This window comes from Anomalospiza imberbis, chromosome 2, assembly GCF_031753505.1.
Source record: "Anomalospiza imberbis isolate Cuckoo-Finch-1a 21T00152 chromosome 2, ASM3175350v1, whole genome shotgun sequence".
Lineage (NCBI taxonomy): Eukaryota > Metazoa > Chordata > Aves > Passeriformes > Viduidae > Anomalospiza > Anomalospiza imberbis.
The window spans coordinates 41914421-42058599 of NC_089682.1; the positions used below are offsets into that span (position 1 = coordinate 41914421).

The 144179-nt window shown below is 43.8% G+C and overlaps 3 protein-coding genes across 8 annotated transcripts in view; 1 reads left to right on the plus strand and 2 right to left on the minus strand.

Annotated features, from left to right (window-relative positions):
* The first annotated feature begins 33332 nt into the window (after positions 1-33332).
* On the plus strand, positions 33333-66189 carry CXADR (CXADR Ig-like cell adhesion molecule). Of its 4 annotated transcripts, XM_068180660.1 has the most exons (8): positions 33333-33490; positions 49481-49650; positions 50332-50536; positions 50908-51063; positions 52067-52189; positions 52446-52584; positions 52947-53133; positions 65603-66189. In XM_068180660.1, exons 1-8 carry the CDS (start codon positions 33436-33438, stop codon positions 65642-65644), a joined length of 1077 nt encoding a protein of 358 aa, XP_068036761.1. In that variant the 5' UTR covers positions 33333-33435; the 3' UTR covers positions 65645-66189. The 4 variants fall into 4 exon arrangements, with proteins under 4 accessions (XP_068036761.1, XP_068036759.1, XP_068036762.1 ...); XM_068180658.1 differs by lacking the exon at positions 65603-66189 and having other exon boundaries at positions 52947-53817; XM_068180661.1 differs by lacking the exons at positions 33333-33490; positions 65603-66189 and adding an exon at positions 39968-39990 and having other exon boundaries at positions 52947-53817.
* Positions 66190-135532: 69343 nt separating this feature from the next.
* LOC137468523 (ragulator complex protein LAMTOR1-like) lies at positions 135533-138442 on the minus strand. Its single transcript, XM_068180321.1, has 5 exons — positions 138407-138442; positions 137851-138044; positions 136799-136876; positions 136218-136344; positions 135533-135928 (listed from the first exon to the last, which is right to left on the minus strand). Exons 1-5 carry the CDS (start codon positions 138440-138442, stop codon positions 135836-135838), a joined length of 528 nt encoding a protein of 175 aa, XP_068036422.1. The 3' UTR covers positions 135533-135835.
* A 2010-nt stretch (positions 138443-140452) lies between these two features.
* Positions 140453-144179, minus strand: part of C2H21orf91 (chromosome 2 C21orf91 homolog) — an 18534-nt gene continuing 14807 nt past the window's right edge. Inside the window, exons 3-4 of one of the 3 annotated variants that reach the window (XM_068180643.1) lie at positions 142501-142563; positions 140453-141450 (exon numbers count right to left, since the gene is read on the minus strand). In XM_068180643.1, coding sequence (XP_068036744.1) covers positions 141290-141450; positions 142501-142563 — 224 coding nt within the window. In that variant the 3' untranslated portion in view covers positions 140453-141289. Of the gene's footprint in view, positions 141451-142500; positions 142564-143993 lie in introns of those variants that run through there. The other 2 variants (XM_068180644.1, XM_068180645.1) reach the window with 2 other exon arrangements.

Sequence of the window (144179 nt, forward strand, 5' to 3'; positions counted from 1 at the left end):
TTGGCTGGTGGGATGCTGCTGAGATGTAGAGTTTAGCAGGATCCTGGAAGGTTTTTAGCACTGATGTAGTTAAAATCCATTACAAGGTCTTAAAGTATGGCTGGATAGTTTGGTTCTAAAAAGTGTCAAATCTAAGGATTTCAAAAGTTTTTGAAAAAGACAGCTTTGCTTCTAAAACAAAATTACAAGTTAAATAAAAATTTAGTTTGTTTTTTTTTCTGTTGCACAAAGGTTTCAATTTAATGACACCAAAAACCACCTTTATTGATCTCTTATTTTCTTTCTATTTACTTCTATAGTACTGATTTTAGATGTGAGCTAAAACTTTTTTTAACTGTAATAAGTAGTGTGTTTGTAGTTGGTCATTTACTGATATAGAATTATAAATCACACTCAGTTTTATTATTGTTTTAATAACTGATAAGACTTGTTTTGCCATTGTTCACTGATAGGTTTAATCAGTTACCTGCAATTTAGTCAGCACTTTGGTGCAAAGCTCTTTAAAACAAAGGTTTTCAGAAAAAAACACTGGAATTATGTAAAATGTAATGTGGTGGAGGACTACCACCAACAGTAGACATTTATGTCTATATGTATTAGAGAGTAAGAAAAGAAGAGTAGTAACTTCTGTGTGTGTGAAGAAAAAATACACTGAAACACTGCACACATGAAAAGTGTATTTACACATGACATGGGAGACTTAATTTGAAGAATTATCTGCAAGATTTTGATACCAGGAAAGCTGTGTGATGTTCATTTGTGCAATCACTGGGGATTGTTTGTTTTAGTTCTTGGCCTTCTTTGTTCAGTTCACAGGCTACCTGGAACAGGCCAAATTCACTACTCTTTGAGGTTTTGTGTTTTCTTACTAAGTTTACAAGTTTACATTATGCACTCTTTTCAAACTCTCTCCTAAAACACAAAGCAATGTTCATTTTTATTAATTTAATTAATTTATTAATTAACCTAGGGTCTTGTTTCAATGCACTAGCTCTTCCAACTATTAGTGTTCATATTAATTTTAATTCCATTTTTACAATACCTCTCTGAGCTGACAGGCAGAGGGAGCTTATGCCCACTTTACAGATGGTCAGCTGAGACACTGAGAGTTGAAAGTTTCCACCCAATTTTGATGCCTATAAGGCTTTATTTTGTGTAGTATTTAACATTATGTTAAGCATTATACCTAGATTTAGAGTTAACACTAAATTCAGCTTTCTCCAACTTTATTTTAATGCTGTGTGCTCTTTGTTTCTGCAGGTTAGATTTCAAGATGTCAGACAGGAAACAAGAAAAACTCAACTAGTGTGAAAAACTGAAAAAAATAAAAATCTTGTTTAAAATAATTTTCTACTTTCACTCTGAACTTCCCCAAATTAACACCTTTCTTGACTCAAAGGCCTGGGTGCAAACTCATATAACAGATATGCTGGACAACTTGAACAATACAGAGTTCCCTGCCCTTTCCATAACACACATTCATTAATATCAGCATTCATGACAGGTTTTTGCAGTCAGAGGATGTTGCTGCAGTGTCAGGGATTTTGTTAGGGGGAAGGTACTGAATACAAAAGGTTAATTCTAGTAATTAGTTGATGATAGATTAGGACCATGGAAAGCTGCAGCGAACATCAATATGAACATTGAAGAATGTCCCCAGGGCCATTTAATCTAATTCAGGAGTCAGAGTAATAGCTGAAGTGAAGGAAAGCCTGGCACCAAAAGTCAACAAAGTAGAGACAGCCGAGCCAAGGTCTGATGGGCTGTTTTGGTCCAGAGATTTAGAGTGACTGAACCAAAGACAGCAACAGGTAATGGACTAGTGGATTTTAAAATATGAAACCAAAATATACTACAGGGCAAATGTATGAGGAAATGCCACTAGATTTTGATGAAAAGCTCTTGCATAATTAGGTTATGTAGCACACTCTATAGATTGCCACTGGAGCACCATCCTGCCTGCCTTCCATCTGTGTTCTGTTCAATACTTATGGAGTCGAGTTGGATTTTGGTTTCATCAATCTAATCTGTACTGTGCCTTAGTTTTGGCTTTCCTGCCATTGATCTTATTGCCTTTGCATCACACAGAACATCTTTTTCGAGGTTGAAGCCCAATGGCATAACAGTGAATGTGCCTCTGCAGATACTTGTATGACTGGTAGAACCTCAAATATGTCACTTCAGGACAAAAATATCTTAAATTCAGCTATTATTGGGGGAGATTTCTCTACTTGAATGAATTCACATTAATTTAAATATTTTAAAGTACCAATTCAAATAATCTAGTGAAAGAAGAGGGAAATTAAATATTTTTGTTTACCAAATTATTCCACTGGTTTTTGTGTAACTGACATTTTTGTTCAGAAATGGTTCTTTTTCTGCCTATTTCAATAAATTGATTTTTTAAAAATATTGGCTATGTTTTATAGGTTTTGGATGTAAGTCTATGATTTTTAATAAGCATTTTTTCTGTCCTTTTATGCTTTTGTTTTACTTTAATGACCTTTCCTCAGCCCTATTAATTCCCCTCTTTTTGTATTTTCTCTGCACTTGGGGCTATTTGGTCACAGAAATTATGCATGAACATAGATAAATTTCAGGGCAATACTTTTTGTTCTTTAAATGTGCTGAGTTAGAATTTCATCGCTTAGAGACTGATAAAAAAATGTCCAACATTGGTGGGAGCAATGTGTGAACTGGGGGCAATAACCAAGAGTTGTCTATGAGTCAGTCAGTAATTCCTCATCTTCCTTTGTGGTTGTAGCTAGGTGGGAATCAGCCGAAGCTCCCAGGCAAGTAGTGACAGGACAAGAGGACATGGCCTCAGGCTGCACCAGGGAAGGTTGAGGTTGGATAGCATGAGGAATTTCTTCACGGAAAGTTGTTAAACATGGGAACGGACTGCCCAGGGAGGCGGTGCAGTTACCACCCCTGGAGGCGTTCAAGAAAGGACTGAGCGTGACACTCGGTGCCATGGTCTGTTTGACAAGGGGTCGTCTGTCAAAGCTTGGATTCGGTGGTCCCAGAGGTGTTTTCCAACCTAAATGATTCTGTGAAATATCCTTTTAAGGATGCCGGAGTGGCGAGGAGTGCGATGTCGCTGTGTTTTTCCCCGAGGGATTCGCGGGCACTTAACACACGGAGGCGAGAGGCCGCACTGGCAGTGAATGCCAACCCTCTCGCCCCGGCCCCGTCGGACCCGAGCCGCCTGACCGGGCCTAGCTGCATTCCCGGGTGGTTCTTCGGGTGCTGCATCCAGCGCCGAGCAGCGCGCAGAGCCCGCCAGCCCTGCAGATCATTCCCGGCGCTCCGCGGCGGCTCCTCCGCTTGGCCCCTGCGTGTCGCGCCCCGGCACCGCCTCCGTCCATGCCGCCCCCCGGCGCATTATCCCCCGCACCCTGTGCCCGCCGCGCCTCCGCACACCGGCACCACGCCGCCCCACAGCGCGCCGCCTCCCGGCACACCGACCGCCGGCACACCCACGCCGTCCTCCGGCACTCACTCCATCCCCACCCACGCCATCCTCCGGCACTCACTCCATCCCCACCCACGCCATCCTCCGGCACTCACTCCATCCCCACCCACGCCGTCCTCCGGCACTCACGCCATCCCCATCCGCGCAATCCTCTGCGCACCATCCCCATCCCGGCCATCCCCCTCATGCCTCCCCGCCGCTCCGCACCGAGACTCCCATTGCGTCCCTCCGCCGCCGGGGAGCGCTGCGAGCTCGCCCGGGAGGCTGCGGGAGCGCTGGGGCGCGGTCGGCGGCAGCGCCAAGGCTCCGCTCCTCCCTGCTACTCGCTGCCGCTGCTGCTGCGGCCGCTGATGGCAGGAGCCGCTCGGCTGCCGGGCCAGGCTGCGCGGACACGCTCGCACACGTTCCGCGGGTGCTGCCCTTCCTGCTGGCTGCACCGCTGCACTCTAATTAAGCTCGATCTAACTTGAATTTAGCTCTGAGGCTTCGGTGCTTTTGGTTCAAAGCTGGAAAAGCATTTGCCTACAAAAGTTTTGGCTTTTCTTGAGGCCGCTAACTGCTCTGAACACACCTCTGACTACAGACTTGTTTCTGCTTTTCCCAGAGAGACAGACCTTAGCCCAGCTGGTTCCATTTGTAAAGAGCATGTACTGTAAGGACAGATGTTGGTGATGAGATTGTAGCTGCCCTGCCTTCAAGGGAGAGCAGATTGCCTGCCCACCTTGGGAACAGCAGCGTTGCATCCTTGGGCAGTGTCTCAGAGTTCATACCTCCATAAAGCTGCCTCAAATTAAAAGCAATTCTATCTTCAGTGGATAATTTCAGCTTGGGATCTGCAGCATTTGAACTAGATCATTGAGCCAGGCAAGTGCAAACTCCTCATGTAGGAGAGAGCATAAAAAATTATGTGTATGCAACTGACTTTGATAATCACAGCCAAATGGTTTGTGCCTTTGGTGTAACTCAGCCCTTGCAGCTTTTGGCTTGATTGTCTAAGCAAATTAGGATTAAGTGATAGGGCTGTGTGCTTATGTGTGTGTATATATATGTCTGTCCAATTCTGACCAATTCAGGTAATAGGTCAGAGAAGTAAATGTTAATAATTTTAGGCATGTTTTGTGGAGATAGTCTAATATAGAAATAGGCTGCAGTAGTCTACAGCTCAGGAAAAGCCTGCCGCTGGCATCCCTGTTACTGCCTTATTACACAGCAGAGACCCCACACCTTGCAACATTAATCCATAGAAAACCAGGCTGCATTGGTCCTGCTGCTCTCATCATTATTATTTGGGTTTGTTTTGGTTTTTTTTTTCCTAATTCCCATCTATGAGAGAGCTTAGAAACTCAGAACTCAAATACTTGAGAGAAGAAGCACATCAGAAGCAAGAGCACTGTGACTCTTCTGGTTACCTGCAGATCAGGAGGTGTTACCTGACTCTAGACATAACCTGAACTCATCAAGGAAGGAGAGAGATTAGCTCAGAAACACAGCAGGAAATAACAAAAGGAAAATATATCATATCTTGCCAGCTGCCAAAGACAGCTATGTCTGAGTTTGGAAAAATTATAGAACTCCGAGAGTTGGTCATTGAAAAAGTCTCTCACTGAGATGGGTCCTATGGTAAAAAAGCTTAGTCCTCTCTGTGGCTGTAAAATAAAGCTAGATTGACTCTGGTTACACATTTCTATGTGGAGGCATTATGCATAACTGCAGTAATCTTCCTTCTTGAGTCCTAAATGATAACAATTTGGAAGATTTAGAAAAGAAACATGTAAGATTAAATATATTAAAGATTAAATAATTTACTATTAAATAAAATTTATTGTAAAGAATATATTAAAATACAGGAGAAAAAAAATAGAAGCTCTCAACACAACCAAATTGTTTTTCAAGACCAGCTGCATTTAGGCAGGACAGAGCTAGGCATAAAGATAACTTTGTCAAGAGTTCTTAAATGATCTGGAATTTCTTTTTTGAACACAACTTTGGTCTTTCTGAGCCCATGGTTAAGTGTATGTCAGCAATGCTCATCCTTTGAGAATTCAGGCTCTCGTAACACGTGGATTCTCAGGAGAAAGGAATCAGCTCTACCCTGCTGCAAGGCAGATGGAAAATCCGTTTCATCAGGTCTCAGGGAGAAGGCAGATTCCATTCTCAAGGCTGAGGAATGATCTGTCATGAGTGGGTTATTCATGTTGGGAAGGGGCACATCAAGTTTCCTGAGGCTTTTCGAGCATGGTGGACTAATTCCTAGCAACTTTTTTTAATTAACATTCCCACTGTGTTATTAGTAGGGTTCACAAGGTAGAACTTCCCAGTAGCCTCAATTTCAGGCTTTGCTGTGGTGAAATACCCATACCTAGGGAGCAGCAGCTGCCAGCAGCAACGACAGCTACAGAGCCTGCCTTACACCCACCAGCTGTGATTTGATGCACCCATTATCACTGCTGTCTGCTGCTGCAGAACAGCCTTTGCAGAGACAAGGCTTGTGCAGCCTCACTGTCATCACCACCCTTACAAACCCTTTAAGCCCTAACAGAGAAATGTCAGAGATAGAGTTACATCTTAAAAATCTTATGTCCCGCAGGTTTCCTGGAAACTGGTGAGCAGATATTGCTTTATTGCTCAGCGACACAAAGCTGTTCCTCTTTCTGGTAGACGTGCCAGGCTGCTGAGTGAGTAGCATGCCTAGAGTTTGAATCAGACATGGTATATAAGGTATCTTGCCTAGCTTTCATGTAAAACACTCGGAATAGCAACATTACAAGAGAGATACAGGAGGTATGAAAGCTGAGATTAGTGTAGCAGGCCGCCTCAGGCAATACAGGAGGGAGCGCGGTGTCTTAGTTGTCTTAGGAGAGCACAGGAGAAAATGGAGTATAGAGATGGTTAGCAGGAGGGAAAAAAGAGAACCTGGGAACACTGTAGCATTAGCTTTGTGGGATAAGAAGAGGAAACCAATACAGAAAATATACAAGATCCATAAAACATGGGTGGGGGAAAAATGGGAGAGGAGAGGCTTTCTATGTCTTGCTACTCACAGAACTGTCTTGTGCAGATCCCTCATAACAGAGGATCTGTGGCACACTTATAAAAAATAATATCTGGGAATATCTGATCAAGCACCAAAGAACAGACAGTTAACTCCTGTAAAGAAAATCTAATACATCTCAGGAGAATGAGAGTGTACGTGGATGATAGGAATAGACAATGCTCACTTGTGTAAATAGATGTTTGGTTGCTATGGATTTTATGCAGGTGATCTACTTCCTTTTCCTTTTTTGCTCAAATTGCCATCTGTACTGTGACAGTCAGTGCAGAAAAAAAATGCTGTTCTTCCCAAGGAACATCAGAATGCAAGGACAGAGTACAATGATTCCAGTGTCCCACAGAAGCCTTCTGGTAGAAATTATTTTTTGGCTTCCATAATATCAGATGGCTTAGTTCCCCTTTGCTCTGACCATCAAATGCTGGCAAAGGGCAGCACAGGAGGAGGAGCAGTATCGCTTGGCTTGTTCTGTTGGTGATGTGCCAGTAAGTCCCACATAGTTCAGGAGTTCATGTCAGGGTAATAGGGCAAGCTGGTACCTGAGGGCTTCCTATTTCACAATAGTCAAAGTCTTGGCAACCTGTGGCTTCTCCCGTGTAAGTGGTAGCAGTGAAAGCACAAGCACCTTTATTTGCCCATCTTGTACACAGGTGCTGATAAAGGAGTTCACCTGCGCAAGATTGTGGGGAAGGTAGAACTAGAGGGCTTTGCATAATGGTTTTATATGTTCATACAGTGCTCTGAAATCCTCAGGGATAAAGCATCTCACTCCTCAACCTGAATCACCATAGTGCAGAAAGATGTATTTCTTATATGCAACTATTAAGAAACACAAGTTTCTTATGAAATACAAATATGTTTTCTGCCTAATAAGTAAGGCATAAGATCATATAATTATGGAATATGCTGAGCTGGAAGGAGCCCACAAGGATCATCAGTGCAGCTCCTTGCCCTGCACAGGACAGCCCTAAGAATCACACCACATACCCACATACGTGAGAGCATTGTCCAAACACTTGTTTGATGTGGCCATGATTTTTTTTTTTTTTTTTTTTTTTTTTTTTTTTTTTACTATTAATGTAATGATTAAAGGCAAAGGAGCTGTTTATTAAAGGCAAAGGTGTTTTGGGGTTTGGGCTTGTAATAGTTTGTGATTAGTATTTTTTCCCCAAGGCTGCTTAGGTGAAAGCAATCCAAAGGCACTGTGGCAAACCTAAGACTGTCTAAGGATACGTCAATCACTGCTCTGTTGAATCCCAGGTTCTCCCGGCATTTCAAGTCAAACTTCGGGAGAGAATTAGAAATCGCAGCCGTGATGAAATGGTTGATGCAACTCTAGGCAGGAGTGTGGCAATGCAGGATGCAATTGGGAAAGGCACCGGTGGAGGTCAGTGTCTCCCAGGGACAGGCTCTCCCGGTCCCCGTGGCACAGAGTGCCCGTCGGGGCCCTTCCCTGCCCCGCTTACCGGAGCGGAGTGTCTGCGGCTCCACCCGCCCGGTTCTAGCCCCCGCTAAACTTCATTCCGTTTCTTCCCATCGTTTCAGGAACGGGAGCATGAGCTGTTCAGCCTTGATATTCAGCTTTGTCACAAGAGAAGTGCTGCTGGAGCTGACCAAAACTTTCCAGAACCTTTGGGATTGAATGCAGGTTTCAGGTGTCTCCAGAGTCAGGCAGCTCATGAATGTGGCTGTTTCAGGTTAACTATATGCTTCTCATCCTGTGTGAATGCAATGAAGATCAGCCTCTTTTCGTGGTATTCTTTAGGTAAAGACTGTGTGTTTTAAGATTCCACCAAAATCCAGACAAATTTTACAAAGGACATAAGCAAGGCCATGTGGTAACACTGAAACCAAGCCAGAAACCCAGACCTTTAAATAGGAGGGGAAATCACGTGGTTAAACCTAGTTGCTGTTTTATCCAGTTTGCCAAATGCCTGTCAGTATTTGCATGTGCTTGTGCCTGCAGTATCAGAAGTGCCAGGAGAGCCGGACTTTCAGTTTCACATGGACTTTGAGTGAAAGGGAGAAAAGTTCCCTGTACATGCTACAAGTACACACTACAAGTGCAAGCTGTCCCTTCAAAGGTACACAGCAGGGTACTAAAATATGTAAAGGTAATTGCCAGCAGATTCTGGCTGCCTGGCTGGGGACAGCTGCATTGGAGACACACAAACTCTCACAAGCACATGGAGAGCCCAGAGGAGAAGGAAATGGATGACAGCAGCTGGATGAAGCGTAGCCAAGAAGAGAAAAGCTGGAAGATTCAGGCAGTTTAGCCCACAGAGGAGGTGTGTGAGGAGAAACACTGCGGCTAAGGAGGAAATTAGTCTTTTCTTCTGCATGAACTCAGTAACAGGCTTGAACTGCAAGTAAAAAGTTGAGAACCAGAAAAAGTTTTCCATGGAAAGCAAGGAGATGTGTTGGGATGTGCTCAACCTGGAAAAAACAGGTTAGACAAATGGTTGTGACATAGGTGATCCTGCTTTGGCTAGCAAGAGGGCAACAGACCCTCTCACAATCCTTCCTGGCCTGCTTTTATCATCCATTGATCAGCCATAAATCCTGAGTTTCATACCTCAGGATCTATTGACAGCAAAAATAGTTTTAAACAATTGTCCTGGGTGACTTTATATTGCTTATATCCCCAATGGTCTGTTCTGTTTCTGCTGGATATTAAGTTCTGCACCTTTAAGACTTGTTCTAAAAGCAAAAGAGGGGGAAGAAGAAACACACTGTCTTCAGAAACTGCACTTGCTCCCTCGCATGCTGCTCCTAGACTGTGTTATCTGCAGAACAGACAGACGGGGCACAGAGCTCTCATTTGCTTTTAGTTAGTTTTTAGCTAGCTGAGGCAGAGAAGTTCCCTGGACTGTGGTTTTTCTTTTTCTTGGCCCTGTTTTAAACCTGCTCTGGACTGAAAGCCCAGAAGAGCACCGGCAGCTTGCACCTGTGGCCCACTGGGCCGGGGGGCACTGATGAGAGACTGAGTGAGCTGAGCTGCAGCCCGGGGAGGGGTCTGAGTTTGTCATCTCTTCTGAGGGTCAAGAAGTTTTATTGTTTAATATTGATTTTTTTTTTGTGTGTGTGTGTGTGCTGGTGAATGCCTTGGCTGTTAAATAAACAAGGTTTTTCCACTTTTCTCCAAGAAAATCTTTTCCCAAACCGGCTGGGAGAAGAGACACTTAAGTTTGCTTTCTAGAGAAACTCCTTTTGAAGTTTTCTCCCAAATTTGCCCTAAACTGAGACAGCAATGAAGCTTTGCGTTTTGTTTTCTTTTCTTTCTTGCTTAGATAAGTGTCTGCTAAGGTTTAAACTTTCTTAAGTATTCAGGCAATTTATCTCCTGGACAAGTTAGTGGAATACTTAATCCATCTGGGTGTTAGTGGGAATTCCTCATTATGTGCAGCTGAGGTGTGTGTTTGCACATTCATCTTGAAAGATCTCAATCTGGAAGGTAAGAACAAATCCCACAACTTACACAATACATATATTCCAAAGAACACAAAGAGATTGGCACATAACATTACAAAATAAAACTTGTGACATTCCTTTTTCTTCTATAAGGGATGCCCACTGCCATAAATCATTTTCCTTGGCTACCTTTTGAACAGGATTGGATGATAGGAAAGCTGTAGAGCACAGATCTATTGCATGCAACTGAGTTGAAATCCAGCACAACTGCAGCATGACAGGTTTGGGGTCACAGTTGCTCATTTTTTGACCATTTTTCTTGTCTTCTTCTGTATGGAAGTTGGTTAGGCAGGGATTAGGAAGAATAATCCTTATCTGTATGCTTAAAAATTTTGTCTGTCACTGACACAAGATCCTGGCACTGCTGTAATGAAAAGAGAGGCTCTTCTCTTTCCAATTCCTGCACTTATTTGCAGGTAAGAAATAAGGCAGTTTCCTGCGTTGACCATGATTTAATTTTGCAATTTTCCATTGTAAAATCCTTACACTTACTTTACTGCTCTAGAAATTCACACTACTATGAGATTCACAAAGAGTGTTCTTCATATCCTCTTTGCAGACAAGTCAGAGCCCTTAAACGGGGAAAAAAAAAAAAACCCACATTAATTTTGGAAAAAAACAGTGAGACTGAGTGTTTAGTTGACCAGACCAACTGACACTCATCCCAGCACAGATACAGTAAACTGCCATGCACAGGTATGGGAAACAGATTAGGAGAACCCTAGATGGGAATGGGAGGCAGAATCATTTCCCTTGTGGGTAAAAGTCAGAGTTGTCTTTGACTCTCTTGAAACTGGTGATATGAGAATTCCTTCATCCCTCCCTCTCTAATCAAGGAATGAGTAATAAGTGAATTTTAATGAATTAGATTAATTGTTCTGGCCTCCTTGCAAAGTGCTGTGAGTGCCATTGCTACAAAATCCTTACAAGACAAAGTCTGTTCACTTAGTATCAAGTAAGGCAAAAAGACAAACGGGCAGAGGGGTTTCTGATTTGTGTCTGGGCTCTTGATTAGAGGTTACTAAGCAACACTAGGCCTGATCTTAGCCCTGCATTTCTCCTTGGAATGCAGTGTCTGTTAACACTCAGGTCAGATCTGGGCCTATGTATACATTCTTCTGATATCAAAGGCATGCATTTATGCAAATGAAACTGATTCCCTGGTTTTCAAGGAGAGGTTAGCCCAGCACACACTTTGCTGAGCATGGTTTGGTGGGTCAGCTATCACCCTGCCCAATACTGGCATGCATTTGTTTCAACAGCTGTATTTCCCTCCTTTTGTTCTTCTTCCTTGCCTTCTTCCCTCCATCCCATGCCCCACAGCCTCTGTGCTCCTGTTGGGGATGTTCATTCCTTTTCATTCCTCAGTGACAAGGCCTACCAGGATATGTTCTCGTAGAAACACAAATGCAATAATTACTTGGATGAATTACACTGAAATGACATGAGGCTTTCTCAGGTGTTTTCCCTGAACACTTTTCCCAGGCAGTATTCCATCACCTGAATGATGCTGCTCTCAGCCACAGCTCACTAACCTGCCCCAAGGCCTAGGCAAAAAAAAAAAAAAAAAAAAAAAACACCCAATCAGCAGAACAACGTACCCCTTTGGGATTTGGAAGAGCACAAAACAACTCTAGTGCAGACAGTCTTCTAGAGTTGTTCAGAAGGAAACCTCTTCCCACAGTTCATTGGGATCCCAATGTAATTAACCTTAATGGAGTGAAATAACCATGGGATATATCCCCAGAAATCCCAGCAAGTGCTGACACGGTAACTCCTGTGGCACTTTTGGAGTGGCTGCCCTCACCAATTACATAAATTAACCCAGCAAAGGCTGCTCATACATAGAGAAAATCTTTCCTGACAGGATTCTTATGTCCATTAAGAACATTCCTCAGGACCTACCTTTCCTAATATACCTCTGTAAAATGAACTACTGAGAAAAGAAGGTACACTTTATCTGTTTGTGATAACTTACCAAAAAAATATCAGTGTGTTCAATATGACAGAGGTGGCTGTTGGTGACTTCTGTTTCCTATGCCAAGTGTGTGCTGGTAATGACCTATATAAAAAACTCTGAATTCAAAACCATGTATAACCATTCCACAAAGCTATATTGCCATTGTTACAACAGCTCTTTGCAATTTAACGAAGAGAAAGCCCATGGGCTAAAAAAGTGCCCCCTCACTGCTAATAAACTTGAATTAAATGCATATGATTTAATTAACTCAATTTCATAAAGCTGCATTCTGGTTTTGCTTCTGCAGCTTGCATGCCAGAGAAACACACTGGCAGGCTTCCAAATAATAAGCAAATACAGAATATTCCAAGGTTGGGCTTGTGCCACCATTGGAGCAGGGACAGCCAAATCTGCAATGGAAATGTCTGCAAACTGCTGGAAGAGAAAAGCAGTGCCAAGGCAAAATCCTTTAAATAAAATCCCAGGCCCACAGGTCCCACTGCAGAGCTGTGGGTTGGGAGCGGGGAGAGATGAAGAGAGTATTCAGCTATCTGGGCAAAGAAAAAAACAGGACTTTTCAACAAATCTGTTATGTTCTTACATAAAGAAAATAAAGTTTATTTTCTTCTAATATTGTTCGCAGGACAGCTATATTTGTCCATATGTTTGTCAATGTATTTATCAATTTGTTTGAAAGGAAAGGTTTCAGAGTACTCTAACAATGGTGCTGCAGCTGTGAGAATACAAGGATAGGTTTTACATTAACACAAACCGAAACAAAATGCACCATCATCTAAACTAGGCCTACAAGAAAATTAAACAATGAGTTCTAAATACTGCTCAAATAAATGAGGACTGTAAAGAGAATCAGTGCTGATTAGGATACAGCTGATGACCAGCCTGGAACACAGCACTGTTCCTTAGTGCTCACATGAATGTTCCACTTTAACCCCGACAAAGATGAGTTGTGGTTGAGGAAAGTGCCCTCACTCAGAAATGTGCTTCAGCATGTACTTGAATTTCACTAAAAGCACTAGGATTCATTCACTAAAAGCACTAAAACTAAACATAGTCCTACCTGTTTTCCTTCATGGGGGACACTGATTTAAAAGCTGCAAACCATGCAAGTTAACCTCTTTTGAAAGACAGCAAGGAAGTGCTGAAGAATGAAATAAAATTAAAACTTCAAAACCAAGGAAGTCCTTGGGTCATTATGTTTCAAGTTGAAAATTGTGGACCTCAAAGTGGAGAATTACAGCGAGATAACACAGGAATGACAGAAACTCGCTAATGTCAACAAAGATGAATCACCTCTGGCTCAGGAAGTGGGGGAGAAAGGAGCAGAATTGCCCGAAGGTAACCTAGTACTGGCAGAAATCACATGCCTGGGAAGGGACCTTATGATGTCAGACTGCTTTTGTATGATGGACTAGTCACTAATCAGAGCACATACAGAAATGCATTGGTTATATAACTGAAGGTTCAGTAATGGACAAATTATTGTGCAGCTACAAGCTCTCCAAAGAGGGTTGCTAGATTTGGGAACTATGGCCTAGCCCCCCCTCTCTGTGCAAAGCAGCATTAAAGGCTGGAAGGTGGATCTCAGCTCCAATGTGCTTGTTGGCCCCTGCACTCTGAGAATCCCAATGAAATTATATGAGTTGTATGAATTAATCCCAAGGTATTTTTTGATTATACAATTTGTTTGCTTGTTGTGTTTTTTAACCCAAAACCTGTGTATATCTGATAAATTGTTTAATTTGGGATTGGAAGTGCTGATGGAAGTGGGGTCTTCCCAGTGCTGAGATACTTACTTTCCCCATTGAATCTCACATGTAAACTATCCTGGCTACTCTAGATGTGTAAATAAATACACATGGGAAGAGCACATCAGCTCCAGGGATGTGTTATCTGCAGCTCAGTCTTCCTGTTAAAGCTGTAACATACTGGGATGTGATCACATGTAGGGTGAATACTTACAGTCAATTACACGCAGTTTATTAGATTAGGTATGCAGAGGAATGGAATAATAGCAGAGTCATATGGCAGAGGAGGTTTACCATCTGCTATCTGCCTTTAGCAATGGACCAGTTCTTACTGTGGACAACAAAAAACAGGAGTAGTGAAAAAAATAAATGGAGTATATGCTTTTAAATTCCCAGATGGGAATTTAAAATTCCCAATTTACAATCACGCCTCTTGTAAGCAAACTGGATTATTTTCCAGCATTTTGCAGCTGAATAGATTTGCTAGCAGGCTCTTATTAATTACATTTAATAGTCCTCTTTTAGAAGCCTGTGCAGAGTGTGCCAAAGGGTACAAGCTAAGGGAAAAGATCCAGATAATGCAATTGACAGCAGCAGAATTGTGCCGAGGTCACTTTGGCAACCATTCATGTGTATACACTGAGATTTTTGTATTTTAAAAAATGTATCTGTGCATAAATACTAACTGCCAAAACAGCTGAGGAGAGATATATGTGACAGTCTCAGGTATCTAAACCTGAAATCTGAGGACTAAAACTTCTATTCAGGAATTTTATTCAGCTATTAGTCAACAGTGCCACCCTGGGTGAGGTGAGGACCCTCAGGAACCAAAATGCCATTTCTATGCAACCAAAGCACCTCATTCTTCAAAAAAGATACAGCTTAGCCTGATGTCAAACCTACCACAAAGCCTCATCTGCTTTTAGAAACTAGAAGTATCACCACATACTTCCCTAATGGCCATCTGCAGTTATGCTTTATATCCACTTTGTGGGTTTGGTTTTTTTTAACTTGTATAAATGAAATTTGCCTTCTCAAATCTCAGGCCTTTCTGCCTCTGTGCTGCAACTAGCAAAGTTTGATTTATTTATGCAAACAATCAGTTCTGAGTAATTTTGTGAGATCTGTGACATAATAAAATAAATATAGCATTGGTACTGCTGCAGCTGGTTTGGGAGACTGACTTTTGAGGATCGGCTGATATCCCTTATTCCTGCTTCTCCTCCCTCACTTCGCTGGGGATTGGCATGGGGTGGGGAGAAGTTGTTTGCAAAACAGACCTTGATCTTGTCAGCAACAAACAATTGCTGCTTAACAAGCAATCAAAGGCCATTTCTGGGATTTTTTTCAAGAATTTTGGATTGGGACTGCATTTGCCATCTCATTTACTACTGTGACTATTCCAAGAGTTTATAAACTAGATTCTCAAACTCAATCTACCTACTGATAGTTCAAGTTTGCCAGTTCCTGTTTCTGACCTCTATTAAAACCCTCACATATTTAAATAGACAAATTTTAATATTAACAGCTGAACAAACACCATCCTTATCCTTTAAAATTCTATTACTGTTAAAAAAACTGAAAAGTGAGACACACTATCTTAATCAAGAGATGGCATCATCTATAAGAATGTTTTTGAAGTGAAATATTTTGTAAATCTATTTGTTAAACTGAATTACTAAAAGATTTTGTATTTCCCTTGCTTTTAACTCGATAATCTCGATCCCATCTGTAAGCAAAGATAAATTAACTCCTCCAAACTAATCACAACAGAATGAAACTCCTAGTAATACATCCATCTGCAGGTGTGTGCATAAAATGTGTAGTTATATTATTTCACATGCATTTGTGTGGGTTTTTTTCAAATTTGTGTGTCTGTTTTTGACCATGTTATTCTAGTGTCATTTCAGAATGAAAATTTTTTTGCTGTTGCATCAATGTAATGGGAAATTCTCAAATTGCCAGAAACATCCTTCCCTCCATTTGACTTCACCGATATGTACACTGGGACAGCTTGGTGATTTTGGCATTATTTTACCATAAAAAGAGACTTGAATTCAGGGAGTTATTGACCTAACTTGCCCATTTTTGATGTTTTTCTACAGAAACAAGCCTTTTATTATTATACTTAAAATTTCTGTATACCTCTACTTGTGAGTCCTCCCTGTTCCTCAGTAGCTCAGGATATGCCAGCCAGTTTAATTTCACAGATACATGTAGAGGTCTCCAAGACAGAGCATGTACTTTAAGTGTCATTACAACATATAGAAACTCTAATAATTAACTTCTGAGACTGCTATGTGAGCTCAGACCTCACTTGAGTTTACTACTTGGGAAAGAGGAGAGACAAAGGGCAGCACTCTTCAGCAGCAGGAAAAGCACCCACATCAGTCATGCACGTGACAAATATGCAGGAATACAAGTTGCCCTAGCTCTGGGTCTCCTTGGGTGGCCTGTAGGTGAACATGATGCTCTTTCTGGTCCCAGTACACTGCCTAGAAACCAGTGCCTATCAAGCAGGATTAAAGACTGGTCTGACTTTGCTTATCTGTTGTTTGGTGGCTCTGGGCAGTGGTCAGGTACCCAGGCCATAGCTCTGCCGTAGCACTTTGTATGTGACTCTGCCCTGGACTTCTCCAAGTGACTCTTTGGTCTCACACAAAGTTGAGTAGAGCAAAGTTTACTAGTGGCTAAAGTATAAATTCACTGGGGCAATCTAGCTGATAATACCTGAGATTTATGTCCTTGAACTTCCTCTGATGGTGGGCTGAGAACAACAGAGTGTATTATGTTGTGTGTGTTTATAGGCTGTTAAATCAATAAGCTGCTGGAGGGGAATCTTCCACATCATTTATAAATAATGGCGAGAGATGCGCTGTCAGCAGCACTGCTGTACATACAAAGTGCCTCCTTTGACTTCTGCACTGTTACACATTTTGCTGCATGATTAATTTAACCTGTTCCCTCTCATGAACTGCCCACACCAACATTTACTGCTCTAACCAGAGACATAGCCGTTGCAAAGTACTGCCTTCCCAAATCAGTCTTTCTAATAACTGGGAAACAAAAGGAACTATGAAAATCAGAAGATATTAATGTCAGAACTTCTGGTCCACAGACACCTACACCAGACCTACACCTACTCCAGGAATGGATGCTCTCTGCTGAGAGAAAAAGTTCATTTGCACTCCTGCTCTTTCACAATATGTCAGGTGTCATGTCCATCACAGGTCTCCTCCCCTAGCTTTGTACTTTGGTGTTGAGCACTCAAAACACTGAGTCCTGTACTCCACACTCATCTAACTCTCTGACCCTGAAATATATTATGATTATTATTATTACAGCAAATTGTGGCCTGCAGCTGAACTCTGTTGGGAAGTCATCATGGAGCTGATGCAAGAAATGAAACGAGTCAAAAGCATGGGTGTGGGCACATATACTGCAATATCACTTCAGTACACCATGAGAGGAGGAAGTATGGGTGACCACAGCCACAAAATCTTAGTCAGAATAATGAGCAAAATAATGACAAAATAATATCAGACTGGTCAAATCCAAACAGAATTCTGAAACAATGACAATATAATCATTAATTACTCAGATGTTTTGATGACTGAAGTAAAACTATGTTTTAATAGATGAATCATAAAAGCATTTAACTGAAGTTATCAAAGTAAAGTTTCATGGAGCAGTTTTTCCAAGTAAGAGGTTTTCTATTCAGAGCCCACCACCCTCACAGTAAAGAATTTCTTTCTACTCTCTAATCTAAACCTCTTCTCTGTCAGTTTGAAGCCATTGCCCTTGTCCTGTCACTCCAGGCCCTTGTAAATAGTCTATCTCCCTCACTCCTGTGAGCTCCCTTCAGGGACTGGAAGGCCACAATTAGGCCACCCCAAGGCCTTCTCTTTTCCAGGCTAAACAGTCCCAATTCTCTCAGCCTTTCCTCACAGGAGAGGTGCTCCATCCCTTTCCTACCCACTGATGAGTATATTGAAAAAACAAAACAAGTTGTACTGTCAACTCAGTGAGACAAGTTCCTTTTCTTTGTACCTAAAGTACCTTATCCCCACTTTTCTGACAGCATACAGAAGCTATACTGTCATGTCAGTCAGTAACTTTGTACATTTTCCTAATATAAGTAAAAAACAGGCGGTTTTGAGCAAAGATGAGTTTAGTTGGTCCTTTCAACAATCTCTGCCCAAACATTAGCGCTCATTTCCTCATAGCAAGTCCTTTTGTAATTGAAGTTACTTTGACAATAGACAGAGAGGTTCCTTGTTGATCCAGTGACCCGATAAACCACAACAAACAAGGAGCTGCGAAACACCACCAGCAGCTATCTCTCCTCCAACATTTTTTTCCAACATGAAAAGACTGTTTCGTGAGAACCAAACAAGCCTGTAAAATTCTGCACTTAATAAGGTGTATTTATACAAAACTGCTGGAGCACTCTCTTAATAGATAACCCCACCACCCAATAAAAGTCCACATTCCTCTTGATCTGCTTTCTGTTTTCTTTGTCCCGATCAGAACCTTTGGCTGGCAGGGCGAGCACCAGTAGCTCAGCAGAACTGCGCTTGGCTGTGTTTCATACCCGGTTCTGACTCATACAGGTTGTCTGGGAAAGTTTGTAAACATGAGAAATAGCCATTAGACATAAAGATCACATTACCAGTCAGACAAATCAAGGAAGTTTTTGCCAGGTTAGGATGAATAACAAAGGGCACAGAGGTATATTTAGAAAGTAAATGTGTATGTATGATGAGTTACATACATTTCACAAGCAGCAAAACTGAAAAGTTTGTGAAAGAACCAGTTCTCACAGGACTCCACCCAGACCAAGACAGCAAATAAGCAGCACCGTATGATGAAGTAGGCAAATGAAATCAAGGCATACACCCAGCCCGGGTTACTTTCAGCATTTACATGATCATACATAACCTACATGGATTAAATCGGTGTATTGCACTGGGAAATATGAATCTAACTAATAAGACTACTTCATAATTATTTTTTGAGACGGGACTATGTTTCAGTACAGCAGTTTGCCACTGGGAGACAGAGGTGCATGTAGTCAATATACTAAATCTTTCTAGAGAAACACTCCATCCTGTAGGAATGAAGTGCAAAATTTTTTACTATTTTAATTCTTTATGGCACCTCGTCCTCTGTCGCTTTCTTATTTTGTTTTCTTCCTTTACATTTTGATCGCCTACCTCTCTTTACTTTTTCACGTTTTGATTCTCTCTTCTCCTGATGTTCTGGGCAGTACCGCCACAAAGAATGGGGAGAGAGGGGAAAAAAAAAAAAAAAAAAAAAAAAAAAAAAAAGGCGGGGCAGGAAAAGACAAGAAAACAGCCCAACCCTGGCTCTGCTCCTCTTATCTGGTGCTAATGATGCTGTAAAGAGCAAATGCCTGGAGTTCCTGTTGTTGAAGACAGCCCAGCTGCGTGGAAGAGGCTGATAGGAGCAGCCCCTCTTCTGGTGATGCTTATTTTAGCTGGATCGCGGGAACGGGTACCTGAGTGGGAAAGCCAGTGTAGCTGCTGCCAATGACGGCGAGGGGCTCAAGGGTGTGTTCCTAGAGACTAATCTTGAGTGGCAGTCTGAAGGCACGGTGATCCCCGTTAATAGATGGAAATGAATGCGCGGCAGGCGCTCGCGTTTTTCCCTTGGCCGCAGACCAAGGCTGCATCTTTGACCCCCCAGTCACGCCGCTGACCTCCTTTTCCTCGGTGTCGGGAGGAGGGACAAGAGCTGACGGGTGGTAACGAGGTGCTGGGTTACCCCCAACGTCCTTATTCCGGTCCGATTCACTGTGACACGCGGTGCGGGAACCACTCCCTGCGTTTTTAGCAGATTATTTTTAGCCCGTGTAGATTTCTAAAACCACAGCGGAGACGGTCACTTTCTTTTAGATCAGCTAGCTCCGTACTGAATCGCTGAGGTGGGAACACCATTGTTTACCCCGATCGGAAATCAGAATTCCCAGAAAGGCTCACATCTCATTATCAGCACCAGAGGCAAATCGCGGCATTGTTATTCCATGGATTGCACCTTTTCAATGGCTGAATTGCCAGCCCCAGGCTGTGTCTGGGTGTGCAGGGGCGGGGGAAACGGGTGGGGGGAAAGGATTTGCCTCCAGTCCTTTGGTTTCAGGCTGTTCCATTTGTTTTCCTAGAGGATGAGAGTGCTTTGGCAGGCTGTGGAAGATTTTTTGTCTGGCCAGCTCTCTCCCTGTATATTGAGCCCCGTGCAGTACACTGAGCTCGCAACGAGGTTTTGTGTATGCGGAAAAACACCCCAACCAAACAAAACATAGTGGAAAAATGTGGAAACTTGCTTAATTCATTCCCATAGATATTTTATCTTCATTCTGTTCTTCTTCTCCACCAAGCTGTTAGTTACCAGCCCTTGTGGTGGTTTTTCTTTTTTTTTTTTTTTTTTCCCCTGAACCCTGCACAATGAAATGTGATTCAGAGTTCATTTTGCTAATCAGCCCTCCTTTGACCAAAAAGTGCTTTACGGAGTCTTCATCCAGCTTGGTGGTATCAGATTTCAGTGTGAAAGTGTTACATTCCTGACTGCCCTGCACTCCCTTTGTGTTTGATTTTGCCTGGTAAAATAAATGGAATACTTAGAAAGGCTAATCCCATTCAGAAAAGAAGAGAAACAAATGGGGAAAGAAATTAAATCACTTCAGCTTTTTTTTTTTTTTTAATGCTTGATTCCACCTTTCCATCCATTATATTAATTTTCTTTTACTGTTCGTGTAATAGTTTTTTTTTTTTTTTTTTTTTTTTTTTTTACTTTTGATTTATTTCAGGTTTGATTCTACTTTCTGACTTTTGGTTTTAGCTGAAAAAAGCCCCCTCTACGTCTCTGAAAAATCACAAACCCCCCCTTTTTTTTTCCTGTATATATAAAAAAGTTACTCTGAAAGACAGCTGTGACTTTCACCTTTCACTTTTTGATGTAGTTCATGACAGAAGTAGTTCATGCTGGAAACGCTGTTTAAGTTATTTGAGAAGCATAAAAACACTCTGGAGTTTTATATGTATTTTTTTTATTAATCTTTTATAGCATATAGCTAAAGCCTGCATTTTTACATATATCTTTTATAAATATATATATATATAAATGCTTATATAAATGCTGCTTTTTCCCTGCCTTTAGTCTTGCCTATAATTGTCTTTTTTGAATGCACTCGAGGGAGAGGAGGAGCATTTGCATCACTGTAGCTTTTTGTCTGAATGCAGTTACATGGGCACAAGATAGTATAATTAGGGTGTCACTATAAAGTGACAAAAGTGTTGACTAATTCTTAGAAGAAAAAGGACTTTAAAACAGTATTTGCTGTGAACTCCTGACATACATTTGAAAATCTGAAGGAGTCTTTTTTGTAGACAGCCAATTCTTAATGTAAAAAAAACAGAAACATTTCTAATAAAAAAAAAAATCCCTCTGCCCATGTCAGAAGTGATAATAACAACAAAAAAACCCCAAAACATTAGGGCATCCTTCTGTTTTGAAAGTTACATTTATAAAATAACTAGAACCACATTTTGATTCATATATCAGAGAATTTCTTTGTTTTGCATGCAATATAACATTTGGGTTAGCTGTTTGTTGGTTTGTTTTTTTTTTTCTTGGAGGGATAAGTTTCTTTTACATTTTTAAAAGTTGCATTTTTATTGTCTTCTTTTTCTCTGCTTCTGCCTCTTAATTTTTCCTTAAACAGCCTCACTTGCTTTAGAGACAAATAAGAACCTGAAGACCTTCAGAAAAGAAGCTTTTAAAATTAATTATTCTGAATATTGTAATGTATATTAAAAAAAAAAGTTTGCATTTCTAAGCATCCCTCCTGGTCTTTCAAAACTGAAGCTGACATCTGTGTTGGCTTGAATTTAAATGGTCCCTGCAGGCTCTTTAACTCAAAGGGTTACTTTATTCATTAGGTTGTTTCTTATTTCTTCCCGGAGGGTAACTACAAACCTAGCTCTTGTATTTGTTTACTTGCCTCACTTTGTTAAAAGATTATGTCTTCACCAGTGCTTACGAATTTATTAGTGCTTAAAACGCACTCAAATTGTCGAACAGTTTGCCTTTATCACTGTATTTTACCTGGAGCATTTTGTGCTGTGATTGTTCCCCGTGTATCCCTAACAATAAGCTCTCTGAATGAGGAAATGCACCGAGTGAGCTGAGCAGAGGATGCAGGGAAGTGTCAAACCTTATTTGTCTGGCTTTATTTGCTCCTATTAATATAGCCCTCATTTGTGCTGCCTGCCGTCAGCATTTCCAAATCCCAGGGATTCTAACTGGGTACCTGATCTCCACATCTACTACAACATGTCACTGACACTATTTAAGGGGACAAACCCATCTCCCAGGCTGTGTTGCCTCCCCTGCTCTCCCTAGTTCCCCCCATGCCCAGCCCAGTGTATTCCTCCCCAGTGCAATGGAAGGGGACATGGGACATTCCCCAGCCGAGCCCGAGGAACCTCCTCGTCCCACCTGCCCCCTTCCCTCTGGCTGATTGCTGCTCCCAGTGTCCATCACTGTCCCCATGGTGGTGCCAGCAGGTTCTTGAGAGGTTGGGTGGGAACAGAATTCCCCGAGAAGACCTGAGCTAAAGAAGAGGGAGATGTGGTAGGTATTGAGTCCCTGAGTGTTTGCTCAGCATCACAGGGGAAGGTGTGACCCCTGTCACACCCAAAGAGAACCACCTCCAGGCAGCAAAGTCTGCCTCTTCTAAAATATCCTCCTGAATTCTACGCCTGCAATTACAGTGGCCAGAGAAGGAGAATGGGTGAGAAAGCCATCCCTGAGGATGTTGGAAATCCCAGGACGAGCTTTGCTCTGGTTCTTCAGGCTGGCCTCTCCCAGGGCTGCTCTCAGCTGGTGGCACAGCAGCCACAGGGGCTGAAGTTTCACAGGGTCATAGTGCACTTCTAAAGCACATAAAACAATTGTCATAATCTCTTAATCTGTTTCCAGCAAGACCAGCCATTGATGTTTATAAGCTGTGTTCTGCTCAGCGTTGAAGTATTTGATAGTTTTATGCTGAGCATTAATGATTTGATAGGTTAATGACCATTAACAAATATAAGAGATTGCAAATATAAGAGACAAGCAGTGGAAATATAAGAGTCAGAATCTGGGCCAACCTTTTCCCTTTCTGGCAAGAAAGAATAGCATGTGAGAATTTTTCTTTGAAATCTTTCTTTTTCCTACAGGTAACAACACTCTCTGTGGCAGTGAAGCAGTGACAGACTGCAGTGTCAGAGGAGGAACTGAAGGTTGGTGAGAGGAACTGCTGTGCTTGGGATGTACATAAATACTGTAATATTTAAAACAGGCCCCCCAGTTCCCATCTGTATGAGAGCAAAGAGACAGTAGAACATGACAGGGGCAGAGATATCAGAATACGAATTGGTGAGGGGAAGATTTTGTGGTCTTCACTTTAAATTCACAATGCAAAACATTAGTCCATCAAAACACCAGGGTTGTTTTGACTGACTGAAGAGACACTAACCATTTCTAAACTGCTCTGAGAAATTTACACCTAGAGAGAAAGGCAACTGATTTTATTAGATTCATTTTATTATTTTATTTATTTTATTTTCAACAATTGTTATGGAGCTTCATGGTAAGGTTTTAAATTGTGAAGTGTTTACTTCCTATGTTACAGGAGAATCTTGTGGATAAGCTGCTGCCATCGTTTTTTTCCCAGTTCAGCAGATACAGTCTTGTTCTCTAATTCCATGTATTAACACATCTTACTTCCAGCTTCATCAATATGACCACAGCACATTTCCTTTTGTGTCTTTCCATTACTTCTTTTTCCCAACATGTCATAAATACTACTTGTTTTGGTTCTGCATAGGTCAAGACTATATTTTCTTACATCCTTTCAGTTTATTCACCTTCTTGGTCTCTGCCTTTTCAGATGTCATTTGATTTCATCTTTTATTGCACATAACACCTTTTTGCTTTCTCCTTTGATTATCAAAGGACATTATTTAATTATCAAAGTAGCATCAAAGGACACCTATAACTACCCCCTCCCCAAAAAAAAAAAAAAAGTAAGGCCACTAAATTAATTTATTCTACATCCTTGCTTAAAGGCTGTCTCTCCCAAAAAACATGTCAGTTTGCTAGTAAGTAGGCAGTTATGTGTTATTACTTGTATTATAATAATCTCCTTCCATCTGCTTCATACCCACCTTAGAGGCACTTAGTATTTTCCCTTACTTTGTTTAATTCTTTGTATGCATTATCTAAATGACAAATCTGTGCCATACCTTTGTTTGGTTTTGTTGGCTGTTTTTTTCCTAAAAAATGGTATTCTCTATTTGCAGGGAGAAGTGGGGTCTCTATATATCTGGAAGACTTAAAATGCTTAGTTTAGTACTGATTTGTCTGTGCTGCTAAAGGATAATATAAATAAAATACTTCAGGCCAGCTAAAGCAAATTATAAAACTTTGCTCACAAAAAAAGGGATAGTTTATAGAGCATCCGTGCCCTGCTCACCCCACTAAGATATCCCTACCCCAGCCTTCAACCACCAAAAGTTACAACACACAGAAAAAGCAGGAATAAAAAGAAGGGCTGTTCACCTTCCTTCCCTTTTTTGGTAATTTCTGTTCACCCTGAAGCTGATAAGATAAGAGCACTTTGATATTGCAGTTTTCAAGGTGTAAACTAGAGAAGCTGAGCTGTGGGTACACTTCCTGTTTTGCTTTTTTTCTGCTATTGGGGTAGTAACCTCCAACAGAGAGAAAAGAAAGACATTCAGAATAGTACCATCTTAAATGACAGACAAAAAACACACCAGATGGCTACACCCTTAAGAAGGGCCTGTTACATAATAAAGTCACACTAAAAATGAATTGTGTTTGACCTGCTATGAGGTTGCAATGCCAGGTCAATTATCACTGGAGTAATGTTACTTTGTGGTAAAATGAAAATGCCGTATCTCCACTAAGACACTTTATCTTGAATAGTTTGCTTTTATCTAGTTTAGTTCATGATGACCGATTAATTGCACACCTTTTAGAGCACTAAAAGGAAACATTTGCTTCGGAGAACAGGGTAGATGTTACTTAGGGCATAGATCAATATTTTGTTATGCATATGTACTGGATGAAACAGAGCCATGACTCATAACTGGAACCTTTTAGACTGCAGTGTAGCACAAATAGACAATAGTATTCATCATTCTGACAGTCTTTTAATAAACAGTTTAGCTAAAATAATAGAGCTCTTAAGGCTGGAAAAGACCTCTAAGATCAAGTCCAGCTGCCAGCCTAGTACCACCAGCACTAAACAGTCAAGTGTCCTCAAGGGTCATAACCACATCTTTTGAATACTTTCAGGGGTGGTGACTCTACCACTTCCCTGGGCAGCCTGTTCTGGTGCTCTGTGAAGAAGTTTTTCCTAATGTCCAATCTAAACCTCCCCTGGTGCAACTTGAGGCCTGTCTTGTTTTACCTGGGAGAAGAAGCTGATCCCCACCTGGTGCACCCTCCTGTGAGAGAGTTGTAGAGAGCGATAGGGTCTCTCCTGGGCCTCCTTTTCTCCAGGCTACACCCCCAGCTGTCTCAGCTGCTCCTCATCACAGTTGTACTCCAGAGCCACCCCCAGCTGCCTTCCCTGGACACGTTCCAGCACCTCAATGTCCTTCCTGTGACAAGAGACCCAAAACTGAACACAGGATTTGAGGTGTGGCCTCACCAGTGCCCAGCACAGGGGAATGATGACATTCACTTTACCTGATATAATAATCACAACTACACTGCCTGCCTGACCTTTTTCTGGGGTTGTGTCACTCCTTCCTGAGCCACTACAGGTTGCTGCCTGGGGGATGACAGGAAGCCAAACCTTGCAAGGGGACCCTCTGATCTATCTGAGCCCTGTGGGATCTTGGCCCTTCATTCCAGAGGTGCCAGGACTTCTCCTGCAGCCTGTGCTTAGGTGAAGTATAGCTAAGGTGAAATATCAAGAGCCATGGTCGAAACTGATGATATATATGTGTGCTCATGTGCCTGAGAGGGGAAGGTCCTAACCCTCATCTGTCCTGATGATTCTTTTTCTCTTGTTAAATTGTGAGATTTGCCCAATCCCATCTCCCCAGTGGCTGCAAGGCACTGAAAACTGCCCAAGAACAAAAGAGTAGCACGGAGCAGTGAAAGCACAGGGCCAGGACTGCAGCTTTTCATGTCCCTGCAGACACAGCATCAGCCTACGCTAGTCTGTGCTGTAAACAGATCTTTGAACTTCCAGGGAGAGGTCATAAAATGCATTAAATTGTTCTACAAAATGGACCTTGCAAGCTCCTATAACTTTTCTTGCACTTCAGTGTTTCTTGTATGATGAGGGTTAAAGAAAGTGTTTCGACAATTATAAGCTATTAATTTTATTTTTTCATACTATCCTTTTCAAACCGGCAAATATTTAATCATACAATTATTCAGATGAAGCAAACTGAGAACAGAGAGATAAAGCAAATTGTCCAGAGATTTCAACTAACAGCAAATCTAAGACTCTGACTGTCCTGGCTCTCTATCTCCTCCTCTCCATGTCAGGCCATTTAGCTTTGAACTCCTGAATACATTTTGCTCATCCTTCTGGAGCATTTCACTAATTGATGAAACATTAAAATATAATTCAGGATGACATTCATCACTGAAATCTGACTTAACAAGAGGCAATAAGCTGAAAGCATGGAAAAAAGGGGGAAAATGCTTTCAGAAAAAAACCCTAAAGTACATAATTTGCAAAGCAGTTTTCTTTTTTGGTAGAGGAATACTCACAGAATGTCCCCAGATACACCAGAATTCTGCAATACTTGCCACATACAATAAGCAGTGATATTGTTCTAGATTGCCATTTGGTTAACAGTGCTAGACTTCCAGCTAGGTGCTACTTCCCCTGGGCAAACATTTTCCACAGGCTCCCTGGAGAGCCATTCTAAACAGGTTTCATGGTAAACAGTTACGCAAGACTTCACAAAGGTCATTAACCGTAAAAATATGTATTCCGTACACTGTCAGCATTTTTTTCCTGGGCTAATGTAATTACAAAGCACTACTGAAACCAACCCAACCTGTTCCTATACTGTAGGAAAGGAAATTACATAACCCTACCTAAAAAACCGAAACAAACCACAAAAACCAACAAGCCAACCAAAAAAAAAAAAAAACGCCAAAACCAAGTGAGATTTTCACAATGATGTGATACTAAAAGATCCAGCAATAAAAAATGCATCCAAGTGGACCTGAAACACAAACTAGAACTTAGAAAAGAACTTTCTAAACAACAGCTTAAATGCACTGGACAGTGAAAGAAAACCTTCACAGAGGACAACTGCATGTATGAGAGGGGAGGGCTTCTCTTTGAGTCCGCGAGCAGCACCCACTGCGGTCTCAAGCGGCCACATCATACACACTCCCTTCCAGAAACTGGTGAAGTTCAGCAGTGAAAATTGTTCCACCTTTACCTCCATGGGGGAAGGCTCCTTCAGAACATCCAACTTGGATAACCAGAAACATCACCCTGAAAGAAACATGTGGGTTCCCTGTGCCAAGGTCTCTGCCATGCCCAGCAGGGTGTGGTTGCTCTGAAGGAAGCAATGAAGGGCAAAGGGTGGTTTCTGTCACACTTGTCAGTGCAGCAATAAAGGGCACCTGCTCCGAGGGTACACGACCAGTACCCAGGGAACAGGAAATGGAGGAGGAAGTGGCATCCACCTCAGAATGGGCTAGGAAAATTATGTAGTACAGCCAACCAAAAACTTATGAGTAAAATCCTTCTCCACATATCCCCAAATACTTAGGCTGAATTAAAACAATCAAAAAACATCTTATAGAAACAAATGAAATTAAGAGTATTTTTATTTGGGTAATTTTTGTGATTTCTGCAAGTCTTGCTCCCAATCTATCAGCTGCAAACAGGTTCTGATTTTTTTTTTTCATTTTTAAGAAAATATCTGTTTCTCGTGACAGTAGAAGCTGATACTTTAGAAGGCTGAGGAGCACAGAGCTTCAATAAAATTGGAGAAAATTATCATTCTGCAACAACCTCATGTGTAGCGACAACAGGTATTCAGTAGAAGTACTGTCAGAATTTCTGTAATTGTGGGCCCCAACACACAGATCCTCTGTGTTATTTAACTATTTTGTGAGAAAAAACAGCAGTTAACTCTGAGCTACCTTTAAGGAGCTTGGCTGAAAGAACTGCTGTAGTTACCCTAAAACACCTAAGCTCCTGGGACAAGCAGATTTTACAGCCCTGAGCTATCCATCTAGGCTTTCCCAGGAAATGGGAGTGCCAGACACCCATGCAAGAAACATGTCAGAAAGCAGCCAGCTGAGCACAGTGTCTCACACTGGTCAAGAGTGAGAGGTGAAGTGTGAGACAAGGAGTGAAGGCATCTCAGCTACTGACTCCATAGAAGAGCTGACAGACCTGAAATGGCACCCTCCTGCCTGTTCTTGAGCTCTCTTCACACACATGCTTCAGGCTTCATGCTTTTTAAGAAGGGGTAGTTTCCACAGATTACAGAGAACCTTGCCGCGGGGGCTCTGCCCAGGACAGGGCTTTGAGTAGCTTGCTTGTGACCGGGCAATGTCAGCAGTGCCAACCAGGCAAAACTTGGCTGCCTAACAGGATAGTGGCAGCTGAGTAGCAGCTCAGGAAATGTCACAGGAATCTTAAGTGGTAGGTACAGACACCAAAGAGACTGGTGAGTCCTAAAGTACCCTTTAGGAATGCCTTGCAAAAATAAAATAACCTGGAAGTTCATAATGCAGTCCAAGCCACCATCAGCTACTAGTTCTGTTATTAAAACTGACCTGAGTAGGATTAAGTATGAAAGCCCATTGCCTCTGGCATACCTGTGATTAACTTCCCGTTCAGTTGTACTCTCCAAAGAGTTCCTTCCAGTATCTGAAGGGGACTACAAGGAAGATGGAGAGGGACTTTTCCTCAGGAAATATAATGACAGGACAAAGAGTAATTGGTTCAAGCTGAAAATCTTCAGCTCAGCTGCTAATGGTGCATTTCCTCACCACTTCTGCAAATCCATTTTTTTGTCCTTTTAAGGAAAGAGTTCTTCAATCATCACTCTGGTGAATATAAGCTTAGAAAAAATAGTTTGCAAGAGTACAGGTCTGTATTGTCTATTGCATTAATGTTCCAGCCAACAGACATTGCACTTTTACTGCCATCTGCATGGACAATGAAAATTTGAACACAAATAGATAACTAAGAAAAGGTAACACCCATATTTCTATAAAGATGAATCACACGATGTATTCCTCTTCTGGACTTCAAACAAAGCAAATCTATTTTATATTACATTGATTTTGCTTCCTTTGCACAGTAAAAATATAAAGCTTTAAGCTTGGGTTAACTCTAACCAGCATTGGTAGTGGACTGCTCTTCCTTCTTTCTCCTTTCTCTGTTTCAAAATGATGCAAATGTCCAAGTAATTGCTGAGAGAAAATTATTTGAGGCAAATTATTTTTCTAAGCTTTAATATTACATAGAGACAAAGGTATAAATTGCTGCCCTCTTGAAATGTCTTTGCTAAAAATTGTCTCTCCAAAATGAGGAGAACGGCAAGGTGTGAATTTTACCCTGAGTACAACTGTCACTTGACTGAGGTGCTAAATGGGAAAGCTGTTATTTGAACTAGAAACAAGACTGGCTCTCAAAAACATTAAGTAGAATTAAAGACAATTAAACCTCAGCTATTGTTGAATAATTTTTCCTTTACTCCTTATTTTCCCCAGTAATAGATTGTGTTTAATTATCATTATAAAAAGGCTGTAAGTGCATGAAAGCTTAGTTGGAAGCAGCCCAAGGTTGTTAAAGAAAAGGCAAACCCTGGTCACAGGGTGCAGCACTCCCTGGGGAAGCTGAGGACAGGGGCAGTGATCCCTCACTGGATCTGTCCCAGTAGAGAGGTTGGAAAGCTGCTCTCAGGAGACTGCTCCGGGCTCTGCTGGCTGGGACTGAACATGAGAGCTGCACTCTGAGCTTTATGATCAAATACTCAGAGCTCTGTAACTTTGCCTTCTCAAATCCTTTGCTGTAACCATCCTGGGTTGATGAGAACTTAATGTAGTCTATCTTTTGACTCTGGCAGCTATTTTCAGCATATCAGCCTGACTTGTCCAGGCTGGTTTAACTAATGCTGATAAGGACAGTTAGTGCCAAAAAGCTTAGTAGGACAAGTGCCCATTCCTCACATCGGGCGCAGTTGCCAATATAAGCAATGACAAAATTTATTTCGGAAAAAATGTATGCACAAGTTAGACCTTGCCGTTCACACAGCTCTAGATATGGTGCCAATTGAAACTGAACCCAGCTGACTTCAGTCCTTCCCTTTCCTCACCTGCCACTACCTTTTTTTATGCTAGCTGATAGGCAGGCAAATAACCAGGAAAACACATCAGGGAGCTCAGCTGGCTGAAAACAAAAGGCCTTCATCTTTGGACAGCCGGGCTTCCCAAACTATCTTATCCACTATTGTCCTGAACTCCAGTACCAGCACAAGTGCACACACACATGGGAGTTTGGGGCTTGGGGGACAGCGGGACTGTGGCACCTCCAATTTAAATGACCAACCTCCAGGTGGGCTCACACTGAACACCAACAGCCTGCAACAGAAATGGTCCTGTCCTCCTACCTCAATTCCCCAATCCTGGCCAAACACTCCCTCATGCCTACTCTGGCCTGGATTACAGAGTAAAGTGATGGAGTTTCTGATCCATCCCTTTTCCAGAAGAATATGTGTCCCATATGTGACTCCCTCCTACAACTAGAAATCCAGACCCAAAATCCCAAGGGTACTATTTTCTCCTCTTTATTTTTCTTCCCTATTTTTTTTTCCCTCTTGCACTTCTTGAGAGATGCTGGTATCCACTTTAGGAACTATGTGGTCCTTTGGGGAATTTTGTCTCAGGTATTGCAATGGCTGATGACAGCAGCTCCTCCTGTACAGGACAGAAACTGAAACAGAAAACAAGCCTGTTTTCCTTGTATGGCATGGATATGTCCTGTGTGACCTGTGTAACACAAGCATGGATGATTTCCATTCCACTGCTTCTGTATGTCACGTCTGTAAGTAACTTAATTTGGTGCTCTTTTACCCATCCCCTCAAGAAACTAAACCCAGAGTAATCTCACTTCATGGAAGGTCAGGCAGATAAGTAATTATATAAAATTTAGAGAAGATTATATTGATTTTACATTTAATTTCAAGTTATCTGGAAGTTCAGGCTGAGACTGATGTAGGGGTAGTACTGAAGGGTTTTTTTACCATTAAACACATGAGATGGATGTTTTATATTTACCATAAAACATGAGCATGGGACAGCATTCTCCATAAGAGAGATGAGAAATAATTTTCCGTTTGCAAAATGTGTGTGGGTCTGGACTGCAGACCTCTGCTCTAGCAAATACATTTTCCTTTTTGACTGGATTTTGCTTTCATCCTGAAGCCTTTTTTTGGGCTTGATCCAAAATGCTGGCACTAGTAGAAATATGTTTAAAAAGTTTTGAACCTGACCTTTTCTTTTGTGAGTGGTCATTTTCACAGTTATCTCTTTCTCCCATTGTGTTCACTGTTCCAGGAAGTATAGGTCACTAAAAATCTACAGAATGTCACATCCTCTAATAAACCTGCTAGTTTTATGTCTTTTCAGCTGGACGAATGTTTGTGGTGTTTTTTTCCTTTAAAAAATAATTATTAAACCCTGTACTATTCATTTGCTGGAGTGTGAAAAATTTTCAGGAGTGTGAACTTGACTGTATCAGTGTTGCTTTTGATTTAAAGAGGACCAGGAATAGGTCTGTCTAGGCAAGTCACAATGTGGAACTCATGTTTTCTTGATGCAGTAGAGTATTAATTTTAATTACTAGCTAGGATTTATTTCACAGGAGAGCGAGCATCTCCATTCTAATGACGAATCATTTTCTCTTTCTGTAATGACTGTGATTGCCTCATTATACTTTCCATGGTATATAATTTCTGTGTTGACACAAGTGGATGTACAGCAAAAAACCTCACTCATCCAGTCAGCCTGGGATACTCAGCTCAGCTTACCCTTTAAAGTCTGCAGCACATATAAAACACCAGAAGAGTACAAAATCTTATTACCCCTACTTTGAGGCTCTGGTTCCTTTAGCTTCAGATTACATGAATATTTTCTTTCTCTCACAGCATGAAAAGACAGTTCTGTTCTATCATTAAATAAAATGCTCGAAACCTCCAAAATTGAAATGCTATTCTTTACGTATAGTATCCAGCATCTTATTGGGTAGATTTGTTTTTAAAAGGAGATCTAACAGGTACTGTGAGTTGTCATGTCCTTACAAGATGTAAGCACTACTAATCTGAACCTTCATGGAAAATGACAATGCATTTGCCCTACTTATCAAAAAAGTAATTCTGAGCTGGCAGGTAAAAGCTGCTGCTTTACTCAGAGCAACCAACCATTTTGAAAGACATAAGTGCCTGTTCACATAATCAAAATTCCAGCAGAAATGGAGACACTACCGATTTCAGTGCGAGGAACCCTTTATTGAATGAAAGGTGTAGCACCTCCTTTTTGGCTAAGTGCATCTGAAACAAACCCTATATGATACCCACTCAATCCAATGCTTTTGAGAAGGGCTGAAAAATTTGGTTTTTAAACTCTCAGCTCATATGTACAGAATGTAATCATAGAAATGTATTCCAAATTTATTTGTTATGGGCATCACAGAAAAATAACAAATGGTAACACTTTCAAAATTTGTTGGGAATGAAAATCTGGATTGCACAACCTTTATGTAAATATTTGGTTATGGCAGCATTTTCCCAATAGAGACAGAGCTGTGGACATAACAAAGAGTCCCGAAACTACTTAACCCTTTACAAGTGTCAGAAGCACATTTATATCAAACAGCTTTGCTATTGCATTATGTTGTAACACACACATAGGAATAAATTAACGGAAAATAAAGTTCGTCAAGTGCACTTTCTCTACTGATAAACGTATCTCATGGTTTTGCTGTACGTGAAGCACGATCCGGGTCTTTCTGGAACCGGCGAGGGCTGCTATTTTGGACACCATGCTACAGAAGCAAAGTCTGCTTTGTGCCCTTTCGCACACGCTCTCGTCCCCCTTTTGTCTCCTGAGCTAGTTTTCCACAGTTCCAGATCTTTCACTGGCAAGACGTGTGCGCTGCACAAGGAGCGCACAAGGCACTACAGCCGCGTTGCTATGGGGACCAAGACACGTCTGCTCGGCGCTCGCAGTAATCGCAAGGGACAAGCGCTCCCGACGGGAGCGGAGCGCTGCCCGCCGCACCGCGGGCATCCCTCCGGCTACCGCAGGCAGCCTCCCGCCGCTCGCACCGCGTGTTCCCCGTCCACGCTGCCGGCCGGGCGGGCAGTCGGGGCAGCGCCGGGCGGTGCGCGGGGAGCCCCGGCGGGCCCTGGCGGCGCAGCGGGCACGCGTCGCGGGCGACCCCGGGCCGGCGGCGGCGGGCGCAGGTGCCGCGGGCGGGGCGGGCGCTGCGGAGCCGCGGCCGGGGGCGCGGCGGGGCGGGGAGCGGCCGGAAGTGACGGGGCCGGGCCGGGCTGATTCACCTGCTGGGCGGTGCGCGGGGCGCAGCCCGGGCACGGAGCAGCCGCCGCCGGGTGCCCGCCGCGCCATGGAGCCGCCGCTGCCGCTGCTCGGGGTATCCCTCGTGCTGCTCTGCTCCGCAGGTGGGCGCAGGTGGAAAGGAAGGGACGGGACGGGACCGGCGGGAAGGGAAAGGGGAGGAATGGAAGGAGGGGGAGAGCCGGAGGCGGCGGCGGCTCTGTGGGGCTGTGAGGAAGCGCGGCGGGGCTGAGGGGGCTGCTGCCCGCCCGGAGTCCGCCCTGGGGGCTGGGGTGCGCCGCACCTCCGCCCCTGCGTGTGTGGGGTCCCCGCCGCGTGTGTGGGCGTGGGGTGATCTCCGCCCTGTGTGTGTGTGTGTGTGTGTGTGTGTGTGTGTGTGTGTGTGAGTGTGAGTGAGTGTGAGAGACTGTGCGTGTCTCGGCCGTGTGCGGGTCTCTATGGCTCGTGTATTTCCCCGTCCCCACCAGCCCCTCAGCCCGGGGCGCGGTGCCCGGGCGGGCGCTGGCGGTGGGGCCGCGCCGCGGAGCCAACCTGGGCTTTGTTCGCCCTCAGCGCGGCTGCCGAGCTTTATCTGTCGCCTCTCCCTCCCCTTCCCCCGCCGCCCTCCCGGGCAGCCTCCGGTGCGGCCGGGTCCTCTGTGCCGCGGTGCTCGCCCAGTGTCTCCCGGCCGGAGCGGCTCCCGCGGCGAGCGGACGGTGGAGTCAGGGAAAACCGACGTGGAAGGAGCAAAAAGAAAGAAAAATTCAAACCCCAGCCCTGCGTGTGTAGCACCTCCAGCATCCAGGCTGGCTCTGCTTTTGAGGGGGTGTGGAACGGGACGGGTGGCCCCCGGAGAGCCCTCGGAACCCGGTTGTCCAGACCCGAAGGACACAATTGAGCCCTGCAGAGGAAACGTGGGAGGATTTGAGGGTGGGAGGAAAGGATTGGATTGAATTGAATTGGGAGGATTGAATTGGATGGACCTAAACGCATTTGTTTTTCATGGTGAAAGAAAACAAAGGAGTAGATATTCTCAAACAAAAAAAGCAATCAACCATACTCAGAACCCACACATACCAAATCAAACGTGCTTCGGCTGCTAAAAAGTAGGCAGATGTTTTTCATCTCAAATCCTAGCTGTTATTAGGTTCCTGTAATGAAGTTGGATGCCATATCAGTGTTTCCTAAACATATCTCTAAAATAAAAGTAAGTTTTCAATAAAGTTGACCCAAACTTATGTGAAACTATAAAAGGTGACAAAACATCTTTGGAGGTTCAGGTTCACAGTAAAATGTGTATCACTTGTGCCAGGAGGTCAGGTTTTATTTCCTATTGAAATGTTAATGCCTGTGTTGATGTCACTGCTGTTTTGGGAAATTACTCGTGGGATCAAAACTGTGTGTAATGGAATGGTGAACTCTGATTTCCTGAATGAAAGGGAATAGGTAGTTCTGCATTAAATGTGTTTCCTGAAGCAGAGTTAGAAACAAGGGAGATGCTGTGTAAGAGCTGTGAGTTACTAGTATTTAGTTGACAGAGCTAGTCATCAAGATTTATATTGAAATGCTTCATGTAAGGAAAACTGTGAAAAAAGTATGTGCTGCACTTGCACTGATAGGTTATCAAAGGCTATGATTATAAAAACTATGAATAATTAATATATGAGGAAATGTCAATCCAGAAGAGAATTTTACACTTTAGTTGTGCTGAAGGATACAGGTGTCTTCAGACCTCAGTGTGAAATTAGATGACTTTGTAAATAAAGAAATACTCCTAATAAAACCACACATACCTCTTTCATGTAGTTATTTGAGTGACTGTACTCTGAAGCACGTATATTTCATGGTCCTCTGAAGGAAACAATTGAATAATCTGTGTATCGTAGGAGTTGATATGTCCTCTGAGCTAGCTTGTGTTTTTTCCCATCAGACTGAGTTACTGTTTCTGGGTCTGTGCTGCAGATAGACATTTCTTCCTTCACTGAAGGAACACTTGTCAGTAAGTTGCTGTTCTCCATATGGGCTAAACTTAGAGGAAGCTATTTTTTGTGCAGTTGAGTGAGAGCTGTTGTCAGTGAAGCGTTTCCTAGGTGTTGAAGTTACTTGAATTTGTGGTGATTGTGGTTTAACCCTAGTAAGAAACTAAGGACCACCTACGTGGTCACTAGTTCCCCTTGTGTTGAGAGACTTGGAAGGGTAAAAATGAGAAAACTTGTGGGTGGAGATGAAGAGAGTTTATTGGGGGAAGGAAAATCCATGCATGCAAGCAAAGCAAAATAAGGAATTAATTCACCACTTCCCATGGGCAGGGAGATGCTCAGCTGTGCCCAGGAAAGCTGGGCTCTGTCACACCTAAGGGTGACTTGGCAAGAGAAACAGTGTCACTCTGAAGATCTCCACTTCCTTCTTCACCCAGCTGTGTTCGATGGTCATGACATCATGTGGTGTGGCACCATCTCCCTGGGTATACAGTGTTGGGGAAGTAATCTCATTCCATTTGGTGCAAATTCAAATTTGTGTAGGGTTTTCAATGACTAAGAATAAATATAGGTTCTGAACTTGTGGTCCCTATTTAACAAATACAATAATTTACAACTTTTAAGCTTCTGAAAATGTGTAAAGTCAGAACACAAATTTTCAATAATGGAAAATGTTAACATAGCGAGATTATACCTATACAAAGATAGATGCTAAAAAAGATACTACATGCATAGTGGCCCATTTAACCTTTGGAGGAAGATTTTACAAAGCAGTAATGCTGTGCATATAAATGCCCCAACTAAGGATGAGTTTGAGTACAGTGTTAAGGTAAATAATTGGGCAGGAATTTCTTTAGTCTGTAGTGATATATTTTCTTGCTTCTCTTGTAGTGGGGTTTATGTGCATTTTGGGTTTTTTTGTTTGCAGTGGTAATAGTTGGTAATTTTGTACTCTGTTGAAATTCTACAATGTGTGATGCTTTATTAATATAATTGTAAGCCTTTACATAAAATAAAAGTTCTGGTAAACCTTAGGAAAATCTGTAGTTACAGTCCTGTTGTTAAACTTGCAAAAGTAATTCCAATATCGTGCATGCAGGAGTAGAACCTAATGCAGGCATGGTAAATCAGCATTTGGTGGTTAATACACTTTGCCAAATAAGTATAATAAGGAACTTAAGCCTGTTCATGTTTTTATGCATGCAATAGGATCTTGCAGAACCTTAAATTAGAAGTGTGACTACCACAGGAGTTTAATGATGATTCCCAGTCTTTTAATTGCTAAACTTGGGGCACTTCATCTGTTAGGCAGTAATTGTAACAAGGTGCAGGGCTCAGGTTCTTCTAAAGTGTCTATTGACATGAGAAGTTACTTGAAATTCGGGACCTGTTTCCTGCATCTTAGAGTTTTAAGAAGTATGAAAGTCTTTAACCAGAGATTACTTAATCAACTGGTAGTCAACTGCTGTGACATCAACCATGACATCTGAATTAGTGATTTTGCCTTGGCTAATCTGTGTTTCCCAGAAGGTATTTTATGTGTAGAGAATGCTGCTGCAGAAATTATAATAACTCATCACTTTGGTCTCCTCTGACTGGCCCCCTGTGTTGCATCAAACTTCAGCTGCCTCTGTGTCTTCACTTCCAGTTCTTGTCTCTTCCACAGCCAAGCCCACTTAACAGATGGAACTACCCCTCCTGAATGTCTGGTTAACTTCTATTGCTGCTTTATGAAAAATATATATCCTCGTGTTTTTATATAAGCACATGTATGCTTTGCTGTAATTCCATTAACACTTCAAGAAAGTAATCTTGAATATCTTTAAATCTGCCTCAGTATTGGTGCATATTAAAACTCCTTTGCCGCAGTACCTGCAGAAATTTGTACAGGCTAGGAAGCTTGTTTTTGGGGCCAGTATTGTTTTGACATACTTCCACAATAATTTTAATCAATTGTTTGTTTGCATGCTTTCATAAGCTTGTAATGACAGGGATCTTTTCTGGTCTTGTTGCAATTTCTGATTGATTTCTTGAAACTTTCAGATACTATGTGAAACATTATAAATATGGAGAAATTTAACAACTGTGTGGCTCACCGGCATAGAAGGATGTATGTGTCCCTGCCCCCTCTACTAAAGCAATTTAGTTACACTTTCTTTTTTTTCTGTTTCTTTCTTTCCTCTCCTTCCTTTTTAGGGAATTCCTCTTTTACTCTGCACCTTTCAGGAGATGGCTCAGAGAAAAGCTTCTTCAGCCAGTTGCCACGGGAGTAAGGGGCAGGAAGTCACAGTTCTGTGTAAACCTGTTTCAGAAGCAGCTGCAATATAAGCAGCGCCTGCATCCTAGCTGGTGCTTTCCTTTACTGCAGTTGTAAATGAGTCTCAGTTGCTGAAAACTTTAAATTTTAACTGATCAGATCATATGATTTGAAACAAGAAAGTGTTTTGCCACCAATTTGTCCTGGTACAGGGCAGGAATGAGTGACAGGAAGGATGGCAGAAGAGCATTAAGAGGAAAACTTGTTCCGTTTGATCAGTATTTTCCCAAAGTAGGAAAATATCTGTAAAACAGTGGCCTGGAGAGAGCTTAGTTGAGGGGTAAGACTACATGGCTAAATCAGGAAATCAGTCAAATGTCTAGATGTCACCTCAAAGATTATTTTTGCACTCCATTTGAAGTTGTACCTGGCATTCATCTGCTCCATAGTGAGCTAGTTCGGGAGTTTAAAAGTTATAAAAAGAATAATTTTTTTGTGAGGTCAGTTTTCTGCCTTTTCCTGATCCGACTCAGTGAGATCAAGTCTGAATTATAGCAAGGGCGTGTCAGCTGGAACCTCAAATGCACATGGCTGGAATATATTATTGCTATTGATTATTTATTAATTTCCTTAAATGTCACCTACTTAGAGGGTCATGTGTTCAAAATGTGATAAAGAGGCAAGATTTGGAGCTTTATTGGTTTTACACTGGAGCCATTCACTGGTGCTCTGATGTCCTTTAGCTGCTGTCAAGAAGCATCTGGGGTACTTGATGGTTGCAAGTTTTGCAGTTGCATTTGCTGCTACATTTTTTTAACAGTTTTGTTTTTCATGCCCTACAACTAAAGCCTATATGCTTAGTATGCTGAAAAATGATTAGTCAACAAGAACTATTTGGTGTGTTGGAGGGAAAGATGAGGATTTGATACATTCTCAACTGTTTGAACTTTTACAGAATTAGTTTGTATAAGGAAGTTTGCTGTATTCACTTATCCTGCATCTTCAGTTCTTCATTTTAGATGTATTAACAGTATAAGCTACAAGGAATATTGAATCTCAGTTGTTTTAAGACATGTAAAAATTAACCTGTATGTGTGTGTATATGTAAAAGATATATTTTAGTCTCACTAAATTTTTAAATTATTAGTTAATTTCGTGGCTAATTCTTTGAGCTTATTCCTTTCAGTCTGTTACATGGTGGGAGTGGGGCAGGGAGGGAAACAAGCGTGGGCAGACAAGATGTTTTTCTCTGACATTATGATGCTTCACCTTTACATTAAAAAAAAAAAAATGAAACATTAATAAGAAAAGAGCCCCAAATCAACTCTGTGCTACTGAATCAAATAGTTGTCAATCTTAATGCACAACTTGCATATACTGGGAAAAAAGCATTGCATGTTCAGTAGCTCGGAAGAGCCAAAGCCTCTTTACTCAAGTGAAAATAATATAGCTGCTCAGTTAAGTGTTGGATTGCAGTGAACTCCCTGATGCATCGACTGACAGATGTGCCCAATGCATTCACACTGCCAGTGAGCTGCTTCATTCAGCTTCCTTTTAAATGCCATCAAATTGGCAGGAAAAAGATCGAATCATGTGGCTTGATTGCTTAGTGACTGTGTAAGCCTCCAATATCCCTCTGTAATGGGAAAGTGACTTGCAGAGCTAAAGGCAAAACAACCTGTGCAGCTGGCGTAGACTTGGTAGAGGAGGAGCAGAATTTTGTGTGAGTAAGTCATGCCAGGATTTCAGCTCTGATCTTTTTATTTTTTGTGTTCACTAGAAAAAGTCTTTGTAAGGTTGGCCTTCATTTCATTTTACACTTCTCAGTACTGTTTCCAGATGGTTCCTTAAAGACTCTGACGGTACAGTGTCGCATAACACCTGCTCCCATTAATTGCAGATGTGATGCAGTTACATCTTGTGGTGTAGCTTTATGTCTGCTGTGTTTGTTGCCCCTTCCAGCCATGGCATTGGATTCCTTCTCCCCTTCCTTGTGTCAGAGCAGCCTTGTGCAGCTGCTGCCAAAGTCCATCCAGCTGATAATGCAGAAAACTTGGAACTCATTGTGATCTTCTGTAGATTCTGGGCTAACCACTACTCCTCTGCTTAAAACTAATCTTAATCCCAGTTTGTGTTACACTGTCTCCTCCCCCTTTCGGTTGCCTCCCGAAATCTTATCCTTCCCTTCAGTAAGGAGATCTGAATGCCCCCTCTCTACCCTTGATAAGCACATCCCTCTCAGGAAGGTCATCAGCCAGCAGTTGCTAGGATACAGGCTAGTGGCTTTGGGTTTAACAACCCAAAAGCTTCAAGAATGTGCTGAACAAGTAAGGAGCACAAGGACAGTTGTAAAAGGAAAGGGATATTGGGGAGAATCTGAAGGCAAAGTGTATGTTGAGGAAAAAACAAAGTTGTGGGTAAAAAAAAAAAGATAAGTTTTAGCCTGTGATTTTTAGGTTTTAATTGTTGGGTAACTGTTTCAGCTGATGTCAGTAAACTGTGGTGGGGAGTGAAATCAAGCTCATGCTATGTATTTGCAGAGTTGGGGTTATTGATAATTTTGTTTATATGAACCTGTAAGTGAAGAATTTTTTATTAGATTGGGAGGGTGTGTAGTTTGTAGCTTAACTGTGCAGTACCTTTTAAACTGGGACAGGGGTATGCTACACTACAGGAATTGGAGCTATTTATTAATTTAATGCTGTCTGAAGGCATCCAGACTGATAAAGATTTTTTTATGTCTTTGAAGAAGTGTGCATAATCAGTTTCCTGTCTAGTTTTTTTATTTTTCCTGACTCCTGTGATTTGATAGAGGATTTGTGGATTCAAGTAAAGGTGCCTCAGAAAAGTGGTGCTTCTCCACCTCTCTGCTCAGAGGAAGTAAAATTTGGAAATACAAGCCCACTGTTTTGAGACCCAGCAGCACAGTTGGCTATCTGGGTGGTAGAAGTTTTCCAGGCTTATTCTTATATGCTGGAAGACTTTTTTGGGGTGTGTTTCGTTTTGTGGTGTTGTTGTTTCTTGTTTGGGTTTTTTGTTGTTGTGTTTTATTTTTTCTTTGTTTTTTTGTTGTTTGCTTGATTTCTTTTAATAAGTGCCCTGCTGTTTCATCAGCCTTCTTGTTGTAGCTTATGGCAAAAACTTACTTCATGCAAATAAGTCTTTTATCTGCACCATCAGAGGAAAAAGTGTTCTGAAAACTGGGAGTGTGGTCATTCGGCCTCTTTGAGCTATTGATGAGGTAGCTGAGATGAAATATGCAAGGGAGTGTTTTAAAATCTTGCCCCTACTAACATTAAGTGTGTACAACCTTAGCTCTTTTCTACAAAAATTGCTGTGTGGATGTAGTTTCCTGAACTGTTTTTCTATTTAGTTTGGGACTAAAGTAGGAAGGAGGAGACTGTGTGCAGCCAAGTCTCTCCTCGGTGAGTGCTTTTATTCCTGAGTTGTCTTTACTTTCTCTGGCTCCATAAACTGTATCTTTTCTGCACAGTGGGAGAGTTTCACTAAGATCTGTGACTCCAGTTTAGGGAGCACTGACCTAGGAAGTCTGAAATGCAGGTGTGAACATATTTTGTCCTTATTTTAATGTCTTTGAGGATTAACCAGTGTTCTGCCTGATGGACTTAGGCTAGTGTAGAAAGGCAAGTTTTTGTCTTCACTCTAACCTTTTTGTATTGGGCCTTTTTGAGGTTTAAGTAGAAGAATTATTGGTACAGTAATGTCACTAGCCCTGGAAATGTTAGGTTTAAGTAGGCTTGTTCCTTTTGTTAAAATGTGTTTTTGGGTGTTTTTACCACTACAGTGAACTGTGCTTATCCTTGAAATTTGTATCACTGCATTGTATGATAACAACACGTAGAGTGTGAAGCATGGAAAAAATGTGGTCTGTGGAGCATGTTAAACAGTAACTGTTTAACACTTGATATTAGCAGGACAGTACTTTCTTTGTCAGGAAAAGCTTTGTGATTTGCCTTTATCAGCATGGGATTATCCTAAAAACTGAGTTCTTTGTGTAGTTCTAAAATTAGAATGTACTAAAACCAAACCTCTTTACGTACATGGATTCAGATACAGTAATACTGTGTGACTTTTTCTTCTCTTGTTTTATTTACTGCTGCATTATTACCTAGCTTTTGTTAGTTCCTGACCAATTGCTTGCTTGTTCCTGTCCTTCACCTCTTGCTTGTTTTACCTGCCTTGAGGTTATGGTGAAGCCTGAGTATTTGATACCTAGATACCTGGCTCAATTAATAGGATGTGTATTGAACTAATATGTGTTTTGGAATCTGTCATGAAACATTTTTGAGTTTCAGTCTCATATCAAAAATCCCCAAGTCTATTGAAATTGCTTTCTAAAGGGAAGACTTAATTTTTTTCATCCTTCTATTAGACTTCCTTTATATTGACATTGTTCCTTTAATGGTTACTAAGCTAAAGGATACTGTTTAGGGACTGTTCTTCGTGTTGCAGAGTTTATGACATGTGAAGAGTTAGATTCAGCAAAGTTTCATAGTGTTTTGGGCCCAAGCTTCTGAAAGCTGTAACTGTGATGGGTTCTTTTGCTCTTGGAGATAAGATGTAGAAACTGAGAATCCAAATCTGAAGCTGGGCCTTTCTTTTTCAGCTTTTTTTTTTTTTTTTTTTTTTTTTAAGGTTTTGGGTAGGGGTCTCACTGATAAATTTAGGATGTGGTTTTGTTTTTCACTTGTGGCAAAACAGCATAACTGCAGCTTTGCTTCTGTCTCAGCTGTGCTGATGTGACTTAGCTCCTGGGTGCTGCAAAAACCACTAAAATAAGCAATGCCAATTATTTGTTTCCTTTATTCCTTTGTAAAGGCAGCTTTTAATCCAGTTACTTGATCAGCAGGAGACTGCCATGCAGGCATTCCCTTTGGCTGCAGAGGATGCTGATGTTTGGTATTTTGAGGAAGCAGGAGATGATTGTGGGACAGTGGCTGCTTTTGGGGATTTCAGCCTCGGAGACTTGTGTTTGTGTTAGATAGCACCATTAAACACTGGGGAGTCTCCTCGGCCAGGCACTCCTCCCTGTGTACCTTCCTCCCTGCACACTCCCTGCTTGCTAAGGGTGTAAACTTGACTCCCTCACTCCTACAGGGCCTGAGTTCAGAAGTGCAGGCTTGAAGTAAGATGTTGTAGAACTGACCGAGTGAAGGTGGGAAAGGGGAGAGTTGGGCAACTTTGTTCTGTAAAGTCATTGCAGCTAGCTGAGAAAAGTAGGAGATGAACTGTTGAGAAGAGGCATATTCAGAAGTAAAGTGGGGTTGTTGGGGAGGTAGTTCTTGAGACTGAAATCTGCCCGGTGAAGAAATTTGATCACAGGTACATCTCTAATCGGCATTTGAAATAAAAGTCTAAGCTGAAGTCTCTTAAGTGAATTTTATAGCATATGGTTCTCAAAGCACTAATGTGCATTTCTGGTTGTGATCATTACTTGCTACTTAAGGCCACATTCTGTGGGAAAAAGCTTTTATATATTTAAAGCCTCTGCTTGTTTGCAGTCAGGTATTGGCAAACAAGGGTGGCTTTGGAAAGCCTGGTAGTAAAGTACTCTGAAGATGCAGTTGCAGGTGGATCACACTACATAGAGCAGCATCTCTGAATTCAACTCTTTCTCTGTGTAGAAACTGCCCTGTTGTCCATGTAGGGACTGTGTCTGCTGGGTTACATAACCCTTCTGTGGCACAGCCCTATCTGATGCCAGAAACATTCATGCCAAATTTAGGTGCACACTTAGATTTGTGTAAGCCAGCAATGCAGAATTTCAATGTGCCCCAATTAAATTAGAAAACACTAAATGCATAAGTAGTTCATTGAGTAATTTGCTTTCCGTGATTTATTAGTATATATCACAGCTCTGCTTGTGTCTGTTGGAATGAAGAAAGCTTTGCTCCATTTTAATTTTTTGTCTGCTTTCTGTTTTGACAATACTTTATACTAGAAAGCAACTTCTATCAGATTCCATAAAATATTTAATTTTCCCTAGATTATTCCTAATAATAATGTAGTTTGCTAAATTGTGTTCTACTTGAGTGATACTTAAAAGTAAGTTCAGATACTCAGAAGGAAAGAGTTTTTCTAAGGATTTGCTATGGGTTTGCACCCCTTCAGAAATCATATGAAAAACTCATTCAGTCATACAGTTTGCAATGCTTTTTAGGGTCAGTTCCCTAGCAAAAGAGTATTTTATTCTACCTTAAGAAACTTAAATCTGGATGTTCAGAATCCAAATAATGTATTGACCTCTTAGTTCTTCTAATACAAACTTCTATAAGGGCTAATAGTTATTATTCTTTATCAAGGGAAGGATGCTTTTCTCTTCTCAACCACTCAAAAATATTCATTCATTTGCCACAGCTGAATATGGCACGTTCTCCTTGCAAAATACTTTGAAAACAGTATACAGTCATTTGGATCAGGTGCATCTCAAAGTTGACTTTCAGGGGTTTTCTTAAGAGCTTGTTGTGTGCTTCTGAGTCTATACTTTGCAGTGATTTATTTACTGCAGTTAGAAATTAGATATTTTAATGCTAAGCATAATTGAATAAGTGGGATGGATTATTTGAGTCGCTTATCTGTGTCTAAACCAAAAAAAGGTGTCTGAAAAGGATCTGAAATTTTATCCATTAAACCATGCTAACCAAAACAAATACAAACCTTCCTTCAGCTTGTGATAGAACATCTGACTGTCTTGTCCTAGCAATTGGATACCACAGTGGATCCTCTTCTGTTTTGAGGGGCATACTGGGGGAATTAAATAAATAGAATCTCCCTGATTTGAGAGGAAACTGAAGGGGTAAATCTTGGGGGAAAAATGGAGAAAATGTCATCTTGTCACAGTGCTTGCTTCATGTAGATCTTTAATGCAGTTGCAGAATTGTTTGTGTTGGACATGACCTTGGTCACATCCAACCTTCTGCTCCAAACAGCAGCAACACTGAGTACTTTGGTCTTTTCTGTATCAGCTATCACCTGCCCAATTTTTCTCTCTGATTCTTTACTGCACATGTAATAGTAGAAGGTTTTCATGTGGCACTGGAGTCCCATGCTGCTTTCAGCTTTAGTTGTGTTTTGACTTCCCTGGCAGGGGTGCTGCATGCCTGGGCAATATTTGTGTATTCTTCCCTTGATAGGCTGTTCTTGCTTCTTTCTCCTTAGGATAAGCTGCTGATTAATCTGTTTATTTTGCTGGGTTTGGGATGTACTCCTTGTGTGTAGTTAGTAATTGTCCTTAAATACTCCCCAGTTTTCTTGAGATCTCTTGCTTTATAGAACTGGATTCCACAGAACTCCAGCTACTGGGTAACTCAGCCTGCTCGTATGAAGTGCAGGGTCTGTGCTGGATTTGCCTTCCTCCTCTTATGATTTTAAGTGTCAGTATTTCATGGCCTAGTGGTCATGATCAGGGCTGCAGTTGATCTCATCCCTGGCAAGTTCTTAGGTTTTTTTCCTTGAAAGTAATCTCCAGAAAGTATCAAATGGGGGTTGACTCATTTAGTGCTATTTTCCCCTGAAATCTTTCAGAAACCTCTTAGATTTTGTCTCCTGCTGTGTTGCCCTTCTAGTAAATGTCACAGAGATGAAATAGTAACCAGTCTGTCATTTTTAGAAACTTTCTGAAACTGCTGAAATAGTTTTCATCAGGTTCTTATCCCGACCAGGTGATTTGGAACAAACTTTGACTGTGATGTTTCCTTTAATCCTGACCCACAAGCTCTTAGCCAGCCTGTTGTCTGTCCTGTAGAACAGCTTTTTGTGTTCCAGCTGCTCCTACAGGTAGAGGGCAGGTCACCTGCTGTTCTTCCCTTCCTGGCTTTGTTTAAAAGCTTGTGTCCACTCATGACAAAGCATCAGTCATGCAAGCTGTCCCACACGCCTCACTCTGGGGTCAGTTCTGTACAGGTGCTGTAGGTGGCTTCCCTTTTAACAGGATTTATCCTCACCAGGGTTTCTCTTCCTTCTACCAACCTGGCCCAAGTGCTTCCCATGGCTCAGTCTCTATTCCCTCCCTGACTGCCAAGTTCAATTACCATTCCCTGGCAGATCTCTCATTTACAGGGCTCATCACCAGCTCTGGTGAGGTTGTTCATATCCCGCTTCCTTGAGTGGATCCCATCTCTTAACTTAGCAGCCCTTGTTTCTCAGGGATACTTGTGGCCATAAAAGTTAAAGTGCTTCTTGCAGTGCCATTCCTGTAGTGAGTTCTCAAACTTGAAGGATGTGTCTCTACAAACCTTTTCTCCCCCAGGGAAAGAGCAAGGAGAGTAAGCATCACCTGGGATCCCATGTCTTCCTTTGCTCCTGGAGTTTTCTAGCCACACTTGATTTGCTCCATCCAGGTCTCTGTTAATAGCAAGTAATAATTAAGTGAGAAAGGAACAAGAAAGAAAAGAAAAAGGCACTAGTGGTGGTGATAATAAAGGTTGGAGGACCCTTGACAATCTCGGACATGTTGAATTGGCCAAGCCTCCTTTCCCAGCATATCTGGCAGCAGATGTGTGTCTTCCCTGAAGAAGGGAATCTCCAGCTAGTATTACCTGCCCCTCCCTTGTGTTGCTAATGTTCAGTCCAAGCCCAGCTAGCTCTGACATGTACCTTAATTGAGGTGCTTGCTACTTCTGCATGCTTATGTTGACCCAAAAAAAAGTGGAAAAAAGCTTTGTGTTTGCAGCCTTATTGTAAGAAAAAGACTGCGGAACACTGTTACAATGAAAAAGAGGTGTTGAGAGATGTGCAGTAAGAAAGGAATTGAGATTTATGGACAACTCTGATAATTAAAAGGCTCAGACTAATGTTTGAGTAACTCTGGTAGCAGCTAGTGTGTGCTGGAAGCTTCGCGTGCAGGAATGATTGTTGGGTGTTATCCTGAGGATTGTGTGCTTTAGCTTTCATTGATGTGTTTGCATGCAGTCAATGTGCATGAAAATTCTACTTGGTCTTCAAAAGTATCAAAAATCATAACTTTAAAACTATTTTTATGACAATCTTCTATTTTGGGCAAGGCTATTCAGGCTGTTGGGTTCTGCTTTTATTTGGCACATGGTTACTATGTTGATTTGTTTGTTTGGATCAGAGAAATGAGTGCTGTAGTAGAAACTGAAACATTTGCTATTTCTGGCTTTTAAAGCACTTGGACCAAGCTGCCAGGCAGTGATAGGTGGGACTACTGGAGTCTTAGATTCCGAGGAGTGTGTCTCTGAAATGTTAGTACTTCCATCTTTTAACATAATTTTTCTTCCCAGTTGTCACTTTCTCAGTGTTTTGCTATGAAACTGTATAATGTCCACTTTGAAATTATACTGACATGAGTTGTCTGGCAACAAAGAGGCAAGAGACAGTTGAAGAATCTAACACTTACTAGCTATGTCAGTACAAATGATTACTTGGAGGACTTCTGGTTGTATTGGACTGTTACTTCTGCTTTTATATTTGTTTGAAATTGTCAAAGAGATGAACAAGTAACAGCTGAAGAGGGAGAGAAATAAAACATTGATCATACAAGTCCCATTTGTTTAGAAAAGTAGTCAAAAAAACAGCATATGGATACTCATCTGTCCAGTTTTTTTGGCCATGTTGTGTTTCAGCAGGTATCAATTGAAAATCAGAGGTGTTGATACTTTTTAGTAGTAGTGATGTGTCATACTGTCTTCAGAGTATGAGTTCTATTACCCACTCTCTGCTGTGAAAAGGCAGAGTGTTGCTCTTATATGAATTATTGTCCCATTTGTGAAATTCTCAGCAGCCTCTCTTGTGGGAATGGGGAAGCAAATGTGTGTGCTGTGGTCCTTTGTTGTGGAACTTCAGATGGCAAAGTGGCTGTGACTGGAGATGCTGCCACAGAGCAGCAGCTCTGCTTCAGTGATTTACTTCAGAATGAAAGCTGCTCATTTCCCAGGTTACAGATTTGAGGCTTTTAAGGAAGTAAGTAACATCATAATGTATTTCATTATCAGTTACTTAAATTGTGCTTGAGTTCACATCCCTTTTCTTTAATATAGTAATGTTGAAGATGCAGAAATGCAATTTGGAAATGAACTTGAGAATATTGTAGTACAGTTCCCTAATCAGGCCATGGGAGACAGGGAAACAGAAGAGTATGAAAGTTGCTGAAAAAACAGTTCAGGAATTTACATTAGTAATGTAAATGCTACTGTGTGTTATGGAAACATGAATGTACTTTAAATCTACCCATAAACAGAGGTAGTACTAGTGTTATCTTTGCTTATTCAGAGGTTTAGAATGGCTAGTTTGAAAATCTGAAAAGATTCTTTAGGAGGGGATAGGATTGTGACGAGTCAAACGCTATTCATGGAGATCACTATTATTTAGGGGACAGTATTAATTCAACCTAATAGCAGAGAATTAATTGTTCAGATCTGTTTACTGTGATCAAAAAAGAGGTGGTACAAATCTATTGGAGTTGTCTTTGCAAAGGTGTATATTGTTGGTAAGAGACATTGCACGTAAATGAGGATAATGCCATGAAAAGTAATACCATGAATGGTAGGAAACATAATAATCCTACCTAGTTTGTTAGTGATCAACTACTGTGAAAGGCTTTTCTTGCAGGCTGTAGTCTGGAATTTGAAATTTAGTATGTTGAGTGATTTCTCTTTCTGAAGGATTTTTTAAAATAGCTGTTAAAGATCCCGTTGTTTTGTCACCAGGAAAAGAATGCAAAGACTTGCTAGAGAGCAAAATTTAAAAAAAAACAGAAGGATATCTGTTGGGTCCCTTCCAACTCACCATATTCAATGATCTACTGAAGGAAGCTCCTCTACTTCACTGAAGCTCCTCTATTATATGGAGAAGTGCAAGTTAGAACATAAAAGCACTGTGTGAAATGCTTTTACACTTTTTCACCTGAGGCTGTTACTTTACCTCTGTAAAAGGCACCAAAGCCATCTACCTCACGCTGTCCACTCTCCTGGTGGCCTTGCAGCTCTTGTGGCTGTGGTCACATCTGTGTGTGTGTCTAGCAACCTGCGCACATAAACTGACCAAAAATCTGAGCTTGGTCCAGCAAGGTGGACAAAACAGTGGATGTAACAGTGCCAAACCTGTTTCCATCACGAGCAAAGCGTATACTTTCCATGTCCTAGCTGTGATGTGCAAGCGTGTACACTTGATATAAGGGAAGCCTGTGTTTGTGGTAAAATGGGGAATCTTGCTTTAGGCCTTTTGAGTAGCTTGTTTTTTGTCACTATGTGAATTCTTTTTCAGGGTTGAATTGAGGAAAATTTGTTGTTTGGAAGCATGTTTGCCTAGAGGCATGCAGATAAGGATTGCACAGCCTTTTTAGAGAAGTAAGAGAAGCAGAACAGACAAACAAATGCAAAAAACTAATTGAGATTTTTGGAAGAGATTAATTTGTCTTCTATCTCCCTGTAGATGGAGGAGCCCTTATAACTGAAGGCAAAGTAACTTACTTCCAACCCAGGACTTCTCAAGAATTCTGTCTATCCTGGCAGACTTCACTGCTGTTCCATACTTTCATTTTGCAGTGAGGGGGCAATGATAAGGTGATTATATAGTGACTTGAAAACCTGCTGCTGAAAATGTTTAGCTTGGGATTGTGTGGGATGTGAATTGTGAAAAAAAAAAAAAAAAAAAAAAAAAAAAAACAAAAAACGCAAAAACTATGGCTTGAAAGATGTAGCTGCCTGTTGGATGTAATTCCAAATGAGCAGCACAGGACTTTGCACTGTGTTGGGTGACAGGGTCTGCACAGGCTCTCTTCAGAGGTGACAAGTCTGACTGATGGCGTGATTTCTCTACAGGAAAAGTATGTCATAGAGCACTTACAGTGAACAACTGCGTGTGACTTGTTTTCAAATCCTAAAAATATATTTTTATAGGTCTGACAAGAAGCCTAACTATAACTTCAGTTGACCAATCAATGTTTGAAAAAGCACAAGGAGAGAAAGTTACGTTGCCATGTACTTTTGAACTCTCGGAAGAAGATGAAGGCCCACTAGATATTGAGTGGGTATTGATACCAGCAGATAATCAAAAGAGGGAACAAATAGTAAGTAGAGACTTCTCTTTGGACAGTGTTAATTCAGATGTTTTAGTAGGTCAGTGTATGAGGTTTTTACTGACTTTTTAAAGTTCCACCTTTTCAGGTTGGGATGCTTGTGATCTTAAATTGCTTTGAGTACCAGTCACATGAAATCTAGTGGAAATTTTGAAATACCAGATTAAGGATGAAATGTTAAGACATTTTTCACTATAAACTTGCTTTCTAATGAAGAACTTCCAAATTAAATACACTTCAGTTCCAAAAAGCAAACTTCACTTTTGTACCTGCATTATCTTCCTTATTGAAAATAGATTCATGAGGACTTAATTTTAAATATATGAACTTTTAGTTATTAATGCTTTCCTGTCTTTGAAAGCCTTATAAGTAAGATGATTCATATTAGTAGGCAGGTTTTGCAGAGCTAAATTGGAGCAATTCTAAACAGTTTTCTTTTAGTCAGAAGTCAATGCTGACATATTGGTACTTGGTCAGGTGTTTAGTTGGAGTATTCACTATAATGCTGTGTGTGGTGATATTTTGAAGGTGGAGATATTTGACTCACTCTGTTTTATTTCTGGGTAAAACTATAGAAAGAAACTTGAGAATTCAAAGAGATGAAATTATTTTAAATGTTTGCACACTAAGTGGATTTCTGAATCATATTTCTTTTTTTTTTTTTTTTAATAGATAATTATGTATGCTGTAGACAGGGTTTATAATCATTATTATGCTGGTTTGACTGGGCGAATGCAGTTTACTAATCTTGATCCCAGATCTGGTGATGGTTCATTGGATATCCTGAATTTAAAGGCATCAGACACTGGCACATATCAGTGCAAAGTGAAGAAGGCTCCTGGAGTTCAAAGCAAAAAAATACAGTTGACTGTACTTGGTAAGATAATTTATTTTCTTAAATTTTCAGTGATGTTTTCAATGTGCTTATTCCACCCTATTTTCAATGTCTGAAATGAAAGCTTCAGTTGGGCAGTGTTATACTGAATCTGTGGTGATTATGGTCATTACTGAGGCCTTGGGAGGGATGGGCATAATTCTGTTCTGGGAAATGAAGGGAACTGTGTTTAGAATTACAAGCATTTCTAGAAGTTCTGCACCTGACTTGTACTTAGTAGAAAAATCTTTCTGTGCATAGAAATGGTTTGTGGCACAAACTTTATCTCTCACAGAATGGATTGGCTCCTAGAACACAACTAGGAAGCATCTTGATTGTGACTGTTATTAATTCAATGATGTTTTGTTTATTAGTAAAGCCAGCACGGACTAAATGTTCCGTTGAAGGATCACAGGAGATCGGAAAAGACGTTACCTTGAAATGCGTGTCACAAGAAGGATCCCCACTTTTGTCTTATGACTGGAGAAGAGTATCTGGCACACAGAATCTTCCTGCCACTTCCATACTGAGTACTGTCAAACTTCATTTATTATTCTGAAATACTTAAAAAGATTGCAATATTATTTTTGCCTTATCCTGACTTGTAAGCATCTCTGGGTTAGTATTACTATAGACTAGTCAAGATTAAATGTCACTTCTGCCCTCTAACAAAACTGACTTTGAAACAAGCTGGAGTTGATTCTGGTTTTTAATTCATGCTTGGAAATGTTTCAAGCTTCAAGTTGAGATTCTTACAATTAGGCTGCAGTATCATGCTCACCTGTGCCCAGTAGTTGTTAGTTCTCTTGCTTGCTGATGTGCTTTTGTGCTTAAGTGGACAGTAGGGAATTCAGATGTGGCTTTAATATGATTTAAAACAAGCAAAAAATCTCCAATTTTTTGTAAGCTTCTGCATTCTATTAGAGTATGTAATATCTTAAAACACAGATTCCTAAAAATCATCTACAAAGGAAGAACCCAGTACTATTCTTCATTTTGGACTTGACTCCTGGTCTCCTATTTGATGTCTCTTATTTATTGTTTTGACAGTGAATCTGTTGATCATTAATGTCCTCTGTACCACTCAAGACTTTAGGCTACTGTTGTTATGCCCCTTCTTTCTCCACATCCCAAATTTTTCTTGTGATAACAAAAAGAAAAGTTGACAATATCAGTGCTGGACAAGAATGAGTTGGACATTATGCAAGAGTGACTTGTAATTCACAAAAACCATGTTAGTTTTGGGCTTGTGAATGTAGTTTTGGGGACACTGAGTGTGTTCTGTAGAATCTAGACCATATATAACTTGTTCAGCAGATAGAGCAAGTCAGATGCTGTGGAATACATTTCTAATGGGGTAAGGCTTTTACAAACCATAGCATTTTAAAAATGCTATATAAAAAACAGATTAAAACAGTTCTATCATGCTGTAAAGTTAAGATTTCATGTGTATTCTGGTTTAATAATTCTGTGATATTAAATATGGAATTATATTTAGGAAAATGGTAAACCTCTACCTTCTGTTGTTTGTAGATAAAAACACAGGGGAGCTTCTTCTGAAAAACGCCTCTCGAGAGTATTCTGGTACATACAACTGTGTGGCCACAAACAGAGTCGGCACGGATGAATGTTCTGTTGAGCTGAATGTCACCCCTCGTAAGTGTTCTTGTATTAAAGCTGATCAGTCTTTTTCTCTAAACTCCTAAATAGTTAAAAACCCCAATGCTCTTATGTAACTTGTGGGTGCCACTTCAAGTCTTACTGTTTTAAATGCATGTGATTGAGCACTCCCCCTCTGATTCAGTGATGTATTATTGACCTGCCTCATGCAAAACATACTTAGCTTAATGCTTAAATAAAGGACTTATAACTTTGACATTTGACAAACAGTATTATTATTTGTCTATTCTAGCCGTAAATACAGCTGGTATAATTACTGGAGCTATTATAGGAACTCTGCTGGGTCTCTCTGTACTGTGTTCTATCGTCTTCTGTTTTTGTAAGAAGCACAGAGAGAAGAAATACGAGAAAGAAGTACATCATGATATCAGGTAACAACAATGTGTCTCTCTAGTTTCTGAGCAATATTATTGGAAGATTAACTTTTAAATGTGTATTTCTGCAAATAAGTTACTTACCAGTTGAGATTTCTGTCTTAATCTGGAAAGCTTATTATAACACTAATGGCTTGTCAGAGAACTTTTTGTGGTTTGTCTAATTTCAGTAAACAGTTTAGAGGCAATGAATATTGAGGGTCTGGGAAGGCTTTCGTTAGTTTAAAGAAAGATACAAGGATATTTTTGACTACATTGGAATAGAAAAAACCAAACTGAACATTTGTTTTAAAGTAATGGTGACTAAACTCTTGTTCTGCAGCTGATTTTTTTTTTTTTGGGTGTTTTCTTCATTTCAGAGAAGATGTTCCACCTCCAAAGAGTCGCAGTTCTACAGCTCGCAGCTACATCGGCAGCAATCGTTCTTCCCTGGGCTCAATGTCTCCCTCCAACATGGAAGGATATACCAAAACTCCATATAGCCAAGTCCCAAGTGAAGACTTTGAACGTGCTCCTGCTCAAAACCCAGCATTTGCACCTTCAAAGGTAGCTGCACCTAATTTAAGTAGAATGGGAGCTGTTCCTGTGATGATTCCAGCACAAAGCAAAGATGGGTCGATAGTATAAAATATTATTAATTTAAAACCTGTTTTTTAAAGTGTTCATTGTAAGTATTAGAGAAAAATACTGTGTTCCATCCCTCATTTAAACACTGGCATGAAATTTTCCTTGAAGAAAATATCCAAGTTAGTTTGAAAAGCCACCAATACTCATGATTAGTTTTAAACTTATTCACATATGATAGTTGAACTATTTGCTAAAAGCATTGAAGTTCATAAATAAATATCGGACACTGAAGGTATTTGGGCCTCTGGTAGGTTGCTGAGGAGGTTCTGACACTGTCAGCTAATGTACAGTTCTGAATGTGCAACAGTGAGACACAGGTGAGAAGTAACAAAAGCATTTCATGTGTAGACCATGAAGTTTCTCAGAGTTTCTGAGACTTTATTCACAGTTGTAGAATAACAGTAATATTTTAACTTGGCCACTGTCTGGTATAGTTGCAGGGGGCTGAAATACCAAGGATGACTTTGAATTCTATTCAAATTGAGTGTTTATGTGGTTCTTTAACCTGGTGATGTTTGTTTGGAGTAGTTGAACTCTTATTTTAGGGGCAGACAGTCATTTGTTTGGTTCAATTAATTTAATTAATCTGTTCTGAATTTAAAAGGGCAATGAGTTTTCACTCATTGAACATTCCACTCATTGTGACAGGAAACCTTGCAAGTTCATTGAAACACAAATTTTTTTACAATAACTACTTCTGGTCCTGTCAGATAACTTAATACTTATGTAACCTGATGCAAGAGGTCCTATCAGATTGTTGGTATAGATATCTAAGCTCTAAAACCTACAGACCAACTGTTACTGTCACAGTAAGAATGAGTTAATGTATCTTTACACAGGTCTTTAAGTTAATTGTACCTTGCATGGTACAATTGCCTGGTTAGATACTAAGGCAGTGCTCTTAGTTTTTTTTCTGAAGTAATTTCCTAGAAGTTCTATGGGGATTTGATGAAACCTGTTAAGTAACTGGTATTTGATGTCTGTCCTCTTGCTCTAACCACTGTGGAAACACCTTCTCTCATATGCCCCTAAGCAGTAGTCAGTCCTTGTTCAAGAGGCTAATGTCTCTCTGTATGAATTTGCAAGGAATTCAAAGCTCATTTTTTTGCCTCTTTAACACCTCTAAATATTCTGAACTAATGTTCAGACTGGGAAGAGCAAGTGTTTCATGTAACTGAGAGAAAACAATTACCCAGAATTGTTGCTACAAATCTCATGTTGCAAGATTAAAAACGCTTCTTCCCACTTTTGCAAATTTAAAGCAATACAGGAGAAACACAATAATTCCTTGTCTTACTTTCACATGTATTTAAGGATTTCTGGTAGCTTCTGATGACTGTTGTTATACACCTGCAAAAGCTCCATTTAAAACTCAGTACAATTGGAATCTGTGAATTCTTTGTCCTTCCTGTTTTCTACCTTCTTTGTCTTGTGCTGGGGAGCAGGTGGGGGAGAGTTCTTTCAGCTTATTCTAGCTAGAGATGTTGAACTGCAAGGTATTTTGGAAAACTGTAAATTCATTATAGTATGTGCACTGATGTTGATGAATCTGATGAATCTGAATAGCCTGTTGAAAGATGTTAGGATTATTTGTGTGTAGCAACAGTGAGAGAAAACAGCATTACCCCAGAATTCTAGGTTTAGTATCTGCTTATCTGTAGCTGCCTATACATCTGTGATGAATTATTTGGCTTACTACTAAATGTTTGTCCTGTCTGTAAATAGGTGCACAATTTTTTGGCTGGCACTATTAATGTAAAGAAATTCCCCTGCCCATGGCAGTGGCTGGTACAAGGTCATCTTTAAGCTCCTTACAACCCAAACCATTTCATTATTTTAACATACCCTTCATACTGAATTTAGAAACTTGAGTGGCTATTAAGTAATACAGGGTTAGTTTTACACATTTGGGACTTTTTTAGATTGTAAACTGATGCTGTTAGAGATCAGATTTTTTATCTTTCATGTGTGCCTTGTCAATAAACTTTGCCTGATTGTAACTTCAGTTTTTATTAAATTTCTGGTGCCTAAACATACTGTATGAACAGGTGCTTAGATGATGGTACAGTTCTTAAAACAAGACACTGTGATCTGATTTCTTGATTCTTATGTACTATTTATACCTCTTCATGCCTATTTTTGGATGTGAACTTCAGTGTCTCTCTCTGTATTGTTCTGTATTTCAAAATGTCACTTTGCTCCTTCAATTGCTAATTATGATTAGAGTGTTTGTGTTCCTGAAAGCTCTTCAATTGTACCAATGAGAGAGATAATTGACTTTCATTTATGTGGTAAATAATAGGCTTAGTAACTGTGCCAAACATAGCTTCTGATGAAAAATAGATGAGGAGACATGTTTTTGCATCCAATTATTGTGATAGAAGAGACTTCCAAGATGTTAATCATACACTGATTGTTTACCTTGAAACTAAGGCCTTTCTTAATGAAAAGGGTATAGTTCCTAAAAATACAAGTTGAGTGTAAGACTAAAGTGAATCACAGACAGAGAGAGAGAGCTATAAACCTAAGGAACCAGGCAGCAAACCTACTAAATTTGGTTCTAAGCTGTCTGTGGACCTATGTGCTTTTTGGTGGTTTGAGGTTTTTTTTTTTTTTAAATTAATCTTTTGTTTATTTTGGTTTGTTTTTGGTTTGGCCTGAGACCCTGTAACTTACAGTCAGTTAAGCCCTAGGACACTCAAACTCAGAAACCTGTCTCAGTAAAGCACACGGAGCAGAGTTTACACATGCTTGATGCTCTGTCAGCTTGCGCAAAATAATAAATGGGCAGAAGGACAGCCTGATGTGCCCTCAGAGCCTGGCTGTTGGGCTTAGCAGCCTTGACAGTGTCTGTCTATTTATGTAATTGCATGGAAAAATGAAAGAAATGGAATCTGACACAGTCCTTATATGAAATATAGAACCTCTGACTTGGGGTAAACTCTGCCTCAAGTTGCTATCATCATGCCTTTTTGGGTGGATGCAACACTACTAAGGAAACATAATACTACTACTTTAAATTGTTTCTTTTGTCGCTAGATTGTTCACTTACACTGGATTATGATTCTCAAAAGCAGCTATTATATTTTAACAATAATTTCTAGCTGTGTGGGAGATGCACTGGTTACATGTGAGGTGTCCGATGTGACAGAGAGCTCTGCTGACAGAACACTTTTAGGAAGTAATGGCAGCTGATATACCAGTTAGGAGGTGGCATTTTTAAAGTCTCATTTGGATTAAAAAAAAAGGGTGGGGGGGGAAGGGGAGGGAGGGCGGTACCATTGTGTAAATACTCTAAGTCAGCTCAAGAAACCTCTAGTTAATGTCATGACTGTAAACTTGCCTGTTGAGGACTACTATATATAGAAAGAAACCCCTCAATTTTGTGAATGGTGTGAATAAAGTGTTAGACTTGTAATACTGTAGAGGTTACGTAACACTTGTCCATACATTACAAGAGTTTTCATCAACTTTCTGCAGTGGGTATTTAAAGATACTTGTGTGAAACTTCCTTCCCTAAAAACAAATACTTCTTCCAAAACTGTGTGGTGCACAGAAATGCCTTGTTGGAGGGGTAAAACATGACTTCTGAAAGAAATGTACAATGCATACATCTTTCTCAGCTCTTGATAGTCTCATTCATATTAGATGTATGCTTCCTGTTTAATAGTGCAAGTAAGACTTCTGAATTGCAAGTTTTTATGTAATGCTGAATATTGTATATTCCTGGTTTCCATGACAGGCTTTTAGTTTTGTACTGAGCAGTGTATATATTCTGGATCACTCTAGGTCTTTGTTCAGTCTAAAGATATTATGCTATTTGTGTCACTTAAACCTTGTTTTATACACTTGATAGGTGCTTTTTGGGGCCCTTTGTTGAATAATCCCCCTAGCACTGAGGCATAGCTCAGCTGAAATCAGAGCAATAACAACTTCCTGAGATCCAAAATTTTACGATGTTACATTACATTTCTCATGCACAAAGCATGGACTTTGAACATTGATATGAATTTCAGTATGAGGTTTTATATTCACACTTTTGGGGGAATGGTATTTTAAAATACAAGTATTGTGAGTGAATTTGTAAAAAAACAAAATCCAAAATTTTAAAATGCTATAGTTCCATGACAGACTTGTGTACTTTTTGAAATAAAACTGTTGGAGAAAACAGTAGTCTGTCTTTATTTTGAAGCAGCACTTGTATATGTCTTCAGCTTTTTCTTTATGTAATTGGAAGTCAACTAATAAATATGGCTGTGTATACCATGCTGGCATGAATAATTTTATTTATTGCTTTTCCTCCCCACCCCCTTCCAAGGCAACTAAAACTTCAGATATTTTAATATATGCACTTTTAGGTCGGGTTTTTAATTGTAGGTGTAATTATTCTGAAATATAAGCCTGGAAAGGAACTTCAGATTAGATTTCATCCCTCTTTATTTTAGGTAGAACCAAAAATTCCTGAAACTGATTAATCTTTGTCTTTTAAAGTTCAAACAAGCAGGTTGACAGCACTCAAAAGCATGTTGATAAAATGCTTGGGGGTTTTATTTTTTTTGTGTTACTTTGCATCTCTTTCAATTTCGATGAAGCTGACTCAGGATACTCTGCACCACTTGGCCTTGCAAACAAACTGATTGTTGTCCTTGTAATTTTACCTGAGATTAATGTGATTTCTCCAGTGTCATCTTGGGTGGAGAGCCAAAGTCTGGCATGGGCTCTATTTGCATTAATGGCATGTATTAAGTTCATATAATTGGAGGCCTAATTAGCTTACGTTTGCTCATAATATATGCTGTTCATATGTTATAATGAATGCCTATCTTCATATATTAATGTGTTCTGGGCCAGGCCAGATGTTCCAGTGACTTCTTTGTGTATATAAAAACCCCAATATACATGTGCACAAGCATGTGAAGTTAAAAGGAGTCCTGATGGATAAACCTCTAGGAGTTTTTTTATTTCAAATTAAGAGTCATGCTTAAATACCAAAATAAACATAATAAAAATGGAAGTTTGGATTTTTCTCTATTTATAGAGTTCTGAGAAACCTTTCTTACACTCTTTTTAACATTCATGTCAAGACTTAGGAAGGGATGGAAGTGTTGAACTTAGGGTGGCAGTTTTGTCACAGATGGCTCTTGCATGCCTCAGCTGCTCCTCGGGTCTTTTATTTGGAGAATAGGTGACCGTGAACCAGAAGCTGAGAACTACCTCTAGCTTGTCTGTGGAATTCCAGCAAAACAGCTAGAACTTTCCTGAGTGTCCTGACAGAAAAGAGGGCACTCAGCACCTGGTAGCTCTGCAGAACCTCTGTGGTCCTTTATATGTGTATTAGACAATGCCTTGGATGAAGTGTCGTAAAGGTCTGGCTCTTTGTTTCTCTGAACATCTTGTCTGTGTCTTTTGAGCTTACTGTCTCTAATTTGTTTCCCTGATGTTGAGTTGTTTCAAAGCTCTGTGATAATACTGATAGGCAATTAATTGCTAGGCTCTTTTAAAGAGCAGATAATGACAGCAACTTAGCCTTGTTTCCTATCTCTAAAATTCATAGAATGGAATAGTTTGTCAAGAAAATAGCTAATTAAGTAGCAGAAGTAACAATAGGATGAAACAAAGCTATGAATGTTGCCTACCTTTCCAAATGTCAGCTTACTCTAAAATTACTTTTAGCTTGTGTATGACCGTAGGTGATTTCTCAAAACATGAAGACTTGCATCTTAATATAAAAATAATGTGTGTACTTGAGTTACAATGATTCTGTTGCTCTTCTTAATTTGCTTTAGGCTTTTTATGGAATGGTGCAGGCACAGCTACCAGGAGAAGAGTATGAACCTTTAATTTTATAAAATAACCACTCTGGCAGAAAACTGGCCTGGAGGATTCTGTTGTTGCTGGTTCTGACTTCTATTCAAAGTCAAGATTCTGGAAATAGGGAGCCTTTAAGTATCTTTTGATTTTTATATCATTGGAAATCAAAGTCAGTGTCACCCTCGTAAGTTGGTATTTTGAAGACTTCAACTTTCAGCTGTCGAAGCACTGGTCAGGTTGCTTTGGATATGCAAAATCAGTAGTATTTAGTGGCAGCAGCTGCTATTTGGGTCCTCATTTTTAGTGAAGTTTCTTTTGGTCAATGCTGTCTAGAGAAACAGATGAAGGACAATTGTAGCATATTATTTGGGAAACAAAGCAGTGCAATTCATACAGGAACTCTGCATGATGCCGGGGTTGAAGGATGGATAGAGGGAGGGAGGGAGGGGAACAGCTTTGTAAGGAAGTTGAGCTTGTTGATTACACAACTTGATTATGTAACAGTTTTAAAAAGTGGCAATATTAGAAGAGACATTACCAAAGATAAAATGATGTGCTTTCAGATGTTAATCTAATTTTTTCTTCGGGGAAAAACCTCTGGAGGCAGTGTGTCCGCTGGGAAGCGCAGGGAGCTGCGTGATGCCTTGACAGTTGTCCCACTTCCAGGGCTGGATGCTGTGGCTCTGGGGAGCTGCAGGCAGGGCAGAAGCCAAGTGGGTACAATACCTGAAGGTTATTGTACTCTCCTTCCCAGAGAATTTTTCCTAATTGCAAATTGGGGAGAGGAAAGCAGTGAGTGATCAGTCTCTGTGGAATGGGAATTGTGGAAGCATGTATGAGCTTTTCAACTTCTTGAAGCCTTTCCCTAGTCTGGTTTGTAGCAACGTCTGTTTTAGGGGTCTTTAGACAAAACATTTTTGCATTCAGAGTTGCCAGTTATGTAGCCAGCATACCTTCACTGCTTAAATGGCAGAGCCTTGTATCATCTATAATTTCTGCAGGTGATGACTCTGGTTATATTATTACTAACAGCACTGTATAAGGAAGCAGAAGAAAGTAGATTCTCCTGAACACTCCAAACAGGGCAAATGGTAACAGCTCAGCTTTTTGATGCTTTGAGCACAAACATCTCCAAAGGTTCAGTGGTCACTTGGGTGAATGGAATTTGCTATGAAGGAGTACTGAATCAGATGGTAAAGAGCTATAAAAGTTATTTAGTGCCATTAGTAAATAGCTTCCAATTATGAAAGGTTCTGTGTGAGTAGGAAAGCAACTTGAGCTTTTGTTTCTTGTGGCCAGTTACTGCTGTACAAGTGAAACAACACCTCTCTACAACTTGTGACTTGTCCCGGTCAGTGATTTGTAATTGAAACTATTATCCCATCAAGGGATCTGAATCTCCCTATTTTGTGTGACTTGGTAATATATTACCTGTGAGACTAATTGGGATTAGTCAGATTTCAAGGAAATTAAATTGTGCAGCAGAGCATTTGTTCCCAATGTTTAAGGGCTCTGATTGCAGTGCCAGCCACTCACAGATGACTCCTCAGGCAGCTGAGTGGGTGGTGTTTCAAAGAAACTATTTGCTGAAGTCAAAACACTTATGCTATGCCTTACTTAGCTTTAGATCAAGATAAAATTAATTTAGGATTTCTGTTTCCCAGTACAATAGCTCAGGTGGGAGGGAAGCCGATACCTTAGACTAGGAATAAAGGCAACTGATGGGAATACATAAAACTACTGAATTGTTTTGCCTGCTAAAGAAGGTGCCAATTCTAGGGCACAGCTGGTGGTTTGTGAAACATGTCAAAAAGCTTATGTTGTGGCTGCTAGCACTGCACCTCTCCAGATAAATAAAATGCCCTTCCACGTCACTTCCAATCCTGTAACTGTCAAGACCAGAAACCATACATCTAATCTGTAAAATACAAAATAAAGCTTGCAATTAGTTTATTTTTACATATTCTTCCCTCTTTCTTGTTGGTACATGAGAAAAATTCAGACTTACTAAAAGGACACAGCTTGAAATGAACTGTTTGGTCTTGCCCTGGTGTCGTCCTTGTACTCTGTAATTCAAAATGAAGTTCCTTAGGCATTGCAATATCTTTTGCTTCGGACCCAAGTTGTGGTTTGGGTGAGTGGTTTGGGTGACCTCTTTAAGTAACCTATTTAAATTTAATGACCTTGTATTCCTGTTTAAGATGAGAAAACTCACTGTTTAAAACACAGAACTTCAAAAAACAAAAAAATGCTGTGGATTCCCATATTGTCTCCAGCCCATTTGGAAAAAAAAAAATATGGCTAAATATAAGTGCTTTGTATGGAAACAGAGTAACAAATGTTGTGTTTGGGAGTTATGAGTGTCCCCCACAGCTGATGCTTTGGCAGCCTCTGTCCCCATCTCTCTGTGCCTAAATGTGACTGATTGTTTAGTGCTCTGCAGTGACTTTGTAAGAGTGTTTTCCAACAGAAAGCTGAGGAACCTTCTAAGGTGCCAGATGGCTATTTTCTTATTCTTTACTCAGGAAAGTAATTGAGGCGAGAAATCTGCATCAGTTAAACTTTTTTTTTTTTAATAAGTTCTAACAAAAAGTTCTAGAAATGTACAGTTGAGTTATGAATGTAGTTTTTGATAGGTTTTAACAGTTGTGATGAGAAACACTATATCATCTGTACACGCACTGTTGCTAGGATTGAAGTACATACTTCTACATCCCTTTTATTTAACAAAAAAATAGGTGCAACTATTGTCTAGTATGAAGCAGACCTTAGAGCTACTCATTAAAATGTCAATATTTTTCAGACTGAAGTTAAGGTCACCTATGATAGTTCTTCATTGCAGCTCATGTAAGGAAAAAAATCCTCAGCTCGATCATCAGTATGTCTGTGGTTTTCATTTAGCAGGAAGACAATGAAAATTTTGATTCTTGTGCAGATAACCTACAGCTGTGATCTTACTAGATTTGCATACTTGAAAGGCATCAAAGTTCTAGACAGCAATTTTTTGTTTTTAAAATCAAGGTTACGTTGCTACTTGAAGTATTTTAGGTGTATTATTTTAAGTATGATCTTTGCACATCTGAACTGGGTGGGCAGGCAGGAATCTCAACCAACCCATTAAAATCCTTTATTCCTAGATGAAAGGTCTGGAAGGAGGGTTACAGCCTTTATTCTCAACAGTCCCTTTTGTTGCCTATTAGAAATTAACATAATTTCCCTGCCCCTGGTGTTACCTGAGCGAGCTGGGATTCCAACTGACACTGACAATTGGGTTGTTACAGTCTACATGTGAATTTAATTCTGTCAACATCTCATGTCTGTGCCAACCACATGAGCTAGTTCATTTGCTGCTGGCTTTATGGTTTGTACATGGGGGGAAAATTGCTGAACATGCAAGGAGGTTGAGGACATCCTTAATGCCTGACACAGCATACAGAAGCTCACTCACTAGCAGTAAAAACAATAACAAAAGAATCCAAAGGCAGAGGACTCTGATTAAAAAGCTGGAGAATTAGGGTTGATGTCCTGGCACTGTCATGACTTAGCTGAGTGGTGTTTTCTTTTTAATTTACCTTTTATTTTCTATTGCCATTGACATATCCTCTTTGTTCATCATCTCTAATAGCTGTTAGAATGAAGCATTCTGTTGACTCCTTGTGACTTTTGGAACTAGGGTTTCCCATAGCACTGTCATTTTTTTTAAAGCCATCCTTGGCAAGTCTTTTCAGTCTTCACCAGATGTCCATCTAGTACTTCTTTCCCATTTCTTTCATAATCTTAGGAAATTTTGAAATAGATGTATTTAGAGACAGCTATCTTGATGAGACCATCTGCGGTTGTCGCTGTCCCCTGCTGCTTCCTGTTTTTTAATTCTGTCCTGACAGCAGTCACTCTTCCAGTACTTCTGCTGCTCCTTGAATATTTCAGGTTGTAGGAAAAATAATAGTTGAGCAGATCCCATTATGGGACTTCCTGAAAGTGAAAGATCCCCCAAAGCCATTGCCGATGCTAGGGGAAGTGTCCTTATCACTCCACTTGATACTCCCTCAGCACCTTTTCCCTGCTGCTCACTGCAGGTGTCTTAGAAGGTATTCTCAGAGTGAGATAATGGAAATACAGACTCCAGATGTTTTGAGTATTTTGCTTCACCATTACTGCCATTGGAGGTGCCTAACCCTGTGTGTGACAGGCTGAAATACAACCAGAGAGGTGGAAAGCTCCTTGGCATCACTGGCCCTGGCATTTGGTGTTTTAGACGCTTTGCTTACAGCTCCCCACTTACATAGGTGCCTGACTTTCCTCTTTCTATCACATGCTGCCTTTTTATTCCTGACTGTGGTATGGATTTCACTACTGGAGCAGGATAGAGTTTTAGGCAGGTTTTTCTTTTTTTCTGAGCATGGTATATTGCTTTTGTAGAGGGTCGTTCTGTCACTTTCTATCATATTTTCTGTTCCTAGCCAGCTTTCCTTGTCTCTGCTTTAGGCATTAGGCATTTTAAACTACATTTCATACAGTGTATTTCAAACTGGCCCCTGGTTTTCCAGATTAAACTTCATGGGGTTATGATTGCAAGTACCTGGGCAGACAGTAGTTTCTTATTAACTGATAGTTTTCCTTGCACGATCCAAAGAACTTAACACATCTTGTTTATACGTTACAACACTGGGGGTGGATGTTTTCAATTTTTTATTATTATTATTATTTATTTATTCTTTATCACAGCTGCACAAACAGCCTCTAGCTGCATGCTAAGGTTCACTTGCCAGACTTCATTCTTCTTTATTTTAATTTTTTTTTAATTGCTAGAGATTTGCTTGGATGAGAAGGAAAGTAAAAGAAAATCAAGACTGAAAGTATCAGGGCAGTGCAGCAAGAGAGAATAGATTATGTTTACCTTTCTAGCTCATTTAAGCATCAGATTTTAAAAAACATTTGCTTTTCCAAACAATAGGGGTATCAAGAACTATTCTCCTGTCCCAGCTCATCTCTGTGTGCCATGTAGCAGAATTTTCTCCATAAGCAGGGTATGCTAATTTTCTCTTGACTTGTTCATGAAATGGAGCAAAGAGGAGCTTAATGGAGAGACATCATTACATGACCCCCTGCTTGCACACCTGCTTTATGCCTGAGAAAAGCTGGATTTATACATGTTTTGGAGTGTAAGAGCACTGTTTCTTCAGGCTCCTCCAGTAGAATGTGTTAGGATGAATTACGTGTGGAGCAGTTAAACTTTATTAAGAAGGCATATCTTTGCTAATTATTAACTTGAGGACTATAAATGGAAGAGGTAGGAAAGAGAATCATTGTGCAATCCATGGTGCAAAGACAGGAATACAGAAAGGACACTTCTGGCCTCAGTGTTCAATCCCAAATAATGCACCTCTTAATATTCCCTACAACAATAATTATGTGAACAATAGCCAGAATGAAGTCCAGGGAACAGCAGGTTCTCAAACCAGGTGATAGCGTGAAATAGAAAGAAGCCAAAGGTCATGATTTCCAGCCAAACAGAACTTGGTGCTGCTTTGAGTTACTCTTCCAAGCAAAGTTTTGGGAAGGCGCTCAGTTCCTTTTACTGTCAGGTGCAACTAAAAGACTCCATTTGATGTGTAATTCTAATTGCAGTGTGACAGTGTGCAAGGAAGAAAGTGTGATGTTGCAGAAATAGCCTGAGTCAGTTGTTTTAATTACTGCTCTTATGGAGAAATTATTGTGTCATTGAGGCACGTCTTAAAAATCTGTGAGGATGGGTGTAATTATACAAAGGCCTCTAATAAGCTGAAATTCGGTAAGAAAATGAGATGTTTCCAGTAAACACAATACATCCGTGTACATTTGTGGATTATTAATTAGGAAGAGTTGTTTTCTGGTGTATTATCATGTTTGCAAAATTAATATTAGTGACTGTTGGCAGCATTTAGGTAAAGGCAGCATGTAGAAAGTGCATTTTTTAGCATGGAGATGTGGCAAAAATTATGAGTTAGCATTTTTCTTACAGTACCAGTCTTAGAATATGAACTCAAATAATATAGAGCTGATGGAGAACTGTAGCTGGAACAAAAAATTATTTTTTATTATCTTTGTACAAAACAATATCCCCAAAAAAGTCAATAACAGCAGTCAAGGAACTAGAACTGATTTCTAAAGAAACGGTGAAATGAGCAGGTGTGCAGGTTGGGATGAGGCACTTTGAGAAAACTGAGTGTTCATGGCAGTAAACAACAGAACAGTGTGCTTCTTTGACAATGCAAGTTATTGGTATGAAACTTAGGAAAGAGGCATTTAGTAGATTTTGACAAGTATTTAAAAGTGCAATGCAGTAGGTATGCACTGGTAAAACCATGAGATACTGAAAATTTCCTGTCAAGTTAAACTTACAGTTATTTGTAGCCCACTGATAAATGAAGTTCTAATTTGCTGCACCACTGCACTTTTTTCCTATCCGACACTAGTATAAACCTGAATGTGAATGACCACAAATTGGGTGATGATCTGAATAGTGCATTTAATTGCTGTATGCTACAGTATCTAGCCTCTTGTTGCTATAGATTAATGATATTCTTTCTTTTTGTAGTATGACATCGCACACAAGACTGGTGACATAACAGTGGTATAAACATGAAGAAACAGGCATCAGTTTTTGCATGACTTTCCAGTATGGTGAAACTGAAGTACATTATGAAATGAAGTGCTGGGTTTTTTTTTTTTACTTGATCTCACTTTAGATTCAAGATTTTTAAGTAGGTTGTATTCAGTTTTGTAAGTACCAAATTTTTTTCTTTTTCATATTTTCAATGCAAAGTTTACAAAGCCACTCCTGACATTTTTCTTACTACTTTTGTGTTTTGAAAAGTGTGCACCATCCTCTTCTCTGCTTCCCCCACCCCATTCCTGGAGATGAAAAAAATTGTGAAGTTAACACAATCAACTCAGGTAGCAGAAATATAGCCTTAAGCAGCGGGGTGTTAAAGAGATTGTAATGAAATAGAGTAGTTTTGGGTTTTCCTAACTTTCTGGTCTGCAGATTTCATAAGGAAGTGTGTCACCTATTGAATGCTGTAGTGATACCCATGAGAGCTGACAAACTGTGTGCAAAATGTGCTGTGTTTTGAGACTGTATATATTTTATAACAATAAAATATACTTGAATGTTACAGTTAACACATGCTTCAACATAATCTGTTAATGCAGGTGGTGTGGTAATTCCTGTCTGTGCACTTCCTTATTCCTCCTGCTCCCCAATTTACCATGAAGGAGTCCAGAGGGAAGAAGAGTATGCTCTTTAAACCAGGCTGGTTACGGGGTCCCTATTGCCTCCTGCACTGTGGAGACTTTGGGTACTGATTTCATAATGAAAATATTAATTTACTTAACCATGTAAGGATGAAACCACTGTAATCTGATCTAATGGACTGGAATTGACTGAATCAATTTTTGGAGCCTAGTAACCCGCTGGTACTTGGGCATTTTTGGTGTCTCATTTCCTGTCACAGTCCACATAAATCAGAGCACACTGAAGGACACACAGAATTTATGCAGTAACAGTGAGCATATGTAGACTCAAGCCTGACTTTACCTACATCTGTCTGTGCTCTTGAGAAATACTGGTGCTGGTTTCTAACTATTGTAAATACGTAGTTAATAATTTAACCATTAATCTAGGGGCATGTGTTATGCTGTGGTGTGAAGGCAACCAAATAATCCGTTGTGAAACTGGTGGTTATAATCTTGAAAAGTTATTAAATTAGTTTTGCTTCTGTTTTTGAGAGGAGCGCAGCTAATTCTAGAATAAGCTCAGATGCTGTCAAGCAAAAGTTCCATTTAATGAGTTTTGTCCCTGCACACGAACAGTCAAGAAAATCATCTAAGGAAACAGGAATAACTTCTTGAGAAAAATGGAAGTGTGTAGGGTTTCTAAATATCATAGGCTCAAGTAGCCAAATAAAAAACAAAAGGTTCCAAATCTAAGTTCAGCATTGTAATTACAGAAAAGATACTTTGCCTTTAAGAAGCAATTGTTTTTGTGCCAAAATATTTCATTCCTCATTCTCTCCTTTGACTCCACGCTGCCTAAACTTGTCTCTGAGTGAATCTGGCAAGTAATTAATCAGGGTAAAATTCCATTGGGATCAGTATGAAAGTTGCCTTGTCAAGGGGCAGCAACTGCCTGTTCTGTTTAGTGTATGTTCTGTAATGTAATGATTTGTAGACAGAATTTACCTTTTATGCTATGATGTGCTCCATGTAAGATGAGAAAGTGTCTTTTCCTGCCCTCAGTGATCATCTAAGTGCTTAATTGCTGGTGCTTAAGAAAAGTAGGAGAAGGTAGGACTAACTGTGCAAGCTTATAGTTTTGTTTAAAAAGTGAATTTTTTGGAACTTTTTTTTCTGCAGAAATATTTGCAAAGCTTGCTGCACTAAAATATGTTCTTAAAAGAATAAGTGAAATAAACTTTTTTGTACTTAAATTTCTATCCAAATTAATAGGTATATATTGTAAGTTAAAAAAAAAAAAAAAAATATATATATATATATATATATATATATATATATATATATATATATATATAAATTGCTGTCATTGAAGGTAAATATGTGTCAATTTTGCAAAGAAATTTGCATTTTTTCCCCCTCCAAGAAATTAGTAACTGTAAAACTTTCTTGTCATCTCTCTGAGGAGTCGCTTGGCTAATCCCCATCTTCTTACCAGATGTCCAGATACTGATTTTTTTGGAAAGTGCTTTGTGTTGAGTAGTTAGTCCAGAAGTCCACCCTGCCTGAGGTCACCAAGTACGGGCTGTTAACTTCATGTTGCTATGTTGTTATGGTGTAAGCAGGACACAAGTTTGAAAGCTTGTCTGATGCCACACAGAAACTCTAAAGATTTATCTTCACTCTGTGTGTCCTCTGCCACCTTCCTCAGGCTTGAAAGATGTGATGGTTAAGCCTGGGGGTTGTGCCTCTATAGATTATTGTGGCTGTTTAGGAGTGGCTGGAAATATCAGGGGAAAATTTTACTTGGTATAGGTTATTTTTTCAACCATTTATCATTTGTAATACATAGAACAGCTTGGTCAGCAGGTGGAAAACTCCCTGACTCTCGTTCCAACACTATTAAATGAAGAGAAGTACTGCATTTCACATACTTTACTTCTTGCCAGGGCTTGCTTATTACAGGAGAGTTTAAGCATGTGTTTGTTTGGTAGCTGTGTTCCTGTTCACACCCAAAAGAATCTCATGTGATGTTTTGCATGCTGGTCTGGACCTGGTGAGTCAGAAAGCCTGAATGTCACCAATACCAGCTGTATCTTTGCTGCAAAGAGATTAACTAGAAGAGCTTCCCCTCCATTGTTGCATAGGCCATTGTTCTACCAAAAGGGAGCTGTGAGATCGAGCTGCTCCTTCTCTCTGTTTAGTTCAGACCACTTCTGAAACAGCTCTGTTTCTCCCAAAGCCATTATAATTCCAGGTGTCTGAGGAGCAGTGCTGTGCTCAGCCATTCCCATGCTTCCTGGGATCTTCTCTGTGGTGGATAGGCCTTGCAGTCATTTGGAACTTTGGAAAAAGTGTGTTGTGACTGAGGTTGGTTCTGTGGGCTCAGACTGCCATGGTGGCATCTTGCACGCTCCTTACAGTATAAGGTGAGCCAGGCAGTTCACCAGGTGAACTGTCCCATGGTCAAGGGGGGATTGGGGGATTTGGATTCAAACAGTGCCCTGCAGGCAGTATGGCTGCAACAGGCTCAGAAGCTGTGCCAGTGCAAGGCAATTTCACATTGCTACAGCTGTATCCATGTCTGAAGTGGTATCATAAGTATTGGCATAAAGTGAAGAAGCCTCAAATTGTGACTCCAGCATGTGCATTTTGAATGGCAGCATTTGGCACACTGCAGAAAGATTTGGCCCAGTCTGTCTTGACTTTTCTTTCCTGGTCTTGGGCTCCCTCCTATCCTGTCAGCATAAGCACTGGTGCAGTTATTGTGAGCCACATCAGAGACACGATATGGTTTAAAATTGCTTACACATGGTGAAGCATAGTTTGAACTTGGGTACACTCATCATTCAGTTCAGGAGGCAACTGCTACTGGTGTTTGTGCTGACAACAGGGGAAGGAGGCAGTGTGAAAGTGGAAAGAAGGATCAAAGTACAAGAAAAAGGCAGACAACAAAGGACTTTCAGCAGTGGAGCTAAAAGGGCCCAAGGCACTCAACTACCCTGCTCTGCACAGGGATTGGCCCAGGCAAACTCCAGAGGATCTTTCCAGCTTCAGTGCTCTGTGATCCTGTAAAAAAGATGCATGTAGCCAAATTCTCTCTGCATTCAAAAAATGCTGATCCTCAGCTGTGGTGCTCAAAGCTACAGACTCCTCAGCTTTTGGCACTGGTGTTTCCAGGCACTTCTACCCTCCTACCACGTGCAGAAGCCCTTTATTCTGCGTAGGATGCACAGCTTGCATTGTATTGCATGTGCATCCCATTGCTGCCACACGTATGAGCCCTCCTGAGCGTTCATGGGTATGACAGCATGTTCCCAGGGCACCCTGCTCCAGTCAGTGCCAGGACAGAGCACGCTGGCAGCAGTTGCCACTTTCCTTTTATGACTTAAAGGAGATGGTAGTTGATAATGCTGATGTTGTCATCAACTATGAGCTTGCAAAAAATGTATGCAGTTATTTCATGTGACTCTGAAGTAATCCTGAGTCTCTCCCTAAGACATCTTGTGGAACATCCACGTGGGCAAACCACCTTTGGCATCAGCAGCTATACAGGTGGGTGACTGGCACTGCAGTTCCCTTGGCAGGCTCCAGCTCTCATGTGTTACTGACAAAATATAGATGGGTCAGACACAAACAAAGGGAAAGAACTTACTTCAATCTCTACTCCAATAGCATGTGGAAAGTAAAGAGGGAAATCATTATTTAAAAGGAAGCCACACAATCTTTCTCTATAACTCAATGCCACATTCAAAGATTGCTCATTAAAATCTGTAGGCTGGAGACCCAGCTCACTGGGTTTTAACAACACTGTTAACATAGCATAGCTGCAACTTTAGTGTCATACATTCCACTTCATTTCTATTCCTCACATGGCTTTCATTGTTTACAGGAAAATGGGATACAAAAATCTCAAGAAATTTATTTTGAATGGCTTGCTTTTGCAATACAGTGCAGGTTGCATTAACGCTCAGGAGGCAGCTAGACGTGAGCTGACACTGAATATGCAAAAAGATTTACAATGAGCTGTATGTACCATGTTTTTTATTAATAATTTGCCTGTTACAAAGTAAATGGCATTAACTACAATTATCACAACATAAGCCATGAAAGTTTGGGCTGACAAAAACATAATAATGGGATTACTGCTGTTTTCATTAACACTGGGTCACTTCTGCATTTTACCTTTTCTGAGTATCTAACTTGGCAATGTCTTCTCTCTGTCCTCACGACTGAGTCATAATTAATGCAATAAGAATTTGCTGTCCTTACAGAGAAATTGTGTTCCCTTCACAAATGTTTTTCTGACCTTTTTCCTCTTATCAGAAGTCAAACTTTTCCATAAACTCCAATAGTCCTACATCTGAGGTTAACAGAAAAGAAGGTGGAAATTCTAGTAAATCTTACGTCATGCGCTAACATGGAGATGAGGTGCATGGAAGCCTTGCAGGACTCCTCAAAGGAGTGAGTTGCTGAAACTGGGAAGGAGAGCACTCGCCAAATCCTAGCCTATGACAGACAAAAAGTTTCACACTTTCAAATCCATAATTCCATAATTTTTATACATTATTTTATAATTTAAATCAGGAACTAGGCATTTCTCTAAGAAGTGGTGTGTTTAGAAGTAGCTAGGCTAGTTTCAAACCTTAGAGCAAAATTTTAGACTATTATTTGTCTTTAACAGTGAGCATTGCCTGTCATAATCCCTCCACATGAAAAGCATTGGTCTGTAGCAGTTGTGCCCTGGATTAGCTTCAAGCACACAGTCCCAAACCTTGGACACCATGCCCTGTAGTGCTGGCTGCCATCCTGGGTGGTCCTAGTCCCAGGGGTGAACCAGCGCTGAGGGGGGACTTCTGTTCTCTGCCTCTCCCCCAGATCAAAATCTTGATCTTTTCTGAGAAGTTTGAATAGCCACAGAGTTCCAAGCTCTTGGCCTCTTGCCTTGGACCATGTGCTGCAGGAGGCTGGGGAGGTGGGTGGTTACTTTCCCAGGACATAGCAGATGTCCTACATTGTCAAGATTCTGTGGGTTCAATTTTGTTGTTTTTTTTTTTTTTCCCTCTTAAAGAGAGAGGAATCCTTTATTATCTCTCAGTGCTGTATTTCAGTGACCAGAGTTAGTATCTCATGGCTGTTTGTCATTCTAGGGCCTCTGCTTTGGCTTCAGTGCAATAAGCAAATGGGGATGGATTAAATGAGCTTGGGTAGGCTTTTACTGAGGTTAATTTGATGGGTGTGTGTGTATACAGCTTCTACTATGCCAGCAGAATGATCTGTCAGCAGAAAGGTAGGTAGGTAGGTAGGTAGGTAGGTAGGTAATACCTTCAGCTTTTCCATCTGGATACAGAAGAGGAAGAGATGCTGTTGGGAAGCACCTGGGCAGAGCAAAGGTGTGGTAAGCAACAAGTCTGTCTTGATGTCACAAGACACATTCCAGTGACTGTTGTGAAGATCTCTGCAGGAGCTGTCTGACCATTTCTGCTAAAGTTCCTTCTCTTGGCCTAGTTTGTATGCTAATGAGAAATGGAAATGCCAACAAAAAAAAAATCTGTATTTGTAATAGGAAGTATTTGTAGTAATGACAATCATTACACGTGATTTTCTACACTGCTGAAAAGAAGAGAAAATGGTAATAGTTTAGTCTTTCCTTAAAAAATTTGGAGACATGTAAGAAAGAAACTAGGAGACATCAGGTGGGTGCAGTGGGCTCCTCTTCAACCCAGATCCAGGGGACAGTGGTGGTATGGACCAGAAAGGCACCCTGGAGGGTTTTGAATGCCTTGTGATGTTGGAGTTTTCTACAAAAGTGAGGGTTTTCACCTTTCCCAGACTCCCTGTAAGAGTCTGGGAAAGACTACTACAGGCTACCTACAGACTACTGCTGTAAATGCATGGAAAACTCATGTTTTGCTTTTTTCACCTTGAGTAGCAGGATAATGGCTGACACAGCATGGAGCTTCAGAGGACCAAAGGGAAATTAGATTCAGAACCACTTTCCCTGCCTCCTAGGGGTCAGGATCCACTCAGGATCAACTCCACTGATCCTTTTAGTTGGAAAGAAAGCCTGACTGTTACTTGACCTAAGACAATGCTATTGCTATTCATAAAAGGCATTGCACACAAGTAAATTGTTATCCTATTGTATTACACTAAAAAGCCATATTTTGGCATGTCAGTGAGTTGCCTGGAGGAAGGAAATGCATGGACAAAGATGAAGGATGTGTCGTACGCTGAGAGCAGTGTCGGGTTCTCTTCAGAATGTTCTGGCTCGGCACTGCGCTTCCATGCAGAAGAATAAGGATTAGGTTTGTCCTGCTGTGAGGTGATTCATGTGTGGGGAATGTGCGTGCTCAGAAACAGTGAGATTTCAAGAGTGCATCACTGAAGAGAAGCTTGTAAAAGGAATCAGCAATAAAACAATAGCTGAGCAGGGAAAAATGTATTTAATAAAAGGAATTTACAGTTGAAATCTTAAGGAGTTAGGATTGCTTGTCTGACCATTTCTGCTAAAGTTCCTGCTCTTCATTCTATTTTTGAAATGTCTTCAGATATACTGTTTATTATTGGATTTTAGATGTCATATACATATATTACACATTTTATGTATATATATTTTTAAATTATGCACCCTCTGAGGTGTTTTTCCCAATTTGACTACATGACTTTGCTTTAATACCATGTTAATATTTACATAATACTAAAATAGGGCTGGATACTTAATGTAACAGCAACTAGATGTCAAGCTATTATTTCCTTTATCTAAAGTGTGAAGGATATGAGCTAATATATAACCAAATATAAGTGTTTCCAATCTTTGATATTATTCATGCTTTCCTAGAGATGTTAACATAACCCTGTAATTGGCATGAATTCTATCCAGCAATGAGCACTGTAGGAAATACACTTTATGTTTGTTACTTGTTTTTAAGGCACAGTAGAAATTCATAAGCTATAAGAAGCTATGCATTTGAATGTGGCTGATTTTCTCTCTGTAATATTAATGTATTCTGATGGGAGTAATATCAAGCTTAACATATTTCTCAACAGAGAGCTTTCTCTGAAAGATCTTCATTGAGATATAAGTACATAATTTCCAAACAGCATGTTATGTTGAACAGACACTTTCAGAAAATCTGCATTTGAATTCTCCCCTCCAGAAAAAAAAAAGAAAAAAAAAAAAGAAAAAAAAAGACAAAAAAAGAAAAGGAAAAAAAAAGAAACAGTTATTTAGCTTAGATTCCAGTTCTTGTCTTCATAGTGAACAACCGAGGCATGACAATATGGTTCTGATATACAAGCCCTGAAAAATAAGATTTATAAAGCAAAAACATAACTCAGACTGGGGTTGTCTTTAGCTTGTCAGTTTGACTTCTGTCTGAGCAGAAGAAAGGCTCGTGCCACTGGAGAACTGCTTGGAAAGAAACCCTGTGTGAAACTTCTTTAGGCCACTCACTTCAGTCCCCCGGCCAGGTAACTGCAGCACGCACTGCAGACCCAGTTGTGACTCCTGGTCAGGGGTACTGGGCTGGTAAGAACTGGTGTGTTGTGCTGCTGGAACAGTATGGCAAAAAGGCCTCGTCATCCTCACCACAGCCAACTGCTGCATGAGAGGCAGCCTCCCAAGCCTCATGGACCCTGCCGCTGCTTTCCTGCTGGCCACTTCCACTCTTTACCTTCCTGCCTTTCTCTTTTCTCTTTTTTTTTCTCTATTTTCCCTGTCAAGCAACTTCATTGCTAGAGCCAACATATGCTATAACTTATAGATGCTGCTGCTGAAGCTCTGTGCCTCTAAACTTGTGCAGCAAGAACCCTTTTGTTTCTTTTTTGTTTCTGTTGAGGCACAATTTGGGTAGTTAGTGAATCTATGGGAGATGGGGCTAGAAAAGCACAGCACTTTTTGCTGGTTATATGCTGCTGGTTTGTTTTTCTTTTCTTTCCCCATTTAATTTGACTAGAATTGAGAAACAAAGAAAGCCAAATCCAAACCATTGTTGCTCAGGCAACAAGAAATAGCTAAGAATGAAAACTGCTACTTCATTAAAAGTGATGCAAAGGATGTGCTGTGGTTTTCTGTGGAAATTTCTGTCAATCAAACCTGGGTGCATTATGAAAACATCAATTTCCATCAGATTCACTACATAAGCAGCTCAACCTGCCACAACACTTTTGCATTTGTTTATATTCATTGGAACTGTTGCTGTTTGGAAGTTAAATCGTTTTTTGGCAGGCACCAAAGAGAGAAATGTGGTTAATTGCTTCTTGCCAATTATCAGTTCTGCTGGATAGATCATACAGTTACCTAAGAAATCTGACAGGCTTCACAAAATCAGCCTCAAGCTAATTAGTAATGTCAATGCTTTTCAAATGACTGTTGATATTATTGCTGTACATCATCCAGGGACCATCACCCTTTGTATTCACTAGATATGGCCAAGTGTCATAGCCATGAATCCAAAACATTCTGAAATATGAATGTATTTCTGTCCTTTTATCTCCTCTGTACTCCTCTGTTCCCAGTTTGTAATCCTGTTTTATCTTACAGATTTAGTTAATGTTAACTTAATCTATGTAACTGAAGAGAAAGAAAATACATGGCAAAACTTCCCACATTAATGACTTGACATTATACATTCATGATAATGAATATGATAATGAGGTGGCACATACAGCTATGAAGAAAGTGCTAGATTCTGCAGTCTACTGTATCTCATGACACTTGACTTAGTTTCCCTTTAGTCTTGAACTGCTGGAATTAATTAATGAAAGGGCAATTTGGGGGGTGAAGTGCTTGATTAAGAATACAGAACAATCATACAAAAGTAAAACAGTCCCATAGAACCCAAAAAAACCCCACAGTATTTTATATATAAAAACCCACCACACACATGTTAACATGTGCATTGTTGTTAACCTTTATGGTATAGTTAATAAACAGGAATGTAGTAAGGGAAAAATCTAATAATGTTCTTCTTTCAGGTGTTAACTTTGTTAAAGTATTAAACACACTTATCACTAGCAAACAATATTGCTATTTTTGTGGTGGGCTTGAGTCTAATGTTCTGACCCAGACTGGCCTCACTGTGTTAGACACTACAGGCAAACAGAAAGAAACCTGTCCTGCCACATTGATCTTGTAACCTAAATAATAAATACAACTAAATGCTAATGAGAGGTGAAGGAGTGGGCAGATGGTTGTCTTTATTTCACAGAGGGGGAACCAAGTCAGCAATTAGTTCAGTGGGATACCACAGATCGAAGATGGGCCCTGCAACAGAAAGATAATTTCAAACCAGCCTTCCTGCATCAAAGTCCAGAGCATTCACCAGGTCAGAATTCTTCCAGCAACAAGAGCTGTGGGAGCAAAAGAGAAAGTATACCTAGGCATTAGTTGGAGAGGTTGACAGAATTGTGAGTCATTAGGTAGAAAAAGGAAATGGGATGCTGGAGGATAGGATTATGGAAAAGCTAAAAGCAAAGCTTTTAATCTCTGAACCTTCTCTTCACAGATAGTTGAGGCATGAGTGCCAAAATACAATGTTTATTTTAGGTTTATTCCCTGTAGGAGACTTCATAAAAATGTGTGGATCATATTTTTTTTTCAGTTTTATTTCATCAGCTGTTGGAAAGTCTGTGCTGTCTCTTAGTTTCTGGAGATCAAAGTGTAGGTAGTGAAAAATATTATAATCTGCCACTTTGGAATAACTTGCCACAGCAGGCATTCCTGGTGCAAATCAGAGTACAAATCAGATGGTGAATCAGTGATCTCAAAAGAGGATTACTTTGGATTAGTTGTCCAGCGAAGCAGGCACTTTGTACAATGCAGCAGACAGCTCCAACATGAGCCAATTCATTTGCTTGTTTTTCATTTGTTTTTTTTTTTTTTTTTAAGGAACATTAGTTTACCAATGGATTCTCATACACTAATTAACAGTATTTTGACAGTGTTTGTGTCTAGAAGACAGATTATGTGACAATACCACTAAGCAAACTTAATTGCCAGATTTTCAGGACAGGGAGGAGGCTTGATAGGAAGCAGTCCAAGCTGCATTTTTGTTGACAGCAGGTGCAAGTTTAAACACTGGTTTGAAGGTTGTCTTGAATGTCCATTTCAGATTGGAGCTTGATTTGTGAGACAGGGAGGAGACAATTCTGTCTGTCCATGGTTCAGTTCTACTACTTCTCTAGTTTAAGAATGTGATGTTTTAGTGATACTTGAATTATAGAATCGTAGAATGGCCTGGGTTGGAAGGGACCTTAAAGATCATCTGGTCTGGGTCCAACCCCCATGGGCAGGGACACCTTACACTAGACCAGCTTGCTGAGAGCTCCATCCAACCTGGCCTTGAACACTCCCAGTGATGGGGCATCCCCAGCTTCTCTGGGCAACCTGTGCCAGGGCCTCACTACCCTGATAGTAAATAATTTCATCCTAATCTCATCTAAATCTACTCTGTCTCAGTTTGAAGCTGTTCCCCCTTGTCCTGTCACTCCAGGTCTTTAGTCTCTCTCCATCTTTCATGTGGGCTCCCTTCAGATACTGTAAAGTCACAATTAGGTCACCCCAACCCCTTCTCTGGGGTTGTTACAGGCTGAACAATCCCAGTTCTCTCAGCCTTTCCTCCTAGCAGAGTTGCTCCATCCCTCTGATCACCTTGGTGCCTCCTCTGGCCTGGCTCCAGCAGGTCCCTGTCCTTCCTGTGCTGGGAGCCCAGAGCTGGATGCAGCCCTGCAGGTGGGGTCTCAGCAGAGCGGGGCAGAGGGGCAGAATCCCCTCCCTGCCCTGCTGCCCACGGGGCTCTGGGTGCAGCCCAGCACACGGGGGGTTCTGGGCTCCCAATGGCCAGGGCATGTCCAGCCTCTCACCCACCAGCACCCCCAGGTCCTTCTCCCCAGGGCTGCTCTTGAAGAAGAGTTTTAATACCATTTTACTGACAGCATACATTGCTAAATTAATCTGCTTTTCAGTTTCACAAGACTGGTATAAGTAAGAAGGTGGTTATATACACCATTTACCCATTTACAAACACAATGCCCAGTTTCCTCAGGTTAATGTTTAACTCCATCATGCTGTAGCTGTGAGTTCATTATTGTACATAATCAACCATTTTGCCACCTCCCTGTTTACCTGGTTTCTGGTCATTTATTAATAAAGCCATTCTTGCTAAATTCTAAAGCCAACAAATTGGCTTGTTGGCTTAAGAAGCACCATCTATTGAGAACCAGTCTCTGGGGTGGCTCTAAAGGGATTGGAAGAGAAGTGAAGGACAAGAACTCACTTGAACATCATGCACCAAAAAGAGGGGAATTGTGCATATTCTGTGTGTGAAACTATCTGTTTCTGTATGCATGGAAAGCAGTCTTTGATGGAAAGCTCAAATTTTCTGGACAATATAAAACCCCTGTGGAAGAAGAGCAGAAGTAGCCAGCTCTTACTGTGATGGCAGCAAAAAACACATGCTAAAGCTTGAGGTCCAGGCAGCTTTTCTTAAGCTTTTATGAAGGCAAGCCCAGATCCAGTGGCACTATTTTCTCCTGTATTTAGATAGTAACAGCTCTAGACTATAGTCCCAGCTCTGCCTCCACCCCTTGACACACTGGAGAGAAGTGTGAGCTAAAATTTCAGGAGTCACTGGTGAACAGTGACTTTGCACCATTGTTTCTGTGTTCAGATCAAGCCTCAACAAGTGCTGGGAAGCTTGGTGTCTGCTCCAGACAAAGGTCAGCACACTGCTTCTGATTCAGTGCCAGACTGGTTGCTCTGCCAGAGGTTTCCTCCCCTGCATCATCACCTTACTCCCTCCTCTGGACTCTGCAGCAGGCTAGAAGTAAGCCAGAAGAAGAAGAAAATTTTGCAATTGCTCTTGTATCTTCATTTGAAATGGATGAAAATGTTGTTTCCCTGGTGCCCACTGTCCTAGGTGAGACACCAGTTTCAGCAATGAACAAAGTACTATGAAAAATGACAGGGACACTTACACTTCTAAACTGCTGGGATGGAATGAGGTCAAGTTTGGCACAGTGCATTACATCAGCTGGAGGAATCCTTCTTTAAAAAACAGCCCTTGCCAGCCATGCCACATACATGTTCTAGCCTGCCTGTGTAAAACCACCACTGAAAGCCTCTTTGTCCACCAGGGCTGTGGCAAAGATGTTCAGGTATGTTTCTGCAAGAAGCAGTAAAACTGCCTACTGTCTTTTATGTATATTTGTAATACAGCTCTGTGTGCTCTGTCATCTACAGTGTGCTGCTCCTGGAGCACACCAATGATCCTCTGCCATAAAGCAAACATCAGAACCTGTATTTTAAATAAAGAAACACTTCTTCAAACACATGGAAATTCAGGATTGCAAGAATTGTTTGGACAGTGATACAGGACACAAGTTTCTTGATTGATTGATTTAGGGGTCTTCCAAGTCCACCTGTGCTTAGAATGCATTGTTACTTAACAGGAATGGCAAATTTTAGAAGGATAACAAGACTAAATGAGTTTTCCTCGTGTGGCAGACTGGAAACCTGTCTATGTGTCTATGACAGAGACAGAATCAACACCAGATTCTTAGCAAATATATTTGTCTTCAAATTCTTCCAAAACCTGACAAAGTGCTAAAGGCTTTTTAATCTTGGCATGTGCAACTATTTCCTATGAAATAAAAAGTTTGCTTATGAAATCTTCCTGTCCCTGCACATCATTCCAAGTTGCCTAGGTACCAGTATAAACCTAACCCTGACCTTAAGCTTAACCAAGTACTTAAGCAAATGTTTCATTTTCACCTATGAATAGTTCTACTGAAGTCACAGGTCTGAAATTCTGCATGGATTTTCTCAGTCATGTGTTAGTTCATTATACAGAAAGCAAAAATCCAATCTACATGCACATATGTACATATATACACATACATGTGTATCTACCTGTACAAAAGATAATGATGTATATACCAGCCTACTATACTACACATCAATCAGATGAATTTTTGAGCATTACCCAGATGTTTTTGACTCCAGACTCTCCTGACCTCCTTCGATGTGTATGCCACAAGGTACAAATAGGCCACTGGAATGAGAAGGCAATTCACTGAAATCCATCGTTCACACAATGTGGTGAATGGCAAACCTGTGCTGAATACACATAAATGCCTAATAAGGAGACAGCCATAATATGACTGTGTGACATCTGATTTTTTTCCAGTGTTCAAACATCAGTGAGCTGTTGTTGACAGTTGCGAATATTACATATTATATGCATGTAAAGAAAAAAAAAACAGTCTCTGCCTTAGCTTTTGACTTGGAGACTGAAGGATTCCTTGGTATCATGCATTTTTGACTTTGTAGAAGTTTTTTTTTTTTTTCCATTTAGGACACATACCCCCCCAAAAGGTGCCTAATGACACAATAATTATGTGAAAGGACAGGACGGCATATTGCCTTATAATTTATTGCTACCTGCACTAACACTATCCATATGAAACATAAATCCTCTACTGCTGTGAACTCTACTGGGAGAAATCAGAAGCACATTATGGCTATTCTGCCTCTTTTCATTCCCAGGGCATTAACTTACTTGTTATGTTTGTACCTTGGAAGAAGCAAGTGAATTTAGTGATATCTGCTCAGCAGTCAGTGCTACGCACAGAAATTGAATTTGAGCATAAGCCCATCTGCTGCTCCAAGCTCTCTCCTGGGACTAAAAAGGCAGACAGATTATATTTTGCTGTGGTAAGAAATTGTACCTGTAAGAACATGAACAAAAATAAAATCATTAAAACCTGAGGTAGATTTTGTTTCCTGAGCTCCTGGATGTGTTTGGGCTTAATGACATGTATGAAACACTCATAAATGCCAATACATGCAAATTTTCTGACCTTGCAGATTTAGATATAGTTTCCAGCTCACCCTCTGTACTGTCTTGTCTTATCCCAGGTGTGTTGAGCTCTATTCAAGCAGGACAATGTCCTACTTGCTGCTTGCTCCAGTGCTGTCACTAATCCTGGTACAGCTTGGGGTGGGTTCATCAGGAAAGGGAGGAACAGCACCGAGCTGCTCGGTGTGCTTGGAATGGGAGGGAAAGGAAACGGCAACGACTGAAATGTACCACCAGAGAGAGCTTTTGTTTTGCTGACTTTATCAGGGACACTGCACATGGCTGTACTGCAGCTCTCAGCTCGCAATGGAAGGTTTTGTAAGTGCTTAATTATCAGGTGGAGAGTAAGAATCGAAATTCACCGCACTGATACCATTTTAATTGCACACTTGATCCTTTGAAGCAATCAGGACAGCTGGTAGAACTGCTGTCAGCCAGGGGAAAGCTGCTGCAGAAGAATGTCTTGTATCTACAAAGCCCTGGTCTGACACTGGTTCCTCTGATTTTGGCTGGTACAATCTAGAGAGTGTGGCATACTCTAGGAGTGATGGGACTGCCCTTTGAATTGAGTGGGGCCCTGTGCTGCACATCCCTCCTTTGCCATGAATTCATAGATTCATAACATTACAGAATCACATAGATTAGAAAAGAGCTCCAAGACCATTAAATCCAACATTTGACCAATCAAGCTCAGGCATAATCTTGCTCTGGGAATATCACTTTTGATTTCCACAACTGACACATTACACAATTGCAAAATATTTGTCAAATGTATTCGATCACACATTCATTGAGCTTTGAAATACTCTTTTTGATTGCTCTGGATTTCTTAGGTGGAGAAAAACAGCTTCCATGCAATGGATACAACTTCACACAAGTTTTGTTTCACTCTTCATCTGTCTGTGTGGTAGAGCTTGGAATGTATCTCATCCGGTATTGTTTGGGGCAAAATGCCAGCACTGGCTCAGGAACAGAATCAGATAGGTCAAAGCTCAGAAGCTGTTTCTGGGAAGTGTCAGGACATGTTTGCAGGTTTCCTGGATTCTTTCCTGGGCATTCAGTGTTGCAAGGAGGATACCAGGCAAAACGGAAGATAACTGGGATCCAGCATCTCCACCAGCCTTGTGGTTTGAGAGGAAGCATCCTTCTCTCTGCTCTCCCCACCTCCAATATCCCTTCTCCGCTTTCATTGCAGAAGTGTGTTTGCAGTTTTAAAGTTGAACAATACCATAATCATGTGAGCCTCCTGAGACCTGTGTGGAAGAAGATGGAAACCTTCACTGAGGCAACCATGGCCTTCGTTCTCACAGGAAGACGATTGTTATCGTTCAGATCCTTCACTTTACTGGGCCACACCACTCCTTCCCACACTAAAACTTCATGGACTGCTGGAGAATAGGCATGCTCAGGCCTGTAAAGAAGCAGTTCTCACTGCAGGTGGAATAATTGCAGAGGTGCAGAATAATTGCAGCTGGCTCTGTTTTCTTCCAGAAACTGTCTAGTCCTAGGAATGCCTGACCTAGGAATTTCTTAGTGTCTTAAATGCTCCTCATTGCAATGTCTCAGTGTATCAGTGTATTCATTCATATATATATATATATTTTTTTTTTTTTTTTTTTTTTGGTGGAAAGAGATCAAACAGCATATTAAATAGCCACCAAAGCAACACATGCCCTCTAAGTGAGCCAGACACATGACCAAACTCCACACAATCTAATTGTCTGTAGACATGAACAGCAAGAAGCCCTGGAGAAAAAGACCATACCACATGTTACATGGATTCATGGATTATTCTGGCATGTTATGCCAAGCCAGCTTAATTATAGATTGTCTTTAATGCTGTGTTCCAGGCTTTTATTTTGTGTGTGTGTCACTAAATAAATAACAACACTTACAGCCTAATAATTTTGTGAAGTCCTAAAAAACCTAAGCTATCCATGTTGGCTTGGGATTCATATAGACAAGATTTCAAACTTCAGTGGTTCTGGCTAGGAATGGGTGATTATGCTCAAGTATCCTGGTACAGAAGCAGGCACTAGTTTGTTTGTGTGCTCGAAAAACACATTGTGGCAGTAAATGTATTCCAATGTAGCTTTCAAAAATTTATTTTAACAAAAATGGATCTCTTAAATTTATTCCACCTTAATTTTCACCCCAGAGTGAGGTCTTTATTTGTGATCATTGCACTAGCTGCTTGCTGAGAATCCTGCAGTATTCCAGGCCTTGACATCAATGAGGGCAGACACGTTTCTGCACTACTTGATTGACCAGGTATGCAGTCAGAGCTGATCATACTAAAAATTTATCAGCTCCAAGTGAGATTTTAGAGTTGCTAGAGTTTGAGACTGTGCTTGAAAGGAAAGTTGAAAAGCTGTCATAAACAATACAGGATTTGACCCTGAAAGACATTGTGCCCTTTGATAATATGTGAAACTCTCCTCTTAGCCACCTTCATCATTCAGAGTTAATGATGATAAAATAAAGCTTTGGACAGGCTGGACTGATGGGCTGGGGCCAATGGTCTGAGGCTCAACAAGGACCCAAGTGCTGGGTCTTGCCCTTGGGTCGTAGCAGTGCTACAGGCTGGGGCAGAGGGGCTGGAAAGCTGCCCTGGGGAAAAGCACTGGAGGAAAAGGACCTGGGGGTGCTGATTACAGCAGCTGAAAATGAGCCAGCTCTGCCCAGGTGGCCAAGAAGGTCAATGACACCTGGCCTGGATCAGCAGTGGTGTGGCAGCAGGATCAGGGCAGAGACTGTCCCCTGTGCTGGGCACTGGTGAGGCCACACCTCAATCCTGTGTTCAGTTTTGGGCTCCTCACTGCAAGAAGGACATTGAGGGGCTGGAGTGTGTCCAGAGAAGAGAACAGAGACAGGGAAGGGTCAAAAGCAGAGGAAGCTGCATAAGGAAAGGGAGAAACTTGGGGAGGCACAAAGCCAGTGAGGGCACTCTGACCCTCTGGTTACAATGTGCCTCAGTATGAATGAAGTTATGGCTCTTTCTCTTTCCCACAAAGCATGGGCGAGGGTGTGAGCTGGCAGCACAAACCTCCTCAGCCTTCCTCATGCCAGCCAGCTGCACCAACACACCCACTCATGGCTGTCCTGCCTGACCTTCCTCCCTGCCCAGGTGTGAGTGCTCCTCTGAGCCAGTCAGGGACAGCAAAGGCTGCAGCTGGGTTTGTGCCTCTTTAAGGACCAGCTCCCAGAAGGGTCTGGAAAAGGCCAGGGCTGGCTCATAGGTTGCAGTGGAGAGCCAGAGCACTCTGGTGCTGAGGGAGGGGAGACGGGGCAGTGGGGATGGCTTTGCTTGGGTCAGCTGGCTGGGAAAGCCCTGCACCAGCACAAGACAGCCCACCTCAAAAGCTGCTGCACCTGGAGGCTCCTGGTCTGTCCAGAGATCAGGTATCAGTGCAGTTCCATCACTACTGACTGAAGGCTTCTGGACTTGGACAAGAACAGTAGAATGGCCTGTTTTGGAAGGGACCTTAAAGATCATCTTCCAACCCCCTGATATGGACAGCAGCACCTTCCACTAGATCAGGTTGCTCAGAGGTGTATCCAGCCCAGTCTTGAACATTTCCAAGGATGGGGCATCTACAGCTTATCTGAGAAACCTGTGCCAGTGCCTCATCACCATCACAGTAATTATTTTTTTCCTAATGTCTAAAACATACTCTCTGTCAGTTTGAATCCATCCCACCTGACTCCAGGCCCCTGTAAAAAGTCCTTCTCTGACTTTCTTGTAGGCTCTCTTCAGATACTGGAAGGCCACAATTAGGTCACCCTAGAGCCTTCTCTTTTTTGTGCTGATCAATCCTAATTCTCTCAGCCTTTCCTCACAGGAGAGGTGCTTCATCCCTCTTGGACTCACTCCAACAGGTCCATGTCTTGTGCTGAGGATTCCTGAGCAGGACACAGTACTCCAGGTGGGGTCAAGCATGTTCCATTTGAAGGAGTGTTCACTCTAGTGTTCAGGATGTCTTTTCCACTGCACTGTCGTTCCCCAGTGTGCCCCGTCTGTCTTGAAAGATCTCAACACTTCTTTTCCCTGCAAATGACTTCTTTGTCCTTTACAAATGTACCTTTTCAAAGTTTATAAAGAGAAAGAAACACAACAGACAAGTTGCTGTGCACTGCTTTCATAAATGCCAGTGCTAGGCTGAGAGCCTATACTGGATTTTTGAAGCAATATTACCTTTCTTCCTCTTCTATCAGTGCTTTAGTCGGAGGCTTCTAATTTCAGTGTATTGCTTAGAACAAGACATACCACAAGGTAAAAACTGTCTCCAAAGCACAGCAGTTTGGAATGCAAGTGGCACAGAGCCTTGTGATATAGAACAGCTGATTCATATCAAAGGAAAAATAAAGGAATAAGGAATATTTACAACTCATTTCAAGCAGCTGTTGTGGATGGAGAGGGTAGTTATTGTCTGTGATAACTATCTTCTGGCACAAATCACAGGGCCAGGAGCCTGACCCCCTACAGCCACCTCTGGATGCAGTAGGTGTCTCTTATACCTCCATGTATCCCTCTCCATGGAGAGGCAGCAGGAAGGGGCTGCTCCTCCACAGACACCACTTGTGCCCCATGGAAAGCCCAGGAGGTACTTGCTGGGCTGAGCTAGGGGCTGTGCCCAGAGTGGTAGGCACAAGGTACCTGTCTTGAATGCCTGGGGCCTCTCCTTGTCCCACAGGAGAATGCTGACCTCAGACAGACCCTGGTGCTCCAGCCCTGCCTTTCACAGGACCTCCTTTCCTGAACCATGCATTTACATGGCCTGATGTGGTCCATCCCATCCTGTGTGGGCACAGTGTGGCCTGGAGCCCCTTGAGGTGCTTCCTTGGACCCCAGAGCCCCAGCCCCCACCACCTTTGTCCTCGTGCAAGGCTGACACTCCCTATCCCCGGGACATCCAGGGAGGAAAAGCAACTGAGGAGCTGCCTGTGGAAGCTGGAAGGGGCTGCCTGGAGCCTGGCCCACCTCAGCCGCTCTGCCTGGATGGCGCTGTTGGCAGTGCAGAACCAGGCGCTGGGGCCCAGAGCTGGCACGAATACCCTGGGGCTCACCCAGAGCTGCTGGCCAAGGACATGGGAGGTCTCGCAGTGCCAGGTGAGTGAATCTGCACAGCTGTGTCCTGGGCTGGCCCCCAGCCACTGTAGGCAGCAGGGCAAGGGGGAATTCTGCCCCTCTGCTCTGCTCAGGTGAGACCCCACCTGCAGAGCTGCCTCCAGCTCTGGGATCCCCAACCTCAGAAGGGTGTGGAGCAACTGGAATGAGTCCAGAGGAAGCCATGGAGATGCTCTTAAGGGCTGCAGCCTATCTGCTGTGGAGACAGGCTGGGACATCCAGGGCTGTTCAGCCTGGAGATGAGAAGGTTCTGAGAACTGAGAGCCTCTTCCACTGCCTAAAGGGGCTCTGTGGATTCTTTGCTTCTTTTTTCTGCCAAGGTCAGGATTAAATGCTCAAGAGGCTATTTCTTGTTCGGACTCAGATGTTTATTACTTCTTATCTATATTACAGTCTCACAAAGCGCGAGTTCTACAGCACTTCACTAACAAACTAAAAATGGAGCTGTATCTCTCTCTTACAAGGTCTTTTAAGGATAAACTGTCCAATTAAGAAATGACACCCAAAATATTTTTACTTTTAACCCAATAACCAACCACCCATGACCCACAATGTGGACTTTTTTATCCAGTTACACACTACCACGGAAATCCATGAAGAAGAAGGCAGAGAAGAAGGACTAGCCACCACTCTAAAACCTCCATCTTGCCTTATATATATATATTACTATATTCCAAAACCTTAAACTCTAAGTTTTCCACCATGTGATATTACACACTTCTATTCAAACTACATACCCACAATCCCAGTTCTATCATTCAATTTTGGAAACCTTCTCCATGGCCTCAGGTCAAATGTAGTGTTCTCTTGGGGGTCAGTGCCTGTCAGCACAGAAAGTCTAAATTTCTCAGTAACCAGGGTTCCATCTCCCCCTCCTGCTTGAACCATGAACACTGCTTTGACAGCTTTGTCAAACCTCTGTCGGATACACTGAAGTAGACAAGGTACTTGTGCCTTGTCACCCAAACATTGGTTTTTGGTTGACTCATGGGCAGCATGTGCTGCCATGGGGCATGCAAGAAGCCATGCCAAGTTGCAGGCACCAATGTGAGGGAGCAGGTGTCAGTATGGGACCCCAATTGCTACCCCCTGGAGGTGAAGGTGCTCAGAGACTTGGAGCCAAGTGCCCCATGGCTGGGTCCATACTGTGAACAGTTCACAAGAGGAGAGGGTAGCTCCAGCAGGAAGTTACAAACAAGGAGGGCTGAGCACTGTCACTGAGCAGCCAGCTCTTGGTGTGTGCTACCTGCTTAATTTGGTCCTTCTGCAGCTTCTCCAGCTGCAAGCACAAAGGTAGAGGTGAGTACACAGCTAAGGCATAGGCTGTTTTTCACAGAATCATGGAATTATTTAGGTTGGAAAAGCCCTCTGAGACTGAGTCCAAGCATTCCCCCAGTACTGCAAAGACCACCACTAATCCGTGTCCCAAAGTGCCACGTCCACATATCTGTTAAATCTCTCCAGGGACAGGAACTCTACCACTGCCCTGGGCAGACTGTGCCTTGGCTGGACAACCCTCCAGGGAAGGAATTTTTTCCTCATATCCGACCTAAGCCTCCCCAGGCACAACTTGAGATCATTTCCTGTTGTTGTGTCACTTGGTAACTGGGAGAATAAGTTACCTGGGAGATCCCCAGGCTCTTTTCAGGGAGCTGTTTCACCCTTTCAGGGAAGAGATGTTCACCTCGAGCCTCCTCTTCTCCAGGCTTAGGCCCCCAGCTCCCTCAGTTGCTGCTCATCAGGCTGATTCTCCAGATCATTCCTCAGCTTTGCTGCCCTTCTCTGGAAACACTCCAGCACCTCAATGTGACAGTCCCTTTCACACCTAGGAATGTGTCCCACTCGTGCCTGCAGGTTTCACTTCAGCCTCTCCAGGGCCCCGAGGCTCTCCGAGAGGGAGCCTGGGAGGTTGGTGACAAGGCTGTCCAGCTGCTGCTGCTCCTCCTCCAGCTGCTGCTGCTTCTCCTCCAGCCACACTGCTTTTGCCATGAGGCTGGACACCTCCTGCTTCAGCTCCCCCAGCTGGCAAAGAGAAGAGCAGGGGGACTGTGTCAGGTCTGACTGAGACAGAGACATAGTGCTGCTCAGCAGTACCCAAAACACCGGTGTGTTATCAACACCTTTCCAGCTACCCATGCAAAGCACAGCACTGTGAAAGCTTCTAAGGGAAAATGAACTCTTAATAATCCCCCCCAGCAAAGGTCTGGGAGTGGGCACAATGAGGCCAACTGACCCAAATTAACCAAAGGGATATTCCACACCATATGATGTCAGCTCAGATATAAAAGCTAAGGGACGTAGGAGGAACAGGGGCATTCATTATTTTAGTGTTTGGCTTCTGGAGCAACCACTCCACGTGCTGAAGCCCTGCTTCCCATGAAGTGTCCAAACAACACTGGCTGATGGGAAGTAGAGATTAGCTTTTCTCTTTGCTTATGCGCACATAAATTTTCACTTTTTTTTTCTTTAGTAAATTACCTTATCTCAACCTACTAGTCCTTTTACATCTTATTTTTCTCTCCCCTGTCCTGCTGGGAAGGGGAGTGATAGCAGGGCTTGGTGGGCACCTGGTGTCTAGCCAATGTCAGATTACTACAGGGACAAAACATGCACCGCCTAGGTATTACTCAAGCTGTAGCCAACATGCACCAGAGCCCCACGTGCTGCATCCCACTGGGAACTGCCCAGTGCCTGCCTTCCCTCCCATCACACCCCCAGGGCACTTTGCTTTCCCCTCAGCCTTGTGCCACTCTGCTCCCTTGGACCAAACACCTTTTTCTCACCATGCAGGAGATGCTCTCTTCACAACCAATTAATGTTGTGGGAGGCTGGGGGAGCCACCAGCTCCCTGGCAGCAGTATTTGCAAATTCAGCCCAAAAGGAGCTCTCCCAGAGTGCTCAGCCCCACATCCCCTATCCAGCAGCAAAGAGCATCAGGCTCTGTCCCACATGGCTTTGCCACGCATCTCCTGGCACCTGCTGCTCTCTTCAACTGGAGTGGTTTACCATTCAAAGCCCTTGCTGCAGGAGCCCCAGTGTACCTTCAAAATGTCCCCCACAACTGCTGCTGTGCTCTCTCTGAAGCCCCCTGGCTTCGCCTGCCCGGCAGAGGCACGGTCAGCAGCGAGGGACACCCCCTGTCTCTCGTGGCAGATTCGGGGAGCGGCCAAGACAGAGCGCTTTCGCTGTCTGCCTTGTATGGAGGAGAGGCGGCGTCCGAGAAGGTAATGAGGGAGTCGACTCACGGCCGGGGAAATGTCTCAGGTTTATTGTAAACTCCGAGGAGCTCTGAGTTCCATGTCTCTGCAGCTGAAAGTGAGTCACATGGCTTTCGTAATCACCTTAAGTACCAGGGCAGAGACAAGGGGGAAGGACGCTCACCGCCCAATGGGGGAGTTCGGGGGAGTGGAAGGCAGGAGGACGGACAGAAACACAAACCAATGGGGGAAGGTTAAGGGAGGGATCCGTGGCCTTTGTCCACTCACTCGATGCCCAAGGTGGAAAAATTTGGGAGGGTGGGATTAGGAGCTGCGTGATGGACAAGGCACCAGGGAGGGGTAGCATTGGAGGAGGGGTGGGAGAGCTCAGGGTGGAACCATTGGGAGAAAATGGGGGGTGAAGAGGCAAACCATTACAGAACTGTTACAAAGATATAAAAACACAATACAACACAGGACTTCTCCCTTCTCCTGGGTGCTGCACTCCTCCAGCTTGGGCAGCTGGTCCTCCAGCATAGAATTCTTTCTCTGTAGAATCTTGTGTTTCTCTTCTAAGCATTTATGAGGACAGAGATGGGACTGAGCATGGTGCAAGACAGAAGAGCCAACCAACCAAGGAGAGGCACAGTCCCCCACTCAGTACTGACACCATGCTTTTCCAGCAGCTTTGTCTCTCCCCACTGCAACAACAAATGCCTGTCCCACCATGGGGAACCCTTCCTAGGAACGGAGAAAGGCTTCCCACAGGAGCTGACAGTTACACAGCTTCTCCCTGTGTGCGGGCACAAATGGGCAGGGGGCTCCTGGCTGCTGCACCCCGCTTGCAGTTGGCGTGTCCCCCAGCTGTGGGGGGCTATGGGGGAGCTACAGGGGGCCACCCACCACTCCCCAGGCCCCCTGAGCTTGTCCTGCAGGGCTGCATGCAGCTCCTTCTCCAGCTGTCGCTGCTTTTCCTGCGACTCTGCCATGGCAGTGTTGTGCTCCTCCGAGAGCTCGTTCAGGGCTCGTTGTAGCTGGACCATATTGCTGGCAATTTCCCGCAGCTGCCACATGAAAATCCACGGAGTCCGGAAGAGAGGCAGAGTTTGCCTTTGCTGTTCAGGGTTCTACCTACCCCCATTCCCAAGAGCTGCAGCACACATGAGCATCCTGGGTTTGGGTTAAGAGTGGCCTGTTAGAACAGGCTGCATAGTTTGGGACTGAATCTGTGCCCACTGCAAAAAAAATGGGCTGCAGGCCATAACTGCCCTGAGGGCACGGGCAGCGTGATGGGGGCACAGCTGTGTCATGGGCTGATCCCACTGTGCGGGAAACAAGGGAGGAGGGGATTCTGCTCTTCTCCTTTGGGACCCCACCTGCACAGCTCCCTCCAGCTCTGGGGTCCCCAGTATCACAAGGACATGGAGCTGCTGGGGCAAGTCCAGAGGAGATTCTCCAAGGGCAGCTGGAGCCACTCAGTTCTGGAGACAGGCTGGGAAACACCTAGGGGTGTTCAGCCTGGGGTAGAGAAGGCTCCAGGGATGCTGGAAGAGCACCTTCCAGCATCTAAAGGGGCTCCAAGACAGCTGGAGAGAGACTTTGGACAAGAGTCTAGAGTGACAGGACAAGAGGGAACGGCCTCCTACTGACAGAGGACAGAGTTAGATCAGATATTGGGCAGAAATTCTTCCTTGAGAGGGTGGTGCAACCCTGGCACAGGTTGTGTAGAGAAGCTGTGGCTGCCCCATCCCTGGAAGTATTCAAGGCCACGTTGGATGGGGCTTGGAGCAACCTGGTCTAGTGGAAGGTGTCCCTGCCCATGGCAGGGCATTCCAGCTGAACGAACTTTAAGGTCCCTTCTAACCCAGGCCCTCTTTTGATTTTGTGCTTGCTGTCTTCTCCCCAGGTCACAGTGGCAGAGGAGAAAGGACGGGACCGCTTCCAAGACCGCGGCTGCGCTGGGGAGAGCGAGGAGGAGGCGCGGTCGGGGCCAGGGCAGGAGCATCCACACCCCCGTGATGACGCACAGGGGTGGGGCGTGTCCAGGGTGCAGACGTCTGTCAGGGCACCGCCCCCCCCGTTCCCACGGCAACCGAGACACACACACACACACACACACACACACACACACACACACACACACACACACACACACAGCCAGCCCAAGACCAATCCCAGCCAGCCTCAGACATTGCAAAGTTAAAACAGTTGATACAGCAAGAGTCGATATCCCAGACTGCAGGATTTGCAAACGTGAATCAATTGTTAGAAGAAATGCTCAGAGATTTATTAGAGATACAAATAGGGAAGCAAACGTCACAGTCTTTTGCAGCGCTAACCTCAGCCGGTCAGGTGGCAGCGCCACCCACTGGCAAGACCGCAACATTGCAGCAGGTTTTGCCGGACCCGGTTGGTTATCCACCCCAGGATAATGAGAGAGCTGGCAGAGGAGCTTACAAAGCCACTCTCCATCATCTACCAGCAGTCCTGGCTCACTGGTGAGGTTCCGGATGACTTGAAGCTGGCCAATGTGACACCCATTCACAAAAAGGGTATAAAGGAGGATCCTGGTAATTATAGACCAGTCAGCTTGACTTCAGTACCTGGCAAAATAATGGAACAGTTTATATTAAGTGCCATCACACAGAATTTACAGGATGGCCAGGGTATCAGACCCAGTCAGCATGGCTTTAGGAGGGGTAGGTCATGTTTAACCAACCTGGTCACCTTTTATGACCAGGTAACCCGCCTAGTGGATGCAGGGAACGCTGTAGATGTTGATTATTTGGATTTCAGCAAGGCCTTTGACTCTGTCTCCCACAGTATTCTCCTAGATAAGCTGGCAGCCCATGGCTTGGACAGGAGCACTCTGTGCTGGGTTAGGAACTGGCTGCATGGCTGGGCCCAGAGAGTGGTCGTGAATGGTGCTGCATCCAGCTGGCGGCCAGTCACCAGTGGTGTCCCTCAGGGGTCTGTGCTAGGGCCAGTTCTGTTTAATGTTTTTATTGATTATATGGATGAGGGTTTAGAGTCTTTCATTAGTAAATTCTCAGATGACACTAAGCTGGGAGCATGTGTCGATCTGTTAGAGGGACGGAGGGCTTTGCAGAGGGACTTGGAATGGTTGGATGGATGGGCAGAATCTAATGGGATGAAGTTCAATAAGTCCAAGAGCCGAGTCCTGCACTTTGGCCACAATAACCCCCTGCAACGTTATAGGCTGGGGAACGATGTGGCTGGACAGTGCTCAGGTGGAAAGGGACCTGGGGGTGCTGGTTGACAGTCGGCTGAACATGAGCCACCAGTGTGCACCAGGTGGCCAAGAAGGCCAATGGCATCCTGGCCAGTATCAGGAATAGTGTGGCCAGCAGGAGCAGGGAGGTCATTCTTCCCCTGTACTTGGTAGTGGTGAGGCCACACCTTGAGTAATGTCCAGTTCTGGGCCCCTCAGTTTAGGAGTGAAGTTGAGATGCTTGAGCATGTCCAAAGGAGAGAAATGAGGCTGATGAGGGGCTTGGAACACAAGCCGTATGAGGAACGACTGAGGGAGCTGGGATTGTTTAGCCTGGAGAAAAGGAGACTCAGAGGTGACCTTATCGCTCTCTTCAACTTCCTGAAGGGTGGCTGTGGTGAGCTGGGCGTCGGTCTCTTTCTCCGGGCTACAAGAGCTAGAACAAGAGGACACAGTCTCAAGCTGCGCCAAGGGAGATACAGGCTAGACTTAAGGAAGAAGTTTTTCACAGAAAGAGTGGTCAAATACTGGAATCATCTGCCCAGGGAGGTGGTGGAGTCACCATCCCTGGATGTGTTTAAAAAAAGACTGGATGTGGCGCTAGGTGCCATGATCTAGTTGGGGTGTTAGAACATGGGTTGGACTCGATGATCTTAAAGGTCTCTTCCAGCCTAGAAAAGCCTGTGAAATTCTGTGAAATTCTGTCTAACCACTGCACCACCCAGTGGTAGGACTATAACATTGCAGCACTTTTTTCCAGTTTCATATAAGAAGTCTAGGGTGAAGAAGCAGGACCTGCAGGACAGCAGGAACCTCCGCTGATTCCAGAACGTCATGGGACTCAGGACACTCCTGCCAAGGCACAGCAACAGGATGATACTGTAAGTATCACCGCTTCGGAGGGTGTTCCAGTCTGGACAATTCCAATGTCAAGGTCTGCTGATTCTTATGGTCAGGGAGAGTCAATTTTAATATCAAAAGTTGTCGAGTTTCTTTTATGGTACTTGGACACAGCCTTGGAGTTGCATCCAGAGCTGTTGGTTCATCTTCCGCAAATTTTCCAAATAATGCAGGGCAGCCATGTGTTTTCCTCCACAGCAGACGCTTCATTCTCATCCGCAAGCACTCAGCCTTCATCTTTGCAGATGCCACAGATGCTGTTGGTGTCGGTGAATTCTGCTGCACCAAAGCAGCAGTCACAACAGATGACTCCACTCTACAGGCAAGTACCCACAGAACTTCCAGCTTTATCGAGCGCAAAATTAGACTGGCAAGACATCCGAGCAGAATAGGAAAAGGAGAAAAGTTTATTGCAGGGCTCGGGAAACATCATGATGCCAGTGAACTATGATGCTCAGGGCCAAAACCCGAGGTGGGAACCTGGATCGTGGCGCGATCAAGGACCTGGCCAAGGCCATCCTAGACAACGGGTTGTCATCACTGTACTTCAAGCAAATGTTGAAAAGCATTTTTGGTATGTACGATTTAACACCCTATGATCTTAAATATCTTGCAACATCTGTTCTTACAGACGCCCAAGCTCTCGTGTGGCAGAAGGCATGGAGGAGATCCCTGGAGGAGCTGAGAGCCAGATACCAGGATGGACCAAATGCGAACTTCACCATGGTGCAGCTTGCTGGTGATCTTCCCGAAGATGACACGACTCAACAAGCGGTGAGGCTTCCACGGAACGTGCTCAGTGACATCAAAGAAGCGGCACAGAGAGCAATCCTACAGATTGCTCCGGCAGGAGTCCAGGACAACATCTACACAGAGATCAAGCAGGGTCCTTCGGAGCCATTCTCCTCATTCATGGATCGCCTTTCCCAAGCAGTGGAACGACAAGTGGCCGATGAGGGGGCAAAACCACATTTGATCAAAAGCCTCGCTTTTTCCAATGCCAACTCGGAATGCAGGCAAATCATCAGCATGATGCCGCACCAGGCCACCTTGGCAGACGTGATAGAGGCATGCAGCAAGGTGGGGACACCACAGCATGTTGCATCCATCATGGAAGAATAGTTGGGAGAGCGAATTGAGAAGCGTGTCAAAGAAGCTCTTGCAAATTACACAAAAAGGGACACCAGTGCAGAAAGGCGATGTTTCGGGTGTGGGGCGCAAGGACATATTAAAAGGAACTGCCCACAATTTGCAAAACCCGACAAACCACCAGACTTTTGTCCCCTATGCAGGAGAGGGAGACATCTCATGAATGAGTGTTGTTCGCAGACAGATGTGGATAGAAGACCTCTACCACATCCGGGAAATGGGAAAAAGAGTGTGAATCATCGCCAGTGCGCTCCGACACAAATCATGGTGGTGACACAAAATCAACAGGGACAATCCTTGGGGAACAACAAACACATCCCCTCAGCAGAGCAATCTCCAGAATCCCCAGCGACCCAGACTTGGTACCACCCACATTCCAATATGTGCTGGCAACCTCCGAATTGACGTGTCTTTTGGACAACAGCCGTGCAGCAATACCCACGGGTGTCACTGGGACTTCTTGGAAAAGGCAAGATTTTCTGATAGCGGCCAGGGACAGAAGCAGCATTCTTGGACTTGTTGTTTATCCGTCCTTGATTTCAGCAAACCACCAAGAGGAGCTGATGGTCACGGCAAAAGCCCTTCGACCACTTTTGATGATTCCAAAAAATACACCGATAGCCCAGGCCATGGCTTTGCCATCTCATTCAGGAAAGCAAATCATGCCAGTGTTTAACAAGCAGGACTCTTTTTCTGGTGACCAAGCGGAAATACATGCATCTTGGGTGAAACATTTGAGCCGAGATCGACCCATCGTTACCTGTCAGTTGACTTGTAATGAAAAAACAGTCGTCGTCACAGGGATGCTCAACACAGGGGCAGATGTCACAGTTATTTCTTACATCTTTTGGCCCCAGGAATAGGACTTGGTTGCACCTTTGGGTTCTCTCACAGGCATAGAAGGAAGTTCCCTATGCATGCAGAGTGAGAACGCAATCGTTGTCACAGGTTCAGGAAGAAAAATGGCAATCATTCATCCTTTCATTGTGCAAAAGCCCATCACAGTGTGGGGAAGAGACTTCTTAGCACAATGGGGACTGAAATTGGAGTTGGATTTTTAACAGGGGTCACTGTGGCACTCACCACTCTGAAATTGACTTGGAAAACAAATGATCCTGTTTGGGTGGATCAGGGGCCCCTTGAGCGAAAGAAATTGAGTGCATTGAAAAATTGATCCAGGAACAGCTGCAGAAGGGACACATCAAACCAACAAACAGCCCATGGAATTCCCCAGTGTTCGTCATTCACAAGAAAACTTCAGGATCTTGGAGACTGCTTCACGATCTCAGGAAGATCAATGAGGTCTTTGAAGACATGGGACCACTTCAGCTGGGACTTCCATCTCTCTCAATGATCCTGAGAGATTGGTCACTTGTGATCATCAATCTCAAGGACTGTTTTTTCAGCATTCCACTCCATCCAGATGATGCTCCATGTTTTGCATTCTCCGTTCCAAGCATCAACAGGGAGGAGCCCCTGCAAAGGTACCATTGGACGGTTCTTCCACAGGGCCTGAAAAATTCCCCAACCATCTATCAATGGTACGTGGCTCAAGCTTTGCATCCAGCGCGGAAGAAACATCCGGGAGCAAAAATCATTAATTACACAGATGATTTGCTCATTGCAGCACCAACAAAACAGGAGGTGTAGAAAGTCTGTGACTGTGTGATCGCAGAGGTGCAAAAAGCACCTGGACTGGAAATCAGTGCCTCAAAAATACAAGAAATTGCACCTTGGAAATATCTGGGATGGAAGATCGCAAAGCAAACAATAAAGCCACAGAAACTGGAAATCAACACAATAGTCACCAATCTGCAGGACTTGCAACAGCTTTTGGGGGAGATCAACTGGATAAGACCGATCTTGGGAATCACAAATGATGACATTTCATCATTGCTCGACCGCTTGAGAAGGGACAACAACATCAAATCTCCCAGAACTCTCACGCCTGAAGCACGGAAAGATCTTGAAAAGATCACAGAGATGATTCAACAGAGACAAGCACATCGCTTTGTGAAAACACTGCCTTTCAATTTGACAGTGCTCGGGGAAACAGCACAACTGTATGGGTTGATTTTTCAATGGGATTCATCTCAAAGGCACCCTCTTCTGATGATAGAGTGGGTTTTTCTAGATTACAGGCCCTCGAAAACAATTCTCACAGACTTGGAGATGATGGCTCAGATCATCATCAAAGCAAGGACAAGGTTGCTGACAATGTCAGGCAAAGATTTCTCAATCATTCATTTACCTTTGAAGAAAAGATACTTTGAGTTTGCAAAAATCGCAAGATTTTTCAATTGCGTTTTTAGGGTATCCAGGAATTTGCACAGTTAATTTTCCAGCTCACAGAATGTTAAATGCAAAAATAAGTTTCAGAGAAAAACCAAAAATAAGTCAGGAACCAGTGGAAGGGGTGACAGTGTTCACCGGTGGTTAAGGGGAAAGTCACAAATCAGCGATCACATGGCAAAACCCAAAAACAGGGGAATGGGAATCAGATACCAAAACAGTACAGGGTTCACCACAAATTGTAGAATTGGCAGCAGTGGTCAGGGTTTTTCAGTTATTTCAGGAACCTCTCAATCTGATCACAGATTCAGCATATGTTGCAAATGTGGTCAAACGATTGGAAGGATCACTTTTAAAGCACACAGATAATGAAATTTTATATTCATATCTATCATGCATGAGAACAATCCTAGAAAGCAGAGAACACAAGTACTTTGTTACACACATCAGGGTGCATTCCTTGCTTCCAGGGTTTTTAACAGAAGGGAATGCTCGTGCGGACAAGCTCACAATGCCCATCTCACAGACACTGCCAGACATTTTCGAGCAAGCAAAATTGAGCCATGCATTTTTCCATCAAAATGCACAAGCATTGATGGAATCCTTTCGCCTTTCAAAAACCCAAGTGAGGGAAATCATCAGCGCTTGCCCAGATTGTCAGCTTGTGCAGCCACCTGCATCCACAGGAGCAGTCAACCCGAGAGCATTACAAAGTCTCCAGCTGTGGCAAATTGATGTCACAAAATACCCATCTTTTGGGAGGCTCAAAAACATCCATGTTTTGGTCGACACATTTTCAGGGGCGATTTTTGCATCATTACATACAGAGGAAACCGCAGAACATGCCTGCAGATACTTTTTACAAGCATTTGTATCATTAGGGGTGCCACAAGAAATAAAAATAGATAATGGACCAACTTACACAGGCAAGGTGCTTGACAAATTCTTGAAAAAATAGGGAGTCAAACGCATTTTTGGTATTCCTCATTCTCCCACAGGTCAAGCAATCATCGAAAAAAAACATCACACCCTGAAATCCCTTTTGGATAAACAAAAAAGGGGGGGAGGCAGGTGCAACACCTTATATGCGATTGAACAAATCTCTGTATGTTTTCTTTCTCAGAGCCCAGTCCACCAATTGTCAGACACTTCACGAACAACACATAAGCAAAACTAAGGGAGAATCCTTTAGTTTTGATCCGAAACCCAGAGACAGGACAAAAAAGCAAGGTTTTGCTTGTGTCTCCACAGGGCGAGGGCCGAAGTGGGTGTCAGCAAGGCACACTGAAACCTCATCAGAAACCTCATCAGACGCAGACACAAGCGGACGCGGATCCAAGAAGCAAAGAGGCAAGCATGCAGATGAAGGCAGATGACAATGCTGTGGACATCTCATCAGACAACGATTGACAACTCAGAGACTTGGGGTTTTTCTTGGGACTCGAGTGTCATTCGGGTGTTGCTGCACTGCAAGGTTTCTCACAGAGAGTGAGGACATGGGCATGGGGTTCAGACAGATAGTGTTCATGTGCTTCATTCTCTTGACTGTTGCCTTGAGCAATACGACAGATTCTCCTGTGAGACAACCAAAGGGAAATGTGTGGGAGACTTTGGCAAAGGCAGCGGGTCTGGACAGCATTTGTCTGACCCATTCAAGACCAGGGAAACCATTCTCAACATGTTTGGTAGGTGCGCCAGTGAAGGAATGGCTGATCCCAAACAACATCCCTCCAAAGGTTCTGAAGCCTTTCTCAGATCCTGTGGAAGGACGGCATGTTTGGACACAGTTCTTTCCTGTGGCTCATTTCGAACTTCAGGAATTGGACATCTTTGGGTCAACAAGAATGAAGTTCTGCATCATATTTAATCCATTGGGAGTGACAGAGACAGATAACCACACGATAGATGTCACTCCAAATCAGCTCTTTTACAGAAATGCATCATCCTGGTGCAATTACACCAAGACGATGAGCAAACCATCCCTCCAAAGTCCAGCCATTTTACCAAAAGGAATGTTCTTGATTTGTGGGGACAGAATTTGGCCTGCTATCCCTGCAAAAATCAAGGGCGGTCCATGCAGCCTTATCAATGAGGCTCATTGATAACACCCAATTTGAAAAATTTGAGGGAACAGACACACAGGAAAATAAGATCCATTGAACAATACAGTCAAAATTGTGATGATGAAGTTTATACCTGGAACAAGGCTCGGAGAATTGCAGTAGCAATTTTCTCACCCCAAGCAGCATCAGGGGTGGCCTTGACACAATTGGACCACATGGCGTGTTGGTTGAGCAAACATACTCATGCCATTTCCTCTGCACTGAGTGACATGTTAACAGACATTGACAGTGCAAGACAAGCAACACTTCAGAACAGGGCAGCAATTGATTATTTGCTGCTGTCACATGGGCACGGGTGTGAAGAATTTGAGGGAATGTGCTGCATGAACTTGTCCGATCACTCGAAATCTATCCATGAAAATATAAAACAAATGCAAAACAGCATTAGCAAATTGCAAGAAGTTACAGGATCCTGGTGGGATGATTTCATCAACCTTTTTAGTCTCTCACCAGGAGCTTTTGAGGAGGGAGCTTTTGAAAATAGCATTTTATATTCTTATAGCATTTCTAGTTCTTCTGCTTGTTCTGCCGTGCATTTTTCTATGCATTAGGTGGGTCATGGACAAAGTGGCAAGGTAGGTTTTCTTGGTGCAAACAGGAGGGGGAGATGTCGGAACCCAGAATGTCCCCTGGACACTCTTGGATGTTCCGGGCCCAGGTCAGAAGCATTTGAGACCCTGGCATGCAGCCGGAAGCCCCTGTGGCTTTGAATCTGACCCATGGAACAATTTACCAACCTTGCAGGAAGAACAAGAAAACACAAAAGTTTAGATATTATAGTAGAAGTAGTCACAAAGTGAAAGGAAGAATTTTTGAGTGCTGTACAGGGGGGTTTTAGGCCTTGTACAGAGGGGTCTAAGTTTTGTACATGGGGGTCAGAAGTTCTAAGATGGAGGGATTTGGGCGTGCCCTGTCCTCCTCCTTTCTCCTTCCTAACCTCCATGTTCATGGTGATGTTGGCACTCACAGATTGGTTTAGAGTAGAAAGTTACCACTCAATATAGGTGATAGGCACTGGGGAAAAACCATAAACATTTAACATGTAATGTATGATATAAAAGAAGGCACCAATCCCCTGGGAGTCAGTGTGTGCCTTTGTCTGACCTGCTGAATGGACCGCAGCAGTTCAGGCAGAAATCTTTTAGATAACACACAATAAACTACCTTGAGACCGGACGACTGAAGACTACTGAGTCTTTCTTTGAAGGCACGGGTTGGAGGAGAGACTTTTCCATCTTTCAGGGTCACCCCAATCTGAGGGAGAGCCCTGGCATTATCCGTTTGTGCATTTTATTTGTGAATATTGTAACGAGGTTTGGGTAAAGCACTGCAGAAGGGGAAACTGGCCGGGAGAGTTGTGTGAAAAGTGTCTGGAACAGGAACTGTTCCTGACTAGCCGTGTTTTAGGGCTCACTATGAGACTGGGGATAATTGAATGTCTTGGCTTGTAAGATAAGCATATATTCTATTTGCTGTCTGTTGGAGGTGGGGTAGGTATCTTCTGTTAAGTTAGGCAGGGCAGTTTTCTTATTTCTTCTAAGAACAATGTCTTCCTCCGGGGAGATATCTTCTGTTAATGAGCCATTAAATGACTCACTGCATGACTGATAAAGTTACATTATTTCATTGTGAGATGCTCCACCCAGAGAGAAGAGCTAAGCATCCCTACTTGCATAAAATCAGCATTTTTTGAGACATCAGAACAGCCTCTTCACTAGATTCTTAGAGGAGCAGCTTCTTCTCTGCTGGATTCTCAGAAGAAGACTAAGCCAATCTATTCTATCACCAAACTTTCAAAAAAAACTACACCCTTCTACAAGAGTACTGCTTCAGCAGCATTTCATCTGCCACTCTAGGAGGAGCAGCCGCCATTTAACTGAACTATCACCAACACCCTGACTACTTCCCACGCTTAACCATGGAGGATGCGCACAAAAGAGAGTTCTGGGAGTGGGAAGGAGCCAGCTTAGCAGAGGGAATCAACAGGGATCCCTCAGTGAAAGACTGCTTCCCCAAGCTCCATCTGTTGATATCGGAGGTTGTAAAAACAGAGTCCACGTGGGACACGAGCTGGGAAGGGAAAGAGTAATCCAGAAAAACTGTTACTTCCCCTAAACCCGTTTCCCCACCCTCTCCTACTCCTTTTTCCCCTAACCCGGGTAGGCAGAGGGGAGTACTCCGCCACTCTAAGGCGCAGGGCAGCTCCACAGACGTGGACCATGCTCTTAGTTCCCTGAGCCGCCCCGGCGCCCCCGCCTTAGTAAAATTAACTGCTTCGCTGAGGAACGGACCCCAAACCCCTTCTCTAATCCCTTTTTCCCAGTCAGAAATCCCAGTTTTGGCACTACCCCGTGCAGTTCTGCTTCCTTAAACCCTTTTCTTTGTTCCCCTGAGGAGGCCGCGGCCACGTGGTCAGGGTCTTTGTCTTCCCAAGATGGAGGACGGCCACGTGGAGGGGTTTCTTCTTCCCACAATCCCTTTCTCTCCTTTGTCCCCTTTGTCCCTGCCTTTGACCCCACCTCCTCCTGCTTCCCTGTGGGCATGGGCACCGCCCACTCCAGGCATCAGGTTGCCACCCCTCCCCCTGTTTCCCCTCAGGTGGACATTCCCTTCTTCCAGACTCGTTCCCTCCTTCCTGACCTGCTTCCCAAAATCCGAGAAGGGCCATACAGCCTGGATTTTGCGGAAGAGCCAATCACTTTAGACCATCTCATGGGTGAAGGAGAATGGAGTGAGGGGCAACTTCAGGCTCGGGGAATTCCAATGGCCATGCTGGACAGGTCCAGGGGTGCAGCAGAGCGTGCGTTCCTGGGCATGCCCACCAAGGACCCGATGGTTCATTATACAGCAATTAAACAAGGTGTTGCAGAGCCTTTTGTAGATTTCGTAGACCGGGTCCAGGCAGCAGTCGAGAGACGGGTGGAGAGGCCTGAACACTGAGACGGACTAGTCCTAGAAGTGGTGCACATGAATGCCAACACCATGTGCAAAAGGATCATCCTGTCACTGCCGGCCTCACCAGCGCTGACCCTTGACCAGATCATTGAGGAGTGCACCCTGAAGTTGCACTTGATGGAGGAGGAGGCCCCAAAGAGACCTAAAGTCAAGCTGGTCGCATCTGCTGCTGCTCCTCCAAGGAACTCAGCTCCGAGGCGATTTCCATCCACACGCCGGTGCTTCCACTGCCATCAGGAGGGACATTTTCAGGATCACTGCCCACTTCTAAGGACTATACCACCCAGGGCTGCGGGAGGAGGGAGGGGGGACTGGAAACCCACAGTCCGAAAAAACTAGGGAAGGAACGTGCGCTTGCCTTGTGTACTGATAAAAATGAGGCAAGTCACGGTGCCGCGAGAGGAGCCATGATGCACCATCTAGTCCCATCTGTAAGCGGCTGCCTCTCAACTACTGACATCAGGGAGCTTTATCGGCTCCGACTCACCAATTCTGTCCACTTTCGTTCCCAGGACTGGCATTTCTTCATAGCAGATGCAGAGCTTCTATCGCACATCTGCCGCTGTGAAACAAGGAGGAAGGAGGACCTTCTGAACTGCAGGTACCTCGTGGTCGGACACAGAAAAAGCACCCCACTGGAGATAGAGGTTCCTCCGGTAATTTCCACCCTTAATCTGAGGCTCTTCTATCTCGTGGCACGCTGTGTCCATCCCCCCCTCTTCCTGCCTAAGGGCCAGGTTATTGCACAGGGAATTCCTATTCCTTGTGCTCTCTGTAATGACCTGGAACTCTCAGTCTTTTATGCTGGGAAGTTGGGAGAGGAAAAACCCCTCGTATGTTGTAAACTCAAGTGCGAGGGGCATTCTGCATACCTTCAGGGGATGTTGGACACAGGGGCAGACGTGACGGTCATCCCACCACACAAGTGGCCATCACACTGGGAGCTGCAAAGCGTGGCCACGCCAGTCTCAGGACTAGGCTGGCCCCAGCCAGCAAAGCAATCCAAAAATATTATCCAAATTAAGGGTCCGAACGGGCTGCTAGCCTCAGTATGTCCGTTCGTGATCAATTGTAAATTTACACTATGGGGGAGAGATGCCATGTCCCAGTGGGGAGCCAAATTGGAATTTGACCCAACCCCCACCTGCCTTCCTGTGGGTGTGGGTGCCACCCCCTTGGGAGATCAGGTCACTCCCTCACCCATTGTTCCCCCTTGTGTGGGCTTTCCCTCCAGTCCTTTACATGTTCTCCCAGTTGAGTCATTGACCCCGCCCTCTCCCTCCAAGGAGAGCTCTGCCGTCTCCGTCCCGCTGCCTCAGGAAGGAGGTAGCACCTGTCCTGTTCCCTGAAACCTATCCCCATCTTCCCATGGGTCCTGGGAATCTGGGTGGGGGGGAAGAGGGGGGAGGGGAGAAACAAGAACCTCTGCCTTCATCTTCCCATGGGCCACGGAGATCTGGGCAGGGGGGAAGAGGAGGGAGGGGGCAGCAAGAGCCCCCGTTTCTGCATTCCCATGGTTCCTGGAGAGCCAGCAAGGAGGGAAGCAGTGGAAAGGGGGGGCAGGAGCTGGTTTCTGAGCATTTTGCAGATTCCATGGATTGGGTCAAAGGGACAATTGAGAGACATGTAGAGGGATCAGAGGTCCAGGACAAGTTCCTCCCAGAAATGACATCCATGAACGCTGACACACAGCTTGAGATCCCTGAAAAGCCCAGAAACCATGTGGTTGCTATGAATGCCGTGCCTCCAAAGAACGCTGATCCGAGGCAACCTCCATTGAAACTCCAATTCTTCCACTATGATCGGAAGGGACATTTTGTAATCCAGTGTCCATTTTTGGGGAGGGCACTCCCAGGGACAGCGGGAGGGGAAGGGGGAGGGAGACCCCACTTTCCCAAAAAACTGCAACCCGAATGCACATCTGCCTCGCATGAGGACAGAAATAAGGCAGGTCACAGCACCTCAAGGGGGCTGTGATTTATCAAGTTGTGCAGGTTGTGAGTTACAACATCAAAGTGCCTGTGGGAGCAGCAAGATGACCCCACCAAATGGGGGATGGCATCAAACTGCAGGCGATGCCAGGAGAAGAGGAAAAATGCTGCATCCCTCTAAAAAGAAACATTTCTTACCCCAAAGCCACAGAAAAACCCTTCCAATTACCCCAGTCTGTGTGTGTCCCCAGTCCATGTGCTGTAATAAAGTTTTCCCAGTTCCCCTACACCCAAACACCCAGAGAAAAACCACGCCCAGCATCATCGCAGCTGGCCCTCTCCATCTGCATAAGGCAGCCGTTGCTGCAGCAGAAACTGAGTGAAGAAGCGGCAACCAGACGAGCAGCGAAGAAGACCAAGCTGTTGTTCTTCTTTATATATTGAAAAAGAGTGATATGTTGCATCGTGGTTTGGGGTTTAGGTTAGGGGTTCTGCTCTGTTAGCTAGCCATGTTCTGTGTACCCCCGCGCACCCCCTGTGTCTCTTTCCCCCCCCACGGCTGTTCACTCCGGGTCCCTGACTGTTGGAGCTTACGCTGTCGCTCCTGTGGCCACTCCCCATCCTGCCTGGAGAGTTCAGTGCCCCTCACTCTGATCTCACAACCCCGTCCGCCCCAGAGCCCGGGATCCGCCCTGGTTGCATCCCTGTTGGGCGCTGTGGTCCATGTCATCGCCATGGCGCCTGCCCCCATTGGGCAGGAGGGCCCCTGCTCTCCTCACCCCATCCCCGATATAATCCCGTGCCTCGGTGTGTTCACGGCCGTTTTCCTCATGCGCCAGCTGGGAGAAGGTCGCGGTACCTCAGCGCAGCTCCCCGCGGCAATAAAGGACTTACAGCCTTCCACGCATGGGGAATACAGACATTCCTTCACTCTTTACTGGTGTCTCTCACTCGTAGTGGCGAGGAATCCACTGGCACCCCCACCCAGACCTCGGCACGGAGCCGAGTCCGGAAACACGTGGCGATCCCGGATCCTGGAGAGAGGCGGTACCGCTCTAGGTGCTAGAGCTGCCCGGGGACCGGGAAAACACAGCGAGATGCCGTGGTGGCTGGAACAAAGACCATCATGGAACGCTCAGGCAGAGGAGGATTGGGCCAAAATGATTGTGCTAAGAAACATGGTAATACAAGGTATCTGGGGAGCTGTCCCCAAAGGACAGAATATTAGTAAAGCACTAGGGGAGTGTCAATGGAAGGACGAAACTCCCACAGAATGGTTGGAAAGGCTCAGGAAAAGCCTTCGAATGTACTCAGGTACTGATCCCGAATCCCCTGTAGGAGGAATCCTTCTAAAAATGCAATTTATTGCAAAATCATGGGAGGACATTCAGAGGAAATTGGAGAAAATAGATAATTGGCAAGAAAAAAGCTTACAAGAATTGTTAAGAGAAGCGCAAAGAGTATATATGAGGAGGCATGAGGAGAAACAAAAGACACAAGCCAAGGTGTTGGTAGCAGCAGTTACAGAAGCAAACAAACAAGAGCAAGCCCAAACAATGGTAAAGCTGGCACAGGCTCGAAAGCCCCAGGGAAAACCAGGACCTACACAAAGGAAGGACAAACAGGTAAGTGCCCCTGAATGTTTTTACTGTAAGAAAAGTGGACACCTCAAGAGGGACTGCAAAAAAAGGAGGAAAGATGAAATGATTTTTCAGGAAGATTAGAGGTGTCAGGGGCTTCATAATTTGGGGTCGCGAGAGCCCTTGATAAAATTAAAGGTTGGACCCCAAAAGGAGGAGCTGATTTTTTTGGTTGATTCAGGAGCAGAAAGAACCACAGTCCAGCGACTACCTCCCGGGTGTACAAAAGATAAGGATTCTATGACAGTAACTGGGGCAAAAGGGGAACCCTTTCAGGTCCCTGTCTTGAGGGACATAGAAATAGAATTTGAAAATAAAATATGTGTGGGGTCATCTTATTAGTAGAAGAAACAGAATAGAATTTACTGGGAAGGGACCTGATGGTGGTACTAGGGATAAGCATAATTGCAAAGGACTCAAAACTCATTATAAGTTTATATAAGCTAACCACTGAAGATGAGGAAAAGATTGATCCCAGGGTTTGGCACACTCTGGGGGGAAGCTGAAAAATTAGACATGGAACCAACTCACATTGAAATTGAGAGACCAGAGGATCCCATAAGGATCAAACAATATCCCATCCCTTTAGAGGGAAGAAAGGGATTGAAACCGACAATTGAGGATTTAATAAAGAGGGGCACATTAGAACCTCGCATGTCAAGACATACACCTATCCTGGCAGTTCAGAAACTGGATGGTAGTTACCGATTGGTACAAGATTTAAGAGCAGAAAATCAAAGAACAAAAACCTTATTTCCCACAGTCTCTAACCCATATACTTCATTGAATAATATCTCCCCGGAAGATATATGGTATAGTGTGATTGACTTGAAGGACGCCTTCTGGACTTGCCCCCTAGCCGAGGGAAGCCAGGATTTCTTTGCCTTCCAATGGGAGGACCCGGACACAAAAAGGAAACAACAATTAAGGTGAACTTCCTTCCCTCAAGGGTTTGTGGATTCACCTAATCTTTTTGGTCAAGCCCTTGAAAGATTACTTAGCGAATTTGTGCCAATTCCTTGCACCAAACTGTTACAATATGTGGATGATTTATTGGTAGCTGGTTCTAACGAAGAGGAAGTACAAATGGGAACTATAGCTTTATTGAATTTCCTGGGAAAATGGGGATTGAAGGTTTCAAAGTCTTAAGTTACAATTCACAGAGCCCGAAGTAAAATACTTAGGGCACTGGTTAACAAAAGGGAAAAAGAAATTAGATCCAGACCGGGTGGCTGGGATAATTGCACTGCCTCCCCCAAAAACAAAAAGGGAAATTAGGCAGTTGCTGGGACTTTTGGGTTATTGCAGGCAATGGATTGAAGGATACAGTGAAAAGGTAAGGTTTCTCTATGAAAAACTTACCACAGATAGGCTCAAATGGACTGAACAAGATGAAGAAGGCTTCAGGGAATTAAAGGAAACCCTGTATTGAGTCTCCCTGATGTAAAAAGGCCCTTTCAGCTTTTTGTAGATGTTAGCAATCATACTGCCCACGGAGTTCTAACCCAGGACTGGGCAGTGGACAAGAAACTGGTCGGATACCTATCCAAGCTCCTGGATCCTTGTCAGCAGGGTGTGGCCCACTTGCTTACAGGTAATTGTGGCCGTGGCAATATTGGTAGAAGAAGCCAAAAGGTAATATTCGGGACTTCATTGACCATCTACTCCCCTCACAATGTAAGAAGCATTTTACAGTAAAAAGCTGAAAAGTGGCTGACAGACGCTAGGCTTCTGAAATACGAAGTCATTTTAATTCATTCCTACGACTTGGAGCTAAAAACCACCCCGGCACAAAACCCAGCCCAATTCCTATTTGGGGACGCTCCAGGAGACCTGTCTCATTATTGTGCTGAGATGGTAGAACTACAGACCAAAATAAGACCGGATTTAGAGGAAGAAGAGCTCGAGGAAGGGGAAAATGGTTTGTGGACGGTTCTGCAAGGGTAGTAGAAGGCAAAAGAAAGTCGGGATATGCAGTCATTGATCGGCAAACGGGAAGGATGGTAGAGTCTGGACCCCTGAATGCAGGGTGGTCGGCTCAAGCATGTGAGCTATATGTAGTATACAGGGCATTGCTGGGACTTGAAGGGAAAAAGGGGATGATTTTCACTGATTCCAAATATGCATTTGGGGTAATGCATATCTTTGGGAAAAAATGGGAGGAAAAGGGACTGCTAAACAATCAGGGAAAGGGGCTAATTCATGAAGAAATAATTAAATAAATATTAAAAGCTATCAGAGGGCCAAAAGCAATTGCTGTAGTCTGTGTGAAAGGACACCAGGCTGAGATGCAGTTCCGAACTCGAGGGAGCAACTTAGCCGACAAAGAGGCGAAAAGTGCAGCTTTGTTAAAGGTAAGTATCCCGGAGATTGAAAGAGAGGAAACCCAGGAATTCCCCCCCCCACAACCCTCCAAAAAGGACATAGAGGATTATCAAAAGATTGGGGGGCGTCTGGAAGGAGATAAGTGGAAGTTGCCAGATGGGAGGGAATTGTTATCAAAAGAATACACTAGGAAGATTCTAAGGAGATTGCACCAACAAACACACTGGGGGGCCCAAGCACTAGCCGAGCAATTCCTGAAATTCTTTGGCTGTAAAGGAATTTATGAACTGGCTAAGCAAGAGGTACAGGGGTGCATAATCTGCAAAAAAATAAATAGGGCAAACTCCTGGAAATTAACACTGTGGAGTCGCCCAGCAGCTTACTGATCTTTTAAAAGAATCCAGGTAGATTTCACTGATCTACCTAAGGTCGGGAGATACAAATTTTTATTAGTCATAGTAGACAAACTAACACACTGGGTTTTCCAAGCTCCAGGGCTACAGCCCAAACATTATCGAGGTGCTTATTAGAGGAAATTATACCTTGATACAGGTTAGCAAGCTACATTGATTCCAATGTACACCAAGAACACATTTTACTTCAAAGATTATTAAACAATTGGCAGATACCTTAGGTATCAGATGGGGTTATCACACCCCATGGCACCCTCAGAGTTCTGGGCTAGTTGAAAGGATGAATCAGACATTAAAGGCCCAACTAGCCAAACTAATGTTAGAAACAAAAATGTCATGGATAAAATGTCTCCCATTGGCCTTATTAAACATAAGAACTATGCCTCATTCCAAAACTGGGCTTTCACCTTTTGAAATGTTATATGGGATGCCTTATACCCATGGTATGCTTGTACAGTATCCGAGATTAGAGGACAGGCAAATACAACTATACCTGATAGCATTAAATAAGAATCTCAAGGAATTGTGAAAGCAGGGTGTAATCATGCAGCACAGCCCCCTTGGCTTCTCAATACATAAGACACAGCCTGGCGACAGGGTTCTCATAAAAACATGGAAAGAAGTTCCACTATTCTCTCATTGGGAGAGACCCTATATCATTCTTTTAACTACAGACACTGCTATACGCACTGCAGAGAAGGGGTGGACACACACGTCAAGGGTGAAGAAAGCTGACCTTCAGGACCGAGCCCTGGAGTGGAAAATCACCTCCTCCCCTGGAGATTTGAAGATAACTTTGCGCCGGCCTAGTAAATGACCGAAAGTAACTTGGCCAAATGCTCTGTGCCAGACTGTAACTGTTACCCCTTTGTACACTTCGTTTGCAAATTTTGTTATCAGGGGTGGGTTGTTCACTGTCGGAGAGGAATAAGACCTAGTGGGCTGTGTGCAAAGTGCTTTAAACAAGAACAAAACCTGACTAGCCATTTTCTGGTACTGGCCACCAGGCTGAGACTGATTCAATTGGATTCAATAATTTGGATTTGTCTATATCAGAACGGATTGAGGGGGAAATTACAAACAAAAGCTAAAATCATTACTGTTGAGTGCCATAGGTTGAACAAGGTACCCTGCAGCGCAGATGCAGTTGAATTACGCTGGTGGGGCATTTTTAAGCGAAAGTATGCAGCTCGGTCTTGGTACAAAACCACTGATGAAGAATCCTGCTACCAAGAAGATGGTCTACCCTGCCACTGGAGGCACCCCAGTGGGCGCAGGGAATGGCAGAGTGTCCTGGGGTGACAGCACATTTTCATGATGTTATAAATGAAAAATGATCCAGCCAAATTAAAAAAAATAAAAATAATTTATTTTAGCAATAGAGATCTAACTTAGCCAGCCACAAGGAAAAGGACAGTGCCGAGCCCGGGATCGGCGCTGGGTGCAAGACACAGAGATCAGCCTCAGCAGAGGTTTCACTCTATGCCTCCACACCACCATCCTGGTACAAGCGGTTTTTATAGGGAAAATTTTGCCTGAGGCCAGGATTTCGGCATTCAGTCCTTTGCTTCATTCAAAGTTCCATAAGTTGATGAGATTTCCTTCTCGGTGACAAGGCAGAGAAATTCAAAGTCTGGTGTCGTGGAAACTCTTGATGAAATTTACGGGAACAGAGTATTCACAGAGTATTCACACGAATCAGCCCGGGGGGATGTTCCTGATGTCCATCTCGGGACGTTCACGCAATGATCAGCGCCTGGGTGTCTCCATATAGCCTCAGATAAGGCCCATCTCCTGGCGAGCCACATCTCCTTGCTTGCAAATCAGGTATCAACACACAGTTTTGCCTGAGAAGGGGGGGGGCTTCTAATGCCAAGAGGTACATCCTAACAACTATTTAATATGATATATATATATGAAGCAAGAAAATGGCGCGAATTATACCGGTTACATATAACAATCCCCCACCTTTTATATTAACCCATTAATTCGCACCCTACTTATTATTTCTACTAGTTTCTATAGTTTTTATTTTGTCTTACAGTTACAGAGCCTACAACGAGTTTGTTATATATTCTTTCCTTACTTCCCCATGTTCAAGTCCTCTCCCAGAATTTTGTGGTAGTGTTTGTTTATCTGTTCTCTTCCGTTTATTTGTTTTTCGAATCTGGCTAGGGCTTCAGCTGCCCTGCTATGTGGGGTCTCCTCTTCTAGTGTCAACAGTTTTGATACCTGGTTCATTTTTCCTAGAGCGGATTCTGGATCTGTGGGTAATGCTGCCATCTGCATCCCTTGTACAACTGAGTGTATGAGCCTTATGAAACATGGGATGAGACAGGGTAGGAATATGACCCCTGCCACCGAGCATGAAATGAAGAAAATTACCTTTTTCCACCAGGCCCCGTCGAACAGAAGGTCCCACCACGATGACTGGAGCAGGGAGTTCCACTTTTGTACCGGGACGTGGGCCACTCGTTTAACCTCTGTGGCCAGGTCTCTAATAGTTTCCCCATAATCGTCTATCTCTACACAACACTGAGATTCGTTAAATTTCCCACAGACACCCCCTTCTTTGGCTAGTAAGTAATCGAGGGCTATCCTGTTTTGGTATACAAAGGCCCTCATCTGAGAGTGTTGTTTGGATAATAATTAGAGGGCATCTGAGGTGTGATTGGATATGATCTCTACCACAGCCTGCAGTCTTATGAAGCGGTTCAGCAAATAGATAGGGGTTCTATATCCCCATGACCCATCCTGTGCCCATGTGGATGGACCATAGTATTCAATAATTCTTTCAGCGGGCCATTCGTCTTCCCCCAGCTTTGTCCCCCACCAATGAGAGGAAATTTTTCTTTTAGGCTTCTCCTCTCCCGGTTTAGAGATTCATACAAGGGGGCCCCCAGTGAGCTGCTTTCTGACGTGGGTAAAGTGAAGAAAACAGGTCTGATTAGGGATCCTACCGTGCAGGATCCCTTCCAGCATTGAGGTAACTCGCTGTAGGCCTTTTTCCCACAGATCCAGTACAACTCATTTGTTGCTTTCCATCTATTCTTTATGTTCTCCGGTTCATCCCAGTATTTACTTAACTCATCGATTGACCAGTATGGGTTGGCTCTGGGGCTTTTGTTCCAGCAAAGCCCGATTTTATCACTCCATTCGCACTTATCCTTTTTTTTTCTGGCTCCAATACCCAGTAGGGTTTTCAGGCTGCCAGGTCTTAATTTTGCTGGTAGAATTTATGGTCAAAGTGGATACGCACGAAGTGTAGCCTACAACTTCTGAATATTCTCTACCTTCTCTGCTGGGACAGAAAGTTCCGATTACCCGTTTATCCAGCACCCACCCCTCTGGTCTTTGAATTATTTTGGGGGTCCTGTTGGCCTTGCACTTCAGTAGCTGTTCAGGAGTCAAACACTCACCCTTCCAAGGCCATTTCTCAGCAGATTTTAGCCCCCCACAGATCCAGCAATTTGACAAACCTAGTTCAGTGGCAATTTCCTGCATCAGATCCACAAATAGATTCTGATCTGAAGCAGGTAATCCCCATTTTGTGTATTGTTTTTCCAATTGGTCATATTGCTCACTTAGAGTTCTCAACCTTTTATGTTCCACCCTCTTTTTTTCTCATCTCAGCCTCCTGTCTTTTTACCTCTTGCATTACCTGTTTCATCTTGTCTTCTGGGTCCATTCCCTCTTTGTCCTTTGTGAAGCAGAATATTTTGTCATACTGTAAACAAACCCTGTTGTCCAGGTCCTCTAAAAGGTCCAGGATAATTGGCTCAGTTTTTAGAGGTATCCTGTTTTCATACTTTAGGTTATTTCCTACCCAGTAGGTTTTTCCCCCCATCACACACATACCTAGTTCATCGGGGTTACAACACAGTGAATTACCTTGAAAGTACGCAACAAAAACTGACTCTTGCTTCCCACCAATCCATACAGTACGGTTACATTTGCTACAGGCTGGGATGGAAATTTCCCCTGGGCTCCTTCGGTGCAATTTATGTGCTGACTGTCCATTTTCGAGGTAGTTTAATTTTTCTTTGAATTTATATGCCCCCTGTTGAGTGTTAATTTTAGAACAAGGTTTATTAGACTCACCCTTACTGCAGTTCCATGGGGTCAGGGGCACTGGACCTTCTGGGTACCTGCCACCGGATTCCACTGTTTCAGGGTTAGGAAGGTTACTGAGGCATGTGGCTAGACTCAGGCTCATCAGGATTACTCCCACTGCTAGGATTCCTCTGCCATTCCCTGCGCCCACTGGGGTGCCTCCAGCGGCGGGGTAGACCATCTTCTTGGCAGCAGGATTCTTCGTCAGTGGTTTCGTACCAAGACCGAGCTGCATACTTTCGCTTAAAAATGCCCCACCAGCGTAATTCAACTGCATCTGCGCTGCAGGGTACCTTGTTCAACCTATGGCACTCAACAGTAATGATTTTAGCTTTTGTTTGTAATTTCCCCCTCAATCCGTTCTGATATAGACAAATCCAAATTATTGAATCCAATTGAATCAGTCTCAGCCTGGTGGCCAGTACCAGAAAATGGCTAGTCAGGTTTTGTTCTTGTTTAAAGCACTTTGCACACAGCCCACTAGGTCTTATTCCTCTCCGACAGTGAACAACCCACCCCTGATAACAAAATTTGCAAACGAAGTGTACAAAGGGGTAACAGTTACAGTCTGGCACAGAGCATTTGGCCAAGTTACTTTCGGTCATTTACTAGGCCGGCGCAAAGTTATCTTCAAATCTCCAGGGGAGGAGGTGACTTTCCACTCCAGGGCTCGGTCCTGAAGGTCAGCTTTCTTCACCTTTGACGCGTGTGTCCACCCCTTCTCTGCAGTGCGTATAGCAGTGTCTGTAGTTAAAAGAATGATATAGGGTCTCTCCCAATGAGAGGATAGTGGAACTTCTTTCCATGTTTTTATGAGAACCCTGTCGCCAGGCTGTGTCTTATGTATTGAGAAGCCAAGGGGGCTGTGCTGCATGATTACACCCTGCTTTCACAATTCCTTGAGATTCTTATTTAATGTTATCAGGTATGGTTGTATTTGCCCATCCTCTAATTTCGGATGCCCTACAGGCATACCATGGGTATAAGGCATCCCATATAACATTTCAAAAGGTGAAAGCCCAGTTTTGGAATGAGGCATAGTTCTTATGTTTAATAAGGCCAATGGGAGACATTTTATCCATGACATTTTTGTTTCTAACATTAGTTTGGCTAGTTGGGCCTTTAATGTCTGATTCATCCTTTCAACTAGCCCAGAACTCTGAGGGTGCCATGGGGTGTGATAACCCCATCTGATACCTAAGGTATCTGCCAATTGTTTAATAATCTTTGAAGTAAAATGTGTTCTTGGTGTACATTGGAATCAATGTAGCTTGCTAACCTGTATCAAGGTATAATTTCCTCTAATAAGCACCTCGATAATGTTTGGGCTGTAGCCCTGGAGCTTGGAAAAGCCTCCACCCAGTGTGTTAGTTTGTCTACTATGACTAATAAAAATTTGTATCTCCCGACCTTAGGTAGATCAGTGAAATCTACCTGGATTCTTTTAAAAGGTCAGTTAAGCTGCTGGGCGACTCCACAGTGTTAATTTCCAGGAGTTTGCCCTATTTATTTTTTTGCAGATTATGCATTCCTATACCTTTTGCTTAGTCAGTTAATATATCCCTTTACAGCCAAAGAATTTCAGGAATTGCTCGGCTAGCGCTTGGGCCCCCCAGTGTGTTTGTTGGGGCAATCTCCTTAGAATCTTCCTAGTGTATTCTTTCGATAATAATTCCCTCCCGTCTGGTAACTTCCACTTACCTCTTTCCAGAGGCCCCCCAATCTTCTGATAATCTTCTACCTCCATTTTGGAGGGTTGTGGGGGGGGAATTCCTGGGTTTCCTCCTTTTCAACCTCCGGGATACTTACCTTTAACAAAGCTGCACTTTTTGCTTCTTTGTCGGCTAAATTTTTCCCACACACAGATTTTATTCTCAGATTCTATTTCTACATCTCTCAAGACAGGGACTTGAAAGGGTTCCCCTTTTGCCCCTGTTACAGCCTATAATCCTTACCTTTTGTGCACCCGGGAGGTAGTTGCCAGTCTGTGGTTCATTTTGCTCCTGAATCAACTAAAAATCAACTCCTGCTTTTGGGGTCCAACTTTTAATTTTATCAAGGGCTCTCCAGGTGTTTGCAACCCCAAATTATAGAGCCCCTGACACCTCTAATCCTCCTGACAATAATTTCAACTTTTATCTTTTTTTTTTTTTTTTTTTTTTTTCAGTAAAAGCATTCAGGGGCACTTACCTGTTTGTCCTTCTTTTGTGTAGTTCCCCTAGTGCTTTACTAATATTTTGTCTTTTGGGGACTGCTCCTCGGATACCTTGTATTACCATGTTTCTTAGTCCGATTATTTTGGCCCGATCCTCTTCCGCCTGAGTGTTCCATGGTCTTTGTTCTGGCCACTTCTCTGCCCCGCTCCCTCCCTGGGGGTTTCTGAATTCCCAATCCTTGATGGCAGCCTGCTTTATCATATCTCGTTCTTCTGCATTAAACAAGGATCTTAATATGGCTGAGATATCATCGTATGAGTATATACTATTTCCTAAGAATTCGTCCAACCTCTCCGCCACCCCCAACGGGTCATCTATTAGTTTCCCCATCTCCCTTTTAAAAGCCCTTACATCCCCCGTATTGATGGGAACGTTTACAAATCCGATGACTCCGGGGGCAGTTGGGACTTCCCTTAAAGGGTATAGATTAGGTCTGTCCCTTTCATCATTACTATCCTCCGTATTATCTCTCCTTGCTTTACGCCGAGTTCTACTGGCAGGAGGAGATGAGTTTTCCCCAGTGTGAAGCAGCTGTGTGTGTCCGTCCCCGTGTTGTGGGGGGGGGGGGGGGGGGGGGGGGAGGGGAGGGGAGGGGACGGGTCAGAGGGGGGTGTTGAGAAGGTCCCGGTGCGTCTGCACCCAGTATTTGGGCATTAGGTGGCGATGCAGAATGAGCTGGAGGTGCTGTTGGTGGGGCGGCCGGGACCCGCGCTCGTGATGGAGGAACTTGGTATGGGGGTGGTAGGTTTTCCAGGGGTTCCCAAGTTTTACCTGAACTTACCTTGCTGCCGGAGGTCTTAATAGGGAACAGCTGCGCGCTAGCATATTCCCACAGCCTGGCATACCCCAACCCCTCATCATCCCACTCCCCTTCTTCGTACAAGTGCTCAGAGAGTGCTTGGCAAAACCCACCCTCAAAGGTACCAAAAATGGGCCAGTATAGGAATCCTCCAACTTCCCAGTTTCCCCATACCTCTACACAGTAGTGCATCATCTCCTCTCCGGACCTCCCCCGCCCCAAGGAGCAGCCCTCCCAGCGCTCTAACATCCAGCCCAGGGGACCCTCCCTCGGAGCCTCGGGCTACCTGTCTTCCCTCCTCATGATTTATTTTTCTCTGATTTTAAGTTCTTACCCTTTCAGGATTTAGAACTCTTCTCTTGAGTTCTCCCCTGGACTTTACTGTTCTTTTGTCCCATGTTTGAAGTTTTTCCTTACCGTGTTTCCGAGTCGGTGTCCGCAAGCCCTTCCAAGAAGTCAGTAACTCGTGTGCTAAATGTATACTCCAGTCGTGTCCCGGACCGCGTCTTAACTCCATTCCTGTCCTGGACCGAGTCTTAACTCCAGTCCTGTCCTGGACCAAGTCTTACCAAATGTTTAAACCAGTCTGTCTCCGACCGAGCCTTGCCAACTTAGTAGCCACACAGTGAACCGTTCTGTGGGTTTTCAGTTGGAAGAAGGGTGAGCTCTCTTTTACCTGTTTTCCCTGGACTCCCCGAGTCCAGAAGTCGGTGAGGTTTACCAATTTCCCGAATCCACGAGAACGTACCTTCCCTCCCCCGACCTCTCAGTGAGTGGATCCCCGTAACTCCCCCGATTTTCAGGTCGTATGCATGTTGTGAGTGTACCCGAGTTCTATCACTTCCCCCGTAGCCAACCACTTCCCTCGCGGGATAGTGAAACTGCATTTTATTGGGGTTCGCTCTCGCCCCGTGATGAGGTCACGTCTCACACACACACCCACTCACGCCTCACTCAACCACGCGATACTTACGGCTCCTTTTCCCACGTGGATTCTTCGTGCACGTTGATTTTATGAGTGAAAAATTTCTGCTGCAGCCTCGGAGACTTAGGCTCCGAATTCCGAGAGCTCTGGGCCCACCTTTTTTTTTTTTCCTTTCCGTGGCTTTTGCGGCTTTTCATAATCCGGTTGGTTCCGTGGGATTCCTCCTCCCCGTCCAGCCGCTGAACTCAGCGAGGCGCCACCAGGATCAAGGATAGGGAACCCCCTGGATACCCCAAACCAGACCACGTCGGGGTCACCAAGATTGTTATAAATGAAAAATGATCCAGCCAAATTAAAAAAATAAAAAGAATTTATTTTAGCAATAGAGATCTAACTTAGCCAGCCACAAGGAGAAGGACAGTGCCGAGCCCGGGATCGGCGCTGGGTGCAAGACACAGAGATCAGCCTCAGCAAAGGTTTCACTCTATGCCTCCACACCACCATCCTGGTACAAGCGGTTTTTATAGGGAAAATTTTGCCTGAGGCCAGGATTTCGGCATTCAGTCCTTTGCTTCATTCAAAGTTCCATAAGTTGATGAGATTTCCTTCTCGGCGACAAGGCAGAGAAATTCAAAGTCTGGTTTCGTGGAAACTCTTGATGAAATTTACGGGAACAGAGTATTCACAGAGTATTCACATGTATCAGCCCGGGGGGATGTTCCTGATGTCCATCTCTGGACGTTCACGCAATGATCAGCGCCTGGGTGTCTCATATAGCCTCAGATAAGGCCCATCTCCTGGCGAGCCACATCTCCTTGCTTGCAAATCAGGTTTCAACACACACTTAGTTTTGCCTGAGAAGGGGGGGGGGCTTCTAATGCCAAGAGGTACATCCTAACAACTATTTAATATTATATATATATATGAAGTAAGAAAATGGCGCGAATTATACCTGTTACATATAACAATTCTTTGTATCCAAGTCGTGTATTCTTGTTCCCGTCCTCGCAGTTTGTTTTTTCTATAGCCGTGCCCCTCCCCCAGCTGTTTGCTCTAGCTTGCTGCTGCTAGCTTTAGGCTCACTTTGCTTGCTTTGCTCTCTTGCTTTTTTTGCCCTTTTTTTTTTTTTTTTTGCTTGCCTTTTTTGCCATTTTTCTGTTTTTGTTTTTTCCCTTCCTCCCTTCCTCCCCTTCCCTGAAGACATCAGACCTGCTTCAGACCTTAATTCGAGAACATCAAGGAACTCCTCCGGAGTCTGCATTACAGAGAAGCTCAGCACCCTCCTCAACAGACTGCCCAAGCCGTTCGGCCTCTCTTAGACTAGTAAAAATGTTTGTCGTCATCTCAGGCTGCTTTTCTTGTGTTAGGGAGTGTTTTTTGTTGTTGCTTAATAAACAAGTTTTTTCCACTTTTCCTCCGAGGAAATTCCTCCCAAACCCAGTGGTGGTGGTGGGGGGGGGGGAGAGGAGTTATTAAAGTTTGTTTCCTTTAAGGGGTTCCTTTAGAGATTTTCCCCTAATTTGTCCTAAACCAGGACAAATATTCTTTGGTGGCCCGTACGGGGAGGTTGACCAGCCAAAGTGGAAAAAACTTCATTCTAAATAGTATTTTGGTCTCAATTGTTTCCTGGGTACATTGGTATGTCTCTTTTTGAAGTTATAATGTCATTTGGAGTGATAGCCTGCCTCTGTTTCTGGTCATTAGGGTTTTTTGAAGTTTTAATACCTTTGTAGTCCCTAAGTTTATTTTCTTATCCAGAAATAGCTCCGGTATTGTCCCTAATGCGTAGCTTTTGTAGCAGAGGGGCACTAACCAGAATATTTATTGGACTGGGCTTGGTTGTGATGATTTGCAAGAGGTTTATAAAAATGTTGTTATCGGTTCCAGGAATGTAGGGTTCATGGTTGTGGCTGTGTACTCAGTTTGTTAGGGGAGAAGCAGGGGAGGAGGCTTTTCAGCCTTTGCTTTCCTTCTTCTCCTCTAAATTATTTACATCTCTATTAGAAAATGTTCGGTTCTCCCTGACTGCCAAGGACACCATCTTTCTAGTATTTAATTTAGTAAGCTTTCTTTATACTGTCTGCAGTTTATATAAGATGAAGGCTGAGATTTCTAGAGGGGCTGGTGAGACTCCTGATTTAGGAATAAAACCAAGGGTGAAGAATCCTGAATGGTGTGAGAAATGGGAGGATATGGGCCGAATTTTAAAGGAGTTTTCTGATCCTATAGTCTGAGACTTTCCATCTGAACAAATTCAGAACCCAGCTGAAGTGGTAAAGTACCTGAAAGAGAAGTGCCATAGTAACACTAAGGAGGAAAGGATCATTGCAGTAAGCTGGGCCCTGGCACATGCTTATCACACTCTGCTAGACACTGTAGGGCAGCAGATAGAGGAAAGAGAACAGGGAGATAAGTTATTTACTATCCCAGTAACTCAGGCTGCAGCCAACATCCCAGGCTCCAGGCCAGTAGTTAAACCAGAAAGTTAGCCTCAACCAATAGCTCTTGCTGCTAATACAAGAGGTAGAAAGTGCAAAAACAAGACTGACTGAAAGGTGGAGGATGATGATGATCCAAGAGAAAGACCATCACCAAAATCAGAAACCACACCAAGTAGCACAGATTCCAGAGCCAATATTGATTCCTTCTCCCTAAAAGACCTTCGAGGCCTAAAGAGAGATAATAGGCGACAGCCCGATGAATCTATAATTAGTTGGCTAGTCCACCTTTAGGATGCAGCAAGGGAGGCTACCATTCTGGATGACAGTGAAGCGAGGCATTTGAGATCCCTGTCACATGATCCTGTGATCAACCAAAGCATGATGAGGGGATCTAGCCCTCACAGCCTCTAAGAACGAGTCCTAGACAGCGTAGCACGAAAATACCTGTGTGCAGATGACCTCTATATTCAGCAGACACGGTAGAAGACCATAGAACAGGAAATCCAACACCTGAAGGAGATAGCAGTAGTAGAGATAATTTTTTCAGATAACATAACAACTAGAAATCCAGACTTTGTACCGTGTACACCTGTAATGTAGAGGAAACTTGTGCGACTTAGGCCACCTAAATATGCTTCTGCTCTAACAATAATGAAGCAAGATGAGGTATATAAGACTGTACTCAATATGGCGAAGAAGCTTCAAGCATATGGAGATGCTGTACATAACCCAACTCATGCCAGAATTGCAGCTGTAGAAACATGACTGCAAAAATTAGAAGACAAAATAAAAGAAAGTCGTAAGAAACTCAAGAAAGAGATTAAGGAGGACCTCCTCCAAATCTCAGCTGTACAAATTAGAAGCCCTAGTATCCAACGCAGACGTTCCATTGTTGGGGAGAGAAAGTACACCCCACAAGCTGAGTTGTAGTTCTTCCTACGTGAGTCTAGAGAAAAGATGAGGAGATAAGATGAGAAGTCTACTGCTGCTCTGGCACAATGGGTGTGTGAATTGAAGAAAGGTAAGAAAAGGGAAGTATCTCCAGTTGCCCGTAGTCAAACTGTCAGGCATAATGATGACGATAATTTGTCCGATCCCCTTGAAGGAACCTCCAAGACATATGTCTCAGGAAAGAAAGATAACCAGGCTTAGAGGGGCCCTGCCTCTAGCCAGGTAGAGGTTAAGGAAAACCGAGTCTTTTAAATGGTGTACGTTCTATAGCCTGGCACATAAGAGCCACAGAAATATAGAGCTTTAGTCGATACTGGTTCACAGTGTACCCTAATGCCTTCGAGACATGTAGGAACAAAACCTATTTCCATTACCGGGGTGACAGGAAGATCACAAAAATTGACTCTGTTAGAAGCTGAAGTAAGCCTGACCCGAAAGAAGTAGCAGAAACATCCGATTGTGACTGGCCCAGAGGCTCCATGTATTCTGAGCATAAACTATCTCAAGAATAGCTATTACAAAGACACTAAGAGACTCAAGTAAGCTTTTAAAATAGCTGCTGTAGAATCAGAGGGCATTAAGAAATTGAACACCTTGCCTAAACTGTCAGAGAACCCATCTGCAGTAAGACTCCTAAAGGTAGAAAAGCAACAAGTACCTTTTGCCACCTCAACAGTGCATTGCCGGCAGTATCAAACAAATCGAGATGCTGTAATCCCCATTCACAAAATGATTTGAGAGTTAGAGAGCCAAAAAGTAGTTAATAAAACCCACTCACCCTTCAACAGTCCCATTTAGCCTGTGCGTAAATCTGAAAGAGAATGGAGATTGACCGTAGATTACTGTACATTAAATGAAGTGACACCACCACTGAGCGCTGCCGTGCCGGACATGCTGAAACTCCAGTACGAGCTAGAGTCCAAAGCAACAAAGTGGTACGCCACAATCAATATCACTAATGCATTTTTCTCCATTCCCCTGGCTGCAAAATGCAGGCCTCAGTTTACTTTCACCTAAAGGGGCGTGCAGTACACCTAGAACCAACTGCCCCAGAGGTAGAAGAACAGTCCCCCCATCTGTCATGGACTGATCCAGACTACACTAGAAAAAGGTGAAGCTCCAGAACATTTACAATACATTAATGATATCATTGTGTGGGGAAACACAGCAGCAAAAGTGTTTAAGAAAGGAGAGAAAATCATCCAAATTCTCCTGGAAGCCGGCTTTGCCATTAAGAAAAGTAAAGTTAAGGGACCTGCTCAGGAGATCCAGTTCCTAAGAGTGAAGTGGCAAGATAGGCAGCGCCAGATTCCTACTAATGTAATCAACAAAATCACAATTATATCCCCACCAACCAATAAGAAGGAAACACAAGCTTTCTTAAATGCTATAAGTTTCTGGAAGATGCATATTGCTGAGTATAATCAGATTGTAAGCCCTCTTTACTTAGTTACCCGTAAGAAGAATGATTTCCATTAGGGCCCTGAGCAGCAACAAACTTTTACCCAGATCAAGCAGGAAATTACCCATGCAGTAGCCCTTAACCCAGTCAAGACAGAACCAGATGTGAAGAACATGTTCTACTCTGCAAACAGGAACCATAGCCTGTCCTAGAACCTTTAACAGAAAGTGCCTGAAGAGACCCGAAGCCAACCACTAAGATTCTAGAGTCAAAGCCACAAAGAGTCTAAAAGTAACTACACTCCAACAGAAAAAGAAATCTTAACCACTTATAAAAGAGTCCAAGCTGCTTCAAAGGTGATTATCACTGAAGTACAACTCTTCCTAGCACCTCAACTACCTGTGCTAAGGTAGATGTTTAGAGGAAAAGTTCTCTCCACCCACCATGCCACCAGTACTACATAGAGCAAGTAGATTACCCTCATTACACAGCGTGCCCAAATTAGAAAACTAAATCATCCTGGAATTTTAGAGGTAATTACAAATTGGCCTGAAGGTGAAAACTTCAGTCTCACTAGTAAAGAGAGAGAAGAGCAAGTAACCCGTGCCGAAGAAGCTCCACCATATAACCAACTGCCAGCAAAAAACACACGTTATGCTCTTTTTACCGATGGTTCCTGTCGCCTCGTAGAGATGAACCAGAAGTAGAAAGCAGCCGTATAGAGCCCCACACAACAAGTTGCACAAGCTATCAAAAGAAAAAGTAAATCGAGTCAACTCGCAGAACTCAAAGCTGTTCAATTAGCTCTAGACATTGCTGAAGCAGAAAAGCGACCAAAACTTTACCTTTATACTAATTCCTAAATAGTAACCAATGCTCTATAGAGATAGCTAAAGAGATAGAAAGAAGCAAACTGACAGCGCAAAAGAAAACCAATTTGGGCTGCTAAAAAATAGAAAGACATCGCTACCCGGTTTAAGAAACTACCTGTAAAAGTTCACCATGTAGATGCCCATATCCCCAAAAGCAAAGCTAATAAAGAACAACAAAACAATCAGCAAGTAAATCAGGCTACAAAAATAGAAGAGTTGAAGATAGATCTTGACTGAAAGCACAAAAGAGAGCTGTTCCTAACACAATAAACCCATAATGCCTCAAACCACCAAAGTAAAGATACCACCTATAAGTAGGCACGAAACCAAAGAGTAGATCTAACCATAGACAGCATTTCTCAAGTTATTCATAACTGTAAGACGTATGCTGCCATTAAGTGGGCTAAGCAAGTAAAGCCCCTCTAATATAGGAAGCAGTAGTCCAAGTATAAAGAGGCTTAGCAAATTAATTACATCACACTGCCTCAAGCCCGCCAAAGCAAGCGCCACATACTAACCATGGTAAAAGCCACTACAAGATAGTTACAAACCTACCCTGTGTCTCATGCTACAGGCCACAACACCATTCTAGACCTTAAAAAGCAAGTCCTTTAGAGGCATAGTACTCCTGAAAAGATTAAGTCAAACAATAAGACTCATTTTAAAAATAATCTTATTAACACCTAGGCTAAGAAACATAGCATTAAGTAAGTGTACCACATCCCCTACAATGCACCAACTGCAAGTAAAGTAAAGAGATATAATTGTTAAAAACCACTTTAAAAACATTGGGTGGGGGGGTCTTTCAAGAACTAAGAGCAGCATTTAGCAAGAGCCACCTGGTTAGTTAACACTCGAAGTTCCACCAACCGAGCAGGTCCTGCCCAGTCTAAGCCCCTTAATATAGTAGATAGAGATAAAGTCCCAGTAACCCATACCAGAAGTTTGTTAGAGAAGACAGTATAGATTAACCCTACCTCAAGTACAAGTAAACCCATTCGTAAGATTGTCTTTACGCAAAGACCAAGTTATACCTAGTAGATAATGCGGAAAGATAAGACAACCCCTTGTGTACCTCAGAAAGATCTAACTGTAAGATGATATCATTGTTTACTGAACGTTACCACCATTGTCTGTACCCATTGTCTGTAGTTAAATCATACAGACATGATACAGAAGGAAATGTGTAAGTGTAGAAGGTTTGAGCAAGTAAGATGAAAGTTTTTACATTGTGTTCATTAACATGTTCACGATATGAGATAAAGAGTAGAATGTCCTGGTGTGACAAGACATTTTCATGCTTTGTATCCCAATCATGTATTCCTGTTCCCGAGCTCGCAGTTTGTTTTTTCTATAGCCGTGCCCCTCCCCCAGCTGTTTGCTCTAGCTTGCTGCTGCTAGCTTTAGGCTCACTTTGCTTGCTTTGCTCTCTTGCTTTTTTTGCCCTTTTTTTTTTTTTTTTGCTTGCCTTTTTTGCCATTTTTCTGTTTTTGTTTTTTCCCTTCCTCCCTTCCTCCCCTTCCCTGAAGACATCAGACCTGCTTCAGACCTTAATTCAAGAACATCAAGGAACTCCTCCGGAGTCTGCATTACAGAGAAGCTCAGCACCCTCCTCAACAGACTGCCCAAGCTGTTCGACCTCTCTTAGACTAGTAAAAACGTTTGTTGTCATCTCAGGCTGCTTTTCTTGTGTTAGGGAGTGTTTTTTGTTGTTGCTTAATAAACAAGTTTTTTCCACTTTTCCTCCGAGGAAATTCCTCCCGAACCCAGTGGGGGGGGGGAGAGGAGTTATTAAAGTTTGTTTCCTTTAAGGGGCTCCTTTAGAGATTTTCCCCTAATTTGTCCTAAACCAGGACACAGAGGAATCCTAGCAGTGGGAGTAATCCTGACGAGCCTGAGTCTAGCCATGTGCCTCAGTAACCTCAGTAACCTCCCCAACCCTGAAACAGGGGAACCTGGTGACAGGTATCCAGAAGGTCCAGTGCCCCTTACCCCATGGAATTGCAGTAAGGGTAAGCCTAATAAACCTTGTTTTAAAACAAACACTCAACAGGGGGCATACAAATTCAAGGAAAAATTAAAAATATACCTCGAAAATGGACAGTCAGCACATAAATTGCACCGAAGGAGCCCAGGGGAAATTTCCATCCCAGCTCACAGCAAATGTAACCGTACTGTATGGATTGGTGGGAAGCAAGAGTCAGTTTTTGTCGCTTATTTTCAAGCTAATTCACTGTGTTATAACCCAAATGAACTAGGTATGTCTTTGATGGGGGAAAAACCTACTGGGTGGGAAATAACCTGAAGTATGAAAATAGGATACCTCTAAAAACTGAGCCAATTATCCTGGACCTTTTAGAGGACCAGGACAACAGGGTTTGTTTACAGTATGACAAAATATTCTGCTTCACAAAGGACAAAGAGGGAATGGACCCAGAAGACAAGATGAAACAGGTAATGCAAGAGGTAAAAAGACAGGAGGCTGAGATGAGAAAAAAGAGGGTGGAACATAAAAGGTTGAGAACTCTAAGTGAGCAATATGACCAATTGGAAAAACAATACACAAAATGGGGATTACCTGCTTCAGATCAGAATCTATTTGTGGATCTGATGCAGGAAATTGCCACTGAACTAGGTTTGTCAAATTGCTGGATCTGTGGGGGGCTAAAATCTGCTGAGAAATGGCCTTGGAAGGGTGAGTGTTTGACTCCTGAACAGCTACTGAAGTGCAAGGCCAACAGGACCCCCAAAATAATTCAAAGACCAGAGGGGTGGGTGCTGGATAAACGGGTAATCGGAACTTTCTGTCCCAGCAGAGAAGGTAGAGAATATTCAGAAGTTGTAGGCTACACTTCATGCGTATCCACTTTGACCATAAATTCTACCAGCAAAATTAAGACCTGGCAGCCTGAAAGCCCGACTGACTATTGGAGCCAGGAGAAAAAGGATAAGTGGGAATGGAGTGAGAAAATCGGGCTTTGCTGGAACAAAAGCCCTGGAGCCAACCCATACCAGTCAATCGATGAGTTAAGTAAATACTGGGATGAACCATAGAACATAAGGAATAGATGAAAAGCACCAAATGGTTTGTACTGGATCTGTGGAAAAAAGGCCTACAGCGAGTTACCTCAATGCTGGAAGGGATCCTGCACGGTAGGATCCCTAATCAGACCTGTTTTCTTCACTTTACCCACGTCAGAAAGCAGCTCACTGGGGGCCCCCTTGTATGAATCTCTAAACAGGGAGAGGAGAAGCCTAAAAGAAAAATTTCCTCTCATTGGTGGGGGACAAAGCTGGGGGAGGACGAATGGCCTGCTGAAAGAATTATTGAATACTATGGTCCGTCCACATGGGCACAGGATGGGTCATGGGGATATAGAACCCCTATCTATTTGCTGAACTGCTTAATAAGACTGCAGGCTGTGGTAGAGATCATATCCAATCACACCTCAGATGCCCTCTAATTATTATCCAAGCAACACTCTCAGATGAGGGCCTTTGTATACCAAAACAGGATAGCCCTCGATTACTTACTGGCCAAGGAAGGGGGTGTCTGTGGGAAATTTAACAAATCTCAGTGTTGTGTAGAGATAGACGATTATGGGGAAACTATTAGAGACCTGGCCACAGAAATTAAACAAGTAGCCCATGTCCCAGTACAAAAGTGGAACTCCCTGCTCCAAGCATCGTGGTGGGACCATTTGTTCGATGGGACCTGGTGGAAAAAGGTAATTTTTTTCATTTCATGCTCGGTGGCAGGGGTCATATTTCTACCCTGTCTCATCCCCTGTTTTATATGGCTCATACACTCAGTGGTCCAGGGGATGCAAAGAGCAGCCTTACCCACAGATCCAGAATCTGCTCTAGGAAAAACAAACCAGGTATCAAAACTGATGACACTAGGAGAGGAAATACCACATAGCAGGGCAGCTGAAGCCCTCGCCAGATTCGAAAAACAAATACAGGGAAGAAACAGACACTAAATACTACCACGAAATTCCAGGAGAAGACTTGAATGTGGGGAAGTAAGGGAAATATATATATTAAACTTTTTGTATGCTCTGTAACCCTATATGAAATAAAACAAAAACTATAGAAATCAGTAGCGGTAATAAGTAGGGTGCGAATTAATGGGGTAATATAAAAGATGGAGGATTGTTATGTATAACGGGTATAATTCGTGCCACTTTTAGCATGATATATATAATATTAAATATTTGTTAGAATGTACCCATTTGTATTAGAAGCCCCCCCCCACCCTCTCAGGTAAAACCAGGTGTGTGTTGAAACCCGATTTACAAGTAAGAGGATGTGGCTTGCCAGGAGATCAGCCTTATCTGAAACAATACAGAGACAACCAGGCGCTGATCATCGCGTGAACGACCTGAGATGGGTATCAGGAAAATCCCCTGGGCTAATATGTGTGGATACGTGTTCCCATAAATTTCATCAAGGGTTTCAACAACTCCTGGACTTCGAATTGTTCTACCTTGTCACCAAGAAGGGAAGCTCATCAACTTATGGGACTCGGAATGAAACAAAGGACTGAATGCTAAAATCCTGGCTTCAGGCAAAATTTTCCGTATAAAAAATCGCTTGTACCAGGATGGTGGTATGTGGGCATAGAGGAAAACCTCTGCTAAGGCTGACTTCTGTGTCTCGCACCCAGCGCCGATCCCGGGCTCGGCACTGCCCTTTTCCTTGTGGCTGTGATATAGATGGTTATAATTTGTGCCTCTGGAATACTGTTGTATTAAATATGTTTCACTATATAAAATGTTTAGTTTAATGTAAAAGCACACGCCAGTGCCGCAGCCAGCCACCCCCCCATATTCGGGTTCCACCTAAGCCAAACAAGGTCTCATTTACAATCTAATACATGTGGCTTGCCCGGAGATGGGCTGTTCCAGGAACTGATACCAGGACGCCTGGAAGCTGATCATCCCCGTAACGCCTTGAGATTGAAATCTCTGGAAACTTCCGGGCTGATACATCTGAAAGCCACAGTTCCTGTAACTTCATCAGCAAGATCGTCCACACCTGGACTTAGATTGTTTGGACTTGGCCTAGAGAAAAGAACTTTATGAATATGGGGAACTCTGAATGGAAAGAATAGGTGGATGGCTGAAATCCTCGCCTCAGGCGGAAAACTTCCTATAAGAACCACGGGTCCGAGAGGGTGGTGTGGGTGTCTAGAGGAACCTCTGCTGTGAGGCGTCCTGTCTGTCACTCACCCAGCGCTGATCCCAGGCTTGGCACTGCCTTTTTCCTTATGGCTGGCAAGACAGATTTTAATCATAAATAAAATTCTTTTTATTTCATTTTTAATTTGGCTGGACAAATTTTCATTGATAACACCTGCCTCAAATCAAAACCTATTTGTGGATCTGATGCAAGAAATTGCAACAGCATTGGGGTTATCCAACTGCTGGATTTGTGGAGGGCTCAAGTCCGCAGAGAAGTGGCCTTGGAAAGGTGAGAGTTTAGCTTCTGAGCAACTCTTGAAATGGGATAATGCTAAAACCTCGAGGATAATTCAGAGACCTGAGGGATGGGTTTCAGATAAAAGAGTAATTGGGACATTTTGCATTAGCAGGGAGGGAAAGGAATACACTGAAATGGTGGGATGCACTCCATGTGTGTTCACTCTAACAGTAAATTCCTCTAAAAAAAGCAAAATCTGGCAGCCAGAAAACCCTACAGGGTACTGGAGCCAGGAAAAAGGCACTAAATGCGAATGGAGTGAAAAAATTGGACTCTGTTGGGACAAAGGCTCTGGAGCTAACCCTTATCAATCCTTAGATGAATTGAGAGTGTTATATATGTATAATTTGTGCAGTTGGGGTTGCATGTAATAAGTTGTATTTATAGATGTTATACACTGTAGCCTCAAAATGTTTTAGAGTTACTGGAAAAACCAAGGAGAAAGGAAATTCGCAGATTAAGTTGCCGGGCACCTAAATTAGCATTTAAAAAGTCCTAGCCAGCAGAAAATAACCACAAAAAGCTGGCTATTAGGTCACACCCAAGCGAATCACAGGCAGGTGGCATCGATGCTGGGACCCAGACTCAACACCAGGAGGAAGGACAAGGAGTGGGACATCTGGACTCGTCACTGGCTGATGATCTGCTGCTCGGAAGAGATCAGCAGCCAAAATGCCTTCTCTGTGAGGGAAGACTACATGAATATGCAGCTTGCCACAATGACTTATAGCCAAAGGTGAGCAAAAACTCGAAGGAGGCACTGCCTCTATCAGGCTCCATTTTGCACCCAGAGCTGTTCTGTAGTCTGTGGGCTGACCCAACCGAGCTGCGGTTGGGGAAATTCGAACTCTAAATTGTTACGTGATCGCAAAATAAATTTATGCTATTAATTAATTCAGATTGGCTTGTCTCTATTTGCAACAGCGTGAAACATAGGGGACTCTATGCTGTAGCAGTCAGACCTGTGTCTCACCCAGTGCTGATACCGGGCTCAACACTGACCCTTTTTGAGTGGATTATGGCTATCTCGGACCAAATTTCAGTTGCGTAATAAAAATCTAATTAAAAAAATATTAAATTTGGCCCAATTAATTTTTTACCTATAACAACTGTTATGAACAAAGTTTCCAGGTGTTCCCCAGAGAGGCGGGCAGGGCCTTCCTAGTTCCCATGGCAACACTGGAATGACTGCTGGCTACCGATATTGAAATGTTAATTCGTTAATTACTCTGTTTGTTTTCTCTAAACTACCCAAAGGTAACCTGCCTTCCCCCCCACCACACTGACATTCTGGGACTAACATGCAAATAAGAAAATCCCCTGGGATCATGGGAGTATTTTTTGGGGGTAAAGACACCCTTTAATAAAAAACTAAACACAGTAGAGGGGGTTAGACAACTGCCCTATCCGAGGAAGAGGGAAACACAACCCGTGATCAACTTTTGTCTGTCACCATAACCTAAAAGCGACTAGACTGGGGTGGGCTGGGGCGAGGTGGGGCAAGTGGAGACTGAAGAGACAGAGAGCCCTGGTGCTGCCACCAGGGAAGGAGTGGGGACAGTTATTGTTCTGGACTCCAGCAACAGACTCTGCACTCCACGCCTCCTCACCCTTTGGCCACCGGTTGTGCCACAGGGAAGAAGAAGGGACAGCTGCTGCTCTGGACTACAGTGACAGACCCTGCACACCTCCTTCCTTTCAGCCACCTGGAAAAGCTACAACAACAGGGGGGAGCTCTGTTCGGCACCCTGGGTGGACAGGGCTGGCTGCTGGCTCTAGCTGAGTACCTGAAATGTTAATTAGCTGATTGCTGTGTTTGTTTTCTCTAAACTACCTGGAGATAACCTTCCTCCCCCACTCATGCTGCCATTCTGTGACTAAAATGCAAATAAAACCCCTTGGGACCATGGGAGCATTTTTTGGGCGATAAAGGCACCCATAAATAAAGAATTAAACACAGTAGAGGGGGGCTAGACAAATGCCCTAGCGGAGAAAGAGGGAAACACATTCCTTGATTGACTTTTACCCTGTCATCATCACCTACAAAAGACTAGACTAGAGTAGGCTGTGGGAAGCAAAAACAAAGAGATGGAATTTCCTGATGTTGCCACAAGGAAAGGAGAGGGGACAGCTGCTGCTCTGGACTTCAGTGACAGACTCTGCACGCCTCCTTCCCTTTTGGCTACCCGGGAAATCTACAACAGCGGGGGTGAGCTCCGTGTCAGGCCCCCTGCCCAGCTGATCTTTTTAATAAAGAGCTGAACATTAATAAAGGCATTAGCCCTGTTCATTTCAAATAAGTCTTGGCTCACTGGCGAGGTTCCAGATGACTGGAAGCTGGCCAGTGTGACACCCATTCACAAAAAGGATGGGAAGGAGGATCCTAGTATAGACCGGTCAGCCAGACCTCAGTACCTGGCAAGATAATGGAGGAATTTATACTGTGTCATCATGCAGCATCTACAGGATGGCCAGGGTATCCGACCTAATCAGCATGGGTTTAGGAGGGGAAGGTAGGGTTTGACCAACCTGGTCTCCTTTTATGACCAGGTGACCCTCCTGGTGGATGCAGGAAGGGCTGTGGATGTTGTCTATTTGGACTTCAGCAAGGCCTTCAACACAGTCTCCCACAGCATACTCCTGGAAAAGCTGGCAGCCCACGGCTTGGACAGGAGAACTCTTTGCTGGGTTAAGAACTGGCTGGATGTCCAGGCCCAGAGAGTGGTGGTGAACGGTGCTGCATCCAGCTGGTGGCCAGTCACCAGTGGTGTCCCTCAGGGGTCTGTGCTGGGGCCAGTTCTGTTCAATATCATTATTGATCACATGGATGAGGGGATTGAGTCCTTCATTAGTAAGTTTGCAGACGACACTAAGCTGGGAGCATGTTGATCTGTTGGAAGGTAGAAGGGCTCTGCAGAGAGACCTGGAACAGTTGGATGGATGGACAGAGTCCAATAGGATGAAGTTTAATAAGTCCAAGTGCCGAGTCTGCATTTTGGCCACAATAACCCCCTGCAGCATTATAGGCTGGGAACGGTGTGGTTGGACAGTGCCCAGGCAGAAAGGGACCTGGGGGTACTGGTGACAGCCAACTGGACATGAGCCAGCAGTGCGCCCTGGTGGCCAAGAAGGTCAACGGCATCCTGGCTATATCAGGAATGGTGTGGCCAGCAGGAGCAGGGAGGTCATTCTTCCCCTGTACTTGGCACTAGTGAGGCCACACCTTGAGTGCTGTGTCCAGGTCTGGCCCCTCAGTTTGGGAAGGATGTTAAGATGCTTGAGCATGTCCAGAGGAGGGCAACAAGGCTGGTGAGGGACTTGGAACACAAGCCCTATGAGGAACGGCTGAGGCAGCTGGGGCTGTTTAGCCTGGAGAAAAGGAGACTGAGAGGCGACTTTATCACTCTCTACAACTTCCTGAAGGGTGGCTGTAGTCAGGTGGGGTTTGGTCTCTTTCACCAGGCAGCAACTGACAGAACAAGAGGTCACAGTCTCAAGTGCATCAAGGAAAATATAGGTTAGATATTAGGAAAAAGTTTTTCACAGAAAGGGTGATAAAGTACTGGAATGGTCTGCCCAGGGAGGTGGTGGAGTCACCATCCCTGGATGTGTTTAAAAAAAGACTGGATGTGGCACTCGGTGCCTTGGTTTAGTTGTGGTGTCAGGGAACAGGTTGGACTTTATGATCTTGAAGGTCTCTTCCAACCTTGTGATTCTGTGTTTTCCTGTTTTTCTCAAAGATTGTTTATAAGAAAGGTGTTTTTGTTAATTAGCCAGTCAGGTGAAATGTATTGATTAATTAACCTATCTGGTCTGTCTGTACTGGAACAGTGTATAAAAGAGAGATTTTCAAAGTAAAGAGAGATGCTGTGCAAACCAGCCTTCTGATGAATCTGTCATTTCTTACTCAACAGCGACAGAAGGGGAAGCTTGCAGTCAGCAGACCAGACTCCCTCAGAGGTCAGGGGAACCAAGCAGGGGCAGTAACTTTCCCCAGCACCAGCAGAGGGTCTTACCCTGCAGGAAACCATGGATGAAGAAGATCCTCTCTGGCAGCAGCTGCTACAGCACAGACTCTCCCTCCTTGCTCCTGTGCCTGGAAGAGTGCAGGGTTTGCATTAACTCCTTCTGGAGAGATTAGACCAATGCTGAGTTTTGTGCAGCAGGGTTTGCTGAGCCAGGGGCTGGCTCTGGGGCACTGCTCTGCCTTCTGCTCCCACACCAGGGCCAGCAGAGCCAGGACCAACCACACAATGCACAGGAGTGGAATCCCCTGGAATCTCCCCGCTGAGAGAGCAGCTGGAGCTGGGCAGCCAACACCCCCCCTGCACTGCTTCCTATTCTGCCTGCCAGCCCCGGCATCTGGCATAGCACAGGGAGCTTGTGGTGGCCCCTCTGGCCGAGAAGTACCACAGAGGCAGTCCATGCATGGAGCCTGGGGCTTTTCTTGCTGGATTCTGGGGAGGCTGGAGCTTCCTCTTGCACTTTTTTGTGACTACACTCTTCCTGAGTAGCCACGCGTTCATGGAATATCCTGAGTTGGAAAGGACCCACAAGGGTCATTGAACCCAACTGCAGCTCAGAAATGGCATGCCCAAAACCTACACCAATCATGCTTGACCAACACTGCTTCAGTACTGTCTCTTAGTCCCAAAGTGCCAAAAACAAGAACCCTGGCTTGGAACAGGGGCTGCCATGAAGATTTGCTCCTCCTCACAGACTTCCCCTTGTGCCACTGGGAGCTCCTCAGATTAGCCACCTGCTGTGACACCTGCCCTGCTGCCACCCCACTTTATCAAGCAATGGCCAGGCTTCTCTGTAGAGCACACACCGCCAGGATCCCTACTAATCCGAGCTGGAGCACAGACCCAGGAGATTAACCAGGTCTGACTAAATATATCTGTGGTGCAGGCATCTCCTTCCTCCCCACCCACTGCAGGCAGATCCCTGCTCCAGGCAGGCTCTCCTTACTCTGAGCAGGAGGTAATTATAGCAGACAGGCTCCCAGTGAGTCTCCCACCAGAAGGGTTTGAAAGCAATGCATGGCGGCCTCACACCCTCTCAATTTGTTTTGCCAGCTCCTTAACCACTAGGCTTCATCCCACCTCTGATGCCCATTATGGGCATCAGATTTTACTTGCCCTTGCTCCCAGGCAACAAACACAATTCCTGAAGGAGGCATTCCTCCCACCCCTGTCCAGCCACCTCAGGTCCCAGGACAGAGCACACAGGCCTGACACACACTATACTCAGCAGCAGCCTGACATCCCCAGGCAACAGAAGCACTTCATGAGGCAGAAACTGTCATTCTTTACACTGCTTTCCAGATACAAGGTTTCCTCAGGATCTCAAGGCTGCCACTCAGGAAAACTTGCTGGGCTGTTCCCTCACCAGAGCAGCATCAACAGAAATGGATAATCACCTGTATAGCTGCAGGAACCCCTGTGCCACTGGCAGCAGCACTCAGTTCTTTTCTTCAATGCCAGGAACGAACCCAGATGTTAAGGGCCAGATGTGCTAACAAGCCTCAAATGACAGGAACTCTGACCAAAACATTCCCTGGGCAGCTCTGTGGGACCCAACGGCTCTGCAGGCAGATCCCAGCTGTGCAGTGCCATAGAGGAGATGGAGATCCCAGCATCTCATATGCCAAGGAGGAATAAATACCCCAAGACCCCCACTCCCACCCTGCCCAATACAGGAGCCCCTTAGCTCCTGGGGGCTGAGGCCATGGCTCCAGGGACAGTGCAGACCCAGCTGTGTGGTTTGAAATGTGTACACAGCTCCTCATACTCACATTTTGTGGATAATTCTGATGAAGTCACTACAGACCTGGAGCTGGGACAGATCATTGAGGGGATCAGAACAAACCTTCGTGCTGTTCATCTAGAAATGGGGTGGGACAGTCAGAAGGCAGAAATCAAGACAACACTGCACTGTGCCACTCACCATCTCTAGTCCTGGCAGGGGACAGCAAGACTGGGTGGGAAAGTAAATCTGCCTGTTCAAACCACCCCTGCCCAGGGAACAGATGAACATGATCCCCACAGTTCCACATCTGGGAGTCTGGCACAGGACCCATTTATCACACTGCTGGAGCCCCTCTTCTCTGGAAAGGCTGAGAGACCTGAGGGTGTTCAGCCTGAAGAAAAGAAGGCTCCAGGGAGACCTTAGAGCTCCTGCCAGTACCTAAAGGGGCTCCAAAAGAGTGGGAGAGGGACTTTGGACAAAGGCGTGGAGTGACAGGACAAGAGGGAATGGCTTCCCACTAACAGAGGGCAGGGTTAGATGAGATATTGTGAAGAAATTCTTCCCTGTGAGGGTTGTCCACAGAAGCCGTGGTTGCCCTATCCCTTGAAATGTTCAAGGCTAGGCTGGATGTGGTTTGGAGCAAGCTGGTCTAGTGGGAGGTCTCCCTGCCCATGGCAGGGCATTCCAGTTGAACGAGCTTAAAAGTCCCTTCTAAACCAAACCATTCTATGAGTTTTCACTTGGACATAGCAGTGCTTTGTGAGACAGATCCAACAACCCCGTTACAGAACAGCTGTTGCCTGCTTCAGGCTCAGCTCCATTTCCCAGGCGGTTTCCATGACCAGACCAAGCCATTCCAGCATTTCTGGTCACTCAAGGGTGAGCAAGGCTTCACCTGCAAACACCCACCTGCCCAGGAACTGTAGGAACTTGGCTCTCTAGGACCTGCCCCAGCCATAATCCTTCCTGTGACAAGCCCCAGCATCAAGCCCCAAAGCTGTCAGTAGCATGTCCCATGTATGCAGCGAGCTCTGGCACAGGAGGGGGAACTTACCCAATCAAGGAGAACAGCAACTCTTACATTGTGAAGAGACACCATGGCCAGCCTATCAGGTCCCTGCCCAGATCTAAAAAAAAGAAAAAAAAAAGAGAAAAAAAAAAGTATAGTAACCGTGTTACTAAACTACTCATGCCCAGCACCAGGGAAGATATGTCTCTGCATCTGGCCAGCTGTGCATCCTCTTCTACCCCAGAGGCACAGAGTGGGAAGCAATGCTGAGCAGCAGCCAGGTCTACTCCCACAGATTAGGATACTGACAAGGAGTCAATGGAAAACTGCTGCTTGGGCTCCTCATTCTCCTGCTGTGCCTTCTTCCCTCTCTCTCGCCTCCAAATGTCACTAACATTTCTTGCCAAGCAAGGCAGTGGCCAAGCCATTGAAGTGCTGCCAGCTCCCCTTCCCACAGCTGCTAGTGTAAAAAACACCTGCTGGGGGTACAGGGAGCTCTCTGGACATCACTGCATTGGGTGGGAGCAGGAATGAGCTGCCCTGACAGGATCTGGGGTCACTGCCAGATCCCCTTCACAGCAACCTTTGCCTCCACACTGGCTGCCCCCAGTGCCACCCTGGTAGTCTTCTGGGGGGGGAATGCTGGGAGCCAAAAAGTCACCCAGATGAGGAGGGGGCTCCTCACCCTGTATTGCACCTGGACACCCGCACCATGACTACAGAACTCCCACTGCTGTCAGCCCAGGTGGAAAACTTGGGATCCTCAGCAGGACAGGCCCTCCTTCCAATTTGGCTGAAACCCTTGTCCCATGGCTGGGTCACTCAGCAACCACTGTCACTCCACCCGGTGGCACAGCCAAGACCTCTCCCTAAAAATCTACCCAAAGGCACAGGGCGAAAGACTGACTCTCGGAAGTCATCTCCGCAGTGCCTGGGCTGCCTGAGGAGGCTCAGGCCGCGGGATGGGGCAGCCCCGAGCACGGCACAGGAAGGACACAAGGAGAAGGTTTTTTCAAACCTGCGCTGGGGGTAGCAAAGGAACCCGCGAGGAACGCGGTCGCCGAATGCCGCTGGCGAAGGCTCCGGCTTTGCCAAGTCCCGGGAAACGAAGAACCACACGCCCGTCCTTAGGGAAGGGGACCCGCCACCCGCCGAGGGAACCACCGGGACCCGCCGAGGGAACCACCGGGACCCGCCGAGGGAACCACCGGGACCCGCCGAGGGAACCACCGGGACCCGCCTCGTGTCAGCTTTACCCGTACCGTGGCTGGGGAATTCGTGTCCGTCTTCATCTCGTGTATCGTTGCCGAGGCTGCAGCTCTAGCCGGGCTCAGTCCCGGAGCCGCGGCCGCTGTTATTCGAACGGCCGCGCCGGCCCGCCCCCGCCGCTGCCCCTTGGGCACCGCCGAGCCGGGGGCGGGCCGCGGGCGGGGCCCGGCGCACACGTTGGACTGCAGGGGGCACGCTCTGCCCTCTGCCTGCCACCGGGACAGCCTGAGCCTTCTATTCCCAGAACATGAGCGCTAACGTGTGTGTGTCTCAAACATAGATAATTGGATGGCTGTTGAGTCAAGCCAGGACTGTTGGTAATAAACAACTGTAGGGCGGCACTGGAAAAACATCCTTGTAGTTTCTGCACTGTAGGATGTGAGTCTAGAATGAGATTAAGACGACGTGTGTAATTTATGAATAAAACTTTCTGATTATTTGCAAACCCTCTGACTTTGTACATTCCTTTCGACCGTGAGCATTCATGAATCTTAGCTACTTCCTTCCTCTTAGCTGGGTCATCATACCTTTTCTGTCCCCTTATCCTCTTGGCCCTATGGGACATGATCAAAGGGGTGACAAGGGACAGACAGATTTGTGTACTCCCCCCAACAGGGCATGGCTCCCTCATCACGTCCATGCTGTGTCCGACAGAGAGCAGTGGAGACAGGCACTGGATGAACGTGACTTTATCTACTGTGGCAAAAAATAATAGTAATTAAAAAAAAACAAAAAACAAACAAAAACAAACAACTAAAATAAAGGTCTAAACATGTAAAAAGAAGAAGGAATGGTGTTTGAGCCACCAGGCCCCACACAGAGCATCACAGCTGCCTGGATCCAGCCCACCTGGACCATCCTGATGGACCATCCTGATGACCATCCTGGGTCCAGCCCATCCTGATGACTGGCACATGGTGCTGACCCACACCAGGGCCTCCTTGCACTGGCTGTTCCCTTTGTGCTTGTCCCTGTGCAAGGCAGTGTCCAGCTGACACAGCCTGCTTCCCACACACGCACACCCATGAGGAGGAGAAAGCCTCAAGCAATGCAAGTGGGCTTGAGGTACCAATGATGTGCACCTTGGCATTTAGTAGGAAACAGGATATCTGTCCAAGTTCTGTGGCAGCAGCGTGGGGAGGGAAGGGATATAAAGAGAAAAAAAATGGGGATAAAACCAACCCAAAGCAGTGGAGCAGCAGTAGTGGGGGCAGGTTCAGGGGATGCCAAACTGTACAACCAGTTCTTCTTTGGCGTCAACACAGATCTGTGAGAGCGCGCTGAAGGCATAGGCAGCTATCCGGGACACCTGCAGGCACGAAGACATGGCTGTGTCATTGGTGGCTACTGAAACTCCCGGTTATGCCAAAGAAACTGTTGCAGGAGGTCAGCCTCCAGCCCTAAGGAGTCCCTAAGCCTGTCCTGGGCTTTGCCCCCACCTCTAACAAGGGTTTAAACCTGTCCTAGGCTTTGTCCTCAGCTCTAACAAGTTGTGTCAGGGCTCTGGGCAAGCAGGAGGGCATTACTGCTCCCCCAGGACCAGGATGTGTCTCTGGGGAGCATCACAAGGGCTCAGGGCTCACCCCAGCCCTGCTCACCTGCTGCAGGTCTGCGAAGGGGACAGGGTCGCTGGCGAGCACTTGGTGCGGTTGGTTAGTCAGAGATGGCAGCAGTGGGAGCTTCTTCCAGTGCGTCAGGTTGTTGCTGAGCATGGCCAGGCGTGTGCTGTGAGGGGAGAGCAGCGAACATCAGTGCCATGCCAAGACGTGGGGACATCCAGAAGATGGGTGCTGCACCCCCAGGCACCTGGCACCCCCAGCGGGAGAAAGGCAGGGCAATGGAGCTGCACTCCCAGCATCCAGCCCTCTTCACTCCCTGCAGCAGGAGGATGAAGGAGCTTCCAGCTCTCCCACACAGGCACCTTTCAAGCAGGAGCAGTCACATCCAGCTCTGAACCACCTGCCCCAAGGGCTGGGTGAACACAGGAGCCCTTTGCCCTGGGCTCTGCTGCCTGCACTGTCATGGGCATTCCCTGTCATGGGCACCCTGCTCTCTTAGATGAGGCAGCTCTTCTACATGCTGAGTTCACTCCCCCAGGCCAAAACCCCTGGGACCTGCCCAGGGACACACACAGCTGTGAAGGACTGCAGGCACCCCAGCAGAGAAGTGCAGATCCCACCTGTACTGCCTGGCTCTGTCCATGTACTCATGCTGCTCCATGCCCTGGGAATCCGCTGCCGACACATCGATGATGTTGCTGCAGAGACACGAGACAGTGGCTCCCACTGGAGGCTCATTGCTCCCCATGAGTTCCCTCCCCATCTCAGAGCATCCTCTGACCAGGGCAGACAAAGTCCAGCACCCCAAAAGAAACATCTTAAGGTCAAACTCGCCTTGCGTTGCTTGCAATGCCAGCTGGACACAAAAGTGCCAGGCTGGAGTGGCTCCTTGCCAGGAAAGAAATACCAGGGACTGTTTGCCCACAGCTGCCCTAGGGCAGACGGACGCAGGCAGAGGCTGCAGGAAGCTGGGGGCTGGTCTGGGCTCTGGGGAGCTTGGCATGCAGCCACCTGGAGAAAAAAGGAACCACTGGGAGGACAAAGTGCTTGGCAGGTGTCCTGAGAGCCCTGGTACTGGGCCCTGGGCTCACAGACGACCCAGGCGCTTGCCCAGGGCCCTGCCGCAGCCCCATTGTGTGCACCCCACAGCAAAGCAGTACTCAGAGCTGCTGTGGCCCTGCATGCTGGATACACACCAGTTGCCACTAGCTCTCCAATGTCAGGCAGGGGAGCAGAGGGACCTACGAGCATCCCAAAGCCCTCCCAGCCAGGTTGGACACAGCCCTCTCCCCACATTGCCCCTGTGCATTTGAGGGAAAGCCTCCTCAGAAGGGGATACAATGCTGCTGCCCCTCCAGCCACCCTCCCTACATCCCCATGGACTCACTTTCTCATCCAAACCCTGCCCCTATTTCCAGCCCAGCAGCCGAGGGGTTACCTCACATCTGGGGTCTCCTCTCTGTGTCCCCATGGGAATCAAAGCTGAGGGACAGGGCTGTCTGAGGGCAGAGGGACAAGGAGGGCTCTGCCACAGCTCCTCCCTTTCCTTCAGCACATATGGCTGATCACCGGGGCCCATAGCCAGGCAGCCCCCAAGCTGCGTGCCACATCCAGGGTCACCGCTGGTCCCCAAGGCGTGCTGCCTGCCCCATGGGCATGGCCTGAGGCTTACATGGCTGTTTTGGCGAGGATGGAGGACAGCATGGCCTGCTCATTGGTGCGTGCCGACAGGAGGTTGTGGTAGCTCTGCTCGGCTCTGTTCAGCACCTTGTTGGGTGGGCTGGCTGCCGGCTCCAGCAGCCGCTTTGTCTCTTCCTCCCGAGTGAAAGGCAAAGGAAAATCAGCCCTGGCTTCCCCACACCAGCACTGTTAACCCCCAGGGATGAGGTGAGTCTCACCCTTCCCTCACTTGAAAGGAGGGCTCCCTGTGGATCCCAGCGTAACCCAGATCAGCCTCAGCTCTGCCAGGCTGTTCATGTCACCTGAAGCCCCCACAACAGCATTTCTGCACAGAAACCCTCTGCAGCAAGAGCCAGGCTACCAGTGCTGCTGCTCAGCATAGCTGTTGCTTCACTCATGGCTTTTGTTGCCCAGGATATATAAGGAAATACAAGATGGTAGAAGGCACCTGGAGTCTGGACCATGCATGAGCAGAGTTGTGGTGGGGTCACAACAGGAAAGTCAGAGAAACAAGGGGAAATCTCTGCCCCACAGACCCCTCCCTGCACCCCAGGACGTCCTGCTAGTGACTGACTCTTCTCCATGATGAGCTTGTGATTCTCCTCCACCTCCAGCTCTTCCCATTTCCTTCTCTCAAAAGCCAGCTGTCCCTTCAGCCACTGCAGCTGAAACTGGGGGGGTCAACATGAGTTCCCCCATGGGTGAAGATGGAGTGCTGGGCAGGCTGCAGGGAGACACACACAGGCTGGATTATCCTGATCCAGCGCAGGCCCCACACAGCCAGACCCCCTCTGCTACCCCCATCCCTGGGGCAGGTTCTCCTGTGGCCTCTTGTCCCATTGCTGGGCACCACCAAGCAGAGCTTGGTCCGTGCTCTGACCCCTCCCTGCAGACACTGACGGACACTGATGAGATCCCCTCAGTCATCTCCTGTTGAGGCTAAACAGCCCCAGCTCCCTCAGCCTTTGTTCACAAGAGATGCTCCAGTCCCCTCACCATCTCTGCAGCCTCCACATGACTCGCTCCAGGAGCTCCCTGTCTCTCTTGCCCTGAGGAGCCCCAGACTGGACACAGCACTCCAGATGTGCCTCACCAGGCCTGTGCAGAGAGGCTGGATCACCTCCTTTGACTTGCTGGCAATGCTAATACCAATGCATCCCAGGATCCCATTGGCCTCCCTGGCCCACAGGACACTACTGGCTCAGGGACAGTTTGTTCTCCACCAGGACTCTGAGGCCCTTCTCCATAGAGCTGCTACAGCAAGTCAGTCCCCAGCCTGTGCTGGTGCAATACTGAGAGTCCAGTTTGACTGCGATTTTCAATAAGCATCTGGATTAAATTGGTTCGGCTAAGGAAAAAAGAGGAAATTTTCACTATAAGACAGACATTGAAGGGCTGCAGGGTGTCCAGGAAGGGTAAAAGAGTTGGAGAAGGGTCAAGAGCACAAGTCTGTTGAGGAATGGGTGAGGGTGCTGGGGGCCCTCAGCCTGAACAAAAGGAGGCTTAGGGGTATCTTCTTGCAGAGACAAGGCCCTGACAGGAGGGTAGACCTAGGTGGGGGTTGGGCTCTTCTTCCACATATACAGGAAAAGAGAAAATGGCCTCAGGTTTTGCCAGGGGAGGTTTAGGGTGGCCCCAGCATTTCCTCATAAGAGAGATGCTCCATCCCTTCTGGCCTCCAAGGAGGCCAATGGGGATCCAGGGCTGAGCAGAGGGGCAGGATTTCTCCATGACCCACTGGTAGTGCTCTTCCTAATGCATCCCTGGATCCCCATTGGCCTCCTTGGCCACAAGGACACTGCTGGCTCAGGGATAATCTGTTCTCCACCAGGACCCTCAGGTCCTTCTCAGAGATGCTTCTCCCACCTGACCCTTACCTTGGTACTGAATCAAAAAGGTTTACCAACAGACTTGCATGTGGAGATTAATCCATCCTCTGACAAGCAGGATCAGGGATTTTCTAGTGCCCACGTACTCATAGGCCCACTTGCACACACAAGCAATGATGCCACTGACTTTTCCCCCTCCTGAGCCACTAAATACTCAGAAAAGCTCAAGTCCCTACTCATGCATTTGTGGTGGGGCTTTGGAACAGCTGGAGGATATGGGAGAAAACAAAAAACAATAAAAACACAAATAAAACCAACCTGTCCTATGACACCCAGTTATCACTACACATAGGCCAATCAATAACTGTGAACTTTGGCTTATTTCTCAGCTTGAGTTTAAAATCAAACCTAAACCTTTCTTCATGCTAGTTATGCCTTCAGCTCAGCTATAGAAGTTACTCCATTTTCACTTCAAGAGCTAAAAGCACAAAGACTTTTAACTTTTTTGTGTGTGTGTCTGTATCTTCCACTCATCCCATCCTTCCCCAGATTTTTTCTGTGCAATTCAGCAACTTTCAGCTACTCAAATGCAGCCCTGCAGTATTTTTGGCAGAGACTATGATTTCTTGTCATGGTAGACTGATGTAAGTTTAAAAACTACAAAAGCTGTTCTGATTTATTATGTATCATTACTATTTGCATTTCAGAATTAAAACACTTTATCAGTCTGATCCAACTTTGTAAAGAAATCCTAACAAGGCAGTGTAGTATTACAAATTTATTGAGTTTCATCAAAGTAATTTTTCAGCATTGAAAATTTTACACATATAAAACAACTTCTATGCATTAAAACCAAAGTATGGATTATTTTTTAAATTTAAAGCAAGTGCTGTGCTTTTTTAAACATCTCATGAACCAAATTCTTCAGTTATAAAGCTGGTAAAAAAAAGTGATACACCACTAGAGTTTTTTCTTCAACATGTGAAATTCATCTCTTTGGGAAACAATACTTTTTAAAATTGTATCATGAAAGATACAGACCTGAAAAAGGATAAACAATCATACACAAGGCATTAATGTTACACAGAGTAACTCAGACATTTTATAAAGAGATCTGGAAAAGTACCTAAAATAGTGATATTTATTTAGTATAAAATTTCAATAATAAAATATTGCTCATAATAAATAAGGAAACATGAGTTTCATTAATACTGTTCTCCCCTTAAAGCTCTCTTGGATGTAACAGGATCAGACCCGATCAAAAATCAAATTTTTATTTTGTCCTCCGTATGAAGGAGGCAGGTTTGCAGGCTTCAGGTCATTCTTTGCTAGAAACAATTTTATTATAAACAAAACCCAGAATTAATTTCAGGGCTCATGCGTAGTTATGGGAAAAAATAATAATCCCCAAATGTGAACAGACCTTATTACAGTAGATTTTAATACCCAAAATATTTGCCCTTTTTGTTAAACCCAAAGTGGAATAAGACTTCCTGCTGCACAAGTTTTCTCAAAAGCTTCTAAATATGGGTGCAGCTGTACGTAGCGGTTATCAACACTGTTGGGGACAGTTTGCTTTGGGGGGATGGAAGTTGTTTCCCTTTATATGGGGACGTTGGATTTCATCCCTGCTCTTCCCATCTGCAGACAGGGCAGTTTGGAGCAGTTCTTCAGCAGCTGCTCGATGGCGATGTGGCGCACATTGAGCTCTGAGGCCAGGGAGTCCTTCTCCTGGACCTGCTGTGCCAGCTCCTCAAACACATCTGCAACAACAGCACTGGGTTAATGTACTTGGTCCCTGTACTGACACAGGCTCAGGAAGCAGTGACAAACAACACTGGGGAAGAGGCACACACATTTAAGTGGGATCATGCACAGGAACTCTGCTTTTCCTGGTTCCAACACAGTTTATATGCATTGCAAACTGAACAGCATCACTTCATTTCTAGTTATAAACAACCCGAGCCAAGGTGGATCAATTTAGAACTCAAAACAAAGCTGCCTCTGGCCTGTATCAGCAGTAGTGTGGCAGCAGGACCAGGGCAGGGATCACCGCCCTGTGCTGGGCACTGGTGAGGCCACACCTCAAATCCTGTGTCCAGTTTTGGGCCCCTCACAGCAAGGACATGGAGGTGCTGGAGCGTGTCCAGAGAAGGGCAACAGAGCTGGGCAAGGGTCTGGAGCAAAAGCCTGATGAGGACCAGCTGAGAGAGCTCAGCCTGGAGAAAAGGAGGCTCAGGGAAGACCTTATAATTCTCTACAATTGCCTGACAGGAGGGTGGAGCCAGGTGGGATCAGGCTCTTCTCTCAGATAACAAGTGACAGGATGAGAGCAAATGGCCTTAGTTTGCACCAGGCAAACTTAGACTGGATATTAGGAAACATTTCTTCATGGAAAGGGTTGTCATGCACTGAAACAGGCTGCCCAGGCAAGTGGTGGAGTCACCATCGCTGGAGGGATTTAACAGGCATGGAGATGTGGCATTTAGGAGCAACTTGGTTTTGTGGGGGACTTAGCAGTGCTGGGTTAATGGCTGCACTTGATCTTAAGGGTAATTTTCAACCTTAACAATTCTGTGGTTCTAGTCAAATTCTTAAAGAGAATAAATACAGTGTCAATTTGCAGCACCAAAGCAGATTACATAATGAAAGCGCCTAGAAATCTCTCTATATCACACATTTCCATGCAAAACAAGAGACTTCAGTTACAAACTTACATGACAGAAAGGCAATCAAAATTGCATTTTTAAAACCAGACTTTTTTATGATAAAGCACCACAAACCCAAAATGAAGAGTATTGAAAAATTCTCACCCTGGATTTGCTTGAGCAGTTTTTCATTAAGTTGCTTTAACTCTCCTAGAGTCATTGTAGTCACTGCAACAAGAAAATCTGTTATTACTACTACCATACTACTACCAATCACATAAGCATCCCTAAGCAGACTCCTATTTTCTCAATGTTTCTCCTATTTGTATCCTAATAATCAACAGATGTGTGGCAGTAAGTCAGAGACAACAGTATTTATCAGTGATTTGAGGAAAGTTTGAAAATTCTCTTTTTAATGTTGACACACACAAGGATTTACTCCATTAAAAAACCCTCTCTTCAATGTCAAAAAGGTGGAAAATCAAGCCCTGAAAGCAGGAGCATTCAGAATCAGAACTGCATAGCACATTTAAATACTATACCCTCCTTTGACTTCAAGACATAATTTCCCCAGTGTGACCTATGAAAGCATATCTGTTTAATTGTGGGCAATTAAAAGGGGACAATTCTGACAAAAGTCCTGCTATGTTTCCCAGCCTGCAAGAAGCAGCTTCCTGACAGAATTTTCCACATGTGGCTCCCTGTTTTGGTTATTAAGGTTTGTGCTTTATGCATACAGGAATAACTTACACAGTTTCCACTAAGTATCTCACTGACAAATGATGAAGGACAATCCTGGCTTGATATGAAGACCAGCATATAAAAATAGGTTTCCTTCTGTGCTCCGGGTGAGAACTATAAGATCCTCTGTATCATTCAAAAGCCCTTCTGTATCTCAGGTTGTGTGCATTGATCATCCTCACAGAAAATACACATTAAGCCTCAGAGGAGGGAACTGTGAAGGTGCTCTTCACTGCCCTTGATCAACAGCAGGGAAGCACTGGCCTGCTTCCTAGGATTCCCTCAACCCTGCAGTGGACACACATGGTGCCATGGCTGCTGCTGAGATGCCCTTGTCACCACAGTGAAAAACAACAATCTGAACACCACTGGGGATACTGGGCATTGGCACAAGCTTTAAAACCTTGCAATTCTAAAATACTGGTTTTAAACTTCAGCAAAGCTGTTTCTGCTGCAGCTTGGCAAAGCTCTCTCATTGCATACTTGAGAGAAAAAACAATGCTGCAGCTTTTTAACAGAAATTCCTCTGTGCAAAAGGTTTCTACGTGGCAAATTTAAAGTCCTGAGTTCTGAAAAAGATGGGTTTTAGCTACCCACTGGATTATTTGATTATCCTAAGTCTTCCCATTCAAACTTTCTCACAGCTGGCAGTTGTGGGATGTTAAATTGCTGACAGTACTGCCAAACCAAAGATGCTGGCAACAGCTAAGACTTGGTACTCAAGACATAATCCCAGCTAAGAATAAAACAGATTCACCTTTTTCCTCCATCAGTCAGGTAAAATGGTGCTCCTTCCTACCTTCAGCTATCAATATACCTGAAAAGTCCCTCCTCATACTTTACCACCCTTTAAGCAACAGGAAACCCCTGACCTAATTTAATATAGTAATTAACTGCTAAAAATGTCAAGAATTCCCCCCACTTTTATACCCAGTGGTAAGATATTACTTCCCCATTCTTCAGTATTTTCATTAACATTTTGTCATCTGGCAGACAGACTGGTTCACATGTTTTATGTGAGTGTTTTGGTACAGGACTGTTTCATGGCACATTATTCTGATACAGAAGGGAAAGAGATAAGTGCACTGAATTTAAGTGGTAAA

What these genes read in the sequence shown, in the direction of transcription:
- CXADR (XM_068180658.1), top strand. Translation starts at nt 33,436, where the DNA reads ATGGAGCCGCCGCTGCCGCTGCTCGGGGTATCCCTCGTGCTGCTCTGC. An exon ending in ATCAAAAGAGGGAACAAATA is followed by an intron (nt 49,651 to 50,331) that starts GTAAGTAGAGAC and finishes TTTTTTTAATAG; the next exon opens with ATAATTATGTATGCTGTAGA. An exon ending in TGAGCTGAATGTCACCCCTC is followed by an intron (nt 52,190 to 52,445) that starts GTAAGTGTTCTT and finishes TGTCTATTCTAG; the next exon opens with CCGTAAATACAGCTGGTATA.
- LOC137468523 (XM_068180321.1), bottom strand. Translation starts at nt 138,442, where the DNA reads ATGGAGAAGAGTCAGTCACTAGCAGGACGTCCTGGG. An exon ending in ATCCTCGCCAAAACAGCCAT is followed by an intron (nt 136,877 to 137,850) that starts GTAAGCCTCAGG and finishes GTGTCTCTGCAG; the next exon opens with CAACATCATCGATGTGTCGG. An exon ending in GACAGAGCCAGGCAGTACAG is followed by an intron (nt 136,345 to 136,798) that starts GTGGGATCTGCA and finishes CTCCCCTCACAG; the next exon opens with CACACGCCTGGCCATGCTCA.